This window comes from Aplidium turbinatum, chromosome 12 (genome assembly GCF_918807975.1).
Source record: "Aplidium turbinatum chromosome 12, kaAplTurb1.1, whole genome shotgun sequence".
Lineage (NCBI taxonomy): Eukaryota > Metazoa > Chordata > Ascidiacea > Aplousobranchia > Polyclinidae > Aplidium > Aplidium turbinatum.
The window spans coordinates 21,565,882-21,710,060 of NC_137483.1; the positions used below are offsets into that span (position 1 = coordinate 21,565,882).

Genomic DNA, 144,179 nt, shown 5'->3' on the forward strand with positions numbered 1-144,179 from the left:
ATGGTGTAAAAATCTGCACAAGCTTCTGCTGCTGGTGCTGTTGCTGCAATTGTAGAGGAAGCTTTACAGCAGTTTCCACTTCATCAAAACACAACCAAACCATTATGTACACAATACTTTCCATTATAGTATGCTCATTTGCATTTGCAATGGAATGCAATTGCAAAAACATTTTGTGACTGACAAAATGCCTACTATGTGTTGTCAATAATTTTCAACGCTTGAGCCATGTTTGAATAAAAATATGCACTAACGAAGCAACACACGTGTGGCGAAAGCTCTAAACTTGTATTCGTACTCCTTGCTTTTTAAACAATCTTAGTTTGAATTTAATAATATTTCTCGTACATTGACTTTTTGCAATTCTCAAGCCCTTTATTCTTTTTTTTCTACTCTAACTCGGCTTCATTCGAATCTTGCTGCTGAGAAATTTTGTTTTGACGAGTTCAGTTTGAAAACTCCGTTGCTAATTTTGTGTCTCATTCCATTCTTTTTGCAGAAAAGACTTAATATGCAAGCTTGTTAATAAAACTCAGTTTCCTCTAAGCCTTGCGAGAATGGGGATGTAAAAGCATCTGTGCCATCCTGAATGACATAAGTGTTGGCTTGCATGATGATGTTTAATCTAGGAGTCCACATGCACAGGATGATAATTCGGCCAAGATCCTATAGAAGTATTTTCTTGTTAAACGCCAATTCCGGTGCGACGACGGTTTAGCTTTTTGGATTGCTCTGATCTAAGTAGAGGTTTGACGTTTCAGTGTAGTGTTAAGTGCTGTGGCAACAGTAACAATACTTCTTCACTAAGGATGACATTGCTCTCTTAAACGATTCAAGACCAAATTTCATGTTTTTAAAATTTCGTTCAATATGTACATCACCAACATGCTTTGCTTTGCCCAACAAACTACCTGTGAAAATGCAGTAAAGTGCAATCTTCTAAAAGAACAGCTAAGACACTCGCTAAAAATTGAAGGCTGTTCAGTGTTCACCAGGCATTTAGTTAAATAGCATGATGCGTTCTACTGGTGCAAATTAAGCTAACCTATCACTAGATGTATATGGTGATAATCTGCTTTTATTCTAACGTTTTGTCAATCAGACAAGACTGACGTCTTCAAAAGGGCTAGGTCAGATAGTGGCTATTTGACCTGACCCCCTAAACAAGTTAGTCGTGTCTGATTGACGAAACGTTAGAATAAAAGCAGACTATCACCTTATACATCTTGTGATAGTTCAGCTCAGTTTGCACCAGAAGAACGCACCATGTTATTTAAAACACTCGTCGTTGATACACTGCCCTTTCAGCAGTTTCTATTAACAACCCTTAGTTTTTCATTGGTAAAAAAAAATTATCTAAAAAATTGATATGCATTAACAAAATAATTATTTTTCAACAAATAGTTTAATTTTCTTTTTTGAAAGCCAAACAATACCAACTTATTTTTTAAATCAATGTGCAACCATCAAACATTCCATATACGTAGCTCACTTGAGCTGGAATGGTCTAAGATACGATTGAGATGTCCTAGCACAGGGTTTCCCAAACTTTTTGGGCCACTGACCACTAATTTTTCGTAAACAACTTTTTAACTGCAACGAAGGTGCAACAAGTAAGATTTATGATAGCCTAGCCTACTGCAGTGGTTTTCAACTTTTTTTTCTTGGTGGACGCTTTTTGGTGCTTTTGGAGCGGTTGCGGACCCCTATAAATTTATATTTGAAATTTTGGTATATCGCGTCTCCTTAAGGAATCATATGCTACACAAGTTTCGAAGCAACACACTAAGAGGAATTTGTAAATTCGCAACGCACTTGACGATTTATGAGATTGACGAAATTATGTTATGAGCAATTATGTTGGCACACAGGCTCAAACATCAATAGTTTATAATATGCTCATTTGATGTTTATCTATAAATTTTATCAAAAGTGAATACGGTAGAAATTTTGCGACCATTACAAATAACTTCTCCCTTTTTTCATTTGTAATCAATATTAAAAATTCGTTATAATCTTTGCCATTGCAAGACTGTGAGTGGTAATAATAGACCGCTGACTAACGTTTGCATTTCCAAATAAATCATTGATCAACAATTTTCTGTTTCAAAAGTTGAACATAGCCGACATATGGCCTTATTAAAAGGTTTAAGTCATTTATATGATATTTTTTAGTTAAGAAATCAAACCTTTGTGCAATGCCCTTTGCAATTTCAAACGACGCAACAGTGCGTTGCGACTTATAGTTTGAGAATCACTGTAGGCTAATCCATAAACACAGCACAAATAATTTTTAAATTTCGCAATTTATCAATCATGCTGAAAACTCGGAAACTTTCGTGGACCCTCTGAAATCACTTCATGGACCCCTTGGGGTCTGCGATCCCCGGTTGAGAACCACTGGCCTACTGGATAGTAAAAGCTTTCAAAATCATTTAAGTTGTAAAGAACTGCGGCAATTATCTTTGATAGGGTACGTACCGTACAGCGTATAATGTGTGACTTTTTAATTTCTTGTCATATCGCCACTGACCATCTTTGCAGTAGTCGCAGACCACCAATGCTTCGCGGATCACAGTTTGGGAAACCCTGTCCTAGCATATGTGTGGTCTATTGCCTATCTAAAGCATCGTCTAATTGGGATTGCGTCACAAGCAGAACATGAAATCACTTCTTAAGTGAATATAAATGCAACTATAGTAATGACAAGAGCAATAATGTAAATAGGTAGTAAAGTTTAGGGGAAAAATTAGCTGTTTGGGGAGCAAACATTTAAAATAAAAACTTTGCTTAAAATCATAGCATCTGAATGCAGCCCAACTAAAAGAAAAATATTTGATGAACACTCTGACATGCTAAAGCCTATAGCTATAGCTTATATTGATCTACTGTTTTCTATAGCTTACTGTAAAATCAGACTGTTAAAAATTGCAGCAATTAACGATAATTTTATGCTAAATCATGTTTTAGTCTACTCTTTGTACACGTTACTATGATGCCCTTAGCTGCCTAATCATTTGTTTTAAATACAAACAAATAAATAAAATAGCTTGAAAGTTCAGCTGGTTCAAGTTTCATTAACACTTATATTATACAGTACTTTTGTTTCATTTACAAATGCTGCCATAGACTTTCTCAAAAGTCGGGTACCTTCCCTAAGGTTGATATGACGTACAAACTTGTTGATATGTTTATGTTTTGGTTAACATCGGTTTTCACTTTGTCAGAAATGACACAAACATTAAGTGTTTCTCCTTTCATGATTTCTTTGCTGGTAAAATGGCAATAGTCAAGACAGCGGCAGAGAACAAAACACTTTGGGGTGGCGTAGAAGTTTGCAAAATCTATTTTTGTGCAATTTTTTTACAAAAGCAAAACTTATGCACTTTTACCAAATGGTAGAATAGCAATATTAACTTTTAGAATCAATTGCCCATACTGCAATACCACAATGCCAGAGAAGATTCTATTGTCTAAATTCTGCATTTAAATGAAATATCAAATCGGAACTTATAAAGGACAAAAACATTACCGTTACCACTGTGCGACATTCCTTTTAGTCTATACCAGTGTTTCTTAACTTTTTTCACTTCAGGTCGCACCTGCAAATCTATGAAAAAGTGGTGGCGCAACGGAACAAAGCAAGTGAGAGATTTTTGGGGTATAGGCTACCGGTATTTTTCTTAAAATGTTTGTAAATGTTTATTGCATAGGCCTTATAATTGCACTATCTTCAAAGTACTATTATGCTTAATGAGATAACAAATAAGCCGAAAAGAGAGGCAAGAACATATAAAAAATAAAGCCTTTTTAATATTGTAATACTTTGAAATGATAAAACAAATAGCACAGCCTTTGGTTGAAAACCATTTGACTCTGACTCACAAAATATCACACTATTTGATAAACTGAACTACGGTACACATTTTCAGATGTAAAGAACACATACTTTTTTCTATCCCTAATTCTAAAAATAATACAAATTTTTAAAAACACGTTTTCAATTTCCGTGCTTCGCACCTGGCGCCTTTCCATGCTGCACCAGTGCGTCGAACCGGTTAAGAAATCTTGATCTAAACTGTAAAAATGTATGACAGCTACAAACTGTGGAAGATATGATGCATTTATTTAAACTCAGAATATCTGGTCTATTTTTAACTTATTTATTACAGGCGTCTATTATGTTTCACTGAAAAATATTTTAGTTATAAAAACGATTAAGATACTGAAGTTTATGCAATACGAAAACTGAACGTTGGATGCTTCAAGCAAAATAGCTGCTAATTTTAAGATGTAGAAATTGCAGTAACAGCTTCTGTTTTGTGTCTGCTACAGTAACTTTTTACATGCTGTAGTGTTCTAGGCAAATTCAAAACTATTTATGAAATACAAAAGCTTATTTGAGTATGGCGCATGATTTCCAATTAAACAACAATTTGCATCCATAGAACTGAAGCCTAACAGCATGTCACAATTTCACAGCTACTGTACATAAACAAATTATTGTGTTATAATTTTTCACAAAATGGAGCAATACTTTTCGTGAAGTTTTAGTAAGTAACCACCTAAGTGCACTTTAAATGCTTCATTATCTGGTAACAACTGCGCAGTACATCTATAACTTACATGGGCCTACAGGTGCATGATAAATGGTGCTATGTAAATAATACAAACCATCTATAAAAACCACAGTTACGTAATTTCACAGCCTTGATAGTGAACACGAACAAAAGCATTGTTGAATGAACTTAAAATAGAATGAGGCCAAAACTCACGGTTTGCCCAAGTATCTGCTTATTTCTATCCGGACCAGGGCAATAACTTTTCATAGCGAGACATCATCCCCCTTCTACCCCGCTTTCGATACAAATACATATTATTTGTATTACAGATTCATAAGGTATATTTAGTTGAATGCATTTCTCAGGCGTCTGTTCAACACAATGATATTCACATACATATACAACCAAGCAACCACACGGCATTTAACATAATCCATTAAAATTGAACATAAACTATAAGCTACAAACGTTTTCGGCCATACACACGTTAGCCCTTATCAAGTAACAAAAAAATAACTGCTTATCATATCTACAATGAAAATGAATAACTGATCTAAAAACAGAATTGTTGAATATGTATGTGGTTGAAGAAAGTGACCTCTTTACCAAAATTGTGCAATGATATTCATTTAGAAATTTCAGCTTTTTCTCATCTGTTAGACAAATGTGGGATTGCTATTAAAATCAAAATTGTAAGAAAAAATTTTGCAATGTGTCCGCAATGATCTTAATTTTTTCTTGGAATTACTTGTAACACACAGCCTGAAACAATATTATGTGCTGTTCACAAATTGACTCAATTTGTCATTTTAAACAAGCCGATGTAGATGGTAGATGCGTTTCTATTTTTTTCATTTTATCATATTTCTATCAAAATAAACTGATTTGATCTTATTTACCGAGTGGTCATGGTCACATTCAGCTATTAGAGACATCGCAATCTCTCTTTCGATTTCACTAAGCTCTAAATTGTTACCAATCTAGACATATGACGCATAAATAGGTACCGTGTATAGGTAGGGCAGTACCCTTATCGCTTTTTATTTTTATTGGCACAAGGTGTGGCTCATCATCAGAAACTAAATTTATTACCGGGATCATGTGATAGAAAAAAATATTTTTTTATTTATTTGTTGGTCAGGAATAAGCATTTCGAAAGTGCTGAAAATAACACGCCGCCAAAGTAGACTGTGGTAAAAATAGAACAAATTATAAAACTCTTGAAAACTTAGCAACCACAGACTATTATTTGGTCAAACCAAGCACAAGACAATAACGTTGTGGCTGATGTGTGAATTGTTGGTAAAAAAATTCGTCAGAAATGTTTTTCTGCTAAAATATTCATCAGGTTCATATTGAAAAACATCATCAGGAAAGTGAAATTTGCTGACAGAAAATGAAATTAAATCATTTACTTGAAGTGATCGCTTTTTATGGCAAGAAATAAAGAGATGTATAACATTATTTTTAACTTTTTTTTTTTTTTCTTCAGTCTTATAGGAGATATATAAATTTTTAATTGCACAAATAAATTGCAGCATCACTCGCAAATAAATTGCCCGATTTAGCAATAAGTAACAAGAAATAGTTTTGCGCCGCCTAGGATTTCATTCATAATAACCGTCAGGTACAAAACTTTTCAAATAGAAATTTCAATTTTCTGTTTCAATTTGTTTCACTGACTACTATTTTCTATGAAATTTTAATCAGGGCAGAATTTTTTTTGTCAGTTGATGCTGTTAATATAAACCATGTAGTTAATGGCTTGAAATCCTATTTAAGTTGGCAAAGCGTGACATTGATTGTAAGTCATGAAATACGCTTTTTTACTCGTAAATAGAAACTTTGTTCAAAAAGTTAATAACTTCACTTGAGGACAAAACACTGCACTAAGCACAGTCCGGCATTGTTAGATCAAGTTTTGTTTTATTTGAAACATTTCTTGCTTTCTCACGATTTTAAAATCATCGATATACGTACATAGCAGGGAATTTTTGTTGTGTACTGGTAAAATAAGTTTCTACAAAAAGTGTTGAAAACAATTTTTAACCTTTGAAAATTAATGCCTAGAAATTAACGTATGCGTCATTACGATCCACATTGCAAAAGAAACAAACCGCGCTTTGAGATCCCAATACAATCGTCTTTCATGAACCAATGCAAAAGTTTGTTGCTTTAAATATTTTAGTGGGACTTTAGATCCTATAATTATGATAAAAGTTGGCATTGAAAGATTTAATTCAATGCTTATAGTTTATATATATGCAAGATTGCCGCATTATGCTTCAAAACAAGCTAAATTAAGACCCCATAGGCAAGAGGACAACAGGCCGACGATATCACTAACGTATATCATACTGCACAATTCCATAGGTGGTAAGTGCCAGCAACAAAAGCAAATTTATTCTATTCACGAAAGTTTCTAAGCATATTGTTTAAATAATTAAATTGGTTTATGTTGAAACAAAAAAGATAAGCACGCTACCTGAATTATAGCTGCAGATTCTAAACACATCACACACTTCCAAAAACAAAGTATTAAAAACATACAAGTTTAAACATTTGATTGTAAGTTACATTTATTATGACAAATCATCACTTTATTCAACCTAATAGGATAAATATTGATAGATTATTGTCAAAATACTGAAAATATAAAAATATAATGTGTGGTAAAACTGCAATTGCAAAGGCGATTTATTCTGTTTTTGTGTAATCATGGAAACGTCAGAACCGTTGCCAAAGACGTTAAAGCGGCTCATACCAATTATAAATTCAAGAAGTTCTTAAAATAATTTCTTCTCGGTTTATTACTGAACAATTTGTATATATGTTTATATGCATTTGAGCAAGTTTGTCGTTGTCACTCTAAGCCGGTTCAAAGCCTTTGTTAATAATAAGCAAAAATAATATGAACGTAAGCTATCACTTGATTTCAATCAATGCCTTGTTCAGTTCATGATTTAGTAAACGTGGCTTTTGTTACAATGAAAGCATTTGCACTTGATCTGTGAAAGGTGAAGGAAAAAGTTAATCCGTTTTATCGGCTACATCATCCTTTGCACTCACTTAGTACCTGTCACTTCTATTTCTAATCTATTTATCGTCACTTCCACTGCAGTAGCTTACAGTACTGACAACAAATTTAAAAGTGAAAAGCATGAAATTCTTGGTTTCGTTGAAGATTCTATTTCTGTCTAGTACCTTCCCATCAAAATTATCGGCTGGGTTAGTGCTTGTAGCGACAATGATTTCAAAGTTACCTTATCGCCATTTTTCTTTTTTTGTTTAAAAAGCTTGATGAAAATAATCACATAACAATCTATTCTAATTTTTCAAGATAACTCAAACTTTTCACCGAATTTTAAATCGATGTTTTTGATTCCTAATGCTTTCAACAATCAAAAGTATTGTCGATCAATGAAATTGTAGCCTACGTAAGTCTAATGAATTTTATGTTTATACTTCTGCCACAATCTCTACACAAAACAAAAACCAAAACATTTACATAATTAAACATAAAATGAAGAGTGTATGGAATCAACAATGGAATAAAACTAAAAGCATTGTTCATTGTCATGCTGTCAATAACAATAGATCATCAATCAAATCTTCTCACCTCTCCAGAAAACTTGAAGCACATACTAGACAGAATCCATCGCAAATAATACAAGTCTGAACTTTCTAATAACCTTCCAAAAAGCACAAAAACTAAAATACAGAAAAAAAAACTCACGCATCAAAAGTTTCGAAAACTAACTTAAAATTTTTTCACCACTGCTAGAAGTTAAAAATTGTTTGCTTATACATGACTTTATCTTCTGCATTCTAGGTATTGCGATTCTCATTTAAATTGATCTAGCTGTTCAATCAAACTTTTTTGAAACTTCTTATGTATTTTTTATAATTCATGCTTTTGCTATTTAAAGCATGAGCTATTCCGATAATATTGTCTACTGTAATCAAAACAAGGATGAATAGTCATTGGTTCAAACCTGATCATACCAACGTATTTTAAAATGTTTCAAATTTGATTAAACTTGAAAATAGTTTGCCACAAATAAATGGATGTCGCTATATATCAGTTAACTTCGATGACCTATGATTTAAGCTGTTGATTTCAATAACAGTGCAACGTACAGTCACATCTTAACTATGCTGTTTACATTTTTTCTGATACCACATAACATCAGAGAAGATGGTAATGACTTCTTCTTTTATTTTTTTCACAAATGCTGAATTTTAAATTTTTATTTTGAGAGAACGATTAAATATTTCGTCCCACAGATACATTGCTTTCTATAAAAAAGCAGCACAAGATATTTAAATCATTATTTTATGTGAACGAATATCGATCTGTTCTATATAGAAAGCAGAAAGCTTAATTTAATAAACAAGAATGTTCTGGGTGGTGGTAAAACAAAAGTAGCCTAATCTGAGAATCAAAGCAATGTTTAGAATATCACTGAAGTTCCGTGTCAAACTTAAATCTTTTTACAAGCGACCATTCTTTTCATGCTTAACGTTTAAATGGTGCATTTAAACACAACTTCTGTTCTTGTGAAAATTTGTGACTATTTTTTGATAACAATCAAAAAATCATTAATTTAACAAATTGTGTTCCACTACTTCGGGAGTAAATGTATCCAATATAATTATTTCCATTGCTTAATAACTATTCACTACTTTTTCGATATCAAACTCAACACACTTTTTTCCGACATATTAATAAATTTATCTTGTAACTGACGTTTGAAACATAATGATTCCACAATCTTTTCATGTTATGCCAAATTTATATTTTTGAGATTTTTTATCTCTTTTTCAAATGTTTTGTTTCTGTTTCGTATTTTGTGCATTCAAACCACAACAAAAACGCAATACAATATTAGACAGCCTCTGTAGGTGTCTTCCCTGCAAGTACAGTAACTTTGACCACAGCTAACAAGCACCAGAAGTGAAAATAATCTCTTCACCACGTCACACGCATATAAAATGCAATCTTCTTTGGTGTTCTGTTGCTTTGTATCATAGCCTATTTAATATCGTTTCAATAGATCGGCTTGCTTGTGTGTTTGTGGAGCAATGTGGGCTTCTTTCCAGGACTAACATTGAGAGCATCATGGATCGCAATCAACTGCCAGATTTTTGAAGAAGGTTTCTTTTTTGTCAGAACGTAATCCGTTCAAGACGCAGAAAAGCAAACTTATTCCCCAACACCGGGAGCAGACTTGTCAGCAGATGCAAATGATTTCGGAAAGTACGTTGGTAATCGTAAAGCAATAAGACATCAATCACAAAAGCAAAAACCCTACACCCTAAACTGGGCTGGTGCTGTAGCTTTGTGTCTCGCAGATAGCAAAATGCTGAAACTTTAATGTTGTGTTGGGTAATGGAACAACAGCAACGTCCCAAATTGCACAAAGGTCTAGCAGTTCTTGCTTTATGGCCTCAAAATTAGCTGCTTTTATACGACGACACTAATATTGTTAAATGTTTCTGCACTTCTCAAGATTAATAGATTATTGTAGTAGGCGAAGGGCAACATGGGATCATATAAATGCCTTGAATTAATAATCCAAAAAATTAAAAATATGGCTTTAAAATTTGTTTGAAGTTAATATTAATCTCTAAACCATAAACTGCTTTTCAAAAATTATGACGCTTTTACTGGTAAAAAATTCCAAAAAGCAAAACTAATGAAAATCTGTGTGTTTGATAAACGACGTACAACTAACCAATCTCTTTACAAAATATAAGACAGGATTTTGTATTTCGAAATAACAGCTTTTATTCTTTTTGCAACAACATTGAAGTTACCCAGTTGAACGGAACGCTCTTTGAAAATGAACTCCCGTGTGGTCGTTCTCAGGTTCACACCATACAAATCTGTTGTAGGTAATTATCTTGCAAAGGTCGTAAAGTTAAAACAAAACGTGAAACTTGCTTCAACATATGGAAGTAGTACAGTGAAGCTGTTTTCTGGCACTTTTGTATTGATTTAAAGAAAACATTACTTTCATGAAACGTTACACTCTACCAAAGAAATCACAGGAAATTTTTACTAAAATATTATTTTCTAAGTAAATTTTTATACGGAGGTTGCAGGCAATAGACTTGAGAGCTTTAGCCAATCGGTCAAGTATTGATTTAAGTTATTCGAATACTTTCAAGCGTTGTTTCACAAGTGGTAAGATTTTCAGCAATATCAAAGGTTTTACAAATTGTCAGAAAGCAAAATCATGAATGCTTTGTTTTTATTCTCGTTTAAATTTTTCAACGACAAGTAATTTTTTCTTGTTTAAGAAAAAAAAAATCGTAAAACAATAGTCTCAATATTCTTTATAACAATTTGAAAAAACTGGGTACAATGCTAAGAACGACGTGCAACAGAGCTCGTTCCTGACTAACTTACAGTTATTAATATTAATTTCCATGTCAAAGAACAAGTCATGTGATTGGCTTAACTTTAATTTAGACCGATTAAAACTGCAAAAAGAATAAAATATTAAAATTAATTATTTTCTTGACAAGAACTATACATAATCACTGGCAATCGATCTGCACTTGCAACGGTATTGCAACCACAAGGTTATGCCAATGCCACCTATGCAGCAATGAATAGTACCACATAATAAAATTTGAGGTTTCCTTTGTGACACTAAGCTAATTTATTAATCTTATTTACGCGTCATTTTTAAGATTTAGTTCTCCAAACAATAAACAAAACACCTCTCGAAAGCCGAAAGGGATATTCATGACGTACGTTTGTTACTTAGACATTTTCATCCATCTTCAACTTTGCCCGAAGTTATTATTAAATGGTAATCTTTCAACATTAGAACTACCTCCAATTACAAAACAAATGCTGTATATTCAGGTGTAAAAATTGTCAATGTGGTCAAATCTATTTGTTACGTTTTTTTTATTTTGTATTGATTGGGTTGTTTTCAAGATAATTTTATTACAGTTGTAAGTTAGCAACACAATCAAGTCATCTTTAGGAACAAAGTCAGTCAAAAATCAAGGCAGGCAGAGTTGCTAGATGGGGAATTTTGCCCTCAGTTTGATAAAACTTGGAGAAATGTGAAAGTCGCTGGGGACAAAACTTTGAAATTGAGAAATTTTGATTTGTTTTGTGATATTGCCTTCATTTCACAAACACTCCACTTATGTATACACTCTAAAAGGCTGGAATACAAGATTTGGGATCTGTCCGGCTCAATAAAGTCCCAGATACTAGCTTGCCAAGTGGGGCAATAATGAAACGAAACTGAAGAATCTTTGAGGTAAAACACAATTTTAGTTTACATTTGACTTTTGTGATATATCAAAAAGCTTTATATAAATTTCTTACTTGACATTAATCTCATTCTAAAGTTATTTCTGTGCTGCTGTGACAAATGTTACTTTGAGTTAACTCACTCGAAAATATTATTATGATTATTAATATTCATTTTATTTTGTATTATAAGTTCTATAGCGCGATTTTGGTGTGGCAGATTACATATGAAAAACAATGCAAGAAAAAATCCGTCCTTTAAGCGTTGAAGATATCGCTGGCAAAAATAACGACCAAATCGCACAAAATTTATTGAGATTGATCTTCTCAGAAAGAAGCTGATTATAACTTTATTGATTTACAGTTTACGTTCTTTATATGACGGTTCATTGCACATATACTCTTATTTTTTGTCTGCTATTGAATTCACCTGCAAACAACAGGTTCCTTTTTTTCTGTTAACGGCTTTGCAAGTTGTATCTCTGACAGTAATTGGGAAATGTTTTAGAGTGTTTTCATTAAATGTCTTCTCTGAAATAAGGTAAAATTAGCTTTATATCTTATTTTTATTTTATATGCATTTCGTTGTCTTCGCACTGTACAGTAATTACACTTCTAAAAATTCATACTAATTGTTTGTAAACACAAAGTAAAACATACCAAAGGAAAGCATTGATGCAAATCTTTTTGTGTCAACAAATGACTGTTGTTATTAAATTTGCACTCATTCTTCCCTACTCTGTACCTGCAACAAAGGCAACAAATTAATCATACCAACATGGACCTGATCTGGCTCACTGAAAGAACAGCATTGTTTGATTGAAATAACTTTGTAATTTTTGTAAAATATTATTTTCTATAGTTCTGATCATTTCACTTGCAGTAATGTTACATTCAAAATATAAATAAATGTATAAATTAATTTACAATTCAATGGGTCTGATAGTATGCCTTTGTTCTGAAATCTATATTGTTTAATGGTTGTAAATGCAGCTCTAAGTCAAAGCGTTCAAGTGTTTAAGCGATAGATGGGCAACTGAGTCTGTGTGCTTTATCATATTTGTTGACTGGGTGCTCGAGTGGTAAGAACGTGTGCCCAACGTTCAAAGGGACGTAGATTCGAAACCGCTCCAGAGTACGTGACTGTAACTGAAAAAAGAAACACTTAAAAAGGCAAGCCTAAATGCTTGATACCGAAACAAGATAATCACTTCAAAATATGGCACGGTGGCAACACTTTAAGAGTTTAGAAAAACGGCGGAGAAAAAAAGAGCAAGTAAAAGTTTTAAAATTTATATGAGTAAAAAATACAGACAAAAATAGATAATAATTGCTGTGTTAATCAGCCTTGGTGCGTTGTCAAAAGTGCTGATGGTCTGTGTATTGTATCCTACTGTGCTGTCGCAATGGGCGCAAGATAAAACACAATTATTATTATTATGACTTTCAAGCAATATTCAGAGTATCAGGTATGACATCCTAAAAAACTTTTGGAGAAAATTTGTTCACACAAATACACGCCTCCAAGTAGTGACATCACGAGCATTGCGTACTTGTAAATACGTGGGTAGGTTTCTCGGGAGAGATAATTAATTCTTTTAAATTCCATTAAAAAACTGTTACTGAATTCATACCTAAAGCTAAATTCAAACCGAAATTCAAGTGACTCCAATTGCATCGTTTCGTGAACTTTATCTGGTTTGAAAGAAAAAATACATAAAAATATTTTAAAACATGACGCATTCCTTTTGATAAAATCTGTTTTATGATATTCCTAATGAAAACTGTTTATGAATTTTAAATAAAATTCGGTTTGACATGATAAGATTTAATCAGGTTATAACAAGCGACTGTCAAATTCTTCCCACCACTCGGAACTAAAACTAGACCAATTCTACAGAAAAAACTTAAGAACTGACAGCCTTGTTTAGTAGGCAAATGATAGCACCCCATGGTTCCGATTATCGAAACACATCGTAAAGCGCTACTTCGTTGTGGTGAAAAGAATTCTTTGATCATATGTGACAGCAAGGCAGATAGCTGCTCTTATAGCCCACATTTCCAAAAAAAATCCAGTATATTTTAATACAAAGTATTTAAATAGAATAGAGTGTATCTTGTTTGTATAGAGCTAACCAGCTTTAACGATTCAGCATTTACGCACTCAACAGGAAAACAGCTCACTTTCCGGGTCTAAAGTCTTAACATGTTTTTACTAATTGATACTATTTTTATATATGAATGGCAAAAAAATGTAGCTATCATCGCATTAAAAACAGTTGCTGCACTCCTCAGCATTAATGAAAACCCAGTAGCGCCCTACGTTGCATCTATGCAACATAGCATTTTGGGAAGTATATAATTTTGAGAGAGTGGAATGAATATTCGGAAAGAAGGTGAAATAAAAAAAACTTCCAATGACCCTATACAGCCCAATGTTGCAAGTTTGCAACAAATTGCACTGCTAATATTCTGTGTTGGTTGTAGGCTACTACACCTTGTTGGTTGTACTACACCTTATAAAAAATAATTTGAAACTTTTTTCAGGTGTCATGAGGTTAAAACTTTGACGTGTTACTTCTGAGGTGTTGACGGGTCACATGCGGTCCATAGACTACGGGTTGGACGCCACTGTTCTAAGATCACATCTGTTTTGCTGTAAAGTGAGATCACACTTGTTTCTGGTCTTTTTAATTTCTTTCATCGTTTGGTGGAAATTCTACAATTTACTATTTTTATTTTCTTTCGGTTTACTCTTGATTATTGTTGTTGTATTGACCTGGGGTTTTACTTTTCCATCAGATTGTGCTGTCATTGTTAGGCCTACAGGAACTAACTTTGCTGCGATGTGTTGATCACTGTTGTTTGCCTGTGCTACAGTACAACCGATGTTTGGATTTCTTTCTTTAATATGAAATGAAAAGTGGCATTGCACATTTGTCTTAACACTTTCAAGCTTAGGGTGTCAAGATTTGACTAGTTTTAATTTTCAAATCTTTTTTCTGCGTTTCAGAAACAAGATTATAAAGAAGTGAGTCATTTGTGAGTTTTTAGTACCTGTTAACTCGACTAACCGATTGTCGCCGCCATTTACTGAGTCTGAATGTTACTTCCCATTCTTTGTTTCATCGCATTTTCATTGTTTTATCGCAATATCTTGATCAAGCAAATATCGCCTAGCCACCTTAGATTACGTCCGAGCTTCAGATCTGGCTCAGTGTTGGAACAGCTTAATGTCAAACTATATTTGGCCTATTCTGTTCGTTTAGTGGACTATGTTTCTGTACTGCACTCTGATACTCTATACTTGCGTACCTTATAACACTGTAACAAATTTGCTCTTTGAAATAAAATTATATTAAATACAAAGATCACAGGTAAATATAAATAATGTTGAAGAAGCAAAAAAACACATAGAGAACGAACAATTTAAGACGAGTTGTGGCAATTGCGAAATTATAAACATTCAATTGGCGAAGAATCGGTATCAGAAGGACTTGCGGAGTTTTGGATTCTAACGAAAGTACCAAAACTCCAAATAAGCGTAGAAACACAGAATTGGTAAAAACTGAACGCTATCACCAAATGTTATTAGAGTGAGTCAATCATGGAAATGTGTTTGAAATAAACAACATCCTTCGACCCAGCACAGACCTGGGATTATGATTAAACTAAAACTTGATACCACGAGATAACTGAGAAATGATTGATTGCTTTAAAAATTGAATTTTTGGTAGCTATCCTTTGCACAAACACGTCTCCTTGGGAAAATTTTGCATAGAAAATAGACACAATCTTACATAAGCATTATGCTCTAGCACCACAGTAAGCAGCATTCCATCGAGTAAAAATCAGATGAAGACTTCAGGAGCAAACATGAGGATTGATACAAAATAATCCAAACGTCATTTGAAAAGCTGGACAACGTTGTTATGCTTCCCGCCGCAGTCAGTACAATGGATTGCAAGCAGTGGTACTCGGGTTGCATTTGAAACAATGGCACGCTCTAGGAACATCTAACATCTTCACATTGTTCACTCCTTGTCGACATCTAAGTGTTATTCGAACTTTTTGGGGTTTTCCAAGGGGTTGGCATACAGGATGACTCTTCTTAAAGTAGGGAGGCTCGTAATGAGGAATCTGAAAAATAAAAAGATTGTTAAGTCACACGAAATGAATAAAGCTGATGTCATAGCTATTGGCTATATTCGATTCTGTATCAAAATAAATTTTTATCTTAGTTTTTTTTTTTTTTTTTTACGTTAAAACAAGTTTAATATATATACAATTATTTTGGAAGTAGGTCTATATATTGATCAGTTGCGTTTCTTACCTCCCAAGATTCGCAAAGCCCAGCGCACGATGGTAAGAGACGTGTTGTTGAGCTGCAGCCTGGTTTTGTAATTGTGATTCTCTTCAGCTTCTTTCTACAGCTCCCACATGGGATATTAAAGTCAACAGATTCAGGAGATCGAATGATTTGAATTTCAACATTGTCATCCACCGAACGGGATTCTCGTAGTAAAAGTCTATCCATGATATTTTCCGAGGATTTGTCGTTTGCATATTGCGTTGTTTCTTTTACATTTTCACTTACAGCAAATATACTTTCTTTTGTAAGTTTAGTTAGGCCTCTGATAAACTTTGATGATTCTCTCTTCATTGAATTGTCAAGAACAGCCGAAAGGACATAAGAAGGAATTGATAAGCATACAATCAGTTGTATTAGAAATACAACCAAACAACTTTTTCGGATAAAACAGCAGTTTTTGTTGCTGTTGATGTCCATATTGACGCAAAATATATTTGATTCCTTGATAGATTTATCTGCACAAGTGGTGCTAACGTTTTTTCAAATGCTTTTCTGATGTTTGAAGCAACTATGACTTTCAACTACAAGCGCGCACTTTTATACCCTCCACACTTTATTTTCATGAAAAAAAGGAGATTTTTAAATTGCAAATCTCAATGGCACGCAAAGCCACGTTTGACGTAAAGATGAAAAAGAAAAAAGGAACATAGCTGAATTTGTTTACACTTTACATAAGATGCGACAGTTTTTGTCTTTCTTCTTTTTTTCGCACTACGACTTTACAAAGTGTCACAAGGCCAAAATTGAAATTAAAAATTACACATTGAATAAGCCACTTGAAAGAAAAGTGTAATTATTTTTATTTATAGGACAAATGTTTCCAAGTAATTTCTTCTAAATGTTTCATAATCTTCGAATTTCAAAAGTACTTAAATCATAATTTAATGCGTAGGTGTCGTTACAAAGAGTTTGAAGATTCACAAGAATTGGAGATATCTTGCGCTAAAATCAGTAGGTTTTGTTGTGTCAAAGCTAGTCTTTCGTAGTTTGTAAAATATCAAAATCTTTTCTCTGTTTTAAAACTATCAACAGGGTTTCGAAAAATATGGCAAGTAGCTGTTTCATTTACCTGACACCAAAACTGCATTTTCTAACACGAATGTTGAAAATATTATTTTATCTAATCGCTCAATTTTTTTCCATTTTTAAACTACCTGACTTTTGATTTTGGCTCCCCACAACCAGCGTGTAATCTATACCTATCTCATATAGTGTAGTTAAAAAAATCAAAATGTCCCTTATATCACCATATAGAGATGCCGGCTACATAGCCAAGTAGAAAGAGCCGTGGTACAACTCTTGAAATGGCTCCTTTCGAGACAGTCCAGTATCCAATAGTGCATTTAGCTATGTCTTTAGCAGAACATGGCATACCTAAAAATGGATACGAAGATTAGCTTTATCTTTGGCAATTCAGTTTTTCCCATCACTACATCTATAGCTTTGACCACCGGTAGTGGGCTACAAGAAGACTGAACACGACAAAAAGTATAGGAGTCGTAGCTTCACTAGTGAGTATTTGAAGTCGAGCTAACGTCAGAGTAAACACCAACGTTTATACTTGGTTGGTTTTGAAACTTTATTCTCGGACTGACAAAGATTTGATTGGTTATTCCTGGTAGTTTTGCATACTTGTAGAGGCTCTTGACGCAGGGCCGGTTACCGAGATTGGCAGAGTGAATTTTTCCGATTGTTGAAATGTTGTTGCGGGGGAATTATTCCATTCACTAGGTGCCGCTGAAAGGAGAGCAGTCCTGAAAGTTTGCGTTGCTCAAGCGCACACCCCGAGAGCGGAACCAACGCCTCTTGATCTTGAGTCTGTTGCTTAACCACTGAGCTAACAAAGTGAACTAATGAATGGTTCTGAAAACATTTTTTTATGTATTTTTCATTTTTCAATGTTTTAAAAATTAACTTAGTAGCAAAATTAATTGTTATTTGGTGCGCACATTTTAATCAACATAACATGTCTTTTACGTTTGGTTAAGAATCGCATTTTTAGTTGTTAAAAATCAAAGGCAACTATTGAAACATAGGCTATTATGTGTTATAAGTTACATTTTTTTTTTATAAATAGGCTTAAAATGCTTTACCTAGTTTTACACTAATCAGTTTTCTTTGATTCTTGAAAGACTTGTAACGCCATTTCGCTTCTTACATGTGCAAACATTTGGCAACCTTTCTACCGACATAAACAGCTTTTTGTTCATAATGTAGGCCTATTTGAAATATATTGAAAAACGTAAATTTGCAAACATGATATATATAGCACAACAAATGAATGCATTAAATGCAACAGACAACGTCAAAGCTTTATGATTTCAGTGAAATTTAGAAGTGGACAAAACCTGTTTAACAAGATTACACAAAAGATGCGTCGAAAAGCCACGAACGTGGTTGTGGGAAAACAATAAAAGTTTCTCCGAAATGCTGCAACGAAGTTCATTGTAGTTGGCAGAATATTTACCATAAAGAATGTATTTTCAATGTGGCACATTATCACTGCAAAAGTTTGCTATTCATTTTCAAATCAACTTGCATCATTTTTTATAATAGTTGGGAGTCTTTATAATCGACCGAAACCGTTATGTCACCTATAGTGAGGGCTGGTTGTATTGCTAAAGATTTCAAGACCATAAATTAATACTTTCACAGACAGCTGATGATACAAATGAGCCATGCGGTACCACGGTTGGTTCTGAATTGAAAACATTTGACAAAGGTCTTCAAACACACTTTTAATCCAAACTTAACTGACGAATCCTGGATTAAGTTTTGAATGACCTTCACTTCCAAGAAGACGATTTATACATGGTATAAAGAAGAATAGACAGACCAGGTATATACAAGCCGATTTAAAATTTTGTGTGAGAGTAAATTTTGTTCATTTATTGCATTGACACTTATATTACCAAACAATGACATGATAGTTCGATGCAAAATTTCTCAACATCAGATAATCAACTAATCAACAGTCAATTCTTCATTCGATTTTTCGAACTTTGCAATTACAAGCGTGTGTTAACCACCATTCAGATTTTTAAAAAGCACTTTTTTGTTGCTTTCAATGGTCTTTGTTCGATGATGTTATAAACTTTAAATAATCAGCGAATAAAGTGCAATATTCCACATAATTGATGGATCTTAAGTAAGTTATAGCCTAGCCTACTTCATCACTGAAATATGTAATCTCTTCTTAAAAAAAAACAGTGCGATAACAAAATAGTTTAATTAAAGACGTTTGGCTACATCAGTGGTTCTCAATTTTTTTAGGCTTACGGCGCCCTTCGGCACCCCGTGGCAGACCATCGATCTTTGGTATTAACAGCTAACTGGTTTTGCCATCTTGCTCAGAGCCTACATACCTTGAGGTATCACTCGACAGATCACTCACATACTTCACCATCTACAGTCACTACGCAAAAGGTTGACATCTTGCATTGCCTTGCTGAGACGATTGGCAGGCACAACTTGGGGTACAGGTGCTGACACATTGCGCACCGCAACTCGGGTTTTGGTTTACTCTATCGCTGAATCCAAGTGCCCTGCCTGGTGCTGCAGTGCCCACACCCGCCTCATCGACCGGTCAATCAACGACGCATTGCATACTGTGAAGTTGAGCCTGCGCCCAACTCCAACGGAGTAGGCTACTTCCCAATGTTTACAGACATCCAATTCGCCGGGCTTCACCAAAAGGGAGCCATTATACGCCTGGCTGGCCGGGCAGAAGATCCTGGCCACTTATTCTAAACATAAATCAACGTCCCACCTCAAGAATCTCCCGGCAATTCAAGTCAAGACACCCCTTTGCACTAGCGCTGCCCTTGAATTATTACAACCAGTCAGTGATCATACCACCAGTGCAACACATTACATGAAAGACATTTGAAACACAGCATGGTGTGCCACCCATACCATACTCCATGGTTTTATACTTCACCCAGTGGCGCGCCTCCTGGTATGGACCTGACTGGCCGACTTGCCTCAAGCTTAATATAATTCCAAACAGGAGTCGACCGCTTCCATTCTAATGGGCTGTGCACAAGTGGAGTTTGGCTCCCACATCGGCCTGTGAGTGTGGCACGGAGGAACAAACTGCTCACCACGTTGTTCTTGAATGTCCCATGGCACCAATTGGAATACATGGTATACTTTCACTGACCTGGCAGTCCATTAGCCTACCTGCCCTGATATCTGAACAATCCTGTCTCACACGAAAGAAGAAGCTTCTCTGCTTAACTTTCAGCTCTAACGCAGCTTTAAAAAAGTAGGCAAGTTTGCTGGTTGTGCCTTTGGGAATGGCAATTGTAGTAACAACTTCGGAAATCAACATAATAATAGAAACACAGCAATTTTACTTGGAGATTAAATGCCACTTTGAAACGGCATTTTGAAAAAAATTAACAAAGTGCAGTAAAGTGTAGCCTACTTATTTTCATTGAAGTTAGTGTGAGACTTGATATAGCCTACTGCTCTTCCCTTAGCAGACAAAATGAGCAAAAAATTGCCATAGCCTACATTGCACAGCATTTACCCTGATGAATTACAATCGAAATCGAATCAGAACAACCTGTACAGGCACTGACTGTGACATCAGAAACCACAGCAACAGAATGGTGCCACACTAAGAATTTGTGATTACGAAAGATCGTGTACACCAAAATTCCCTAATGATGTAACAAAAACTATCGTGCATGAAACATTCATCAGCAACAATGATCCTAGCTAACCACTTAGCCGCCCCGATAGCTCAATTGGTTAGCGCGTCACTTCTGGAACGAAGAAACTTCCATTCAGCGGCACCTAATGGATGGAATAGTTCCACGGCAACAAGACTTCAACAATCGGAAACTTCACTCTGTCAGTCTCGGTGACCGGGCCTGCGTCAGTGATTCAAAGCCTCTACAAGTATGCGAAACTGCCAGGATTAAGCTCTTCAAGAAGCTTTCCCAGTCCGAGGATAAAGATTCAATCAATCAATCAACCATGTTAAAACATATCAAAAATGCATATGATAAATAGCTCTTGGCACCCCAGAGTATTGTGAATGGGATCCGATTGGGAACCACTGGGCTACATGCTCCGTTTTATCTATGATAGATAATCAATAAACCTACCATGGTCATTGACTACACCATAAATACTGTTGGTTGGTGTCATGGCAAAATTATATCAACATTAAAGTGATCGGCCAATATGGGGTTAATGTTGGTTGATATAATATTACCCAGTGCATGATCTTGTGCACTGGGTTATGTTACCGTTGAGCCACAACATCAACTTACTTGAAAATGCTACACTTTTAGAAATTTGCTTTTAATTTTGATTCGGCTTGAATAAGTTCCTTCTGGTGACCCTAATAAAGTGAAACAGGCTGTTGAGGATGCAATTTGGTTTTTATGGAGAACTGCTGACACCTAACGACCAAAACACTTTTTAAACAATGAAAACTATTAATACTACAAAAAGTACTCAGTGTCAAACAAAAAGCAAAGCAGAGCGAATTAAATCAAATATAGTTATTACTCTCTAAACCCTTGACAGCCTGTTTCACCTAAACAGAGGATCATCAGAAAGTCCTTATTCAAATAGAATAAGTGCACTAATGACCAAAATACTTTTTTGTGGCGACTTAATACGTCATATTGGCCATTGTATTACGGGAAGAGTTAAACGTCAGTTTTAGGTTGTAACCAATTGGAATATTATGTTATATTTTATTATTACTTTTGATATCTTGACTTGTTTAAAATAATCAGTAATGTTAAAGCAAAGAGTACTTGATTGCAACATTAGCTGAGCAACTTACTTATTCCGTTGCATGTCCAGTTGTAACTGTAGGCAAAGTAAAAAACTGAAAACTCATCTGTCCTAACTTCCATTTTGGCTTGCTGCGTATTTGTGAAACATGATCAATCAATTTATTATCATGCTAAAAGGAGACATTAAACTAGTTCTCTGCAATTGGACACGAATAAATGAAGCCCACCAGGTTGTGTAGGTTGCACAATTTAATTTAGCTGGAGGTTTTGTCACCTAAAAAGTGTTAAAGCTCTGATAAATAGTTTGGAAGAGGGTCTGGAGAGTTTTGTCCACAAAATTATCTAACAATTAACCTTGTTTTGATCAGTTTTTGAATATTTTGTGGTCCAATACACTGTTTTATCGTTTACAAACTACAGTGTGCGTTTGACGGTTTGACCAAAGTCGTGTAATCAGAAACCAGATTTTTGACAGAGTTAGAGTTGCAAGGTGTGGTTTATAATTGAAGTTAAACTTTGCTTTTTTGTTCATAAACTCAACAGGATTTCAAAAGTTTAATTTTTGGCCAAGTCTTCTGATGTTCTTCTCTCGTGTTGTTGTTCATGGCCACGGCCCGATATGTCACACACGCAAGCCTTGTTATAACGGGCCGATAAAAAAGGATTTGAAATTTTGACAAACAAAGAAACTGCTCTTACTGGGGGTACAACAAAGTAGATGTTTTTCAGACTTGTTAATTTCAGAACAAACTCCAAAGCAAGAATCAACTCTCTGGCAGTGCTAGAATGGTCACAGCGCTGTAGTCAGCTGGTTCATTGGGAAAATTCTTCTTTGTTTACGGGTACAAACGGGTCAAGTGTCTACGGGTAAAAACACTCCATCTGTTACAGCGAACTACACATTACAAATACGCCTACCGTGGTCAGTGAGTAAGGAATGGATTTGTTTTTGTAATATCTCGACATCCTTGATCGAAGGGAAGAAGTAACCACTAACCAGGCAATAAAAACTGGGTTATTAATAGCCTTCAAATGAGATCAGATATAAAATAGCTGCCCAAATATTCACGCAAAGCATACTCGCCACCCTCTGTCATATCGATCGGCTCAATTCAATCACGTGGTGCGCCACCAACTTGTCTATTCATGCTCTTTAACGCCACCTTTTAGTTGGAAGTCATTTTTATGGTTGTCACCAGATGTCTTTTTAAAATCCTTATTTTTCTGTTGTTCTTTGTTCAAACCTATGATATTTCCTAAAGTCTTCTCACAGTTACAGTTTCGGTTGCTTTTATCTGCATATGCTTCATCACACGTTGGATTTTCTCTCCACGATAAATTCAGCAGGGAAAGGTTGTTTGTGCGGATCTATTTGATACCATTTTCTGACTGATTAAAAGCGATCGACCGACAAAACTTTTCTTAGAAGAGGAACAGATGTGTGTTCTGGGGATTGCACGTTTATTGATTAAAACAAAAATTAAAGTTTCAAAATTTATTTTTGCCCACAAAACAATTCAAAATATTGGATATTTGCTTTGTGTGGATTAGACTTTGAGCAACCAAGCATGTCAGCATAAGCATCTAAAAAACTATGCAAACCAGCGAACGTTCACCTAAATCTAGGTGAGATGGCCATTTTACAGAGATATCAAGATCAGTCAAAATTGCAAAAAATAAAAAAAAGTTATTGGAAATTCCCACAAATAAATTATGAAAATGTCAACCACACCTGGACCACACCTGGACCACACCACGGCTGAAATGCACCAAATACGTGCTTTTTGTGAAAATAAAACTGATGCAATGATAAGTTTTTAAAAAAGCATAAAAGAGTCCATATATACCCAGTAAAAATACAAATTATATTGGTTTATGCTATTTAAAATTGCTTTAAAAACATTTTAAATGTTTCCACAAGTTTTGAATATTCTTTCTAATTGTCGCATCGATAGCGTCCACCTTTGGGAAAAAAGAAATAATAAGATCACGCAGCAAAAGTTCATCTCTCGAAATGTGTGTGTGAGGAACGCATTTCAACATAGTTATCTATTAAACGGCACTTATTGGATGAAACAATTCACAAACAACAACATTTGATTGATTGAATCTTTATCCTCGGACTGGGAAAGCTTCTTGCAGAGCTTAATCCTGGCAGTTTCGCATACTTGTTGAGGCTTTGCATCACTGACGCAGGCCCGGTCACCGAGATTGACAGAGTGAAGTTTCCGATTGTTGAAGCCTTGTTGCTGGGGAATTATTCCATCCATTAGGTGCCGCTGAATGGAGAGCAGTCCTTAACGTGCGTTGCTCAAGCGCACACCCCGAGAGCCGAACCGGCGCAGCTTGATCTTGAAGCTTCTTCGTTCCAGAAGTCACGCTCTAATCAACTGAGCTATCGAGGCGGACTTCTGCAAGAAAAACTTTATCCTATTAATGTAGATGCTTGGGTCTGCGATGCTGGTTCAAAGTTTCTTGTAATTTATGCGAAACTACTAGCATTAAGCTGCCAATAAAGCTTTCTTAGTCCGAAGATAAAGATTCCCACATTTTGCATCACAGTTAATCCCATGTTTGCTGGTTGCAATTTTAATTTGGACCACTTTAAAGCATGCTGCAGAGCATTGTTTATTTTGAGAAGAATGCAAAGAGGAGTAGATTTTGCTTTTACATCACGTCTTGCAAAAGTAAAAGATTAATCCATGCAGCTATAGCAGCAGTAGCCTGCAAGATTAAAAACTTTTCACTATAAGGTTAAATTAAAGACCACCATGGGATTGTAAAATATTAAATCTCTTTGTCTGATGCTAGACTAATCCCAATATGTTTATCAACACTTATTTTACTCTTTCGTTTGATGTTAAATAGACAAACGAAGTGTACAGCAATAACGTGTCATTATGTGGAATTAAATGTTTCAAGACTACAGACAGGTATATATAGAAATTACTAGAAGTTGACATTTAGAAAATCACCATGATTTTTTATGCTGCGGTTTATGAGTAATGTGGTTCTTGCAAAAAAATAATTACACGTTATGGTGATATGTTACGATTAACTTTTACCACTACCACTTCTACACCATTCATTCGGGTTAGTTACTAAAACACAATAAAAGCCATTTTGTTTCATTAGCAGAAAGTGTGAAAAAAATCTTAACTATTACACAATCTCTGTCTTCAGTAGGGTAGGCCTGATTGTGTATTGTTTGTTATGTTTCTGCTAACGTTTTCCTTCAAACTGCACATAAAGCCAGAGACAATGATACATATGATACCAAGAAAATTATTTTTAGAGGTGTCTTGATTTAGGGGCGATGGAATATCATTAGTAAAGGGCCAAAATTAATCTCACAACGGCTCTGCTATTTAGTGTGCATTGTGGTGTAGAATTGTGAAGTGTTTCTTTGCTTTTAGTTCACTTGCAAACGTAGCCTACATACTAAATACACAGAAACACACTCACACGCATACACGTCTATTGATGATTTGCCTAGTCAAATTCATTGCAATGTTCTAACGAGAATCAGATTATGCTGACCTGTAGTGTATAGGCCTAAAGTAGTAGCCAACGACTTAGTAAAGTAGCCTCAGAATAATTAAGCTACGTCAAAGCTATGAAGTTGCTTTTTTGTTTACAGCTGTGCTATGCTAAAAATAAGCAATATATTTGAGATAGCCGTAGGAGAATAAAACATTTTGGAAGTGTAAGTAAAATTTTCCTAAAATTTATCTTTGCGTGTGTACTTTTAAAACAGCATTAACAATTTTACCAAATAACTGGACTTTTTCCCAAATTCGAGAGTTTTTTCTCGCCGGGGTGCGGCCGCCACCTTACAACCCATTTCCTATGGGAATATGAGGTAGAATTAATGTCAAAAAGTATTTTAAGCGTGCTGCATTTTATCCATTACTTCATAGTTTCACATGTCTGTTATACAAAAGGATACATTGTTGCTTGAGATGTTCATGACTGGTATTATCTCAGCGACTTTTCTGTGGAGCCTGCCTGAGTCATAAGAATGTTCAACGACCACATAAGAGACATAAGCTTGGCGTCTTTTAGAATTATTGCCTTGTACACTTGAAACAGTGGCTGGAGCAACGGATAAGGCGTTGGCTTTCCTGTTATGCAAACCTGGTTCGACTGCCGGCTTCAGCTGGTTGTTGAAAATACCGCTCACCTCTGCCTATAGGGTATAATAAATTGGGTGGGCTTAATTGCTGCCGAAAAGGCGGCCGAGAGCAAGGAACTGGCTACCCCATTCTCGTTAGTGCCGAAGGCAGGCATGGAGAAACCCTTTTAAAAGTAGGTGGGCCCAAAGGTGCAGCAGTCCAAGTCAATCCAACTTCTAGGGAGGCAAAGCCCCCCATAACATTGTTGCATTCCGAATACTTGAAATGGTTTGTACATTGTGTTTTCATTCTTGCCTTTTGTGCCAATAAGCGCAGAAATTTCCATTTGTGGGCCCGATTGGTAAATTGTTCTATGGCGCTGTACAAAATATGGTGATGTACACACAAATAAAAAGGCAACAATACACACACAGTTATAATGCCACATAGGAGTAATAATCTGCTGCATTATGCAGTATACGTGCATATGTAATGATATCATTGTTTTAACCGTAGAGACCATACAGAATAATTATATTGATTGATAGATTGCTCCACCAATCACACTCAACCACACCCACACGTGCTGCCCATCAATAGTGGGCTCAACAGAAAAGTTTGAAATTTGAATTTCATCATTGAGCTATCAAAGATAACCAAGCTAGTGTTAGTCAAATAAGTGAAAACCTTTTTTGGAACTCCCTCACTGAGTGATTTGCCGTTTTCGCTACCTTTTCTATAAAATTTGGCTTTCAAAAGTGCCACCCACACAGAAAATAAAGTAGGTGGGCCCAGGCCCACGAGGTTCCTCCATTCCTGGCAGAAGGCTTAGCCTTACAATGAGTACCTTATCACTGGCTATAATGAGTACCTTATCTTTTCATATACAACACTTGAATCAAGTATGGGACCACCTTTAGGCTATCTTTAATTACACTTGAAAGCAAAGTTAATCATAATTCTTGCGCTTTCATTGATGTAACCCAAACCATCAGCAACCAAACATATTCTTAGACTACACTGTGCAGTAGGCTTTCTATTGTACAGTATACGAACAGAATATAACAAAGCTAGGAAGTACACCAAAGTAATGCATGCACCATTCCACGTCCTTTTCGTAATATTCATTTGAATGAAATAACAATTTCAACAATATAAAAACGCTAGAACATTATGAAGATATTCCAATGCTAACTTTTGTCTCAGATTTTTTATATTGTTTTATATGCTTAAATACACTCAAAAAAATTGAAGGAAAACGATGTCTCTTTAACCCCTCATTAGAAATAAAGCAGATACTACCACCACCGGCCACCGCACACTCTCCTGAAAAACGGCAAATAAATTATTCTTGCTAACTTCATAATAAATAAAGTATTGTAACTTCAGCCGTCTGGGTTAGTGAACTAGCTGTGTAGCATGATGGCCACATTAAATGAACGTTACTGATGCAGTCCTATTCAAAAGTTACGTAAAACTACGGTACTATTAAACTGATGTAGATATTTGTCTATCCAGGGATAAACATTTCTTATAATACGGATGGAGAATTTTACTTGTGGACAGTTTCACTCACGAGGTGTCACTAAATAGCTGAGTGGTTGAGCTGTCAAGGAAGTTGCTGTTCAAAGCCTAAACCTATAAAACTGAGCAAAGAACCATTGTGAGTTACATTTCAATGGAGGCGTTTAATCAGAAACTGTTCACTGATATTAATAAGCAACTCTAAACCAGAAGAGGATCCAGCATGTATCCTTGGGAGGGCGGGAAGGTAATTTCTAAAAAACACGATAATGTGAACGTCTACATTAATTCTACCTTGCAAATACATCGTGAATAAAGTTACTTTTCTGTGATTCAAGGGGGATGATCACTCCAATCCATGCCTAATTCAAAGGCACTATGATAACCATTTTGTGCAGACATAAACTGCAAAATGCGCATTGATAAAATAAGTGTTTTTGGCAGAATGATAAACAAAGCATACAAAACGCACAGCAGATTTCGATACGCAAAGCAAATGCAATGGCATTCCCAGTTTCTTGACAATTGACCTTTATCTCTCATGCTTTAAACCTCTTTGTGTTTTTCAAAGTTGTTCTTGATGTGCGACATCCACATCAAAAGCGGTTTTAATTAAACTAACCAAGCACTTTTACTGGTTTCAAAAAAATTAGGTATGTTTTTAATATATTTCATCGGTTTTACTTATCAAAATGCAATTTGATTGGTTGTCTCCTGCCCTCAATTTCACAAATTAGATTTTGCGCAGTAGCCTAGAATAGATGAAACATATCAACCAAAACCAAGAGCGAGGAAACAGGAAAAGCCGCTTTTGCGTTTGTAATTTTATAGTTTCTATGCCATTCAATATGGTATTGTGTAACTGTTTTCTAAGAAAATGTGCTGTGAAAAAAATTCTTTAGAATTAGGTAGGCCTATGCCCCAATCAACCTTCTGGATCTGCCACTGATCCAAACAATCCTTCTGATTTCGGTAAGTCAGGTAATTATGAACTGTTCTAAACAAAATATAGCTTTATTTGAGACATTTGACCAGCGATTGTGACTTTTGAAATCGTCCTGGTTTCTTGAAAATATCAATGCTTTGACTGCTAAAACTTAAAAAATAGAGTTATCCGCTACAACCATAATCTTGTTTATCTAATAAAAGGCCACTATAAGGACCGAGGCCATGGGCTCCGTTAGAGGGGGGCGCGGGGGTGATTACCCCCCACCAATTGGAGTGGGGGGGTAACTAATGCAAAATTACCCCCCCACTAATGTAAAGATTAAAATTTAATTTTTATCATTTTTTATACTTTCGTGTTTTATTTCCATTTTTTTCTTTTGTTGCACAACATTTTAGTTTTTTGCTTGGAAACTACGACTGAAAGACAACGCAAATATGCAATAGAGACCTACATAAATCTATGGAAATTGTTCAGGAGCTAAGTAGTTTGCAAAATCAGTCTGGCAAGTTCAAAATCGCCCTGCAGGAAGAATCCCACCATAGCTTGCACATTTTGTGCCAAACAAGATGGCTGACACGTGTACCGGCCATTTCTTCAGTGTTGTTAAACTACAAAGTCTTGCTAAACACACTTCAAAATTTCAAAAATGCGAAATCATTAGGCCTTTATTCCCAATTATGGCAAGGCTACACATACTTTACATTGCAGCTTTGCCAAGTTTTATTCTAACCACTTGAAAAGATAACTGGCCTTTTGCAGATCAAGTCTTATATACCATCAGCGACATGATGGAGCTGGTTGGAAACTCAAAAGTTAATTACCAGAGTCTTAGAAATGAAGAACAATTTATGCAGTTATACAAGGAATCTCAGCAGCAAGTGGATAGCTTAGGCTTAGCTAAAGTCCAAATTTAAAAACAGCGCTGTGAGCAAAGTGCTTCCCATGACCTCGCTTCTCATTACAGAAGGTAGTTCTATGCAATTGACAGCATAGTACAACTTACAAGGCCTCACCTACCGCTTCAATGGCGAAGAAATTAAAACTCACCAAAAGCATAAAAAAGTTAGTATCTGGCACAGTCAACGACAGTGCTGTTACAGCTTTGGAAAGATATGGCTTCGACGTGAAAATTTGGGCCAAGACTTAAGCCACTTCCATTAGAAATTTGGGCCGATCAAGTATGTGTGCAATGTTCGAAACAAGTTAATGGGACTAATTATTGTCAAAGAGTTTTATGCCAGTGTGTAAACTTGTAAAATTGATGTTGGTCAATGGCCCTTCTTCTGCAGAAGCTGAAAGATCGTTTAGCTCGCTACGCCGTTTAAAAACATGGCTCCGAAGCACAATGACTGCTTCAATACTCAATTTCATTGCCATGTGCCATGCCCAATTGCCCATCAAGTGTATTTGGATGAAATAGTGTTGATGAAATCTGCAAAAAATGTGTTTTACAATGCACAAAGATTTAAAGTCTTTGGCGACTTCTGACTGTTCTGCTTAGAATAGAAGCAGTGCACACAGTGTTTTGTTTAGTTAAGGTGTTCGTTTATAATGTTATTTCTTTGTAGTTTTTGTGAAATTTTGGCATAAGGTATTACCTGGGTGTTACGGAATTTTTGGTTTAAAGTTATTTCTTACACGGCGAAGATGGTAGGCCTTCCTGTAGTATCGATCAAGATGTCTCCTTATTTTCAGTGCTTGTAAAAGTTAATGCATTTTAGCTTTTTTTTCTGAGTTAAATATAGGCCTAGACTAGACCCTAGATGCTGAAACGTTTCATTTCACTGTGGATGTTATGGCACAGGTTGTCATGCTGTGTTCATGTAATTTTAAATTAAGTTATAGTTTATAGCTTTGAGCTTAACGCTTTTGGCCTTTTAAATCTAACCTTATAGCGTCTGAAGTGCAAAATTTGGAGGACTTGAGCCAAGGAAGAATACAGAGAGGGATTTTGTGTAGCCTACACCTCCCTTCTTTCAGTCAAAATTGCCTCAAAACCTCAAAAAAATGTGGCGAATGTTATAAAGCTTTTTCTCGTGATTTCAGATTCGTTAAAAGAATTTTTTCGATTTTATATCGTGCTGAAAGGCAAAAATTTTGCGCCTTCGGTGCGAAACATCCAGCCTAAGACGCTGTATAATAAACTAAAGCTTTCAGTAATGCAAACGGGGTCTGGGGAGCAACCTTCCAGAAGTATATGTGATGCAATAATTCAATAAGCCCCTGTCGATGTCAAAACATCGTTCCCGCCCCTGCTTAAATTTAATAAATTACCCCCCCCCCCCCCCCCCCCACTCTCAGGAAGTGTCCAGAGCCCCTGACCGAGGCTATCACTTATTTTCATTATAGCCTATTGTAGCCTTCAATAATATCAAGAATAAGAGCTGGTTGGAAAAAAAATTCAAGGAAGTATCGGGGATTTTGTGTGGAAAAGTGCTTTCCCAGAAAACGAAAGGCATTGTTGATAAAGCAATAAAACATGCGTGAGAAGTACAATGTGTTATACGGAGCTGAAGGATTATGAGGATTGAAGATTTAAACAGGTTGAAAACAACAGAAATGAGAATGCTTCGAATGATGTGTAGAAAAAACCTTGAAGGATAGAATAAAAAAAGAAAGTATTCGTGAAATGACAGAAGTGGAAAGCATCAGTGAGTCTCTTAAAAGCCACCGTTTGCGATGGTATGGGCATGTGGAACGTAATGTCTGATGACAAGGCGCAAGTGATGGCAAAGAAGATGTTTGTCCAGGGAAAGAAAATGGGAAGACCACACAAAAATTGGTGAGAGACGACATCAGTGCAAGGCACCTGGACAAAATCGACCCTAACAACAGGGAAGCATGACGAAAAGGCTGCAAAACTGGTGTACCCCTGCTAGTGGGCACAAACGCCAGGTCTCATCTACTGAAGAATGGACAAATGGATGATGATGTAGCTTATGTAGTAGCTTATGTAGTTTCTCAAATGTTTAGATTTGACCATATTTTTTGCTGATACCATATGATTCTTTAGCATTTCTTTCAATAATGTATTTTTCTTATAGGCTTGAAAAGGGCTATATGACTAGCCGAAAACGTTCGCTTGTTGTTTTTTGTTTTTATAATGTTAAATGTAGTGTTGTTGCTTAGTTATGTCTGTTTATAGCTTATGTATGTAGGCTAAATTATATCCAGTAACTGTCAGAACAAGCAAATTTTGTGAAAGTTGATTGTTATCGTCACAATAAACCTAACCGACATTACACTTTGACGTCATCAACAAAGTAAAGGATTTTCTTGAAACATTTTACATGCAACAAAATCGTTGCTTCAGGGTAGTTGCATAGTTGGGACTTGCAACGCGTAGCGTACTTACAGCATATATTGCCTACACGTCAATGTTATTACTTTATGAAGTGAGTAGCCCTGTTGATGGGATTTCCTTGAACTGCCTAAAGCACAGAGTTTTGCCTTTTGTAATAGTTAATGTTACTCCAAAGCCTTTTTCATACATTTTATTCGAAAATAACATAGGCCTACTCGGTGCTTAGGCTATATCTGCTTGCTAGTTTCGATAACTTTCTGCTTATGCAGCTCCTGCTAGCTGTCCAACTTTACAGTTTGTAAATCAACAAAAAGAGCTGCATTCCAACCTCCAATGCAGAGTCATTACGAAAATGCTAAAATGTCAACCGAAGTGTCACGCAAATCTTTAAGAAGCTTGCTTGGTTGTCAGCACTTTATGTTAGATATCATTTTACATTGCTACAACATAAGCTTAAAATTGAAGATGTGTAAAATGGAAGATCATCATTTTTAAATGAAGGTTTGCCCACCAATCGGCTACGTAGCCAAGTCAAGGGGGCTGGTTCCACATCGCTCATGAGCATGCTGTTGTGTCTGTGGCAGGGCACTTAAAGGCATTCCTAAAGGTGGACACAAAAATTGGCTTCCTTGCTTTCCTGTCCATTTCATCTAAATCTTCAACCTCCAGGCGTAAACTTGGATACGACAAAAATAAAGGTTTCAAGACATGACCTACTACATAGAGGCTGAGACAACGCACAATAAGACTGTAAAAACTGAGGGCAGATAGTGACGTCATAGTACGATTGCCTTCAATTGAAAGAACGTACGGTAATATTTATAGCCAAGGTTGCCATCAATATGGACCCCAAAATAAGGACAACTAAAACATTAAATTTTTATACGAAACAAATGTTTTTGAACAAATCTTTTTATTTATACGAGCCATGACGTTCACATTTCATATTTTTTGCCAGAAAAAAATCTGTTCATGTTCCTTATTCGTAGAAAATACTTTGTGCATTTCACGACAACTCAGGTTTAGGTTTACCTTTACCTGTAGCAGAGATTTGACTGTCATTTCACAAAGTCTTTTCACTAATTGTTGAAAATAAGACAAGAAAGGCAAGTCAAAAACAAGAACGTTTCTTAGAAATAAAGACAATAAGTTTTTCTAAGACATTGCCCTTCAAAATAACGACAAATTTTAGAAGTAAAGTCGGTATGGCACCCTGTTTATATCACTGAACAGTAATTCCAGGCTGCCCTGAACTAAACGCACTGTAAAAATGAAAGTATCTGTAGAGCAATTTCATTAAGACTATGGTGCTATGACGTCACTATCTGCCCCCAGTTTAAACAATCCCATTGTGCGTTGTATCGGTCTCTATGTAGTACGTCATGTTTAAATATATTCGATTAAGTTCAATGAAAACGAGACTGTTGATTCGTAAAGCCTGAAAACATCAAAACACTTTGCTCACCAAACTGAGTCGATTGACTGCCCTAAAAATGATATCTTATGTAGTCCCTTACTTTTAAAAATAAACTACATGTTCTTTTTTCTTAAGTCACAAAAATCACCTTGTTTGTTACTTTTTATACCATAATAGTCAATTTCAGAATGTGTTTAAAGTATCAACATTTGTTTAGTTTGTTATCTTGAAACACGTGCAACAAATTCACAAATTGTTGTCAGCACTTTGGCAGGTGATGATCAAGAATCATCAAAATTTCTAACACGTCTTTTAACATGTTCTCAGAAAAAAGTCTTGTCAATAACAACACTTATATCAATTCCATGCTGTAGTGAGCTGTGTGTAATCATAAAAACAATACATTATCGTTCGTTTAAAATTTCATAAACACGGCGTTTCTCACGGATGTAGGCTATTTGTAATCTTTGCCACATCACAGCATGTGTTTGCTTACTTACAGATCCAATAAAAACTTAATTAAAATGGAATAAAATGCAATGAAATTATTTGCTCTGCAAAGCTATAGGATGGGCATTGGGATGCAACAACTGAGATGCAACTTTGCCCAATTTGACAACCATTTTAACCACGCTGTGGAGTCGGGAAAAATATACCACTTCGATTCCTCGGTTATGATTTCGACTCTGGCTTCGGTGTTGCCAGATTTTTTAGGGTAGTTAGATATTTTCTAATTTTGTTCTTTTTAATGTTTTTAAATTTAATTTCACTTATGTGGTCATCAAATTTGAAACGGTAACTTTCACAAATGAAACAAACATTCCTATTTTCTAGTAAAGTTTTGGACAGAAATACGGAGAGCAATTAACAAACAAGATTTTGATAAAAGATTGCATACAAAAACATTTATCGTTCTTTGTTTTGTATCAAGCTGGGATAGGAGTCGGCCGTTTTTTCAACGACTCCGACCACTGCCATCGAGGTAACACCAAGATACCACTGAGATAACAATTATCAAAAAATTGTGAAAACAGTAAGTTAGAAATTTTTTTGCAAGTGATAAAGCAGACGCTGCTGTCTCGTTTACCTCTGTTCGGGTTTTTCGAATTTATTGAAAATGAAATGTTAAACAAGGATCCTTTTTACTTAGTTTGATCAAACAAAACTTATAAAGACAAATACGATGATCCTTTTCTTTCCAAACCGTTTAAATCATTTTAAACAAATATGGAGTGAAAGGTCTGTGCGTCTTTGATGATGACACCAAAGACTGGCTGCTCTCTAATGGGAACATTGTGAATCTAGGGTGGTAAAAGGATTGATTTGGGTCGGGTGTGGATTTCGTTTGGGGATTGCAACTTGTTACTAAACACTGGAAATGTTGTAAGTGATAGAGTTTTAAACTTGTCAACATCTTTTCAGCTTATTACCTCTCGGTGGAAATATCTTTAGAAGTTTTAGTAGAATTCGCTGTTACTAACTTACTACTAAGTTACATAGACAGGGATTGCGACTTGGACGTCTCTACTATGATCCCCATGATATAAGACGCTGGCATCACCAACGGAATGGACTTCCTCAAAGAAGTGTTCTAGCATCGTTATTGTATAATATATACACCAACGACCAGCCTATTAATCAACACATTGAGCGGTTTATTTCCGCGATGATTTCTGCATAACATCATAAAAAAATACCTTTGTTGCTGTAGAACAAAACCTCACAAAGTCCCTCAAGGAGGTATCACAATATTTCACAAACAATCACCTCAAAGCCAACCTTTCAAAGACACAAGTATGTTTATTCCATCTTAAAAACAGAAAAGCTGCAAGAACTCTCAGAATCTCCTGGTCAGGATCAGTTCTGGAACATTGCCCTGATCCTGTCTACCTTGGACAATGACATTGGACCACACTCTCAGCTACAAAAAGCACTTTAAAAACACAAAGGCTAGGGTTAACTTCAGAAACACTATTTTGAGAAAGCTTACCAACTCTAGGTGGGGCACTAACCCACAAACCCTCAGCATGGCCGCATTGGCTCTATGCTACTCCACGGCAAAATATGCATGTCCTGTTTAGAACAGATCATGTCACTCAACGAAACTCAACTCGGCACTGAACCATTCTTGTCGCCTTATTACTTGATGTCTGAAGCCCACAAATACCAACAAACTTTATCTTCTTGCTGGTATTGCACCACCCCACATAAGAGATGAGATGTGAACAGCCAAGCTGAAAGATTAAAGCAAACATGTGATAAAAACACATTTTCTCTAAGGACAAACTGCTGCACAGACCCGGTGAAAATAAAAAAAAGCTTCCCAACACAGGTTTAACCACTCCCCTTGTCAAAAAAAAAACAATTCGAAAATGCTCCATCACCGGCGGAGGTGAAGGTTCCACCATCTAAGTCCGTCCTCCCTGAAGCAAACGTCCCCTGGGAAAAGTTGAAAAACATTGAATCGACTCCGAACCTGTGTTGGCCGTACTAAATCTGCAAAGGCAACGTGGGGCTACAATACGGGCCCAGTTATCTATTTGTGGCACCACGGCCAGACAACGGACCATCTTCTTGTGTGGCCTCAACTTGCCACCCAGTGCAGCAGGTGAAACATTTCAATATACAACTCCGATGCAAAAGAATGTGTCGATCTATCTATGGTGTATCAATCAAATTTAAAAGAATTGATAGTAAAAGAAGAAGACCTCGTGGCATATCTATTTTCTTTATAAAGCATTGCAGTTGCGCGCGCATGCAATTGTTTTTCGCTGTAGGCCTACTAGGCTATACTTAGTAATATTTCTTTATTTGTATAACTAGATTCTTTGTAACTGTCAGAAACCATTCACTAGGCCCACCACATTACTATGTTATTTACGGACAATGGATCAACTCATCCACTAAATAATTTTATATATCTTGATATTTTCCTCGTAACGCAGAAACAAAGATTAAATTTTTACGTTATTCCTGAAATAACGTTCTCTTTTTTATTAATATTTCAAGTAAAATTTATTTGCATTCCTTGGTTGTTGAAATCTTTATTCTTTGATTTACTTTGTTAGTTTCGTAAAGCTAGGCCTAATTGTTTACGCTCAGACCCGGATTTAGGGGGAGCAGAGGGGGCAGTTGCCCCGGGCCCCCCGACTTTTGAAGGGCCCCCTGTGTGGAAAAAAATGTGATTTTGTGTTATTTTTTTCCTTTTGGCCTTTAAAGTTTCTGCAAAATGCTGTGCAGTACTGGATTGATGCTACTGTAGACGTAGAGACGGTTTTTCGCGCGTAGGCTTGCACGGGGCCTCCCGATCTAAAAGTGCCCCGGGCCCCCCATCAGCTAAATCTGGCCCTGTTTACGCTTGTATAAAACTTCTGACCAGTGGCGGATCCAGGAGGCGATTGGGGCAATCGCGTCTCCTTCCTCTAAAACACGAAAAAGTAACTTCATTTACGGTGTATTTGCAAGATCAGGATAATGTATGCCACAGACCCGGTCACAGAGAATGAATGTGAAGTTGATCAACTGTTGTCAGTAAACTATTAAGTTTGTACCTACTGCAGTTTTGCATTCTTACATTTTTCTGTCATATTCTACAGCGCAGTCCACTACCCTCACGTATTTAACTTTTAACCTCCAAGTGTAGTTTATTAAAATTGTGATTTTGGCATCACTGGCTACATTTTAGCAGATCTCACTCATTGTATTTCTGATGGAGACTGCGCCACTGCTTGCTCTGCTTACTTTAACACGTGGCAACAATACAAAATGGACTTTTGATCTCAACCACTGTTCCAGTTTAATCAGAAAGGCCATTCGCATTCCACAATGGTCAGTCAGCTAGAAATCTCCGTTGCGCTTCAACACGTATTGATGCAATTTAGTTAGTAAGCAGAAGATGTCAATCAACTTCCTTCTGCTGCCTCAACAGTTTATTGAAAACCACCTCAACTACGTCTATTCCAGTATCTGTTACAGGTTCTTCTGCACATAGAGCTGCCCGAACCTTGTTCAAGAGAACATGCTTTGAGAGTTGGCTTCAGTAGAAAAACCAGGTGTAAATCAACCAAATAAGCAAGTTCAGGCTATATTCATGAAAGATAAAATATCCATCTAGTTTCTAGTGCAACTTTTTTTACATAGTCATGTTTAAAAAGCGTTTGAAGTTACACATGCTGTAAAATGTAAACGATATAGCACTTTATTTATACAGTACCGTACGTTAATGAGTGGTGATTTTTTGCCACGTAAGTTAAGATGATAGACCAGGGATGTCCAACCTTTTATTATAGTGGGCCGCATTGTCATTTGAAATAAATCAATGGGCCGCAGGACCTATTAAATTTTAAGAAAAATAGGTACATAAAGTAACAATCAAAAACCATTAATTTCATCTCTGAAAATAGGAACAAACAACACACACATAGAAAGAAACAAACATTTATTTCTACAATACAAAATCAATGAGATTTTTGACATTGTTTTCCAGCTAAGACGTTATCAACATTTGCGTTAAAGGACGTTGTCTTGATTCTTAGGATGTTTACTAAGTGTTTGTCGGTCAGTCTGTTTCTTTCTACAGTTTTGATGTTTTCATGGATAAAATAACTGCCCGCAACAATATGTGCTGCCCCACATAAACAATAATTTTCTGGACAAATTAACTAACTTAATAAATTCATTACATGAATGTAATTCTTTATAAAATAAAGGAAGAGTGTGTTCTCTGTAGAAAATTTTCAAACTTTTTCGACTTCTCAGTTCACTCAGTTCGAGTTGAAATTCGAGTGGCGCTTTATCACACTGAAATGAAAATGGGTCTGCGGGTGGCGCTTTATCACACTGAATAATTTTAACTCAATTTCGATCTTTTTGAAGTCAGAAAATCTGACTGTAAATTGTTCAAGCAAATCTTCACATAACTTAGCATACTTTTCATAGTTTACAGATCTGTCTTGAGCTCTTTCAGATAGACTACGAAAATGTACAATTTCGTCAGCTTTCATTTGTGCTATGAAAAGTTTTAATTTCCTGGTAAAGCTACTTATTCACTCGAACATTGAACTACACAACTGACCTTTCTCTTGTAAATGCAAATTGAGCTCAGCTAGCACTTCTGTGAGTTCAACTAAGAAAGACAAATCATTCAACCATTTTTCATTTTCTATAAAGTTTAAATTTTATTTCTTTTTCTCCATGAAGTTCAAAATACTACTTGGAGTGAAAATGACTAGAGGGCCGCACAAAAATCTCAAATGGGCCGCAGTGCGGCCCGCGGGCCGCAGGTTGGACATCCCTGTGATAGACTATTATTTGTGTGATGTTTAATATTAAATTGTTTTCAATGGCCTACTACAACCACAGTATGCAATGATTTACACAATTACCACTTGACTGTGTTGGCTGTCACATTGGCCATAATGAAGCGAATTCACTTCCAAAGGTACAATTTATCTGTACAAAAGAAATGAGTTGTAGTTTGTGATGCAATAGCAAATTTCTTTTGCAGGCTTCTCTAGATGCCTGATGTGCTTTTTGTGGTTTTTCTTCAGAAGCCTGTTGTATGATAGTGTTCCAAATTATTGTAGCTCATCCAGTAGTGCAGTTCAGGTTCACCTCCTGTGTGGAGTGTAGACTGTAGAGAATGATTTGTGGAAGACCTGGTCGCTGTGACAACATTATACAGCTTGTTGGATGGAACTGCTGCTGAATAAAGTCAGCAGTAATTTTGCTCTATTTTTCTAAAAGAAGATTAAAGAGACACACATATTTTTGTTTCAAACTTACAGGATTGTACAAGTCCACAAGAAGTTTTTTAGCAAACAACGATCCGCAATAAACAGCAAAGTGAAATGGAATATTGTAGCCTACAGGTTACTAATGGAAGCGAAGATTAACAAATGCAAGTGCGAAGACCAGCGGCGTTGAGAGGATAATTTGAGCTCGGTACCAATGAGATCCTCAAGCTTCAATCAAGACACCTCTAAGAAAAATGCATTATTCCCAAAGAACATGTTGTGGTTTCTTTAAGTTTTCTGGCTTTCTAGAAAGTTTACCGGCTATTAAAATGATCTCAGGTCCAAAAGTACTCCCTGGATCAATTCCAGCAGCGTTGACAGGGGAGGTCTAGAGGGTAGCCTACTTTTGGACCCCGGCCAGGGATACTTTGAGGGACCCGAAGCCTTTGCAAAAAGGGCCGGGAATTTGAAAAAATCACAAAGTATTATTTGGATATTGTGTGTTTTTCTTAAAATGTTTTGATTGAGGGCCCGAGAATCGATGGGACCGGGCCCGGAATATCCTCTCAACGGTCCTGCTCATCACTGACAGTGAGGTTCTATACTACTAGGCTACTACTACATTGCTACGGTCATGATTATTATAGCTATACAAAGGAGAACTTTTTTTAAACCAATTTCTGTTTTTTTTTCTAATATTTTTGCTTTACTTTCACATCTTTTAAATTTTATTGTTGTGTTACTGCTTTGTTTGTTACTCACAACATAATTTCAGCTTTAACATTTCAGACCAACGAAGTGAACGTTTGATTGTAGCCTAATTAGAATCGAAGCGTGATTCTATAAAAGAACTTAATCATCTAAAAATATTAAAGAATGCATGTCACTTGGCGGAATAGATGAAGATTGCAGTCTCTTTTTACAGTTTAGTTTAAAATTCAAGGTTCGATAGCGGTAAATGACACCCTCAAAAACATAACATGCCTAACAGCATGTCGGATGCATAGCAGAGTGGTGAGAACCTAGTAAGATGGTCGAAAGAGCAGCGGTTCGACATCGCCCAAGAGCATAAGGAGACATGCCTGATGATAGACACGAAAATTGGCTTTCTTTTCTTCCCATCCACCTAATCTAAATATTCAACCACTGGGTGTAAGGCGGGACACAGGAAAAGAAGCGTTAAATGGCACAATTCGGAGGATATGCAGCGAAAGACCTAAATAGCAATGAAGCAATTAGGCCTATATATTTGAAAAGAGATAATTGTTCTGAAAAATTGCGAAGTAGCTAAAAAAAGCAAACATTTTTTAATGCAATTGGCTGTTTTTATGCAATTCATCAGCAAAAAGTAACCTTGCTTCTACAGTAGACTGTCGTATACGGTACCAGGCTTTTTACATGGCGCAATCTCTATTCAGTTACAAACCTGGCCAACGGAGTTTGCTTTTTTAACCTATACCATGGCCACCTGGAGATGCGGCCTGATTTGTCCCATTTTGATTATCACTATTGGTTGCTAATGTTTGACTGACATTTTCTGCGATGTTTTCACTTTTTACTGTCTCTTTGATATAAAAGCTTTTTGTTGCCCTGGGAAAGCAGTAGCAAATGAGAAAAAATAAGTTGAAAAACGCTCAATCAGACTGTTATTGAAAAATTAACAGTCTGACTAAAATCTTCAAAATCAAATTGTCTTTGTTTTTCAACATCTGATGATGTTAAAACCTATAATGTCATCTGGGGAAAAGAATAAAGAAAGCGAAAAAATGTAATTTTTAGAAAAATTTATTAAGCCAAATTGATAAACCATTTAAAACAATTCGCCCAAAGTTGGCAAAATCTGGAAATTTCTGTAAAATGTGACAATGCAGGCCGTATCTTTAGGCAGCCATGCCTACACGGAAAAGAATCTATGTCATACCACATTAGATCACCCAAAATGTCACACAGTTGCCAATCCGTTTGCATTTATCGTTGACATCGTTTGAGCAGGGACAGTTTCTGCAGCCAACAATGTGTTCCTCAGATCAGTTCTTTTGATAAGAGATTTATTGCATAAAAGAATAAATTTTATAAATATATAGCATTCTAAGCTGCCCATTACAACCTAGGTACAGGAGCTGTATTGTGATTTGTTCGTGGAAATTAAGATTAAAATTTCCGTTGAAAACGATTTTATTCTTTTTTGAGAAATGTTAAGCTTATTAAACTCTGTTATGCTAAAACAATAGAAAAGTTAAATTTGTGTGTTTCGTAATCACCTTTATCATACGAGCGGTGGCCGATTACTTGGTTTACAATGAGAAAGCTGGTTTGTTATTATCAGATTTCTTTTGTGGTTATGTCTTTGTCTTATTCAGATATCAAATTAAAATGAATATTTTTTTCTGTTGTATTCAACATTTTATTACATTATTCCACAGAAAAAAGTTGCTTCTTGCGTATGTATTATTTTTCTGTTCTGTTTGATTACATATACCGCGCTCGAATAAATTAAATTGGGCAATTTGATCGACCATAGTTAGAAAAAATTAAATTTGTAAGTTTTCTTTTACGATGTAGTTTAGGCTTGCGAACATAAAATCGACGTCGATATGCCAACTTTGACAACGTTTAAAGCTTCGAACGTTTCACGGAATCAAATATTTACGGTATTTCGGAATTTCCCTCCACGTTTGCAATGAAAAAGGGACGTAGTTTGTTTAAAAGCGACTGTGCTCTTGGGTGAATCATTTCACCAAAAAGCAGGCAGGAAAGATGAAGAAGAGACTTTTTCTTCCCAAGTACATCTTTAATTTATTAAACAAAATAACGGGTAATTTTGTTTGTAGAAAGCAGAAGATTTTAGTATTAATAGCGTTCGTTTTAAGAGCTTGTTTAAGCTTTTTCTTGTGAATACGGTTGATCTGTGCAGCTAATAAAACTTGATAGACAACAGAAAAAAAAGTATAGTACTTTTTGCTGTATAGCACACACTAAAATATGCCAGCTTAAAAATGACGGCTGTAAAAATCGAATCAAAACCTTTCTTCCAAATACATTTTTTATTAAATAAAGTGAATTTTTCATATTTTTTTTTTTGTTTGTAAACACTCTTCTCCCAGCTAGGCATTGCAAGCTGTTCGCCTCTTGCTAACAATCCATTCATTGTCTGCGCAATGCCATCGGATCCATGTTGTGCAAGGCCGTTTCCTATCAAATATTTAGGAATCTTTAACAATGATAAAAAAGTGGTTGTGTCATTTACAAATTGATAAAAAAAAAAAACGACTAGTTTGAAGCAATAAGATTTTCTAACGTAATATTTGCAACAATATATCAACAATATAAGATATCTGTTAGTAACCAATGGAGTAAACATCAACATTCAATTTCTGCAAAATGAAAGAACACTTTTCTCTAAAAATAGAATCCTTTTTTAAACTTGATCTTGTCACGAACATGCGACGTCAACTTGAAGTTCTGTAACGTGGAGCAATAAAAACTGTTAATTACTTCGGGGATTTTGTTGAACTGTTTACGACTAAAAGTTTTGGAGCGATCGATTTGTCCCAACGTTGCTGTGGTACTGGATTTTATTTTGTTTATGCAACGTCTCAGGGAATTTTTATGTGGTCAGATTGCCCAGTTTATAGAATACAATAGAAATACTCCGCTGGTAATAAAAGTGTCACACTTTGACTAACTCATCACTAAATGTTAAAAAAATCTTTTGTTTTCTTAGCAATTCATGAGGAATTGAAAAACTTTCTTTGCTTTAAAAAAAATTGGCTTTTCTATGATCGTGAGATGGAATTGATATTGATAAAGAATGAAAGCGATCAATGATATCTAGAGGAGAATAACACAGTTCGCCATCATGTTGAATGATTACTCTCACTCTATTACCAATTCAAACTTCCAGTGCATTATATATGTGTACATGATGTTATGTAATTATTTCATTTTAACACTGACTGCTCAGATTATAGCGCCCTGTCTATTCCAATGCAGCTTGCATAATAGCGCTCTTAATCTCCGACTTCCAAAATTGTAAAACAGTGCTATGAATAAATTGATTGCAACTCTTTGGATAGCAACGTCCCACACAGCAAAATCCGTCATTCTTACATTGATTCAACGTACGCAGTCTGGAGTGGTACAAACTTTTGCCACTCAATTCAAAGTAAACTCGGTATTTGCTTAATTCAGCGACCTGCAACAACACTTGAGAATAAAGAGAGACACCCTTTGACTGTGGTTTGAGTCTCGGTTTTGCTGATAAGCATCCGTTGTGGAGGCTGCGTGTGTGTGCAATAAATGCATAATGTGTTTGTGCAAAACAGATTACAATCAATATTATGCATGTGGGCGTTTTACTGAGTCAGACAAAATATCGTGGCTATTAAATTCCACATTGTAGGTTTTAAATATGAACAATGATGTCATATCAATCAGCTGAAAACAATCTCAGCTCAATTTTGAATTTAGAAAGCGTTGCTGTTTTAGATTTCCATGCGACTACCTGCCTTTTCCCTCTATGACGCAATAGTTTTCGTGAGGAAATTTGAACACGCAAACAAATTGTTCGTTGATAAGCATCATTTAGGAACTGTAGTCCTTAGGTTCAAGTGTAACATGCAATTGAAGTGCAGTAATTTTTCTTAGGTTGCTATTTTTGTAGAAGAACTGTATTGCAGTCTAAGCAAGTTTGATTGGTTTATCTTGTTCATATTGAATTTCTATTGGACAAAAGAAGAACTGAAGATCGATATGGCTACAAGAATGCAACTCATGTCAACAAAGATATGTCTGTGTTTGACAATGGTTCTTCTGCTCATGTTTGACAACACACAGTCAAAGGTTTATGCAACAAAACCAGTCAACAATCAAGGTAACTCATTTTTTTGTATATTGTTTTAACGTAGTACGTATTGATAACATGCTATTCCAGCCACTTTATCAAGCAATTTCAACTTACCCTCCAAAACTACGCAAATACGCTGCATTTCGTAGCCTATAAATAAAAGTACAGTAGCCTTCATTAACCATTTGTAAACTTAATGAAGACATAAACTATGATTTCCTCTAGTTAGGGATGATCAGTGCGATAGACTTTAGAGGAATTTTGATGCTCAAAAGGAAAGACAAAACTGAAACATTGCAGTTGAATTTCACGTATTTTACTACAGGTTGTGGCAGTCAAAAGTAGTTGATTCGATTATAATCTATGACATAATAAAAACTCAAGACATAAGACCTCAGAGGACTTTGAGATATGCTTTGTATGATACAAATCTGAGTGTTTATGCAAACTTTAGAGTTACTTTGGGTTCAAGTTTGTGTAGAAGCAGGATTTGAAGAAAATCGATTTGACGAGCATTGACAGCAAAACGGCTGCTTCTTGGAAAACAATTGACAAAAGTGGACAGAAAAAGTGTCTTCCTTGCTTTCCCTTCCACGTGCTCTGAATCTTTTACTCTCAAGCACAGCACTGCACGCTCAAAAACAAATTTTGAAATGTTCTTTTGAATAAACAAATCTTATATTTCGAATTATTCAATCAATATATTTGGTAGCATTAGATTTTTCTAGTTCAGGTTATAGACATTTAATTTTTTAAAAATAATGTCAAAATACTATTGGAGAAGACGAGAATGTCTTGTGAGGATTTTTTGGGGTTTCCCCGAATGACATCACTACATGTGTCAAGCGAAAGTTAAAAATAGTGAAGTCTTTAATGAGGTCATTAAGCGTGTTAATGCACTGCTGAAAATCATCGATTCTTTCGGTAATCTATAAATGTCGCCCCGTGTGCTTGAAAAAAGAAATATTTTTACGGTACGTGCGCCGAGAAATGCATTTGTTCACGTTAAACTAGTCCACCCAAGTCGCAAAAAATCGTTCTGATTAACTTGATTTGCATTCTGCAGATCCATGACACGACTTCATGGGTTATTTTGTGTCTTTCCCAACATTTTGTGGCGGCATGTTGCGATGACATATCTCATTACGATAAAAATATACTTTTTTTTTAAATCGTGGTGTCTGCAAAACCGACCAGTGGTGTATCGAGGGTTATTAAGGTTCATTTGCAATTTCTTGCTTTATTACGGTAATTGGAAGCTTTTATGGCCACTGTAGTTACAATGAATGGTTTGTAGAATACACATGCTGATATATTAGCCAATAATTACGTAATGGCTTTTTATAACTGTTGAATTGCGAATTGTTTTTTTAGCCGGTATGTCTCTATGGGTGATAATATGTCTCTTATGAGATCAATAAACATGTCTACTATTCTCAACCATTTAGCCTATTATCTGCATACAGAGAACACTACTTAAGCCATGAAAATTTTCTTTTTATTGAAGGTTTATCTTTTATAAAAATACTTAAAAAAGTTTTTGCTGTTGTTTCTACTTTAAAAAAAAACTTTACATTTATAATTAACATAACGAAAACTTCATTGAAAGGGAAATTTTGCCACCTACTTCATTTGTTAGATTTTACATTGATATGCGGCTAAACATGACAATTACTTCGGCGTCATATCATGTTATAATATATTGCTTCAGGCTATTGCTAATACTTATCGTGACTCGGGTTCGCTTGTACAGCAGTAGTTTAATTTCAAATTATATTGAAATAATGCCAAAACTAATTGAACTGAATTAAAAGTACCGTGTTAAGAGATCTGGGCCCAAGGGCCAAAATAATTTTATCCCCTCGTCAGCGTCATGATAGCAAGCAAACCTACGATAGACCTACTGCGGCCTAATTGAATGTTGTCGAAATGGAACAAAAACTATCTTCAATAGGCGTGTTGCCAATGTTCAACTGATCAGATTAAAATAAAACACAGAAGGAAAATATAAATTCAGGAATTTTTGATCCATTATATTATTTACAACTACAGTATGATGCCATGAATTCCCAAGCTTAATGATCTATTTTTAAAGTGAAGTGTTAAAACTTATACGCCTTTTCATCTTTCGTTGTTACATTCTTTCGGTTTAATTTTTTAAACATTAACAAAAACAAAAGCAAAGATACCACAACAATCAACATTATTAAAATTTTTGCTCTAACTTAGCTTTCATAACACCATAGAAGACATTGATCATCTTCAGTGCTACCAAATACGCCATTTTGTTCATTTTTCAACGTTTTTTCTCATCCAACTGCAATAGATCAAATCTTTTATAATTAATATTAAAGTTAAGAACAAAAAAAAAAAAACTTTTGCCCTATTGTTGTAACATCATAATTCATCAGCTGCATTTGTACCAGTTTACACTACAAATGATGCTTATGATAAAATTACAATAAATGTAACCCAGTATCGTATGGTGGCCCATGGCTATGGGTGACCATTTTTTTAGCTGTTCACTTTTTTAGGACGTTCTACACACATGCATGATTTGCATAGTGACTCTTTATATCACATCAGTTTATTTTGATATGATCTAAACAGCTATTGAGTAAACTGCAAACCTAGTAGCCTGTGTGTTTAAAGCCTGCTGAAAAAAGTGAAGACCCAAAAAATGGTCACGTACGCGGCTGGAGTAACCCACAATATGATTTTACATTTTTTCAATACATATGACTTTTGGAAAAATGCAATTTTGGGTTTGAAATCGCGGTACGAGATCTGTTTCTTTCAACTGTTGACCTGATATCTCCGATGCAAATTTTTTTTCCTCAATGTTCATTGTTTTGTTCTCCGGGCCGCAAAATTTGCGTACAACATGTTCAAGCGTTATTACTGCTTGTCCTAATTTAAATGTAAATAAACTCACTTTTACCGAGTAATAACATCACCCTCATAATTTGACCTTGATTTTACACTTTGCTTTCGCAAGATTGACATTTGTTTCTTTGTAGCATAAACACTATGAGCAGAAAAAGAAAAAGAAACTTACAAGCAAATTAATCGCAAAATTTCCATAAAAAAAATAACAGCACCCACCGAAGAGTGGGGTGGGGTGCCGTTCATATAACACCCATTACGATTGATATCTACAAATACAATACATGCTGCTAATTGAAAATTAGAAAATTATTCCAGACGCTAAACCATCTTGTCGGAAATATTTACACTTTTCTAAAATTTACTCTCCCCTATTATAAACCCCCAGGCACTTTCATTCCATTCTAAGATAGTGTATTGCAGACAGTTGAAAGAATAATTTAGGCCCGGTACGCCCGGAATCAATAAGATTCTCGGGCCCAAATCAAGAACAAAGAAATCCAGGTAGTTTCTTAAAGTTTCAGCCCCCTTGGAAGGTTATGGCCCTCTAAAATCATCTCAAACTTGACTCCAAAAGTACCTCCTGTGCCCCCGTGTCAAGACTACTGGGTATTCGTATGCTGCAAAGTAACACCAAGTTCATAAGTCACATGACATACGTACGCTTTGATTTGAATCGGTTTTGTTAACTACACAAACAGGTTGTAAACAAAGCAATACAAAGAACACAGCAATATCTTTCATAATTAGAAATTGATTACTTGCGGAGGATGTGGAAATCTTCTCATTCTTTATCAGACGTTGAATAATTTTGTCTTATTTTGCATATCTATAAACAAGATAAATTAGAAAGGTATTTGCAGTTATTGTTTGGTGACAATGGAGTCCGCTTTATCAATAGACATATCAAGAGATTCCAAGAACAGCAATAGATTAAATGTAAAACTTTTATTTTATGTGAAATGGATTTTCCCGAAAACAAAACGTCATAAAATACTTGATATTGAATCATTGAATTATTTTTAGAACTCAACAACTACAGTATATAGCTATCAATGTGCTTTATCCTGCAATGTATCAACTAGGCTATAGATAAATTTTAAAGTGAAGTCTTTCAACAAAAATTCATAAAATAACCTTGACTGTGCAATTAATGTGTAAAAAAATAATTAAGAACTTCCACAGTTCAGTAGCACCGGAAAACAAGCGGAAATGTTTCATTTTTAAACTTCTTCATTTTTGCACCAATGGAGAATGGCCTCTTCCCCCTCCTGTGAATGTGGTTCCGAGGAATAGACCGCAGACCACATCATCAATGACTGTACCATCTTCAAGCCACTGAACGGAGTGGAAGGTTTACCCGTCATGGATGATGAAACCAAAGACTGGCTGCTCTCTAGTAGCCTTCCAGTGTAGTCCGGGAACATCGTGAATCTGGGGTGGTAAAACGATAGACCCTCGGCCGCAGAGGCTCACACGAAGAAGATTTTCAAACAAACCATTGCAACAGTATTAGTTACCCATTACAAAATTTTAACAACCCTAATTTAACTTAATGCCTTGAAAAAATATTAGAAAACAGAACAAACAGACAAGCTGTAAATTATGCAAACACTGCAAAGAAAATTGTAGGTCGCAAGGGTACCAGAAAATCATAATCAAACTAAGGAAGTGTATGAGTGTGGGTTGACGTTTTACGTTTGAGGTCACAACAGGTTATCCTACAAAATAGCTGTTAAAAGTGAGGGAGTTTCAAAAACATTTTGAAGTTTTATATTGTGGGAAATTAAACATACCTCATCTGTAACCACAATAACTTTGTTTTAACTCAAATCTACTTGGATGTCGGAAAAATGAACTCAAATTAACTTTAAAGAGTAATTTTCAAAACACACAATTCCTGATGAAATGTTGTCTTGTTCGTCGCTTGCAATCGATGCGTTGAAAAGACAACAATTACAAAGCTATAATTTCTCTGCATTGAAACAAAACTTTTATAAAATCCCATTACTAGTTTTTTTTTGATACTCAGAAAAACGCAAGCCGTATCGTATCGAAGCAGCCTTATTTTGTGCGATTCGATTTTCTATGAAAAAATTAAACACAATATGCATTATTTCATGTTATCTAAAGACATAATAAGGATTGGTTTGCATTGGCTATTGTAGTATGCATTACGGCAAGAAAATTGTATTTTCTTAGTGATTGCTATCTCTTTCACTACGACTGCTCTGTTGTCTGTCACAACATAGCACGGAAATTTCGGCGCCGTGGGATTTCCGCTTCGCTTTGCTTTGAAAATTACGCGGATGAGTCACGTCATCAAGGTTATGTCATCAATGGTCGGTGAAATGTCTGCTGACGTTAATTGCATCTCACCAAAACTGACTGTTTCTTAGACAGTAAAATCCGTCATTTTTACATTGATTCAACGTCTCCAGACGTAGAAATGACGGATTTTGCTGCTTGGGAAGATGGTCACAAGTCTTGTATTACATTCCCTAGAGAATCTAGATTCTAGAACATTACAACGTTTAAAAACTCTTCAGTAACATATCGGATTTAAAACCGATGACTACGTGGTTAAGCGGTATAAGGCAAAGAGAACTGTTTAAAAATGAAACTTAAGAAGTATTTGTGAAATATCAATATTTTGGCCCAAAAAAATAGACTTTTGTTTGAAATTCTACTTTAACCTACATTGCGCTTAGACAGCTGAAAATACAACTTTAACTGAGACTCATCAGTACATCATTCCAAGTTTATATCAATTTAACGTCTACAGGTGTTGAATCAATAAAAAAAATACTTATCTGCAAGCCGAAGACTGATGTGTAGGCTACTATTTGTCGGAAATTTTGTAACGCCAATCGCTGCCTGCCAGTTTTTTCAAGATTTAAAAGGAATTAATTCTGCATCTGCACTTTGTTACATTTACATTGAAGTTTAAAGCTTCTTTTAAATTACAATTTCATTCGAGACATTTACGTTTTCCAAGTAACTCGTGATGGCAAGAATTGCAAATGTTTTCAGAAATTACAAGTATAAATCATGGTAGCCTATATCAGAAACTTTATACTATTATTCATTCTTTTTCTTATCACGGGTTCTATCATGTTGTATCTCGTCATATCAAATGTTTTTTGGACAACAGTTAAATGTTTATTATAATGGATTAATTACTTTCCAGAAAATCTTTTCCAGCACTTGCACTCCCTAACCCACTTTTGTTTGGAAAAGATTCAATGCAGAACCTGTCATGTTCTGTAACAAACAGACTTGTTATCGTATTGAAAAAAAAATGTTGTTTTTATGATAAAAAGGAGTCGGTATCATGCCATGACAATAGGGACTTGTAGATGTGTGGTTAGTTTGCTTGGCTTTTCTGTCACTATTCTACGAACAGAATTATATGAAGTCTAAAAAACTGACTAGTTCAACGCTTCTCACTATTATCATATTTATTTATTCCCTTTTGCTTTAAGATTTTAAATCAATGTATTTTACAGTTTTGCGAAAAGGAAATTGTAGCACGGTACGCAGTTCATCTTTAATAAAAGAAGCCTACCGGGGTTGGCCTTACTCGCTGGAATGGAAGGAATTGGACTTGGAGTTTAGAGCAAGCTTTCCAAGCGCATACGATTACAATTACGATTACTCCATGGTATGAAATTAAAAAATTAACAAAATCAACATTTAATCACAAAACTAATACGTATCCTTTTGAATGCTGAAAAGTTTGGATGTTCATCAGGACAATTATCGTTTCTAGCACTAGTTGCAACGTTCATCTGATGAAAGTGAAAGTAAAAGCAACAAATGAATCAACCTGCGTTTTGATGCTTTTACTTTCATCAGCTGAACGTTGCAACTAGTGCTAAAAACGACGTAACTTCTTGTTTCGATAGAAATTTGACAACTTTACAATATGTATGCAAAACTTTAATTTTAAAATCTTTTATGTCTTTAATTGAAAGAAAGATCCAACATATTGATCTTGGACAAGTGATTTTTCAGCATTTTTGTGTAATTGCGTTGTTTTTCTCTTCTCAGAAACCAACCATTGTCAATTACACCATTCTGGATTTAGATACAAACAATATCATCAGCAATGCATCATATGAATTGGAGACGAGCTATAGCGCATATTACCGCTTTCCTGACATGGGAGAAAACAGTTCGTTAAATTTTGAAATTACTCTTTCGGTAAGTGAGTACAAGATCAGAAACTTTTGCAAGTCCATAGCAGTTTTGCAACTTAAAAACAGTGTATTGCTGAAAAGTGTTTTTTATTATTTCTAACAGCCTAAACACACCAAGCGTATATGCGTAGCCAGTTGCCTGACTGAATTAGGCTATTCTAAGTCTTGCTTTGAAGTTTAAAGCAAACTGAAAATATCTTCGGTAGATCACACAATAAATCATAATTTTGATGCATTGACTAAAATTTGACTTTAATTCCCACTTGAAGTGGGAATAAAGCCAGAAGAGAATAAGATTTGACACAAAAATGTAAATATTTATGTTGTGTAGGAGTAGGCTATGAACATGAAAGACTATAAGAGTAACTCGATTGAGGTTGAACTACAATTAGTTGGGTACGACCAAATCACGCAATTGACTAGACCAAATAATCAAATTACAATAAAACCATGGTAGTCTGCCCCAATAGCTCAGTGGTTAAGCGCCCGCTGGTTCGACTCTCCGGAACTGCGCTTGAGCAACGCATTTCAGGACTGCTCTCCATTCAGTGGTACCTAGTGGATGGAATAATTCCCTGGTAACAATACTCCAACAATCGGAAATTTTACTCTGCCAATCTCGGTAACCGGCCCTGTGTCAAAGTCTCTACAAGTATGAAGTATGCGAAACTATCAGGAATATCAGAGGCTTTGTCAGTCCGACGACAAAAATTCAAAACCAATCTAGTTTACCCCGATTATATCCACTTGACGATTTATTATCCGTGTGCTACTACAACGCTTACCTCTAGAATTGACATTTACAGACACCTAGTTCTAATGCGTGTCTGGCAGCTCTGGTTCATATCAATCTGACGGATCTTCCCCAACATACCTGCGAAGAAGCTGTTAGACTTTCAAGAAAGTCCTCGAGAAGTCAACACGTAGGAGAATTTTCTGAATTTTCTTGCTCAGGTAGGTTTACAAAACACATGTATTTTCATTTTGTATGCAAAATAACAGGTCTATGTACAACACAATATTATCATCAAACGTACCACCTACTGTGCATGAAGTTCTATCAATGTGAAAGTTACGGAGTAAACTCAAATATGATCATATAAAAATCGTCCCAAAAGATAGGACTTGTATAAATTATATTTTATCCTATTTTCCAAATAACATAGCAGTGCGATGCAACATATAAAAAATCCGCAGAAATTCTGCTCATTTTTATAATACTTTAATAAACTTCCAAACGTAGATTGATTTAATGATCTTTCCGAAAACGCTTCTCCGGAAATATGTCAATGTGGATTGCTGTGTAGAAAAGTCTCAAGTCAAATAAAAAGTTTTTACTCAGTTAAAATTTTCATTATGCTGCAACCAATAGATTTCTATAGATTAAAATGGCAGTTTGAGAAGAATGTTTGTTACGAGAAAACTTTTTCATTTTATTCTTATCAAATCTAATTAACGGAATCTTTTTAATACGGTACTTTATATGGTGGCACCAAACATTAATACGGTACTTTATATGGTGGCACCAAACTTTAATACGGTACTTTATATGGTGGCACCAAACATTAAAGCTGACAACACTTCAACTCCTTTTAGCGGCATGTAAAGATCTTCAGTAAGTTAGAAGTACTTACAATATAATTCCATTGTAATTAACCTAAATCCCATAATTAGGGTTGCCAGGTGACTTAAAATTGATCATATTGTTTCCAACTGTGTCCGAGGGCTAGCAAGTCATTCGGGCATTTTTTTGTGCAAACTTTTAATTTCTTGTAATATCAGTGAAGGGCTGGACCATAAAACATTTGGAATTATTTGTCCTAAACTGTCCAAATTTTAAACTCTTACTGTCCGAATTCCTCAAGGATTACCTGGCAACTCTACCCATAATTACCAATCAACAATGATAAATTATCGTCAGTAACAACCTAACCATCGATCAATTAATGTGAGTGTTGTATGTTATTCCAGTGCCGCACAGCATGACACCCAAGTTGACCCTAGGAGACCACACAACCCACAAATGGCTTAAAGATTGTTCGGTTCTTCCGGCATATACGAAGCCTTACCGTAATAACCGGGTAAGCAGATCAGCTGGAACTCTGCAGTGGAGAAACAAAATTTCCCGTACATTTAAATTGAAAGTTGTATTCAACAACGTGAAAGCATTTTGTCTACTTGTTCAGCTTACGCTACTGGACATGAGTATGACTATCAATATTTCATCGTTTGGATTGTAAAATAAAGAATGAAAATCTTTAGCAGAAGTTTGCGACTATGGGACGTGCTATGGGAGAAACATTCATAATCTAAGGCTTTCGTGCTTACGTTGTTTATATGTTATAGTTACACATCACTAACGTCACGTATGAGCACCCGGGAGTCTACACATGTGCAGTCACCCATAACAAACAAACGTGGTACACCGTCCACCATGATCTGTGCGTCAGACGTGAGTAACAGATCTACTTTAATTTCCGTGCAAGTTAATTGATTTTTTGAAAAACAAACATAAAAAAGTTAACTATTTTTAACTACGTGTTTTTGTATTGCATAATTCAACAAAAATATTTCAAAAATGCTAAAAATGGTTAATTTTATTTTCAACACCTGATAACGAGGTATTCCTTTGATTTCCATTTTACAATGGCGTGGCGTGATTATGATTAGCGTTGGTTTTTCACTTGCAGCGCGCAGAATATTTCATCGCCATTCAATCAAGTGTTCAATGGAGACCGTGTATGCTGAAGTGGGGGATAAGGCCGTGGCCGTTTGCACCGGCTACCTCAGCAATGGCCATAGTCACTCAATAGGACTCGATATAAATTGGAAAAAGGTGAGATAGTCAGGTATTTTTGGTCTGTCGTAGTTATAAGCTGTGTGTTTTTATTGGTTGAGTTTAATTTCTTGTAGTAGTGCGGGTAGACTTTCTCGGAAGCGTTGATACCTTTTGGAAAGCTAATCGGTTTGCGGCAATAGAAACGGTCAGAATATATTTTGAAGGTGTTACAATTTAGAGGGAAAATGTGAATGTGATTTTTGATATATTTTAAACTTTTTAAATATTGAAAAGTTTTCATTTCTAAACTGTTTTTGTTTATATACTTGCCATTTTAGTTTTTTATATGAAAAATAAAGGGATGGGCAATATAGCGTATTAGAGAACAATAACAAGCACAGTCAAGCTGAAGTTAGAGAAGCTCAATTACGGATGTTTGTAAGAGTTGTGTTGTTATATTGGCCAAGATCGTTGTTACATATTATACCTAAAAACCAATAAAAACAACACTGTACACAATTAACAAACATTTAGAAAAAAAATCAGTTTTAAAGAATTGATCTTAAAAATACATCATAGGGTATCAAAAAAATCAACAGGAAACTTTTTATGTTTTGTCAGCTGATATTATGGTAATTCAAAACAAAATGTAGTTCATTGTTGTATTACTTTCCCATTTAACTCTCAATGCAGTCAAAGCGTCATTTAAACCCAATTTGGTTCGTGGCGGCAAAGACATTTACACCCCCGCATAATAAACAGTGGCTACAAAATTACACATAAACTACATAAAAATTCGATTTATTTTGCCTTAATGCAATAAAACGTTTTCTTTTTACACAATATATCATTATGTACCGAATTGGTGCTTGCGTGTGAACAACTGAACATAGATGTCATTTTCGTTTTAAGACAGCTGCAAGATGGAATTAATTGATGCCCAGGCCTTCCATCGTAACGTGGAAATATGATTCAGTTTTTAAATATAAAACGCACTTGATAGATTTATAGCCTCGAGGGGTCGTCGTTTTTAACTTAATTTCACTCAAATATCGATTTAATCCAGTTACCAAAACAACTGTACGCTTGTACGCCATCATATTGTGAAAATTATGGTAGTGATTTCAAGGTTAACCTTTTAAAATTATCGTTTTCTCGTTTACTGTTGCATTTGAGGTGCAAGAATAGGAGTGTGTGTGACAATGCAGTTTCAAGAAAGAGCGAGATTTCATTATTATATGATTTTGCAAGCAAGAAAATTAAAAGTATGCAGGACTTATTTAACTGCTGACCAGGTGGTCTTTTACAACGTATACCAATCTGGTTTGCATGAGCCATGGCCGCTCACATACTTTGTTTTGTGGAAATGCAGCCGATACTTTTTGGAAATATATGTTACAAAATGACATTACTTTCCCAATAGAAGTACTCATATGTGAAACATGAATGTAATTAAACAATGTGATCTACAAATTTTTCCAAGTTTTGCATATTTGGAAAACTATGCTAGCTAAATTATTTAGATCTGTTGGACTACCCAACTAAAGTAGTGTTTTCCAAACCATGTGTTCCAACGCCCCTTGACGCGATCAAAAGATGCCAATTAAGTCCCAAGTGCCTTTTTGGCGTTTTGTTCTTCACCAAATAATTTGATCTAAATCCATTGCTCTCTTTATTCATCAGAAATAAAAATTCCACAAGTGCACATAAGCAAATAAGCCACAGATATCAAAAATAGCATTTGAATAGGCACTACTCGCTTGCCACAAACAGGCGGTAGCATCATTTGAGCAAACTGTCCGTACATCGCAATAACGACGATTTCGTGCAAATTTGGTTTGTAGTAGCCTACTAGTTGCTAACCCAGTCAGCAAATCAACCGTTTTGTACATTGCGTTAATTAAAAACGGATGATTTTCTGAATGGGAACTTTTCGTCATTTAAGAAAAGGCGCCGCAGTAAAGTTTATTTGGAAACGCTGAAACTAAACTTACAAGAAGATGTTGTATTGTTTGTATATCACTTGACATTTCATTTGAACAAGATTTCCTATCACTTTGTACTCAGAACCATTTTCCAATAGCTTGTCATGTTTTTCATCTCAGAAACCAACTTACGATGCCAACTTGACAAGGTGTGATAATCCGATCACCGCATCTAAAGCGGAATCCTTCAGCAAGACCAATCCCAATGTGAAATGCGATTAGTGAGTTTCTAGATATTTGTTGATTTACTTTTCTTTTGAGAACAATATTTATAAAATAAGCTGTAGGCATATTTATTTTAATTTACCGAGACACGTAAGACATACCTCTGTAGACATACATGAAAGTTTCATTCACTCAGCCGGACGGACTGGATAAATAGTTACAGTAGGCTACTTGACTATGGATTCTGCAAACCGCTTCATATTATAATTGCATACAATTATTTATGTGAAACGATAAGATAAAGTTGAAGCAATGAGCTGTTTTGGTGCAGAAGAGTAAATTTATGAATTTATGTTGTGTGATAAACAGTGTTTACTGTTCTGTTTTATTCGAAGTGTTATCAGTTTGATTTTCCACCTCGTGAAACACGTTGGGTTGTATTTAATGCTTCGTAGGTTGAAACATGCTCTATTGTTGCTGTTAAACAAAAAAATAATGCAGCAGTTTAAAATATAGACCGTGACAGGCAAATTGCATCTCTAAAATGCGAACTCATTACAGCGAAATGGACAAGCTACCATGCTTTGAGAAGACCCCAAGTAAAGAAGAAAGAAAATTGAAATCCCAAACAATCAAAATGAAACTTGAAATAACGTGAGTCCGTAAACAGCCTCTCTCAACCAAATTAAACCACAAACATTCAGAGCTCATAAAGCTCTCTGCACGTTTCAATGCATTATTTTTATCTTTTGGTTTAAATCACGATTTTGTTTCCAAGTTTACATGTTACACATAAATCGATGGAGACAAATTGAATCTTTTATTAAATCATTTTATTTCGCTTCTTTCCACCGTATTAGCCTACATGATAAACTGATAATTCTGTGAATGCGATTACATCGGCTTTGTATTGGCCCAGGTTAGTCTCGGACTGTTTTAAAAACGTTTTTTTTTTTTGCACTTTGATATTGTGTTTAATTAAATTAAATCATTTTTTTGCAGAAATTTAAAGGAATCTGACTTTGGAGAATATGAAGTGACTCTGAGCAGTTTAACCTGGAAACCGATCAAAGCCACAGTCGAGATAAAACGATCCGAAGAGCGAGCTCTCATTACCCTGGCGATCGGCATTGGTATCAGTTTCGGAATTTTATTCATTCTGCTGATATTCGCGATTGTATCTTACACAACGTATAAAAGAAGAAAAAATTCCACCCTCAGGCAAGTAAAGAGGTCAAAAAGCACGGACGACACTAGTACCATCACTGAATCAATTTGACCAAACTTTTGGACAAGTAAGCTCAACCTTGGCAACTACTTACCCTGACCTGGCATCAATGCAACAGTGATGAAAGCTAATGAAGTCCATCGATGTTTGCTGGGCCGGTGACAATTCGTGCCAAACGCTAGACTGACGGGTTTTTCGCACATCTGAGAACTGTGGAGATGGAGATATATTTTAGTTGTACTCGCATAATGAAGAAACGATAACATCTTTAAATTTTTAAAGAAAAATTAATAAAAACAATTGAAAATTTTATTTTTGTATGTTTGCAGTGTGAAAAATATGATGTTCGAAAACTTCGAATTTGATTTAAAACGTCAAATTTTGTTCAATTGAACGGAGAATGTCGACGTTTATGTTACACAAATTATGAACTCCAAATAGTTCTATAATGATAACGACTGAACAAAGCGTTTTGTCGTCGACAGAGTTCAATGTTTTGCCTTGTCATGCTTCGTTAAGACTTGCAGTCACAGTTGTTTGAAAATTTCGAACAGAATAATTTAAAACAAACTAGATATACCTGTGCACTTCGAAGTAACCTTTGGCGTTCTTCAAGCTATTATTTCCCATACCGATCTGTCAGTTCTGCTATGGCCTGTGAGACGGTATCAAAATATCTTTGAGACTTTTTGCTGGAATCGAAAGGGCATGACGTAAATACGCATGACGTAAAAGGACTAATCGCAAAAGCTTCAAAGATCCATTGGTCATCGATTTGAAGCAAATTTACAAGATACAGATCAGTAGATCAACAAAAAAAACGTTTACTTTTACTATTTTGAAACTGGATTGATTGCTTTGTATGCTCGTGCACTGTAGTTGTCATGTTTTTTCAATATTTATTTCGAGTTTTCTCATTAGCCTTTGCTAAGCAATTGCTTTAATGCGCTGATCTCCCCAACGTGAAAGCAACGTTAACCTACGTCAGAGATAATTGAAGGAACTTCGCATATTTTATATCAGACTTTGATGTAAACATTCCAAGCTTCCCACCATGTCTTCTACCTCCTGCGTTCCCTAAATGGAAACAAGTCGCATCGCAGTAGGGGCATCATAAAAAAGTTTATTTATGTACCTCACTCTGTTATGGATCTTTGGCGGAATTTTTAATTAATATTTTTCTTGAGTTACGTTTATTGTTTTATTTGTTTCATTGATTTTCCAGTAAACATGTCATTGTCTACTCTATACTCAGCAATGTATTTCGAAACAAAAACTGTATCTTGTCAGAATAAGTTTCTATGATTGATCACAGGGTATGACTATTTTTTTTAAATCATTCCCACCAAAAAGTTTATTTGTTTATAGTTTACTTGTGGGGTTGGGGCCAGATGCACACTCTTGACTTGAACTTGTGTGTCCTTAACTTAATATGAATATAATATGAACTTAATATGAATCTTGACTTGCCATGCTTAATATGAATACGTTGAAAATCATACAGCATGATAAAAATTGAGCTGAACAGGTAAACGTTAAAATTTAACTTTCCGCTATTTAATAAAGAGCAGATACAAATCTAATTGTCAACAAAAACGCTTGGCGTAGTATCATCATCAGGCCCGGATTTAGGGGGGGAAGAGGGGGCAGTTGCCCCGAGCCCCCCGATTTTTGAAGGGCCCCCCTATGTGGAAAAAATGTGATTTTGTGTTATTTTATTCCTTTTGACCTTTAAAGTTTCTGCAAAATGCTGTGCAGTACTGGACTGATGCTACTGTAGACGTAGAGATGGTTTTTACGCGCCGTAGGCTTGAAAACTTTTTTTGCACGGGGCCCCCCGATCTAAAAGTGCCCCCCATCAGCTAAATCCGGCCCTGATCATTGTCATTATCATCATCATGTACCATCTTTGATTTGAAGCTTGGCTGTCAATTGTTGTTGCGAGCCTTGATTCCGTTCTTCTTTTGGCTTTTGGTAGGTATAACCATGGTAGGCCTATAACCAATTTAAAAAATAATAATTTTTCACGAAAATTCAAAAGCAGGCCAACTTAAGTTGGTGGTCTTAGTAAAGCTTATATTTCTTTCAACAACAAGAAAAGGTGATTTCAAATTTGTGGTTTGTTTCGAAATGATTCAGATTCAAGCGAAATTTGCTGTAGTTTATATATTTTTTCTTTGCTATCCGTAGCCAAATGTTTAAGAGAACAATGTCAATGGTGTCTGTTCTACAGTGCCGTAGCTCTGTAGTCCTATTTTGTATTTATATTTACTTCATGTTTGTATTTTTTTATTTCATAATTTACCGTATGATTTATACACACATTTGTGGTTATCAATAAACCATTACCATTACATCGATTGTCAAACTTTGTGGATCAGACGTGATTTAAAAGCCAGCAATGTCTGTTCATAAACCTAACCAACTTTTAGTCTTTTATCGACTCTAATAATTTATCTCTAATTTCCCTTTTAGCAATAAAAAAATAAAACCATGGACCCAAATTCTTTTGTAAAACTTTTACGATACATATGTAGATGAAGATAGTCTAATTCAATTCAATTTTTTTCTTCGTTGCTGGCACAAACATGCAGAGAACGATAAAGTAATTGGCATTAACAAAAGGAAAAGATAACAAACTAAGTCGGCAGCAATGGCGAGTGGTTAGCGCGTTGGGCTCACAGTCGAAAGCCTGCATGTTCGACTCCAGCCACCCGCACTTGCTGTTGTTTCTCTAGGCAAGAAACTTTATGATAATTGCCTCTACCCAGTGATCGATTTCGAGTAATGGGTAGTACCAAATTTAAATCATAAGTAGAGTAGACAACCGGAAACAGACATTGCCGTCGGTTGCAGCGTGGGTCAGGTGTACGTCGGAAGGCGTACACCGATGCATAGCGCTCAAGTCCGCTTTCCCGCAATGCAGGATAAAGATAAACAAACAAACAAACAAACAAAACTAAAAGGTTTAAAATATGCATCGATAAAACAGTCTTTGGAAAACACTATCTTCAATGTGCACAAGTCCAAGTAATTTAGTGTAGGCTACTTAAAATTTACAATGTAATCTAAAGAAGCATAACCTATACCTGGACTAGGTAAGCTAGAGGTGAAGTAGTTCGAGAGAAAACTTTCCCAATTGCTGCTTTCCTTGCGGATTAATAGTCACTGTAGGCTAAATGTGCTAGCCAGAACAATCGTGATGAGAGCGAGTCAATAGGTTTTGTTTGTTTTCTAACCTATGTTGCATAATCTCAAACAGTGTAGGTTAGACTGGAGTTAAGTTGGTTTAAAAAGATTTTTTAAGATTTAAAAAATTGGCGTATTTGATCTGATCAAATAGCGTATGCCACCATGCGTGATATCAATTTCTTCCTCCTCTCATATGACGCTAACTTCAGATACAAAATGAGCTGGTAATCTAATTTCAAATACTTTTGCGCAGCAGCTGTTTGTACACTACTGTCACCTATGCCATTAATTTCTGTGTTTTCATTTTTTTGTAATTTGAATATGGACGTTCTTGTCTGATGCAAATAAATAAATAATTGGTAATCTATCATTCTACTATGAAGCAAAATGATAGTTTCGACATTTTTCCCAAAAGAGTGATGTAGGCTATATTTGTAGATCAAGCGGCGCTGGTTCGGATCTCGGGGTATGCGCTTAAGCAACGCACATAATAACTGCTCTCTATGCAGCGGCATTTCGTGGATGGAATAATTCCCCAGCAACAACATTTTAACAACTATCGGAAACTTTACTCTGTCAATCTCGATAACCGGGCCTGTGTCAGTGGTTTAAGGTCTCTACAAGTATGCGAAGGTCAGGATCAAGCTCGCAAAGAAGCTATCCCAGTCCAAGGATAACCTAATCATCAGTAGGGTGGGTCGAAATTTGGACTTTTTCTCCGATTTCATTGCTGCAAACTTTCTTTCTTGCGAATAGTCATAAAACGACATTCCTGAAAGTTTGAGCTTGATCGGACATCGTCTTCATTTCCAAAAATCGCGATTTATAAAGGTACCTAAAGCGATTTTTTCGAGGTTTGAAAATGCATTGTTTTTAATAAGGAGTTGTTTTCACGAGATTTGAAAACGTCATAACTTAGATAATTCTTATTGTAAAAAGATGATTTATGCGTCAACAGATTCAATATAATTAGGAAAATCTAATTAATTGTGTACCGACTTCGAAAAATGATGACGTCAGCAATGACGTCATAAAACAGTGATTTACAAATAGCGATTAAACTGATAATCCTATATGCTTTATCTTTAAGTTATATGATGATGAATTGATATACTTTCCAAACATAAACATCATGCTGGTGCTTGATGACGTCCTGAGGTATGCCCCTTGCCCACACTCAGGCGCGAATCTAAGAGTTTTTTTCGGGGGGGGGGCCAGAAAATTTGAAAATCAATTAAAAAGAAAGAAAAAGCTAAACAGATATGAACATTGAACAATGATACTACGACATATACGATATGCTAGAAAATAGACATTAAAACAACCATTTTCATCAATTGTGATGCCGAGGGACTAATATCAGCTGTTTAGAAGCATATCAAACCATTTGATGCGGAAACATACAATTTTTCACAAAATTTCGGGGGGCCCGGGCCCCCCCATAAATCCGCGCCTGCCCACACTCATCTATCCCGACAAAACTATCCATAAAAATGTGAGAATTTTTTTCAAGTGAAGATTAAACGTCTGTCAATGTAGGCCTATGTTTGCTTTTTCTGTACGGTAGATCGTTTTGCAAATATGACGACTAACCTATCTATTATTTACGCTTCTCCAGACAATTTCTCATTCTTGTTCACGACCACGTCACATTGCATCTCTTCTCAGATCATGATCGCAGAGGCTTTCTATTCTAATTGTTTGTGAAGATAATTTTACATATCATGGTAATTCCCACAGGAGTGAAATATTGTTAGCTTATTTGTTAGGCTTACCGGTCAATAGCCCGATTAATTATGAATTTATTCTCTCAACGCTCTTCTACATCTAATCAAGGGCTCTGTTCTAATCAGAGTTGGGCAGCAGCGCGCTACTCTATGAATTCGTCAACAGTCTACATTGCAGAGAGCCCTGGTATGACGCTGTGGTTCGGCACTTAGCGGCAAACCAGAAGACGGACACGAAGACTGGCTTCCTGGCCTCCATTTAATCTAAATCTTCAACGATCGGCACGTAAGCCTAAATACGACAACAGAACTGTCTGAATCACAGTGAGCGAGAACCTAATTGGAACCTCAAGGAAAGGAGCTGCGCGATGTAAAGGCTCCCACTACGTCCGAAGGTCTTCGCAGACCATAATGCCCGCCTGGCAACTGCGAATATAACGAATGTGTTGCGTTCTGGGGATGGCCTTTCTTTCAGCTTCACATCCGTAATACACTGCACAACAAAACGAAAGATCTTCTCGCATGCACATTTACTGGCGGTTGCGCAAGAGAATAAAAAGCACGAAAACGACTTCCTTGTGAGATCTTTTCGGACAACTCTAAATGTATGGTCTAACGATTATCACAGCTTCGAGACTATCCACAGCACCAGAGTTGTTGCTCATGTTAATGCTGCTCATTGCAAGCAGTGCATCGAGAGTGGCGTCCTTCCAGCTGCCATTTTGTGCAACACTAAACAACGGGATTTGGAGTCTCCGCACACAGAGATCACGTGATTCGAACACCATATTTAATCTACGAGTTGCATTCCCTTTGTGGCTCCACTTCCACGACATTAGGCAACGATGGAAATGATCAGTTACCTGAAAGATATCAAAACTTTAGAGGTGGACAAACACGGTACGAATAAAAAGGTTGACATATCGATCACAAAGCATCCGGCTCAGGAAACCAGCATGGGAGGAAAACTAACAAAATATATTATTTTTCCGGCTATAAAATTGTCCTCGGGGTTTCTAATCATATTTTTTTACATCTATTTTGGTAAGAGCGTCACAAATGTTATGAGGTACTGAGGTAGATAAAAGGACGCATCGAAACATAATTAAGCAACCATTGTCAGACACTGCGCCCACGTTTCGTTCATAGATAGAAACGTAGATTGAGGTATATCCGTTAAAATGAAATGGGAATGGATGTGTTCGTCACATTTCTTGAGGGTCAGTCCTTGTAATGAACACGTTGGACTGGCGGAGGCTGACTTGTTGACCACCCCAGTTGTGGACTTTGGTTCAACTTTCCTTTGATAAGCTATGCGTCCTAACACGAAAAGCTACTGAACAATAGAGCAAACATGTGATTAGTCGGATCAGGTAATATGCTGTTTTATAAATAAGAGTTCAGGATCATGTTCAGCGTTCGCGACTGATTTTGACAATTTTTTAGACATGATGGAAATAAGGCAAGGAAGCCTCTACTTGTGTCCATCTTCAAGTATGTCATTAATTGCCAAGACATGTCAGCGTGCCCATTGGTCCCACCTGACCTGCGCATTGGTCCCACCTGACCTACACGGCCACTCGGAAGTTCATCAAACAACAGTTAATAAAAAATAATTGTAAATTTACTCATAATAAAGTTTTATGGAAGAGAAATCAGCCGTTATATAAGCAATATGCCAGTACTTCGAAACGAAGATAGCAGTTTAAAAGCCACGCTATTTGCAAGCTCTTCTCTATAGCTAAAAAGTACAATGCGTGAGTGGCAGGCGCGGCCGTAAAAATAACATGTAAAGCTTGCCACCGGTGATGATGAAAAATTCCGATGGTTTTGTCTATTGCGACGCTTTTCCTTTTGTTTGGTGATAAGCAAAAGGACAGTTTATGGTAAATCGCTAATTCAACAAGAAATGTAAAAACAAACGAATTTAACTGCACAGTCAGATTATTTTATTCAACTATTTTCTGAGTAATAACGCTAACAACTACCAGTGTTTTGAGGGCACACGTCACACGCCTGATCAGCGCATGGCATGCTGGATCAAGATGACATTAAATAAAAACAACATACAATGACATGACCACTCCATTTGTGATGCCACGAAAAGAAAATTAAGAAGTTACTTAAACGTTAAAATGATGAAAATTTATGTCTGAAGTAGAAAATCAACCAACGGCCTCATCCACATCTAAGAACTCCACCAATTGGAGGATAAACGACGTTAAAGTGACGATGTATTTGCGAGACGGAAACCCAATTAAATCCTCAGCAGGCAGAAAAATAGCGGTCTATTAATTAGTTATGATCACGCTGTTTCCATATACGACAGCAACAGTCCGATGCGGGAAGGGAGGTATTAATTATTGTTGGACCAGAAGATGTAGGACACGATTTGGAAATGCCCAAGACAAGTTGGTATATCCGTCTTCACCAGAAGAGCTCAAGTTGACAAAGCTTAAGCCAGCAAATTAGTTCTTTCTTACATTGATTTAACGTCTGTAGACGTTGAATCAATGTAAAAGAGAACTAATTTGCTGGCTGGAGAACAGGACAGGTTGCTTTGCATATTTTGATACACCAAAGCCTTCTTCCTGCTGATCGCGTTCTGCAAGCAAACCAGTCGTTGCATGCATTGGTTCAACTTCTGCAGACGTTGAGTTAATGTAAAAACCGATTTATTTACAGGTTGTTTCCCGTATAAACGAATAACGCTTTAAATATTTAATTCAGCGGTTGATTTTAAAGCTAATTTTGCCGGAACAGCCAAAGCATCATGACATCAGCCATATGACGGTTCAGGAACATAAATTTGACAACTCGCCTCAATGCAATTTGAAACCATCCAAACAAGTGAGCGACTGAACATAAGTATTTGATGGTGTAGATTTATAAAGCGTATTGTAAAGTCGTGGCGTCAAGATTTGAGATTCACACGTCTACGCCAGAAGATGGTAAAAGTCAAATAGCATGACTCAAGTTTTCTTTTCAGAAACATCTCAAATTTTACCTTTTTCCTTTCGATTTTCTTTTTTTCAAATTTCTAATCTTCGAGTTTTGTGGCAGGCCAGGTAGTTGCAGGTCTCCACTTTGGGTTAGATATTTGCCTGCAACAAAATTCTATGTTGAACCAAAGTCTGAAGGACATCGGGAGGCAAAAAATAAAATAAACGATCCCTTTTGAGACATGCAGGGACGAGTTGCATCCAATTTACATAAACAACGTGCGGCACTTCTATTTTTAGTTGACAAACCTACCACCAATTGTTTACAGGCGGTTAGTCAGCTAATCGGTGGTAACAGCCTGGAAAGCTGGGTTTTTTTTGGCTGAGACTTTTCGGTCATTTGTCCGAAATGACTTGAAACAATTTGGTCATTTTTTATTTATTTCGGTCATTTTTTCTGATGAAAATATTTCCTTTCAAGTAGCTGATACAAACCAAAATTTGCACTTCCTTTTTCGGACATTTTGACCGAATTGACTATATTTTTTTCTGACATTTGACCGAAAAAAAAGCCCAGCTGGAAAAATGGCAAAAAAGTTGCCACACCCTGTGACGCGTGAAGCATTCAACGAATTGTAAAAAAAAATCCGTAAAATTGTTGACTCGATATTGTCATTAGCACAATGCTTGGTTACTACCACGTCATTCGGTCCAAAACATCTGAAGACCTGAGCGTTGATACAATCGGGTCATGGTAATAGCGTGGAGTCCATGTGAGCCCACGCGATGGTGGGCTCAGTCTAATACAACAAGCATCACAGCTGCTTTTGTTCTAATTTTTTTGCAAAAACAGACAAACATCAAACAACACCATTGCAGTGAGGAAGCCATCATGACTTGGGAATCCCTCATCTGCCTGGATGACTGCGGGAGAAACATCACAGCTAAATTAGTTCTTCCAAAGCTAACTAATGATAGACAGTATGAAGTATCAACAATGTGTTTCATGATCCGATGGCAAATATACGCAAAAGATTAGTATTTGACAATACACATAAATCATAGAAAAAAGGAGGTAAAAATAAGCCGTTAATGCCAATATCTGTGAGAGCCTTGCTTAGGGAGCCAATAATGTCATTGGTAAGTTATGATCGGTTTGTAAAATAAGCCGTTAATGCGAATGTCTGTAAGATAAAAGCTTCGTTTTGAAAGCTAACAATTTTTTATGATCGGTCCGTGCAGGCACATGCCGTGCCAGGTGGAGGTTTGGTCCAAGACAAACACCAGTCCCCTTATACATTGATTATCCGGCCGACATAGTGTGTATTTTCCAATTTCACCTTTTAAAGACCTTGCAATTGCGGTTGAAAAATAAAAGTATGATGGAGACATGTATCAAGAACTTGTTCTTGTTTCTACGAAGTGTTTATCATCCATGACTAATGTTGATCGATTTCTAATACCGGTCCATTTGTAACTACGCCCCAACAGTGGTGCCATCACGAGGGTAAGCAAAGTTAACCGGCTACTGGTTTCCGTGAACAGTTTATCTGTCTTCAATCGTAGCATTTGGTCATCGAACAGGAGATTAAGCTTTTGCAGGTCATTGTTCAGCAAATCAAAACAATTTCCGTAAAATTTCAACAATTAGTGCTTCTTTAAAAAAATTTCTGTCTCGACATGCAGCGGAAATTTATCATTGATCTCACTTTTTCAGCAATCGGCTAAAGACGCTTCGGAATTTCGATGATTCGAGATTGAGCATTAAATCAAATTCAAAACCACACAATGCCAAAAATAACTAATACAAGATTATACAGAAGAAACAGAAATGAAAAATGAATTAATAATGAAAATTTTGCGTTATCACTAGACTGGCCTGTTGATCATTTCGCTGCTGAAACGATATCGTGGTTATGGACTATGGAGTGGAAACAAGCTAAGCATCCATGACAAAACACCGGCATTAAGAAAGAATGGGAAGGTTATCACAGCCAAGTTGTCATCAGATATCCCACAAGGAATTCGTAACGTTCATAAACGTCAAATAACCTTGTTTATCAGTGCAAATGGAGGCTAAAAAAAGAACTTCAGTCTGAAGGCCAAAACATTAAATTCAGATTAAGACGCAGTAAAGCAGGCGAAGATACACACCGGTCATCAAAATGAAGAATTAAAGACTATTACCTTGTGATATTGCATGTAATTTGTGAAAACAACGGAAATTTTGCTAGAAATCTGAGCCTAAGGCACGGAAAGAAAGGCTTTATGCCTATGATTGGAATCTGTTATTTTTAACGTTGCCGTTTCCAGTCAAATAAACTTCATCTCGTCTGACGTTTCATCCACGTCATGTTGAGCTCAGCTTCATTGCCCTAGCCAGCAAATTTGGGCTTTTTTAGATCAATCTACTGTCTGAAGACGTTGAATCAATATATTTCATGTTCGCAATGCTGATGTTACATTACGTTGGTTTGATGAAAATTAAATGCCTGCTAAGTGATTCTAAATTTATATCCCATTTAGAACAAGAAACATCGACTTCCAGTCCATTGCATTGCTTCGAAGAAACCTTTAAAACAAAAAGCTCGCTTTCAAAGAACAAGCTTGCGAAAGGCACAACCACATAGAGAAATTGAACACTGCGCACCCAGTTGCAGCAGCAATAGTGTCTAAACTTATAAGACGTAAACACAAACGTACAACTAAAAAAATCTGGCAACACTGCCAGAGCCACATAGATGGCACTAAAGAGGTGCAAATTTAATCAAAGCATCGTCTCAACAGCGCAGTCGTCTAACTTCGGTTAAAATAAAATTTGGAATAGGGAACGTTCAAATATTACGTAACGCCTTCGAGGGGGAGGGGGGGTTTATGCAAAGCGTTACGTTAGCGTCACATCGGGGGGGAGGGGGTTCAAGCAAAACGTTACGTAACGCTTTCGAGTACGGAATGGTAGTTTTTTGTGCTGAATTCGTAGTGAAAAAGCGTTACATGGGGGAGGGGGGGATTGAAAAAAGCGTTACGTTGGCGTTACATGGGGGAGGGGGGGTCAAAAATTCGGAAAAAAAGCGTTACGTAATATTTGAACGTTCCCATACCTGTTTTTTGTCGTATCTGGTGATTGAAGATTTAGATTAAGTGGATGAGAAAGCATGGAAGTCACTCTTCGTGACCACCTTTAAGTGGCGTTTCACCCACGTTTACTCGTGATTCATTTGTTGCTTCAAATACACGTTGGAAAGCATAAAATGAAGTAATGCGAAAACAAAAAAAAGGAAATTCAAAGTGCCTTAACATTTTCGTCGATCTCAAAAGCAATCAACTTCTTGTGATCGACTTCAAAACTCAGGAATGATTTTTATTTTACACGCATGCGCGCAGTTTCATTTTTAAATACCAAGACTTCATTAGTTGGAATCAAGTCGCAGCAAATACATCTTAACCTTAAGTTTAAAACAAGATAAATTGGTGACATTTTAAAAATTTGATACCAAGTTGAGTGACGTATCAATGATCAAAAGCCGGACAGCAAATTCAGCAAGGTATGCAGTAACAGCGCCATACAAAAGCAAGGCCTTGCTCACACAACTAACTATCAAGAGATGGTAATTCATCGTCAGTTTTAAAGGTTTATCCATCAAAGACATGTTCAAAGAAAACAAAAGCGAGGTGTCCAGAAGTTCAATGAAAACTCAATGGAATTTTAGCCTTGAACATTAAAATTGTTTGATTTTCGAAACACTAGGTGGATGGTGGAACGGATTTAGATGAACGGATTTAGATCGGTCGAACGTTCCAGCGACGGTGTCTCGTTAGTTTCGTTTCATTGAAAGTTCATGCTTGTGCAACAAGTTATAACAGGAAAAGTCTCCAAGAACTAATTAAAATCAATAAGTTCCTTTGGAAAATGTAAAGTAAAATTTATAAATAGATGTATAAAGTTCCAACAATGTTTTGCACGGTTTAAAACCATAGTAAGAAGAAGACAAAGTCCATGAGTCGTTTCTCTCTGTGCATATTTACAAATACAACAAACTATCAACCAAGCTTGGTTTCGCCAGTCTTGGAATCGAGATCTATTTTTGCAACAAATGCATAAAAAAAGGAAATTACTTAAAACTTCAATAGCGCCAGAAATGTTGTAAATTTATGGAAGCTTAAGTTACGAAAACAAGATTTGGTTTTGGACAGTGATATCGGTTGTTGAAGAAATTAACCTTTTTAGAGTTAAACAGCGCAATATACAGTCGTGTCCATATTAATTGACTCAAGCAGGAAAAAGCATACAATTTCAGTTATTCAACGTGTTTATTATTTATTTTACACAATACATTTCAAAACCTGGTGTTAATAACTTGTGTGACCACCTCGATTCTTCAGCACCACCTCGATTCTTTCACACGCTTTGGGATCGATTCAACAAGCTTTTAAATTTTTTTGCATTTCTGGGTCTCTATACCATACTTGAATAATGGCCTTTATGAGTTTGTTATTTATTATTATGAGATTTTTCTATTAGGTTGAGGTCAGGAGAGTTTCCAGGCCAATCTAGCACGTTTATCTTAAGTTGATGAAAAACTCTCTTCATTTGCTTGGATGTATGACATGGAGCAAGATCTTGCTGAAATACCCCCCCCCCCCACCTTCAGGGAATGCCCTTTGCATGTCATGTCATGATCTTAAACATTACTGCACTGTTAAACGCAGTGGTGGAGATGAGAGCGCTTGTGCAAACTCACCTGGTCCAAAAAATGACGTTAAGCCTCCGCTGGTTGGCGCTGTAGAAGTGTATTTTAAACAAACCTTGCTGCGTTCATCAAAAACGCTCTCATAGGTCACTTTATCTAACAGTTAAAACAACACAATTCCAACAAGCAAGCGACTTTCAATAACTGGACCGGTGAGCAATCGAAAGAGTGACCTTGATCAATGGCAACCCTGCTTTCTACAGAGACAACACAAAATAAACCACCTGAGAATCCCTTTGGAAAGATGGGCTTCGTCAGCAACGTCTTCAGTTGCTGCTTCTTTCCCTTGATGAGGATCTTCTCTTCCTCTTCTTTGCTGTTCTTCTTCAAGGTTCCCTCATCCAGCTCTACGTCCATAGCCTCCGCTGCTTTACTGAACCAATCATTGTGCAAACGTATCTGCAACATCCAAAGATCACTTCTTATTACGCTAAAGATTTCGATGCAGTCGGAAGTTCGAGAACGAAATGAAGGGAGAAAGTCTTTTAGGCGCAGACAGTTAGGCGCCGGTCAAATAGGCGCGCACACTGTGGCGTCAGGATACTTAGGTGCGGAGCACTGTGGCGCCCGTTCATTTAAGTGCTATTCCTAGTAAAGTCTGCAGATTGTATCAGCTTGGCAGGTAGGGCAATGCTTTTCACATAAAATGTTATATTGAACAGAAAAATATGTCATGGCTTCCGTGAGTGCTGGTTAAACCGGCAATGCTTTTCACACAAAATGTTACTCTGAACAGAAAAATATATTGTTTTGTTAATGCGCGTGTTCGGCATTTGCTTGTTGTTAGTCCAGGTTTGCGTCGGCGACAGCTTTATCAATAAATTATTCAAGCTTCCGAACATGACTGAGTTCACTGTTAGTTAAGTCAAATAATAACTACACTAACAGTAAACATCAGTAAAAAATATACCGTAGCCTATATTCAAGCGGGTGGTAGGCTTGAGTGAAGACTGAAGAGTAACTAAGTTTTCTGTCAAAACCCCGACTAGGTTTTGCCAAAGCTGAGCTGATACAATCTGCAGACTTTACTAGGAATAGCATCTAAATGAACGGGCGCCACAGTGCTCCGCACCTAAATATCCTGACGCCACAGTCTGCGCGACTATTTGACCGGCGCCTAACTGTGTGCGCCAAAAAGACGTGGACCCGAAATGAACGGCCAGAGGTTGACATTTCGTCTCTCCACCATCTTGCTCTATTTATCAGGGCTGTGGAGTCGGAGAGATATAACCGTGTCTGTAGCCGGCCAGTTATGAACCGAAGAGTTGAAGTCGCATATTTGTGGCCCGACTCCACAGCCCTGCTGTTTCAGCTCAAGCAAATAACGAACACAGTCACCTTCTTTTGTTTATGAGCCAGCAGATCAATCTCTTTCGCAATATTGACCCTTTTCTTAACGGCAGCCATAAAGGAATCGTCAATAATAAACTGAGGGAGACCGTCATCTTTCTTCAGGGAGCGACATATTCGCTTGTAAAAGTTCATTTCGTTCGAGCTGACAAGGACAAGAGAGAAACCTTCTTTACCTGGAAGTAAAATTATTTCATCAACACATGGGTTCGTCGCACAATGGAAGATCGGTTTTGAAAAACATATTTGTTTCGATAATTTTGTCCAAATGTTTAGACCTCACTTTAAAGCAAACCGATTATACTTAAGCCATCTCTATTTAACAAATCTGTGTAGCGACCGTATTCACTTCATATCAACAGCGCGGCTTCGCACCTGACCTAGCGGATCGCCCGCTACGGTGGATGTAGTTCTCCATTGTTCGCGGCGTTTGGTAGTGTATCACGTGACTAACATCCGGGATATCTAAACCTGCATAAGAAACACCAAAAAGTTGAGACGTTGCTGAAAAGCTTTGAGCCATCAAAAGCACATTAAAGTTAATTTCATAATAAGTATATACAATTAAACTAAAAATAATCAATCCGTCCTTAAACCCAGATCATAGAAAGAAAAACAACGACAGGTGCCGAAAATAAAAGCTATTTTCAATATCAAATTATCTGTGCTTAGGTTGTTCTGCATATTGTGCATCAAAATATTCAGATAGCGGATTACTACCTCTGGCAGCCACATCACTGGCGATCATGCAGGCATTCGGGTTGGCCTGAAATCTCTCGAGATTCTTTAATCTTTGCCGCTGTTGCATCTTGGCGTGGATGTGAAGAGGCTCACAACCCAGCAGGTCGAATAAACTGGTCAGCCGGAATATACAGTCGATGCTGTTCGTGAATATCTGGAAAGAAAATTGGTTCATGCGGCTGAGAAGGTGTCTGACGTTTTGGTAAACAATTGTCGGTCTACTACCCAGACAGCAAACCAATCGGTTTTTACATTGATTTAACGTCTGCAGACGTTGAATTAATGTAAAAACCGATTGATTTGCTGTCTTGGGATGTGCTAATACAAATAAATGAATTGCGACACGACGAGGTTATTGTTTTTATTCAAGATTTACGATCTTTGCTGGCTTGAAGGAAATAGTCGTATCTCCATCATCACCCATTTTGCTTCAAAGAAGCCTGGTCTTCATCCTGAAATATCAGGGTTGACCAGTTGTCTGCAGCGTCTCCTCCATCTTGCTAATCTTCAATTTTCAGGTTTCTTTTTCTCATGTCAACTTTGTCAACCAAGATGCATCCTGTTTAATCTTCCTTTTCTCCTTTTTCCAGTCACTACCTTATTTCAAACTCCTATGTCAACTTGTTCTCGTTCATTCAGGATGTCCATTGTCCAACCCATCTCAGACGATGACCAGTGACCACGCAAGTACTCTTCAATATTCTCGACATCAGTCCACTCTCTCAAGACATCATTTTTAATTAATTTCAACTGTCGCACCCTATCCCAGTGCAATTGCAACGCCACCAGAATTCCAAGTGGGTTCTGCATTGTAGCTTCGAAGAGGAACTTTCCAAATGATTCAAATTGAAAAGGCAAAGGTCGAGCAAGGATTTAAGAAATTTATACCTAAATTTTACAAAATTTGAAGTCTTGCAAAATGTACATGAACAGATACATCTGCTAACCTATCAAACACTAGATACATCGCACGCTGGTCACGTACTTTCCACGCGGTGCTGATAGAAGACTGTTAAAGTTATTTTTAATTGCGGTTCTTGATTTGTGGGTATGTCAAAAGCATTTGCACATCCTCTTAAGCAGGATCAACTAACGTAAATCGAATTTGAGAAAGAATTTTGATGACTCACCAATGTTCTTCCAGGGTAAGACTTGAGGAAGTAATACAAATAATAATCTTTCTCGTTATCCTTGCAAAATATCTTCGCTTCTGACAATTTCTCCGCTGTCATTTTTTTCTAAACATTTCATTGCATGAGCAAAGTTAAACAAATCGGTTTGTGCCATCACGACAACATATTTCAATATATCTTTGGTGTGACAGAGCAGAGTATTGAACCCATGCATAAGGGTTCAGACAGGCCATTTTGTTCATCAGGGCAGTGCTTTGCAGTTGTCCCCAGACAGCAAATCAGTCGTTTTTTACATTGATTTAACGTCTGCAGAGGTTGAATCAATGTAAAAAACGACAGATTTGCTGTCTGGGTTCACATAATGTTTGAATAACAGCTCAAGTAGAGTTGTCGAAGACACGAGAAGGCTCACCGTGGTAAGGTCAACGATTAATGGCTTGCTTCGTACTCCAATCTTCTTCATTAGTTTGCCCAGCTTATCATCCTTAGTCTGTCTGCTTTGCTGGGAGTTGAGACGAGCTCGATCAGGCTCAAAGTGCACAGTTGTGAGAGTGGCAGAAAAGACAAATGTCTGCCGCTTCTGCGTAGAAAAGATGCTACATTTAAATACAATTCGAACGATATTCGTCACTGCTTACAAAATGTCACACCAACTCTTTTATTGAGCTTGCTTACAATTAACGACAAAGAAATCATATAGAAATGTCCTCTGTGACAACTAACTATAACTGTGAGACTAACAAGCAATACGGCACCGATGAAGCCAAGAATTGTCCCTTCCATGGCTGGTTACCAGTAAAGGTTGGTGCAATGTGTTGCAATTTTTCAGTTAGCTCGAAAATTCATCAGATTTGTTTGATAATAATTTTACGCTCTTATGTTACTTCACGTAGCACAGTGACTGAAAGTTATTTTAATAGAAAGAATATTTGTGAAAAAAGGTTGCGAAAGCGAGTCAAGAGAAAAAAAATGTCACGTACAAACGAGAGTGGAGAAACGTTGGCTTGTGGAAGCCGGTGTAACGGTCCAGAAGTTACTGCAGTCCAAACGTTACCGTGCTGCTGCAGCATGGCAGTCTAGAAATGACGTCAGACCACAAATGACCAGAACTGCCCGGCCCTTCCGAAAGCAATACATAAACAAAAATTTTACAACTAAGTTTAATTGAATAGTTACTCTCAAACTAATGCACACCTTTTCATTTAAGATTAATTAATGCCTAAAACTATCAATGTAACTTTTTGAGCAGTAGAAATTTCAATTATTTTAATAAAAAAATACTTAATTATATTTAGCAACCCTGGTAACTCTTGAACTGCTGTCACTCCTGGACCGTTACACCGGCGACCAAACATGGCGACGAAACTACTAGCACGGTAGTTTCGGAGGTTATTTAACGACTTGGAGGGCAAGGCCTGTGAGGAGTTTCAAACCCACTCTGGCTGATTTAAAGGTTACAGTGTTCTATTCAGCCGTTGGTGAATTTAAAAAACAAAAAAAGTATCAAGTCTCTTGCATGAACCATTGATAAACACAGTCTGCCCGTTTCTGTCATTGAATAAACAGGGTGGCTTATTGCTTCACTGACGTTTCGCGCACCATGACAATGCGTACCCTCAGAGCCAATAACATCCTGTTTATTATTGCTTTTACTTTCAATTTCATCAGATGAACGTTGCAACTAGTGCTAGCAACGATAATTGTCCTGATGAACATCCAAACTTTTCCGTATTCATTGAAGTATCTAATAGTTAAAAGAATGAACGCCGAAATTAACTTACATTTTAAGAAAGCGTTTAAAATAATGAAAAGAAAAGAAATTATAAAGTCGGAGAAAACCTATTTAGCGAATCAAATTATGTTTGGGTAAATTCACAGTTTATTGAATCTGAGTAGCTAATCCAGATAACATATAACTTCACGTTAGAGACGTACTTTATACGATTCTTTAATGTTAATTGCCTCAAATAACTTGTTGAGATCTTCGAAGTGGCCACGTTCCAGCATCCTGTCAGCTTCATCGATAACGAGATAGCGTAGTCTGTGCATTCTCTGCAAGTACGCATGCCCTGGTGGGAGAAAGAGTGGAAACGTTTGCAACTTTGTCTTGTATATTGTGAAACTTAAGAGAATTATATCAATAACTCTAGACTAGAGCATTGCAACAGGGCCAAAAGGTTCAGTCTTTTCTGCCAGGGCTTCAGATGCACGAAATACTGTAATAATGCTTTTCATCTCCTTTTTCCACAAAAACGCCTTCACCACCAGGCAATCACGCTGCTCAGTTCTAGTTTGTAATAGAAATTCAGTTCAGTAAGTTGAAAATTTCAAATCTCTATCTTGTGAAATTAAACATCTGAGAATGAAAGTACGTTTGTACCAGTCGTTGTGATTACTTGGTTTGGGTTAAACGTTCCTGCAGAGGCAGATGCGCCAACAGTAGCCACTTTCAGATAAATCTGCTTGTCATGCATTGAATTCTGAAACTTGAAGGATAGAATCGCTTTCGGAAAAAAATTGTAACCTGTTTAGTTGCAATCTCAACCCTTCACATGCATGAATATAAAAATGATGCTTAAGAAATATTGAAACGTTTTAGCAAAATCTTGAAAATGCCAACCAGACCTGTTTCGATCATTTCCCACAAGCGGCCGGGCGTTGCTATGACGATATCAGGTTGTTTGTTGAGCAGGCGGACTTGCTTCTGCGGGGCCATCCCTCCCACCAAAGCCACCATTCGGAGCCCGGTATACTTCGCCGCATTGGTGAGATGACTAGACACCTGCACACAAACAACAACGGTTGTTTTATTGTACACTTTCGATTATTTGCAGCCAGTTGGTTTTAGCCACGTCGAGTTCCTAACCGGAATGATAGGTATTGAACATTTTGCAGTGTTTGGCGCAACACGATCGGTAACGGACCAGTACATTGATCAACGAAGCTACACAGCAAACTGAAATTTTTTTTCAGATGCTTTCACAGATGAGACAGTTAAAAAAGAAACGATAATCAACAATCAACTGAACGTTTAAACTGCAATTGAAACGCGACTTTGCCTGTATCGCTAGTTCTCTTGTTGGTGCGAGAACAAGAGCAGGAAGAATCTTCGCATTGTCCTCCTGATCTTCATCCACCATGATGGTATTCTCATCAAAATCGTCATCCGTGTAGTCATCCTCATTAAAGGTATCTTCTTTAGTGGCGGGCTCTTCTGCCTAAGGCAAGAAAACAACATGTGTACTTACTGTACATAATTAGTTTGGATACATAATTAATATGTAACAGAATATGTTATTATTATATAATATACATTATATATTATATTTATCATTATTATATATTATTATTATTATATTACATATTATATACATAATAAGTTACATAATTAGATTCTATTTGAATAAGAACTTCTGATGATCCGTGTAGGTGACACAGGCTGTTAAGGATTCAGATAGTAATAACTATATATATTTGATTTAATTAGTATGGAAATATCTCCCTATTCTGCAACTTCGAAAATACCTAATAGAAAAAAATAGAGCCTAAAATAAAATAAAAAACTCATTTTCAGAAAACGTATTGAAAACTGTTTTCATGTTCTTCTATTCATCTTCTTTTTTTTTAATGTGATCAGTCTACAGTAGTTCTCGAAACGTTTGCGAAACATCTTCTTCTACTTGCTTATGAGGCAGCAATTCAGGCAACATCTCCCAATTGTTGTAAACTTGCAACCAGTGCAATGTCTTCGTATCAGGGTCTATGAGATCCATATGTTCTGCAGGTCGAAACACTGAACAGTGATTTATGATGTGCTGTTTGACGAGTGAGTCACACAATCCCCAGGATATTGTGTTAGAAGCGACCAACAAATTGCGACACATGAGTTTAGTTTTTTACATTTTGGCCTCTTTATTTTATTTTTTGTCATATTAACTCCAACCATTTTGCTTTTAAAAAGTATCGCCTGTGCTAAAAACTGGCAATTTCATACACTTGTTATGATTGCAGTCATCCCATGATTTTCTTTTTGCTCTTTCCTTTTTACAAAGCCAGGTTGAGCAATAGAACTTGTTTCTTCGGAAAAGTTTAATCTTGAAAACAATTTTCAGATGAAAACAGCACTATGAAAACATTTTTCAGTACTTTTGAAATACAGTTCTACAAGCATGGTTTAATTTTTGAAATATAAATTAACTGGATTTATCATTTACTTTAGATGCAGTAGTCGTTCTGGAAGCCATTTGTTCTTTGTCAGCAAGCAAATGATGAATCAATGGAATCCCAAAGGCCAGAGTCTTCCCACTCCCGGTCTCAGCAGCACCGAGGATGTCGCGTTTGTCACGTATCGCGCTCGGGAGAACCTGGATAAGTTCCCAGTCAGATAATCGGTCCTATTTACATTGATTTAACATTTGTAGACGTTGAATCAATGCAAAAAAGGGCTGCTTTTCTGCACAAGTTGGTTAAAGCTTTGCAACAGTCGCTTTTATGACTTGGCATCCAGACGATGCAACGTGATGAAATTTGTTTATTTGTTGAAGAAAACAAAACCAACTTTGCTCGAATATACATAAATATCACGACACCCGAAAGCAGCTAATGGAGTTCACAAAATGACAGCCGAAAGACAAACCTGGAAAATTCAAAATCGTAATTTAAAATCCATCAGTAACAATTACCTTTATACCACTCAAACATGGCATGTATGGCGTTACTGACAGAAAAGCACGAGCTAACACACTTAAGCGAGATGACCAACATGACAAAACTGTGTAAGGCTTCATATGCATATGCCCTTCAGCCAACGTTGAGGTAGAAAACGTACATGCCAGCGGCTAATACGAAGACAAAAACATCATGGACATACCTGGGTTTGAATCGGAAGCGGTTTTTCAAAACCAAGCTTGGCTAAACTTTTTAACACAAGTTCTGGAACGAAGAGATTTTTCCATTCACTCATGTCCATCTCAGGCACAGTCTTGGTTGGATTTTCGTCAATTACTGGCACCTCGAGTTTAGTTTCAACTTTTGGGACTTTATTCTTTAATGCACCTAAAGATTTAAATTTAGCTTTTCTTTTCATAGAATTTGATTTTTGCAAGTTTGCTTCTTCATTTGAAGATGTTAATAACGCCTTTAATTTATTTCTTCTTTGAAGTCTTTGCACTTTCTTCTGCTTAGAAGGTAAAGTGGAAGATTGTTGCGGCAACTCATCAACAAGAGAGCCCTGAAAAATAATATCCAGTAAGATGCACAGTTCATCTGCTTGTTGACCCAACACACTGCAAAAATGATAATAACAGCTGGAAGATTTAATGGTAACAAACAGCTCCGTCCGAAGTATCTATTCTGTCAACACAGACAAATTGATTTCATTTTGCGACTTGGGTGCAAGAGCGGCATGGATAATAAGAAAAAATGTCGCCAAAATTGACAAAAAAAGTGCTGAACTGTGTTTGTTATAGTCATAACCAAGCTACACTAGAAACACTGCAACATACCGGTACAAGCATAGCAATAAAAATAATTTCATAATAAAGTTGGATATTTTTTACCACTGCTTTGTTAGTTACACAAAAACTGCACCATATATAATAAAGCCCATTGTAACCAACACATCATCGCTATTCTTTCAGATATAAGCACTGGGAGTGGTGACTGTGAAGGATTTGGTGATACCATAGCACAGGGGTCGGCAACCTTTTGTATGCAGTGTGCCGGTTTATGAATAATATCAAAATATCCACAACTCGCGTGCCAAACATTTTTGTATGTTTGGTTTTGTACTGGCAACTATCTGATGTTAAAATTAAACAGTAAAGTTGACTGAGTTAACAGACAAGAAACAAATTTGTTTTATTAACTTTATTGGAAAACATTGAATGCAGTCATAAGAGTCACTTTTTAATGAGATCCTTGTCCTTGCTTTTTCTTGCTTAGCTCTGTAGTATTAGGATTATATTTGGACACTTTAAGTAGAACACATGCTTCCAAATGACCTTCCGTAAGTCGGCTGCGATGTGGACTGAGAATAAAATTCATGTGCGAAAGTATTTGTTCACACTTCACACAAATAAGTGGAGCCAAATGCAGATAGTAAAGCTATTGACATCTTCTTGAGACAGCTAAATTTCTCCGGTAAAGATTTCCAGCACGTCAAAATGCTTGTTTGTTTGTTTTCAATCGTTTCCAGCGATTTCTGCAATTTAACAAATTTTGATGTCCACAATAAGGATGCTTTGAAATCGATCAGCTGCATCTGGAAGTCTTCGATGTCCAACCATTCAAATGCAGATAAGTTCAAGTCTTCGCTGCTCTCAGACTTGATGAGAAATGAAAATACTGAACCAAAATGTTGAAAATCTTGAAATCTATTGCAAAATTGAGACGTTAGATCCCTCATGTACACATCAATTTCAACTATGTTGACTTGGTGATCCAATGAAAATTTGGCGTGCCATGAAAAATCATCTCGCGTGCCACTTGTGGCACACGTGCCAGGGGTTGCCGACCCCTGCCATAGCATATTAATATTATGCAAAGTACCTCAAGACTTGCAAGCATGCTAAAGTAACTACTCACCACATTATAAGAGTCTAACTCCTCGAACTTTATCAAATCGTTATATTTAGGTCCATTTGCTCCAATTGCAATCGGGATGCTTTTCCAGGACGATGTTTCAGAGATACGTTTTACCCCAGTTTCACTCATAATGCATTTTCTAAAACTTACAAAGAGTTTCTGAAGATCTGAAGATAATTGTAAGAATGGAAAGAGTAAACTACAACATCGGTATACTACATATCTTGACAATAAGAGTAAAAAAAATCCGTCAGGTTTAAACAATTTATTGATAAAGCTTTTGCCACCGTAAAGGCGGCTTCTTCAGTATTTTATTCGAATAAAATCATATCATTTGATATCGTAAGCCACAGTTGATATAGATTACACAGAACTGTAATTTCAGTTGAATTATATCGATTGATATCGTAAGCCACAGTTGATATTTTACAGAAATTCAAAAAGTACGGTATCTTGTACTTTAACACAATATACAAAGCATAATCACATGTCTCCTTGGATAGAGTCAACAGTGGTTATGTAATAATTTAGGGACCGGTACATTTAATACTAACAAATTTGTGCTTAGGTTTATTCAATGAGGCGGTTGGAACACCATGATATTTGAGATCTTACTTGAACTAATACTTCACTTTGAAGAGAAAATACTTGAACTTGAACAAGAAAAGAATGTTTTGACTCAGACTGATTTGAAAATTATACATTCCTTAACTGTTTCCAGTCATTTGTTGTATCGCATCTATAATTGCTGTGTATGGTATGTTATCGCACGGAATGGCCCATTTCGGTGAGTCCGATTCGGTGAGTCCGATTCGGTGAGTCCGATTCGGTTAGTCCGATTCGGTGAGTCCGATTCGGTGAGTCCGATCCCTTAACGGGGGATTTTTTAAATTTTTTTTTTTAAATTTTCGGGTACCGTAGCCTAATTATCATTGCCGTTTTAGGGTTTAAGGTTAGGGGTTAAAAGTTAGGAACTCACTGAATCAGACTCACCGAATCAGACTCACCGAATCGGACTCATCGAATAGTAGCAGACCCGTTATCGCAATGGGCGCAAATAAAAAATAAACATGTATTCACATTGAGTACGACAATGAGTCCAAGTCGTGACTTTTAGGTCATGCAAAAGCAGATAAGATTTAAGGCGGCTTTCGGAACCGTAAAAAAATACTACATATACAGTAGCCTATATAAAATACAAAAGCTTTATGACATCATGAAAACCTCACGCATTTGGAATTTGGTGACTAAATGTAGTGTTCGAAAATATCCAGTTGAACCAGTAGAACTAGACAGAAATACTAAAGAAATGAAACACATGATTTTAAACAGAAAACAATGCCGTAACATCAATATCTCATCAATTTAGGAGCAACTTTACAAGAGTTCAACAATTAATGGGTCTTTTGTTTTGTTTTTCGTATCTACAGCATGTTGTTGAATGTCTTTGACATTTGCCTCCACAGCAGCATTTATCTTAAAGTCACTTATTTTTTTCTTGTAAAGCTCCGTCACTTCAATAGATAGCAAAGTAAGCTGCTCTTGGTACTGTGAAGACCATGCAACGAAAAACTCAAGCTTCTTCATAATGCAAAATAACAGCTTTCGCATTTCTTTGGTGTTGCCTTGTGCAAAGTTACAATGTGTTTCTACAGACTTGGACTTCTTTAATTTCGCACAAACTTCATGTAATTCTGATAGACAACAGCTTGTGTAATAATGTGCTGACTGTGGGTCTGGCCCCATTAAAACATGAGATACATCTTGAATGCATTCAATTGAAAACTGCACTTCAAACTTAAGGGAATGTTTTCTTGCAGTGTCACCACAACTTTGCATTGAGTAACAAATTGACTCATCTGTATCATTAAATGTTCCGTTTTCTTTTAACACTGCTGAAGATGAAATGCATGCATCACAGAAATCTAATGGAAAATCTGAGGCCCCACAACCATTAAACAAACGCTGAAAAAATACACATGGATACAAAATATTTATTAAATTAAATCCTATCAACGGAGAAAGTGGCTTTTTTAACACCATTTGTTGCAGTGAGGGCACTAATAGTATCCGAGGTAACTTTGAATGTTTATTTCTACACGATATGTCGTCATTTACTTCAGTAACCAAGTTAGAATTATGTGACAACCAAAATGGAGTCCAAGCTTCATTAGAACTGTTGTTAAATGAAACAAAGCCTGATTTTGTCATTCTCCTGAACTCCTCCTGCTCTTGAGGAGCAAGTCTGCTCCATAGTTCTTCTAATTGATCATCTTTTAAATCTTCAATATTTAATCCTTGCATTCGTTCTTCCAAAGGAACTTCTTCTTCAACATCTTCTAGAAAGTCTATAATTGGATTTTCTTCTTCAGTTCTCTGTATTAATTCCATTAAAAGGTGTTTCTCAGCCTCCGAGACTTTTCTCTCTTTCATTTCTTTTACAAACCACTCTTTATAAAACTGTTCAGAGCAATCGGCATGCTTGTCATCTTTGTAGCATTTCAAAGAGCAATAGGTGATGTTGCATCGTGGACAAGTGTAACGATGATTCTGCTTCTGGCATATGGAACAGTGACTCTTTATTTCACAGCTCATTATCATTCAGTAGCAATATGTATATACAAGAAAAAATAAATTTTGTTTTAATTTAAATATGATCTGAAAATACAAAAACATAACATGAATGACAGGTATAGTCAACCAAAACATCACATTGTAAATACAGTTTGATAGATTGAACTTGGTTGTTCACATGCAAAACTGGGTAACTTTATATACGGCATTGTATAATAAGTATATAGTATTTTTGGTGAAACCAATATTTCAACTAGCAATGCTAGTTTGCATAAAACTAACCATGCAGAAAAAACCTTGTCCTTGAAAATTTCAAACAAACCTACAATAAACAATAAGTCAAGCAGCCTGTTAGCATAAAAACTTTTTTACAATACTGCAGTAAATAACCACACATGATCTCATTTTCATAGTATTGCCAAGCAAGGTGTATAACATGAACAAGCACAAACTTTACACAAGATTTGTTCATAGATCCTTAATTAACTAGGCTAATCAAATAATAAGCTTAAACAAAGTTAAAATATTTGGTGTTGGCAGATCCATCCTTAATCCTACTATCGTGTTTCATATTATTATTATGAAGCCTCTTCAAATATTGCAATTCATTAGTTTTCAGAATCAAGATTAACATTTACAAAAAATATTTTTAAGTTAATTTTCTGCATCTTCTTCTTCATCATCCTCTTCAAGTTCAGTTGCTTTGTCTGTTTTTCGTAATTCGTTAAAAATTCCCATGCCACCTATATTCTTTGGCGTATCTGCCCATGAGTTTATTAACCCCTCTCCTATACTTGCTGTTTTGGTTCCTAATTTAGTCACCCAATATGGCTTAGCAGTAGTTGGTGCATCACTACTTTCTTCTGGCCTTTTTACAACATTATCTGAAACCGAAAGTTTATCAATATTTAAGTCTTCACTGGGTTGTTCATTACATACAAGCAAAGTCTTCAAATCTGATTTTTTATTAGATTCCTGTTTTGTGCAAGAACTAGTTTTTCCAAATTTCTTTTCAGCAGCATCATTTTCCAAAGATTTTACCATAAGAGAAGTCAGTTCTTTAACTTTAATAGCGGCTACATTGGTGCATCTCAGTATTTGTTCTTTTGTAATTTGCATCTGCCCGCTCATCTGTAAGCTGCATATCTCCTTATGTTTGTTCATTGAAACCATCATCATACCATCCATGACCTTCTCTTCTATGAATGTTGGATCTACAGCCATACATTCACATCCCTTAAAAAAGGCAAATGATGTGCACAAAGGCATGTGATTAAGTGTTAATGAAAGTGGATTTTTTTCTTCCATTGTATGCACATGTATATCATGACCAATGACAGAGACGTCAGGATATTTGAAATGCTTTAAAGCAGCAATAGATGAAAGAAATGCGCAATCAGCTATGTTCCCATCATGCGACAGAACGTGAACATAAAGTTGAATTGTCCACACTTTTTCTCCCACTCTCACACACAATGCTTCTAAATCAACTGCACGCGACAACAAAATAGCTCTTTCTAACATTCTTTGAATTCCTACTCCAAGTTCTCCAGGTTTAGATGGGTCAAATGATGGAGATGCAAGTGTGGACATCTCGACATGAACATTCAATCGGCCTTCACTCGGCCTGCTTTCACGCGGCCGATCCATCACACAAGCCACTTGTGACAAAACTTTGGTATCTCCCATACTAACAGTACAACAACCATAATCAATTCCAAATGAAATTTCTATTGATCTATAAGACATCATTTCCCTTTGGTCTAAACGGATGCCATCACTCAATCCTTTCAGCACAAAATTCTCTTCAAGTTTTGAAACACTTGGTCCTCTAATGGGCATGATTATTAAATAGATATCACTGAAACATAAAAACAGCACCAATTTAAAGCATCTAAAACAAAAGAAAATTTGATAATAATTGTTGATCTTACGTACGTCACATTTAAAAATCTTCTCTCAATCTTCCTAAAACATTAAAGAGAATTCAAACTTTCTAAATTCTTTGGATCTTTTCTGATCTGAGTGTCATAGGCTACCACAAAAAGTTTACATTGAACCTCTGTTCCGGTTCCTTTTTGTTATTGAGATATAAATAAAAACATTAAAAACTGCATATTATATCGTAGTAGGTACGGTACCGAATATACCCAAGTATAGAATCTATAAATCGACAGTCTGCCAAGTCATCTTTACTTCAAAAAGCTAGGGTTGACCTATACACGGACAAAATTTTGTCTCCAAATCGGCAGCCTTTGAAATTAGCTTAATTTTGCCTGGTTTGGTTTGGAATCTTTATCCTCGGAGTGACAAAGCCTTGATAGGTTATTCCTGGTAGCTTCACACACTTGTGAAGGCTTTTGACGCAGGCCGGTTACTGAGATTAGCAGAGTGAAATTTCCGATTGTTGAAGTCTTGTTGCCAGGGAATTGTTCCATTCATTAGATGCCGCTGAATGGAGAGCAGTCGTTAGAATGCGTTCCTCAAGCGCACACCCTGAGAGTCGAACCAGCACTGCTTCATTTTGACGCTTCTTTGTTCACGAAGTCACGCGCTGACCAACTGAGCTATCCGGACTCACGATTATTACTTCTGCAAAATCAGTATCATCTAAAATTAAGGACTATGAAATGAAAATTCTGAACACGTTTACTTATTGATTTCTTCATGTGTTTGTTAGGCAACATGCAAAGCTCACAAAACAAACTGTTATGAGCGATCAATTTTTTTATTTTTGCGTGCATAATTGTTACTTGTTTCGCATTCTAACAAAAATAAATGACCGTCCATCCAATCAAGAACCAATCATTGTGGAGCTAATACTAATAGCATCATGCTATGGTCAATGGTCATGTTCTGCTGCTACCAGATACCACCAGTCCAACTGTCCAAGTCCACCACCGAGTCATGTGCAATTGCAATCAGAGTTGCCAGATAAATTTTTATATTTCAATCAATCATTTTATTTATCGTCATTAACGCGTCCGGGACGAAAAAGATACTAACTACAAAAATCGATATATAGTGTGGGCACATTTGTCATGAAAAAAGGTTTCGTGTATTTTTTTTGTTAAAATTAAAAACTTTCTTGATTTTGTCAGATGATACTATAAAGATGAAAAAAAATTAAGCTGGCATTTTTTCTGTGCACTCTAATGACCTGAAATCCCCTATCAAAATAGCCAAAAGGAAATTTTGGCCCCATTCATTTACAGTGAAAAATATACAAAAGTACTTTATGACGTAAATACTTTGTAACAAAGTTACTTTGTGACGCAGCCAGCTTATTGAATCATTTTAACCAGCTGTTTTTTATAATTTGTGACGTCATAGATGAATGATAGTAGCAGAGAGAACCCAAGCTTGTATAACGGTTTTTTACAGGTTTACTCAGGCTGCTGGATAAAAATAACAAAGAAGTGATACTGGAGTAAAGGGCGAAACAGCCTGTTAAAGATTTTTAATAAATTGAGGAACTCATAGTTGTTGCTTTTTTATGTAGAAATAGTTTCCGGCGATGATCTGTGAAGCAAGCAGTCTGCGAGTAGCCAGAGTGTCTAATGATCACATATGATACACAAAGAAACCACTACGATATACTATCTTTTATTCTCGGCATAGCTCTGCTATGTCCTCAGGACTCAACAGAACTGACTCACCAAAGCAGTTATGAATGAAACTGCTACCAATGACATCCTTCGGCGTGATGAGATTGGGCAACAGATTTTCGAAAGTGTCGTCACTGAACGTTTTTTTAAAAAGGGCAAAGAAAAACAAATTCATAAATAATGCTTCAATAAATAATAATGCACAAATAATGCTTATAGAAGGAAAACTTTCCTTGTGGGACAAAATGACCAGGAAGAAACTGTCTACATTCAAAAGTGCCAATGCAATTGCAAAAATCAGCATGGGAGACAAGGTAATCAAAATTTAAGAAGGGCGAGGACTGTTGCAGCGGTCATTGTAATATCAAGAAGTCGACCGGAGCTGGACCTCAAGGAATGCATCGGAACGTATGAGTTTGGTGTGGTGCCTCGATCACTGTTCTCCTGATGAACACAAATCAGGTGATCAAAATAAGAAGTTTTTCTGTGTTTTTCCACTCTTGGAAGCTGCTATTGCGTAATAATAGTCCTCGTTCGTTTTGCAAGACATGAAACGTTAATAATTGAAGGTATTACTATTATAATGTAACCGTTGAAGAGGTATGCTTCTCACCTGCTTTAGATTTTGATTAGGTGTCATTATGGCATTGAGATCAAGTAGGCTATTAGTAAGTCGATGCAAAATTTCAAGCAATTAGAGAGAACTGTGCTTCCCCTTAACCGTATCTGTCACTGCTTCCTCTTGGCGTCAAGAGTTACTGGCCGAGACCATCAGGTCTACGTTGTTCCAGACAATTGTTCACCTAATCAAACGTCATATAAAAACCGTTCAGGTCTACTGAATCTTAGCGTATTATGTCATGGAATTTTTCCTAAACATGAGCAGAGATTGCACCATCGTTCGTACGACTTGTGTCAAACCTGTTTAAACCTGTTTCAGTGTCAAACCTGTTTAAACATGAAATATTGGATCACCAGCTTTGAACACCTGTTTGAATTGCGTGACAATGTCTTTTACTATTGCGTCACAGTACTGCGAACGTGAGTTTGAGATATTGCTATCTATTCTGGTCATTCGTGAAATGGTTGCTTGAGAGTTAGTCGCACATTTAACTGTTTGCTTAGTGCTTGCTAGCTGGACAAAAATTCCGTCTTTAACCAAGTAATCTGTTCTGTAGTGACAATTTTTAGTGGTGTACGCGTTGCACCCATTTTCGATAGCCGCGGGCTAATTTTACAGGAATACACTTTTTGAATAGACGTTTCGAAAGAGTGTTTCTTTTTCGGTCATTACATGCAGACGAACGGATCCTGGAATTTTATGTTACAATTTTCCCCCGAAGAGATTATGGTTTACCGCTGTGACCATACGTCTCTCTTATTGCTAATTACTCCGTCGGCTTATATCAAATAACAACGGCAAAAAGTATGCCGTTGGTCAAAAGCCTTATATATCACTTCAATCAATTTATTTCGCAAAATATATTCGTGATTGTGTATTTTAGGTAGAAAAGGTGATAAAGACTCGGTTTTTGACCTATTTTCGCCATTTCTTGGTCAAATTTCTCAGTTCACATTTTATTTTGAAAGTCCTCTTGCATAGAACACAGAATTTCATCAATTTTGTTTTTCCGTTTCTGTACAAACAGTATTCCATGCACTTTTTGCACTACAAAGCAATTTGCGCAAATAATAAATTACCTTCCTAATCATTGTCTGCCAGCAAAGAATGACTCATATCGCGTCAAAGACCAACTCCCTACCCAGACAGCAAAATCGACATTGAATCAATGTAATAATGACGGATTTCGCTGCCTGGGTAGTGAATGGAATTTTAGCGCTGTTGCGTAATGAATAACAAACACAAAATGAAACCGCACGCTAATAGTAAACTGTCAATCAAGCTATTGAATATCAAAAAATTTCTTGCATTTTATAACTGGCTGTGACAAAAGGTTTATTGTGAACTTCACAATTATCCGATACCAACATAATCGGGATTAAAAGTTGGGGCAAGAAAAAAAAGTAAAAGTCAAGAAATCTCAGGTTTCTAGCGTCACTGCTTCTATGTGAAATTGCTGAATTAGCAGAGGGCGAGACCATATGGTCTACACCAGTAACAGATACGGTTAATTCAGACATAGTCAGTCACTATTTTTACTTGAGGAAGAAAGTTGCCGAAACTAATGCTAAGTTTTTGAAGAAAATACCCCATTTCAAAGATTTGAAAGATGAACTGCTGATGATGATGATGATGGCGTATGAGCGATTTTTCCAGGCTAGATTTTCAGGTATGGCATAGCGGCCTTACCTGCAAGTTACTCCGTCTGCTCCCTGACAGACACATGGTCCATATGATGATGGAACTTGTGCAAAACCGCAGTTTTACCCTCACAACCGGTAGCGGTCGTCAAAGCAGACTACGTCGACTTAAAAACGGCGTCCCACAGGGCTCAGTCTTGGCTCCTCTCCTGTTCAACATATACACCTACGACTTGCCCCCCACCATCTCCAGGAAGTATGCTTACGCAGACGACCTGGCACTCCTGCACTCAGCAGGAAACTGGCAGTCAGTGGAGAGGAACCTCAGCCAAGACATGCAAACACTATCAGCATACCTCCAGAAATGGAAGCTACAGCTCAGCAAGTCAAAGACAGTGTCGGTGGCCTTCCACCTTAACAATCGGGAGGCACAGCGTGAGATAAACATCAACATTGATGGGGAACGCCTGCCCTACTGTGCCGAACCTACATACCTCGGCATAACCCTGGACAGGTCACTCACGTACCGCCGGCACTTGAAGTCACTGCGCAAAAAACTATCTACACGCGTCGCACTTTTGAGGCGATTGGCGGGTTCCGGCTGGGGAGCTGGTGCTAAAACTCTTCGTACAGCTACCCCAGCCCTTGTTCATTCCACCGCTGAGTACTGCGCGCCGGTCTGGTGTCGTAGTTCTCACACCCACCAGATTGATACCGCCATCAACGACGCACTGCGTACTGTGACTGGATGCCTGCGTCCCACTCCAACGGACTGCCTACCCATCCTAGCAGGCATCCAACCCGCTGAGCTACGCCGTAAAGGAGCCACGATTTCTCTCGCCCGCCGCGCTTTGGACCCCGACCATCTCCTCCATGCAGCACTCAAGAGACCACCACCTATAAAGCAGCGGCTGAAATCAAGACGCCCCTTTGTGCCTGCCGCACAACAACTACTTAAGAACGCAGAAGAACTTGGTTTAAGTGCGGCACACTGGACGAACCATATGTGGAACACGGAGTGGAAAAATCACACCTCCACGCTCCGTGACTTCATACCCGACGCCGATCCCCGTCCACCAGGGATGTCCCTCGCAAGGCTTGCGTGGGTCAGGCTTAACCGCCTGCGAACTGGCGTTGGCCGCTTTCGTTCGGAAATGCACAAGTGGGGCCTGGCTCCTTCATCAGAATGCGAGTGTGGTGCCACTGAACAGACTGCAGACCATGTCATCCATCACTGCCTAATCCACCGGCCTCCACACGGTGCGCATGGTCTGAAGGTCCTGGACGACGAGACTGCTGAGTGGCTGAAGATTTCCTGCCCTCCAATCTGGCCTGGAAAGATCGCTCATACGCCATCATCATCAACTGCTGAAAGATGTAGTTGACATATGGAACAAAGATGGTCTTTCAGTGCTTAGCAAACAGAGAATTGAAGCGAAGTCAAAAGACGTGATAGAGAAGTAGGCTACAATACAGTAAGAGAGAAGGAAATGAAACGCAGAGGTAATGAGGTTAATCAAGAATGGTTACAGAACTTGTTCAATATAATATGTGCATGCAAGTGTTCGATCTCCGAAAAGCCGGTTGTTTTTCAAAAGAAACTCTCTTGCAGTGTGAACTCGAAAACTGAGTTCAAGAGAAAGAAATCGCTTTCTTAAAAGATCAGCGAAAACATCGAAAAAATGTTTATCGATGGCATAGATGTCAATTGTCAACCATGTAGAAAAGGCTTTGGAACGGGAAAATCATACAAGGAGGTGGGAAACGAGCAGTGAAGTTGAACAACCCCTACATTCTCTTTCAATAAATGATAGAAGTTGTTTACTTGCTGATCGTAAGATGACTTCGGTACGCCAGTATTCAGATCTTATAAAGTCGGTTCTTGGAAAAGATCACATAGCTGTATCACCTTCGACAGTATACCGCCAACGACAAAAAACAAGCGAAAAATCTCTGATGGAAAGTGAGAACCTTCTCAACTCAGCTTCTGCTATGCAGTTATGTTATGATGGGCGCGTTGTCGATAAAATACAGTAGATCAATACGTTTTCTTGGGTCAACTTGTTGATGATAATGGCATGAAGCACGAAAGTGTGCTTGCTGTTAAATCTTTTCCCAAAAGTGTGTCGGTCTTTGCTAAACTGATTTTTAACACCATCATCCAGGAGGCTTGCAGAGTCAGTCGTGGCTAATACGACTGCTTTCAACACAAAAAAAGTCCGAAGTCAATACTCGACTGGTCAATTATTTTAATGATAAAGTTGGTCATGATATTCATACCCTTGAATTCATGTTCCACATAAACAAAATATATCTTCCCCATGTCATTTCTTTTGTGGACGGCGCCAAGAAGGGTCCTGAAGCAATGCAAGATGGGGCTTTGCTTAACCAGATAGCAAGACTATAGACAAGCCAAGTAGGCTACTGAAACCTTAACACCAACTGATCAGTTGAACGTTCCGGTAACAAGAATAGCTGCTGTACATTTAAAAGCTAAGCACACTTCTCTCCACTTCCTTGGAGTTTTGCATCGACTTACTAATACTTGACCTTAATGCCATAATGACACTTAACAAAAATCTAAAGCAGGTGAGAAGCATACCTCTTGCTCAACTGTTGCATTATAATACAGTAGTAATACCTTGAATTATTAACGTTTCATCTCTTGCAAAACGAACGAGGACTATTATTACGCAATAGCAGCTTCCAAGAGTGGAAAAATACAGAAAAACTTTCATGTTGATCACCTGATCTCTGTTCATCAGGAGAAAATAGACCGAAAAACAGATTTTTTTAAATAATTTTTTTTCTGAAGCAGATAGACCTTAATATTCTCTACATCAGGCATAGTAAACCGACCCTTCTGCGCATTTAACACTAATTTCGTCGATCTATGATGAGTGGTTACGGAGATGCGGTCAAATTTTGAGATTTTGAGACCCAAAAATTTCAAACCTCGTGGACCACCTCAATATGACGTCATAATTGAAAAAATTTGGGGTGTAAACTTTTTACTCCAAATACCACCAGATGGGACCCCAGGCATTTTGAATTTCAAAAATGGTGAAAAAATGAAACACCCTAGTATGCAGGGGTCACCAACCTTTTTTGCATGCGTGCCACTTTGGCACTAAGGAGAGCTGTGGCGGGCCGCACTAATAACATTTTAGCTAGGTTGGCTCTTATGTTAGAAAAGAACGCATTTTGTACCCAGTATCCAGCGTTACATGTTGTTAATATTTATCTTAGAATACCGCAGCAACAAAATTAGTCGAACAACCCTACTGCCAGGCCAAGCTCCTTTAACAATACTTTTGACTTCTTCAACTATGCCTAATAAACGAGGCCAATTGTTTTGCGCAATTATAGCGAGGCAAGCGGTTTCATCAGAATATTCATCGCCAAGCAAGAGTCACTTCGCTTAACAAAAGATATCTTGCCATTAACAGTTTCAGTAAACATGGAAATGTTTGACACATCGCAATACAGGCAACAATAGTAACCTGCAAACATATCAGCCTAAAATAGGTTCCAATAACAGGAAAAAACAAACCAGGCTCCATGAAACAAACGCTTGTGGAAATCACCGAAAAACGTTTCTATCGTAACTCATGAACAGTGTTCCCTCTAAAAAAGCACAATTAATTGGTTTTTCATCCTTTTTGTGAGAGTCTATAAAACCGTCTTTCCTTGATTATTAGACAAATGTCACTTGCGGTGCTTATTAACATGGCAAGAATTGTTGATTAACAACATTTTGAAGGACTAAGCTAAATATTTTCATAATACCAGAAAAACTCTTTGAATTTATATATAATATTTTTCCAATTTATTATAAATTGAGTTGGCACACCGACACATTTTGCCAACAAAAACTTGCATAAAGGAACACTGCCCGTGAAACCCAATAACGGTGAAACGCACACTAGTGTGTACAGGACATTTACAAACTTAAAATAAGCAACACTATGCTGACAGACATTTTCGAAATTCGAAAACAGATGTTTTAATCAACTACTGGGACAGTGTGGCTGGACATCGCATTGGAGTAACTTTAAACGACCCCTACCTAAAACTACAATCTGATTGGTCGGTCGGTGGAATCGTATGCAAAGCGAAAATATACTTCCCGGAAAGTGTTTTTTGCCTTCATGCTCTTTAACTCCTCAAGAAAAGTATTTTTGGTTATACTTATGCGCTGATACTTTCTGCGGGCCTCACATAAAAGCGTGGCGGGCCGCCAGTTGGTGACCCCTGCCCTAGTACACTGTATATAGCAACAGATGGAAGTGAGGGGTCGCCTTATCTGGTGAACATAACTTAAATCACAGATCGTCACGATTTCTTTCTATCTCTTACCAGGAAAAGGACTTGGAAAGGTTCAATGACGTAGTTTAATGGGTATAACCGAAAAGCAGTCAATTAAATGTCGAATATTTCTACTGGTGAAATGATAATGAAAATTCTTGAAGGACTTTAACGAACGGCTTCTCAAATAACTCTAATTGCGAACACAATTTATATCAGCACCAATTCTCATCTACTTGTATTCAATTACTTCAAATCTCAATCAACAATAATTTCTGCACCTTTTACCAACCCACAACTCATAACACAACTCTCATAATCAACTCAATATACTCAGCTCATAATAATCAACTCTCAGAATAATAATTACGCAAATTACACCACTATTTATAGAAGGTTGTTCGGTCTAGTAACTTCGAGAAGGTTACGTAATGTTGCATCACACGAACTCATCGTTCTGTCACGTTGCACTGAGCGTAAATAAGCAAGTTTAAAGGAGATTCTAGATCTGCACGTAGCAATTGAATGATCTAGAATACACGTTACATAATACAAATTTCGTAATCAGAGGTTAGCCTACTTCAGGACAATGACCGAAAATAACCTATAGCAAAAGAATTTTATAATCAAGACAGCACGCTCTGTCAAGATACAAAGCAGCCCGACGCGAGGCCTTGCACATTGATTGTGACACAGATTTTTGCTTGTAAAGTCAGGAGTCGTCTTATACGCCGCGAAATTCGGTATTGCAATTTATTTTGAAAATTTGCAAAAAAATTTTTTTTTTTTTTAATTACTCTAAGACCCTAATAACCATGTCATCTTGTTCAGCATGAAAAACCATGCAGAATTAATGAAAAGATGATGGTTCTACTGCATTCTAACCAGAAGTTATGATCATTCAAACATTTGAACTTTATGTCTACCGAGGGGGTATTTTTCTAAATTTCAAGGGGGTCGTGGGACCTCAAAAAGTTGGAGTTGATCAAAAATTTAAAAAGGATATTTCGTTTGACCAAAAATCCCATCTAATAATCACTATTACAAGTGCAAGTTCAAAATTTTTTGTCAAAATGGAACACCCTACTGTTTGCTTCAGATGGATCCCTCCTGCTGGCATATGATAAGGCATCAATACTCCGTCATCTTAAGAAGCTGGATACCGGTAGTAACAGACAACGGGTACAAGTTGATAGGAATGAGGTAACTGTTACTCAGCTGTCCGATAACCATTCATTCCAAGTAGGCTACCCTTAAAGATGACAGATACAGCAGTTGAATATAGGCTACCACTGTGGACCCACCAGATGAACTGACAACTCACCAAGTGATCATCATTGATGGGATGGCTATGGTAAACGCAGTTACCAAAACAGAACAAATGAAAGCATGCCAAAACTTTGCCAAAGCCTTTTTTCAGATAATTTGTAACATGGGTACATAGCATGACGAGATCAGGTTGGTGTTTGACCGGTACATCAAAACATCACTCAAGCAACAGATGCGGACAAAGAGGACCAAGTGAAAGTCAACATATTACCACGTGAAAGACAACACTTTAATCCAGAATATTTCCCTGAAAGACTTTCTCTCAGATATCCATATCAAAGGAGAACTGACCGAGTATTTAGCTGAAAAGGTTGGACATCACAGCAAGAGCTCCGACAACTGACTGAAAAAACTACTGGTGACATCGGAAACACAAACCAACGGCAATGTTAATATTCCAGACTCGCTCCTGACTGACAGCCAAGAAGAGGCAGACACTTTGATTGTTCTGTACGCTCTAACTGTTCCCAATGAAACAAAACTGGTTGTCAGTTCCCCAGACACAGACATCTTGTTGTTGCTCATCTACATGTATCCACACTTACCCGGGTCTACAAGTTTCCTTACGGGAACGGGCAGATTGAAGAGGGACATTTGTGTGTGAAACATATACAACAACTTGGGACCAAAGCGTGCTTCTGCACTTCTAGGTTTTCATGCTCTGACTGGTTCCGATATTACTGGAAGATTTGCTGGCAGAACCAAATACTTATGCTTCAAGGCATTTACGGTATGTCTTGTGATGATGAGATCTTGGATGCACTAGCCATGCTCGGAATGACACTGATCTTCCTGCTAATGTATCCTCGCAGTTGGAACGCTTGGTTTGTATTTTGCATCGATCCAAAATCTACACGAAAGTGAATGACCTCTGTTGGTGCTCTTCTCCAATCGTGCAGCCGAAGAGAAAACCTCCCACCAACTTCTGGTTCACTAGATTTGCACATTCGCCAGGCTCATTATGTATGCATGATTTGGAGAAAAGCTAGCAAAGCCCATCCCTGCCTTCCAGCACCAACTGCATTTGGTTGGATGTTTAATGCAGGTTCAAGTCACTTCACGCCAGATCGTTGTTTAAATCCACCAGCTCCTAAAGCCATATTGCAGCTCATAAAGTGCGGGTGTAAACGTGGATGCGAAGGAAGGTGCAGCTGCCATAAAAACAATATTTCATGTACAGAAGTCTGTAGCTGTGGTCTCAGCTGTAAAAACAAAACTATCCAACCAGTGATAAATGAAGACTGAAAATTTGAAGATGAATTGCTTTCTTTGACATTCAATAAATATTATAAATTCCGTAGATGTCGGTTGTTAACGATAACTGCCATTTAATCAGAAGGCCTAAGACTTCTTACATCTTTCGCGGGTAATACGAGTTAAAGAATCGAACATTAATTCAAGCTTCATTGTATTTAGATCAGTTCCTTGGCTTTTTAGTTGCGTATTCTTTGTGAAAAATGCATGCATTTAAGTTAATACAGTCCTTATTGGTGTAAAATTACAAAATTACGTGGGTAGCTTAGCATACGTTTGGGGTGGGCGGGGGGTATTTTGAATAACATTTTAAAATTTGGCACTGTAACCTAAATTCGATGATTCCATTAGATTTCCTGTCTCAGAAAGCATATATTCAGATATTTTATTTGTAATTGTAGCCTATCTATACTTGCGAAAATATTGCATAATTATTGTTGTGCCCCATTTTGGACGCCATCTTGGATTTCGTGACCCAAAAATGTTCAGAAAAAATGCCACCCTAATTTTTTTTTTAAGCTTATCATGTTTTCTTTCAAAAACAAGTGAGTTTTTGCTTTTAACAAAGAAAAAACACAAAATTACAAATATGCCTACACTAATAGACCTACCAGCACGTTAATGAACGGGAAAAGGTGGCAAAACCTTGAAAGGTTCAATACGTGCCTGAATGAAAAATTATGTAGTAGGTAGCCTATATATCAGTAGTTAGCAGTAGTTATCAGTAGTTATTTCTACTGCAATTGCCATCAAGAAATTCAAGTCAATTTATTTTGTTTCAACAGCGGCCTGCGCCATATATTAACAAACAAGCAGAGTAAATGTAATTGTCAAAACAATGCATTTTATAACTGTTGGTTAGATTATGGCGCAATCAGGATGATAGCGAAAGACGATAAGCAGCCATCTAATCAGCCACCACCTCATAGCAGTAAATCTAACTAGGCCTACACATTCATACACACTAGTGTGCAGAGGCAGGCACACTACTTTATTGAATAAAAAGGGTTCGCCAATGAGATTGAGAAACAACTGCTGTTGGTTTGAATCTCCATTCTCAGACTGACGTAAGTAAGCCGAGGATGAAGACTCAAACCAGCGACCAAGAATGAAATGGCCTAAATATTAACAAGATTATTATTAACAAGCTAGCCCAAAAGTAGCCCTAAATTTGAAAATTTGCCAGAGTATAATTTATTTTGATAAATTTAAATTTACATAAAACAAAATCAAAGACATAACCTTCGATTGTCCAAAATTTTCGCATTAACGAAACAAAAAGGCACAATTTCGCCAAAAAAATGCAGAACTGGCAACCTTGGATAGCAGGCTATTTGGTGTTGCCAGATGCTTTTAATAATGCAACACCAGATCAAAAGGTAGCTTACATTGCAAGCTAGAAACATGCACAAAAATTGAAGAACTTGGACGTAAGAAGTAAGATATTCAAAAACAAAACTTTCCATGAGAAAAAGTCTTTAGGCTACTTTGTGTTTAAGATTATTTTTTTATCTTATTTTTCCCTCGCTTTTACGAAAAAAAAAAACAGCAAACTTTTTACTATTCATGTCTAAATATAACCATTGGACTAAAGAAAAATTTAGTCCCGGAGAATAGCTAAATTTAGACAAATTAAGAAAGTAATTTAACTACGGTCATTTTGAAATCGACAATGAACTCGCAGAAAAACGACAATTTAAAAAAACCTTGTCATCAGAGAGAAATCCATTGATGATGACAACTAGGACACTGTTGAGGGAAACTTGACTTACTTCAATGAAGCAGAGTTAGATATTGAGTCTCAACTCTTTTGTTTTCGTGAGTTCTGATAATTGATAACTTAAGCGATGGATGAACAGGAGAATGTAGGCTATGGTTGGCTTAGTTTTGAAATGTTTACAAAGCCTTTGATAGGTTATTCCCAGTGATGTACGCGCATACAAAAATATTGATGCCGTCAGCGTAAACGCAAACGTTCGAAAAATCATACGCGGTATGCGTCAACGTAACTTGTAAAAAAAGTTGACGGCGTCAGCGTTAGCGCATACACTAGCGTAAACTCATTTTGTTTGCTAGGTGCCAAACATTCACACGGTATAAACCACTCGAAACAAACAAGTTTTATTTTGAATTTCCACGAAGAAACACAAGCATCTGAAAGTGTTTATCTGACATTTTGCTGCGTTTTGGCTTCAATATGTCTTTGCCCATTGAACTTTGATATAGTGGCTACTCAGGGTTGGGACTATCGATTACGAATCGATATTCGATAGCGTTATTCTTTACTTTGTCACTATCGAATCCGTGTTTTCTTTTCTTTTTCAAATAAGTATCGATTAGCTGCTATTCTTTACTTTTTTGTGTGTTGAATCCGATATTCGGTAGTTTTCTGTAAAGTATACAAATAAACAACGTAAAATATTAACCGAATTCCACAATTTTATTAGGCAGAGTTTGAAATTCTATTGAAAGGAGAAGCAAATTTTGTTTGCGGGGAAACCCTGGTTGATCGATTTAAACTGTGTTTGTGACTCTTCTCAGAAGGATTATTATTGCATGACTGCATCTAAAATTATGTTTTGTTACTCCTAGTCCTTTGAGTGGGAAGTATTATTTACTTCTTTGAATTTTTTTTAATTTGTTACTGCCTTGAGCATTCAGAAAAAGTGGTAGAATAATTGTTTTTTTTTCACAATATCGATTACTACATTCTTTATTCTTTACTTTATTTGCTAGTATCGAAATCGGTTAATTCTTTACTTTTTTTGGCACTATCGAATATCGGAATATTCTTTACTTTTTCACTATCGACTCCCATCCCTGTGGCTACTTTGATATACTGTAGGCTACGTAAAACACATTTTTCATCACAACATCTGCATTCTTTGTGAGTTTGTTATAAAAACACGTGGTGTGGTATAGGCTACAGCAAAATATGGATAGGCTTTAAGTGACATAAGTATTTGTGCAAAACATACCAGATGACAAAAAATGCTTCTGTCCGATTGGTCTCCATGTCCGATGTAGGTCCCATATTTCCCCTATTCAATCAGCTTATAAGTTACCCAGTAAACTGAAGCTCTTCCATACCATTCTCAACGTGCGCAAACGTTGAATCAATGTAAAAATGAATCGATTTGCTAAAACACAAGGCTGTCAACACCAAAGTCCAAAGCAAAATATCCAAAACTTGTTTAAAATTAGATGTTCAATAATGTCGTAGGCTAGGCTATAGGCTACACAACAAATTAATCCTGTTCCACATTGACACAACGTGTGTAAACATTGAATCAATGTTGGCCTAAAAAGGAAACGATCCATTGACTGGAATGTTTGGCACAATGTAAGACCAAAGTCCGAATCAAAATTCGTCAAAAACAATTGTGAAAGCTAAGTTTACCGAACTAGCCTCTGATGAAAACGAACTTGTAAAACCGGTGCTCACACTCAAACACCCAACCGTCACTTTAACAACTACAGTATATCGACGAAAATTTAAAACAACCACTGATAGCCTACCATAGTGAATTAGTTGTGATAGAAAGATGTGCAAACAAACGTTGAAATTAACTATTTGATAACCTATGATAACTAGTGAAATTACGATAACTATTGTTTGTATAATTGGCTGAAAGACGAATTAGGCCTAAGTGTGTAGTCGACTGATCACCTTGACTAGGCTACTAGCCTATACTCACAACAGGTCTACATTCTAGCAGCTTATTAACCTTTTCTGTTCTTTGAGAATTTGTTTGAAACTTTCATTCTGAAGGGACTTCATGTCTACTTTCTCATAATCATCCAGTTGTTTTAAAAAAGCTGTAGGCCTAGTCCTAAATGATTTTAATTTTCCAACAGGTTATTTTCAACTTTCTTTTTCTGTAGCGCTTACTTTGCACCACCATCAAATCTTTTACTCATGCTTAAAATTGAAAAGTTTTGAGTTTTTCCTTCAAATTATCTCCCATATGAACAGCACGGAGATGGACATTGAACATTGTGAAGGAAATGGTGAATGGAAATGTATTTTTTTCTCATTCCATCCAACTAGCTTCTGCTTGCCTTGTGTAGCCCTACAGATAGGCTAAAGATGAAACTGTCAGAATAGAGATTCCTTATTGAAAACAGGCAGCTAAGAGATCAATACAAGCTATAAATCAATAACCTACATCCGGAAAATTGAAGATAGACTAGAGAAAGCTTTGCTCAAAGTTGAAGAGGATGTAAGAGATCCTATATTGATGAAGATCTTTCTTTTCCTAGCCTACCAACAAATGATAAAACAGAGAAAGATACAAAAGTGATTGAAAAGAAATGTGACATGCCTTCCAAAAACATTAGGAAAGTAATGCTACCAAAGCTAAACTTTCGCGCAACGAATTACAATTATATGATTGCCTGAGGACACTGAAGTGAAAATTAGGCCTATAAGCCTCCATTTTTGACATCCATCAGTAATGAGGAAATAACTTAGTCCTTGAAAACCTCTACGAGTGCAAAGTGACTAAACCACACTCAATCAATGGGGAGAAGAGTTTCGAGTCATCGCTTAAGTTTGCACAGAGATAGCAGTGACAAGTTGCAAGGCAAAAATTGGTGACATGAGGCATAACGGCTTTGTAGCAGATGGATTAGCCTATGCCCACTGCCCAGGCTTAAGCATTTAAAACCAAGAAGCATTTTAGCTTCAATTATTAACTGTAAAACCAGTAGGCTACAAAACAATAAAAATCATCAATACCAAGGCATCGCAGTGTTTGACCGAGCATTCGGCGGTGTATTCGATGTTTCAAGAAGTGCTATCGACTTCTGACGTAGGCCTAGCCTAACTGTGAGCGCTGAAATCGGAACAGTTGCTTGATGGAAAAAGTGAAAAACGCATCTGTTAGTTGGTTTGTTTTGAATCTTTATCGTCGGACTGACAAAGTTTTGATAGGTTATACCTGGTAGCTTCGCATACTTGTATTTGTAGATGCTTTTGACACAAGGACGGTTACTGAGATGGACAGAGGAAAATTTCTGATTGTTGAAATGTTGTTGCTGGAAAGTTATTCCATCCATTAGGTGCCGCTGAATAGAGCGCAGTACTTGGAATGCGTTGCTTAAGCGCGCACCCCGAGAGTCAAACCAGTGCCGTTTGATTTTGAAGCTTCTTCGTTCACTAAGTCACTCGTACAACCAACTGAGCTATCGGGGCGGAGCTGAAATATTTCTTCGAGCTGTAGCAAATGAACAACGTTGTGCTAGCTTGTTCAACTACCAATATCCTTGTAAGTAGGTCACATCTTGTGTTGTAATTCTTCCAAAATATTTATTTAGAAAACATCTGATTTTGATCGTTGGAGTTGAGTTTATGCATAACTATCTCAGAAAGTTTTAAATCACCTTGTTGAAAAAAGTTGAAAAAGTGCACAGACACTTTTTACCACCACTTGCGTCGCTTGTGAACTTATCAGCGTTGCCAGAGAAAAATTATGTCTCTAATTTGGAGAGACTTCGAAGTATTTAGAGACAAAGATTTTGCTTTTTTTTCAATTTATTATAAACCAATTTAAATTTTATGATAAAATTGTCAAAGTTTATATTGGAATAAAAGATGCTAGTGTGGTGAAATTGTGATTGGAAAGGTTTTAAATCGGTGTAGGGAAGCTTATTTGTTTGTGTCTGGCAGCGCTAAGCACAAGTCAACACGCTTTCCAGGATTTCCTGTTTCTCTCAGTTGCTCTTTCATACTCAATTACTCATGGCCATGGCAGTGGTTGCCGCTGGCTTCCACTGACTTATGGTGAAGACTGAAGAAGTCCAAGTTCAAAATTCATCACTGGGAAAATTAAAGGTAAAAAGAGACTTGAAAGAAACATCATTTTTAAAATCGAAGCTTTTGTTCGTCATCTGGAAATACAACAATTTTAAGAGGTTCTCTACTTTTATTACTCTTGGACTGTAGTACGGTAACTTCTGGATCGCTACACCGATATTTGATTATAAATAAAATCACTTTTTAACAAAGTTCAGATGTGTAAAGAATAGATCATGAGATCAGATTGCTCATGCATGGCAGGCAGGCCTCGAAATTCGTTTTTGTTGACGACGGACAAGCGTGCCAGGTTTGAGCAGCCATCTCGGCCGACAAATTACCGTAAGTCTCATGGCGGACACACCAGCTTTAGCATCGATCGTTATGCCTAATCACTTTATTCTGATAATTCTTAGCCATTTAAGAACTATAGCTGGGTTACGGTACCGGTATTTCATTAGGCTAGGCTATACAATAATACCGCACAAACAAAATTTTCAAATTTTGGCAACATCAAATTTTTTTTATTGACTTAAAACATGTTTCTCACTTTTCTGAGAAGAATGGTGCAAATTTGATAAAAATTAGACAAGCGGTTCTCGAGTTAGGCTATAAGTGAAATAGCTTTAGCCACTAGGTGCCTTCATAGATACGGAGCAATAGAAAAACAGCAATATGTCAAGAAGGGTGCAACCTAGTTCGTACCCTGAACCAGGGTTGCCAGATTGGCCTTTTTACGGCCAAATGTCAGAAATTTGGCCTTTTTGAAAAGTGTTTGGCTGGACAATTTTTGTTTGGCCGCTTGGCCTTTTTTAGTTTCCCGATTGGCATTTGTTTGGCCTTTTTTTCTTTTGGTTTTCATAGTTCTTTTGGTTATCCCTAGCAACAGTGAAAAGTTTTAGTGAAGCGTTTTACATCATGCCCATTTCAAAGACCTTGCTAGCTATGCTTTAACATGTCTCTGCATCCCTGTCAGTAATGCAGTAGTAGAGAGGATTTTTTTATTGCTTACTGCAGTGAAAATAAACACGAAACAAAATGCAGACTGAGCTTTTGGAAACGATTTTGCGAATACAAACGGACAGGCTGCTGAATGGAAAATGTTGCACAAACTTTGATGGCAGTGCCATAATGATAAGGCGTTTCACATCTGATATTGTTTATGGTGAAACTAGCAGTAACGAAATGGCAGAGGCGCTAGCTTTCCTATAATAAGGAGTGTTCATTGTGGAAAGATGTTGGACATAAATGCAATTGATTTCTTTGATTTTGCAGTGTTGGGTGTTTAATGTAGCCTACAAGTAATTATATTGGGTATAAATATTGTATATATATACTATTTCATATTGCATTAAGTGATATGCCAATATTAACTCCTTCTCACTAGTCACCTAGGTCTCACTGGTGGACGTTAATGGCTTTTTAGTCTACAGGATGATGCTTAGCCTAATGTTGTATGCATATTTCAGTTGTATTGTAATTGTTTCCATACCTATCTGTTTGTATTTTATGGATTGCATTTTTTCAGGAATTTTACTAAGCGATATGTAGAACAATAGAAACTGGGTAAATATTATCTAATTTGTTGTTGAAAGTAAGTGCAAAAACACCACTGATTTCAACAAAGAGAACAAAACCTCAGGTTTGGCCTTTTTTTCTATAATTTGGCCTTTTTTGGGGATGCATTTGGCCTTTTTTGTTTTATCAATCTGGCAACCCTGCCCTGAACAGTTTGTACATTCAGTTTGTACACTGAAAAGATCGAGAGAAAAAATTGAAAAAAGCCAAAGTCGTTGTTTGGAGTTTACGCAAACAAACTGAAAAATTCGATAGAAAAAAATAGAACAAAGCCGAAGTCGCTGATTGCAGTTTCCGCAAACATTTTAAAAGGGTTAAGGTTAGGAAAAGATCGAGAGAAAAAACTAAAAAAGCCGAAGTCGCTGATCGCAGTTTCCGCAAACATTGTAAAAGGGTTAAGAAAAGATGGAGAGAAAAAATTGAATAAGCCGAAGTCGCTGATCGCAGTTTCCGCAAACATTTTAAAAAGGTTAGGAAAAGATTGAGAGAAAAAATTAAAAAAGTCGAAGTCGCTGAGTTTCGCAAACAAACTGAAAATATCGATAGAAAAAAAATAGAACAAAGCCTAAGTCGCTGATCGCAGTTTCCGTAAACATTTTTAAATTTCCGGTAATGATCATAAGAGTTTGCCGAAGTCGCTGATCGGAGTTTCCGCAAACATTTCACAATTTCCGAGAATGATCCTGAAGAGGTTTTGTTTGTTTGCGAAAACTGCGATCAGCGACTTCGGCTTTTTTAATTTTTCTCTCGATCGTTTCAGGGTATGAACTATTCAGGGTACAAACTAGCCTAGGTTGCATCCTCTCAAGAACCTCTCAACATATTTGGGTAATTTTTAGCTCCACTGCATATTTTTTGGGGTGGACTACCGCATCTGTCTATGAACACTAAAACAAGTTTTGTCTACCGGTACTACTTTTTGAGATAAAAAGAAATTGACCTCTGAAATTTTTTTTTAAATTTACGCATCATGGTTTTATTAGTGAGTAACGATAAGAGATATTGGTTTTAGTGGAAACTACACTCATCGATTCTTTGCAAAGAATTCATCCACCAAAAAAAAATGAAAAATTACAATTAATTTGGTGCATTCTGATTGTATTTTCAGCTCTAAATTGTAATGAAAAGTTAAGATAAAATTTTTGCGGTTTGCACTTTAGAAGATTGGATTTTTTTTTTGAGCTAGATGCCGTCGTAAAAACAGCCATATATGAGGTTCCCGACCCCTGCTTTAACTTTGAAGAAAAGTACAATATCGTTGCAGGGCATAAAAGGGAAAAATAAAAAACAAGATAAGTTTCTCACACTTATCACATGTCTGGCATCATTCTTATCCAAGCAGCTGTTGTCTTCAGTAACAAGAGATAATTTGCTCATTCATGAAAACTCAAGTAATCTTCTTGCTTATGAAGTCAGGAATTCAGGCACAGGGTTGATCGGTTTAAACCGGGCAGTTTTGACCACCTATTGCTGGTCAAAACCTGTTTAGTGTACCGTATGAATCAAGTTGCTTTTCAATTGAATTAAAAATATTACCATCCATGTTTAGTAATGATGGTCAACTATATTTTGTTTTGATCAACAATAACCTAAATGCTGGATTTGGAACAAAAAATATTCAATTTCTCTGTTATTTGTAAAAGAAGCAGAAAATTTAAATGAATTCAAAACTCGCTTGAAAACGTTCTACTTCAATGAACATTATGACTGAAATTACCGTATTAATTATCACCATTGTCATGTACAGCGCCCAAGAGCATAGTTTGACTGTGGATGTGGCGCTATATAAATATTGTTATTATTATTATTATATATTTATTTTTGATATTTCAATTAGTTGGTTATTTTAATTATTGAGAAATTTCAAATTCTAAAAATAAGTTTCTGATCAACCAAAAAATGCTTGGTAGCAGTGGCGGCTCGTGGTCTCAAAACATGGGAGGGCTGCATCAACCAGCAGGCTAACCTAATATAAATAATTATAAACCTGTACCGGACTGAGTTATAAATGCACTGAGTTAGGGTTAGTAACAGTTCTTTTAATTGGCTGTCGTTTAATGTTTTTATCATTAAAGTAAACTTTTGATAATGGCTTGAATTTGGTCAAGTTTAGGTGGTCACCAGATGGAGCTAGTACTATTTTGGGACTTGGTATTAACTTAGTTGCTTAGATCTATGCTTGTGCTTTCCAACGATAGCAAATTTGTTGAAATTAAACAACAAATAAATAAATGGGAGACAATTTTCTTCAGGTGTGTTTCAGTGCATTTCTACCCCGTACTTCCTCCTTAATAATAGTCCATTCCAACCTGTGTGACGTATCATGACATCATCATCTCAAAAGGACGAATTGTAAAAGAGCACCAATAATTACAGTAATTGCCTTTACTTCACATCAAAACTAGTCTGTCTCAGTGACGTCTCAAAACACAGATCAAGTAAAGTAACCTACGATCCCTTCACCTAATCACCGATAGCTTCCACACGCTTACCCTAAAGATTTACGAGAACCAAAGTTGGAATCTCTGACCAGGGTCTGTTCTATTTGCAGTCCCTACAGCGCTTGTTCAGCGACGCTAGAAAACTTTTTTCTGAAAAACCTACGTCATAAAAGAACAAGCAACACCGGACCTGCAGAATTTGCAGACCCAGAGTTGCCAATTAATTTTTGTAACACAAATTTTTTTTTTATCACAAAAAAAATTAATATTAAGAATTTTTTTAATTCTTCAAGCGAAATAAATTAAAAAAACATGGCAAAACTATTTATATGTAATATAATTCACATATGCACAAAAATGTTGGGGGGGCTGCAGTCCCTTATGACGAGCCGCCACTGCTTGGTAGAACGATGAACAATTTGCACAGCCAACTGAAGTACAAGAATTTATTCCAACAAATTTTTTTTATGAAAAACCTTTGCCATCAAATTTTATCAAGTTAAAATAAAACAATGTGAATGCATATTCTAAGATGCCTTAAAAATTAAAGACAGGATAGTTTATGATTCGTTCTTTGAAGCAATGTATACGTCAAGCCAAGAAAGGATTATCGGAAAAGGAACAAGTTGAAGAAAGGAACAGCTATTTCGAGGCCTGCGTATCAAAATGGTCACAACTCACAACTGCTTTTATATTTCCTAAATAGCCCATAGCCCAGGTAGCCGACCATTCCCTACATAAAAATATTTTTCTGGGTTTTCACCGGTTTAAACCTAGTTTCTATCGGTTAAAACCAGGTTTCAACCGCAAATTAGTTCAACCCTGTTGAGGCAACATCTCCTAATTGTCGCAACCAGTGCAATGTCTTCATATCAGGGTCTATGAGATCCACAACAGAGTTCGATCTTAACCAGGGATGTACGTATACGCCGCAAGTTCTTTGCGGCGTAGACTTTTTGTTTGCGCTAACGCTTGCGGTCACATTTTTTGGATAGTTTGCGTTTGAGGCTACGCCGTAAAGTTTTTGCGTTTTTTTAGCGCATAGCGTCAACGCATACTTTTTAATGTATTTTTTTTCTTAACAACACGCCAATACCTTCCAGCGCTGCAGTTGAAAGAATGTTTTCAATGGGCAAAGACATATTGGAACCAAAACACAGCAAAATGTCAGATAAACACTTTCAGATGCTTGTGTTTCTTCGTGGAAATTCAAAATAAAACTTGTTTGTTTCAAGTGGTTTATACCGTGTGAATGTTTGGCACCTAGCAAACAAAATTAGTTTACGCTAGTGTATGCGCTGACGTTGACGCCGCCAACTTTTTTTACAAGTTACGTTGACGCATACGGCGTATGTTTTTTCGAACGTTTGCGTTTACGCTGACGGCGTCAATATTTTATGTATGCGCGTTAGGGTGGTCCCCAAAATCGAATTTTTGAAATTGCTATGTCTTACCCTTTGAAAAGTCTCCAAATGACTTAAAACTAAACCTATAAAAAATTGAGACCCATTGGACTACGTTTAGGGGTGCCACAATGAACTTGAAAATCGAGCTGGGGGGTCGCGGGGAATTTTTGCTCAAATTTACATAACTCCAGAACCAAATGAGATAGAGAACTGTGCTTGGTGTCAAAAGATGCAAAGCAACCACATTCCTATCTGTACTCAAGAGGAAAGTATGCTCCAACTGCTTTAATTTTTGAGAAAATGCAAAAAAACTGTAAATAGGGTTAAAATCAAACTTTTTCGCCCTATGTTGCTTCAGTGAATTATCTTTGCTTTACTGCAGGCAGCCTGTATCTGTCCACCGGTGGCTGTAATTGTATTCATTTATGCACCAATGCACCTATTAAAGAAGTAGTTTCCTATAAACGGAGTTAATCTTCCCATCACAGTATGACACAACCATGTGGCTTCTACTCCTCAACTTTCCATGACTTTATTTAGTATCAATACAAGGCATAGCAGTGGCACTTGTTCACTATTTGACTAAGAAAGTTGGTGTTTTTGTTACCAAAGTTCAATGGGCAGTAGAAATTAGAAAGGCTGTTTCAGAAATGGAAATCATTGCAAAAAGATTTCAAAAAAAGATCCAAACCACAAATTGAAAAAGAAAACAAAATTAAACATGAAATTTTAGGACTATTTGACATTGCACTATGCACATGAAGATGCTCTTTACATCATGACCAATGAAGAAGATAAACAGTGTTTGGTGACGCAAAGATTGCCAGATCGACAAGGTAAAATGGGTAGTAAAGACTTTGTATTGCGCCACGACAAAAGCATGCAATTAAAGTCTAGAAGGTACAGCTTAAACGTAAAGCTAAATCAGACGTTGAAAAACAGCTATTGTGGAAGAAAGTCAAGACTGATGAAGCTTTTAGCAGTAGTGCCGAAGACAGTTGTGATTGTAAAAAAATAAACGATGGTGTTATTCATACGGAAAAAGCATCAACTCCAAAAAGAGGCCTCAGAAAATCATGAACAAGGCTTTATCATCTGCTTTAGATCAGACTGCCCTAAGTGATCAGTAAGGGACATTTGTTTTAGCTGCAACAGCTAGCAGTCGGGATGTGACCTTGATGAAATAGCATTCAATTGCTCATCAGTATGATACCGTACGTAGGGCAAGAATCGTTCATCGGCAAGAGATCTCCATAGAAATTAGAGATGAATTTGTTGATGACTCTATAGTCTATATTCACAGTTCACTGGGATGGAAAACTCCTTCTAGATATAACTGATAACAAAAAAAGTTAAACGGTTACCAGTAATTGTCACTGGAATGACTACTAACAAATTGCTTGGAGTGCCAAAGTTGCAGTCTTCATCAGGAAGTGCACAAGCTAATGGAGTAGTGGTATGTGTTAAAGATTGGGACGTTGTTGACAATGTAAGAGCAATGTGTTTTGACACCACATCCAGCAACACTGGTGTTTAGTCTGGTGCCTGTAACTTAATTGCAAAAGAATTAAACAAGGACTTGCTCCATTTGGCTTGCTGTCACCATATTCTAGAACTTGTGTTGCAAAGAGCGTTCTTAACATGTCTTGGGCCACCATCCTGACAGGATATTCTTGTTTTCAAGGGATTTAAAGCAAAGTGAGATAGTTTTGACAAAGATTGTTATATCACCTTAAAAAATGATGACTTCTGCTAATCTAGAAAATAATGACTTCTGATGAAATCATTAGTTTTTGCAAAGACCAGTTGGAAAAAACTCAATCAAGAGATACTATCAAGAGTTAAATTATCTATCATAATTCCTAATCGAGCACCACCACATGGCATTCGGTTTCGTTATCTCGGCGCCTTCATCAGGCAAGATGGATGGCCACTGCTATATATGCATTGAAGATTTGGCTGTTCAGAATGCAGTTTGATTTGACCAATAAGGAGCAATGTGGTTTCAAAAAATTTGTCATTTTTGTGTTGAAAGTATCCATTGCAATGTGCATACGCATTGCAATGGATACTTCTAATCTGCTTCTCTAACAACGTGCGACCAACGGAATGATCTGCAATTGTTAAAAAGACTAAAGGAATATCAGCTACATGATTCAGCGATAGCCAAAGAAGCAATGAAAAAATTCTCAATGCACTTATGGTACATAAGTGAAGAACTCATTGGCCTTGTATTTTTTGATGATGGTGTTTCAAGTATTGAAAAAGAAGCTATGGTTTTTGCCTTGACCAATAAAGGAATGAGTAGTCCACCATTGAAGCATATTTCTTCATTGCCAGATGATGTCTTTTCAAAAGATTTATCAGACTTTGTCACATCCAACACCATGCGATTGTGCCAGATTTTGGATTTGCCATACTGACTTTCTAAAGCTGGAAGTTGTAGCATGGGATTTGGATGAAAGTTATAAGAGAGTAATAAGCACTGTTAGTGGTCTTCATGTGATCAACGATTTTGCTGGAAGAGGTGTTGCATTGATGCAAAATTTAACAATTTGCTTACAAAAGATGAAGATCAAATGCAGTATATTCTGTGTCATCTTCCAAATGGCAATAATAAGAATATTGAGAACCACTTAAAGTCCACAGACTGAATTATATTTTGATATTATACGAGACCTGTAAATGTGTCCACTCTAGGTGGGTGTGATCTAACTTATAAACATATTCACTCAGTGTATCATTACAGTATATTTTATAGCCCACTACAGACTGGAGTAGTTGCTACTGCCGGATTTGGCAAGATTGTTGCCTATTTTTCTTCATTTGTATCTGCAGTGCATTGTATATGGCTGCCTGGAGGTTTTGTTTTTAAGACATACATTTAGGCGGTTTACCCATTTTGACAAAATTTTCGTATTTTTGTCAATTTTCACTGGTCATGTGGCACCTCTAAACCTTTATCAAAATACTTCAAACTTTTAGTGAACTGTTTTTTAGTAAAAAGGAACCAAACGAGAGGGTAAGAACCAAACTTTTCCAACTTTAAAATTTTACCATACATTTGAGGACCACCCTAATGCGCGTACATCACTGATCTTAACGCTAGTCCGCTAGCCAATGGCTAGTGAAAATTGCACGGACTAGTAGAAATGTTACAGTACTAGTCTGATTGGCTAGTGAAAATATTCGCCGGTAAAAAGTTTTGGTTAAAAAAAATGGCGATTGGTGACGTCACTCTGAAATACTGCAAAAATTTGCTTGCCAGAGGCGAAATTGCACGAAGAAGGCTGCAAAGTTGGAGAACTAAGCACGTGACTACTTTCTTCTCGCAACTTCGCTAGACACGAATAAATCTGTTTGCGTCTGTAGTACGAGAAGGTGTTTTTGTGCGTATTGTTGCTCTCTTGTGCGCATAGGTGCCGGGTTTTGAAAATCGCCGGGGGGGCAAACTTTCTAGCCGACTGATTGCTTACATTCAAAATGCTGATGTTTGTTTGTCAGCATTGATGTTTGTTTGCGTCTATATGCCATTGTTTATCGCCAAGCTTTATAATTTAGGCTCAGGCCTCGAAATTCACTGCGGACATCAGACATGTCCGCCGTCACAGCATGTGATGTCCGCAGGAAGTACTATCTAGATCGGTCATATTTGTCCGCCAAGAAATAACACAGGAACTAGCGATACAAATCGTCATTGCATAGCACGAACAATTGTTGCGATAATATAATTTCCAGCGTATTCTAGCGCGCATGTAGAAAATATGAATACTGTATCCCTCAGCTTCCATTCAAGGAGGAAAACTCTCGACTTTTACATTGCTTCAACGATTGATGACATTGAATCAGCGCAACAAAGGTAAATTCTTCGCTAAGAATCGATAGGAGTACATGTACTTCTACACCAGGGGTCACCAAACTTTTTTCTCTGAGGGCCAGATTGCTGCAAGATTACAGCTGCCGGCCGGATGCAAATTGCGAAAATATATACAACTATGTAGATTGTAGAATCTCCAATCTCCATTGACTTAAATTGTCCAAATCCTTCTGCTTATGATATCTAGTCTGGCTGGTATGATTTGCCTAAACAGAGATATCGCACTGATCGAACATTGGTGTTTTGAACAACAAAGTTTGTGATGTCATAAGAAGAAACAATATGGATAAATCATTATTTAGCACTTAGCAGGACAAGCAAGTTGCGTGTAGCTCAACAGCAACGTCAGTCCTTTACAAAAAGTTTGGTAAATTTTTTCCTTAACAGTTGTACTGCAGCTGTTATTTCCGCAGCATGTAGCGGGCCAGGATGAAATCAGTTTTTGTAGTTTGGTGACCCCCTGTTCTACACTAATCACGCGCAATTTAGTTCAAGTTTTACGTCACAATGTCTGGCTTTGATCTCCGAGTAATAATGATACGGCAAGGTTAGTTACTAAATTAGATTATACGAGTAGGCTATTACAGCAAGATGCAACAAAATTTGTTAAGTTTTGGTATTACAGTAAGAAAGAAAAGACCCAAGGAAAATTCACTTTCACTCACATGACATGCAAAAATAAACTTAAAAAAAAAGCCTGTAAAACTTTGCACAGCAGAAAATAGTAGCGTTAGTGTAGAAATTTTCCGACTCCTTCCCAGAGCATTATGATGCAATAAGCCACACGACCTCGTTCGGTGGAAGTTAATCAGTTATGTGACGTATTGACCAGAAACACGGTGCTTTGACTCTTCAAGCGCATGTCGTTGGTCTGATGAAAGCTTTTCAGAGTGACTTTACTGAATTTTTAAAAAGCCTTCTAAAACCGTAGTTATAGTTCTGAAATGGCGAAGAATATTATCAAGATAAAGTGACTAAGAATGACGATCGGCGGCTAAAACTGGTGTGTCCGCCGAGATAGCTGCTCAGACCGGACACGTTTGTCCGCCGTCAACAAAAACGAATTTCGAGGCCTGTAGGCTACTTCGAATTATATGCTGGTCGCTTTGAACTTTAGCTCTTAATACGCGTAGATACTAAACTGAACAAACCGCACCTCGTTATTAACACTCCCAAGTAAAAGCAAAGCAGAAGAAATCAAGAAAAACGTTTTTCAATCATTGTTACTATGCTTCAACGGCACCATGCTGGCGTTTATCAGCTAACGGTAGCATACTTCTGTTTCTTTTGTTATCTTAGGAGCAGCGCTCTTTTTGCAACAAGTAGATCTTTTAATTGAGATCGATCCGCAATGAAGGTCAAACTAACGCAAATCTGAACTTAGAAACATTTGATTTAGGATTTTTTTTAAATAATTTGCGGGGGGCAGCCACCCCGAGCTAATTCATGGGGGGGCCCGCCCCCTGGAGTCGGCGCCTATGCTTGTGCGTACTGAAAGCCTTTACTTTAGTTAGTTTCAGTCTAAGCCAAAACACTTATCTTAACACATCATCAGGCAAGTGAAAAGTCAGTAAACTGGTCGGACTGGTGAAAAATTGTGCGGGCTAGTGAAAACGGGGAGCAACTAGTCCGGTGGGCTAGTGACAAAAAAAAGTTAAGATTGACCCCTGCACAATCCACATGTTCTGCAGGTCAAAACACTGGACAGTGATTTGTGATGTGCTGTTTTTTTTAAGCAATCATTTTCTGCTTTCCAGACACAATGTTCTTTTTCTGGTAGCAACGTATTCATTTGCATCTCAAACTTGTTCTATCTTGCGTTGATGGATAGCGTCTACTACAGTAATAAGCAAAATTGCTGAGTTTGTCTTTGAGTTGAAAATTCATCTTTTGCTTAACTTGACATTCCGTCTAACTCAACGGCTTGTTTGCTTCTTCAGTTGTCGAGTTACCCGGTTTCTACTGTATCACAATCAGAAACCCAAACTAAATCCTATCTAATAATAAATAAAACTATCAGTTTAATGTATCTTACTTTAAGCTATGACCAGTAGAAACAGGCTAACTGGACATCCGAAGGGGAATTTAATCAAGTTTGGCGGAACAGTAACAAATCGAAATCATTGACTTACTCGAAATTCCTTTTCTGGAGACTGTGAAAACGGTGTGGAGTTAGAAAAAATGTCAAATATATATTGTCGAATCAGCAAACCCTGGTTATGTACAAAACAAATAGCGTGCCCGGACCAAGAAAAAAGCATCAAGTTAGGTGGAACGTCGAGTTAGCCGCTGTCGACTTAGCTGGTTCTTTTGTACAATAAAAGATGATTGATACGTTTAAGCTGAACCAATTTTGTCTCAGGCCTGAGAACTCATATTTTTTTCCAGCAGCCATTGTGGCCTACTGGGAGCTCCTTCTCGGCGGCCAAATCTGCACGCTTGGAGGCCAAAATACAAATAACGATAGCACAAATAAATAGAATTAAGCTTGCCACAATGCTAAAATGAACAGTTTGAACACTTAGCGTTGTTGAAGTCTGGGCGAAGTCCTGCAATAGAATCGTTGTAACGCAATAAGTTCCAATAACTGCTTTATCGGGATTGTAATCTGGTATTGTGGGACCATCTAACGACACTAAATTGTTTCAACTGTTCGCTGCTCAGTAAATTGTTTCAACTGCATTACCGAATACCGTCTTTCATGAAACCTGACCATTTATACCGTTATGATGTCACAATTGAGGGTGTGAAGTCACTAACCCACAGCAAGAACATTTCTCATAATTCTCAAATATGAAGATACGTGTTTTCCCCTCGGATGTCAACTAACCTAGTTCTCCTTTTTAACAATGATTAAATGTCCAACAACATTGCATCGACATAAAAATGACAATATTGCCAGCCAATGTGAATTATCACTTCGGATTAACACTTTGTTAAAATAGACGTCGGGAATTACAAACGAGACTTACAGCTGGTGATTGCAGCTGGATATGTTTCATACAAATTACAATAGCAAATGTTCCTACACAATACAGTACAACAGTGGTGATTATGACGTACTGACCTAATTCTGCGTCACTCTTTGATACTACATATTTTCGACAGTTAATCCATGCGTCGCTCATTCTATTGCAAAATTAAACAATTGGCTAGAAGAAACCGGCAGCCAAACTTGGCCGACTGAGAAGGCAGCATTGGCGATTATTCAAGCAGTAAGCTGCAATGGCCGCCGGCTGCTGTCTTGTCTGTACTAGAACTGGCCTGCTGTTTCCAGATACGCCTCACAGATGTGTTCATTATTAAAGTAATGACATTTGTACTTAAGTTGTTCATAGGTGTTGGTATCATGGGGACTGAGGTGTGGCACCCTGTCAAATCTGAGACTCTTCCATGTTTAATACTTTAATCAGACTTGCAAACTGCTGTAAGGTTAATTCGTACAGTTGTGAAGCCCACTGCAACCGAGTTAGCACACACGCATTCCCAACAATAACGCCTGATAACAATAGACCCTTTTTCTTGTGCAACTTGGTTAAACATATCAATCGGGTAGTCGTATCTAAACATCTGACAAATGAGTAATACGATTTTCTGATTTTGTCTGTAATTCTATAGTTTCCTCGAAACTTTTTTGCTCCATTCGTCCATCAGGCCACTCATGAAAAAATGTTTATACGATATGACAATTCTATTTCAGATTTTTTGTTTGTTTGCATAATATTTTTTGAAAGTTTTAGATATTTAACAATATGGCACAGTTTGTGCCTCCGACAATACAAGATAACCCTGATGGTTGGGGTCCAACCGACTTGCCAGAAAAGTTTAAAGACATGCCTTACCAACCATTCAGCAAAGGTGATCGCTTGGGCAAGGTAAGTTATGATTTCTCAACTGTTTATTATTATTGGAGTGCAACAATGAATTAGAATAGAAAAAAACAAAACACTTAGATGTTATGCCTAAATGCTGCTTTCAGCAATCTGTTGCATTTTTGTCATTGCAGTTGACTGAAGTCACGACAGACACAAGGCAGTATCAACACTAGACCAGAGCTACTCAACTAGTGGATCGCGGTTCGAATTCGGACCTTCTGGGTGTTGATAGTAGACCTCTGAGATTATAACGTTATTGCCACATTTCAGGGACTCTTTAAACAGACTTCTGGGAGGAGGCAACTTCTATGATTTATTAGTAGCTGGGAGCTTCACCTTCCAAATCCCCCAACACTTTGTCAAACATCCAAGTCGAGTTACATTTTACTTTAAAAAAATGGTTTAGTACTGCTACTGAAAGTTTAACTTCCGTGGTTGCATGTGAAATAACTTATTCACCGGACTGCTAAAAACATTTAACTTGTCAAGTTGGACCTTTGTTAACATTAGTTGAGTCACCCTGCACTAGACTACAGTATTAAAAAGGAAATTTTGTTCAGGAGATTAAAATTATTGTCAAACTACTGGTGTGTTTGAAGCTGTTGCGCTATTTCATGATACCAAGGTTGCTAGACATTGCCAAATCAACTAGCACGAAACCTTTCACTCCGAAACAAAACTAGCCCAATTCTGCATGTAAACCACAGAACTGTATAGAGCAGTGGTTCCCAACCTGGGGTCCGCTTGAGAAAGCATTTGTGGGTTCGTGATTATCTCGATGAATTTTGGAGAAAAAAAAACGAAAAGCGATCTTTTTACTTTCATCTCTCTCTTTAAATGCAAATGTGTCAAGCTCAAGCCGCGAGAATAAACTGTACCGGGATGCATTAAAATAAATCTATGCTGCTGCCTACAGTTTGTACATTGACCTTACACTACATCTACCACGATCCGCAATGCATGTCGATTACAGTCAAATCAGGATTGGCTCGTCTATTATGTAATAGAAAGCATGCGGTGCAACCAAAGTTAAGTAGTCAATAGTATGTTAATTGAGTTTCAGGCAAAATTTAGGTAGGGGTCCTTAGAATTAATAATTTGTCTAAAGGGATACGTGACAACAACAAGATTGGGAACCACTGGTATAGAGATTAGTTTACATGTGCTGCAAAACGTGAAGTTGATCTTTGACATTCAAACCTAAAGTCTTTTTTCTGAAAAATATAGTTATAAATGTAACAATGTTTATATATATCAAATATAGTTATTACTATCTGAAGCCTTTACAAATTGTTTCACCTAACGGATCATCAGAAGGTCTTATTCAAATAGAATCTTATTCTATTCAAATAGAATGTTTTTCTTCAGCCTATATCCACTGATAAAATCACTTGTGAGTTTAACACCTCTTTCTGCACAATCGTTGGTAACCAGCAGGGATTTGATAACATCTTTGGCATTAAGAAAATTGATATCCGTTGACCGTTTTCCACGAGCAGACAGGCTTATACAAAAACTCTGTGTTAATGTTCAACACTTCAAAGAAAAACCAAAAGTCTCGTTTGAACCAATCCTTGTATGTAATTGAATAGGTAAAAGTGCAAGTATCAGGAAACTGCCATGGTTTTCCAAACCCAGTGCTGTGTCTTTTTAAGGGTTTTGATGTTTTTTCAAAAGACAGCAGTTTTGTAGCTTTGCTTGTCACTTTCATTTACTTTGTCACTGAACAAGTTCACGGGAAAGATTCTGCTGTCAGATACTAAAGATGTTTTTTGAAGGCAAATGAAGCTGACTCTGCAATTTCTTTATAAAGGAGGATTTTTTCACAAGCTTGATGTTATTGTAAGCAGCATCAGCAGAGGAACCACATTCTATCCACCACTGAACATGAAAAAACAGAACAAATTTTACAAAACGTTGAATTTTCTACATTTGTTTTGGGGTACAAACAGTGGGACTCTTTGGAAGGGCAAGAATTTCTTCGGATAAAAATGACATTTTAATAGCATAAATCAGTTTTGCCATCCATCTGGCTTCATGCATTGCCCCACAGCTCAAGAACCTGAAATTTTTGTGTACCGGTACATCGGAGATGTCTGCTTGTAGGTAGAAGGCTGTGAGCTCAATCAACTCTTTGTAATCATCTCTTGGTGTTTTCTTGGAATGTAAGATAGCTTTCATTACTGTGATCAGCTCTTATTTGTATATTTCAAGTTCAGGGTGAGCATCATCGATATTGGAAAATGAAATTTTGTCTAAACTACTATACGACAGGCTGTTGAAGTTTTCTTTGAATCTTTAAAATATCATAACATCAGGAGATTTTGATGATTATATTTGCAGGTTATTAAACACCCGGCCGACAATTAGCTCACCTGCGTTATGTCTGCATTCATGCCAAAATAACGATTTATTAAACTGATTTTGGATGGCAATACAGCTAGCTGTGATGTGGCCAGTATTGGAGCTGGTGGTATCAACACCATAGCTTCCACCGATGCTTTGCAGTTCCAATCATCAAGTAGCTTTTCTGTTGGAGTACTGATCAATTTTCCCATAGGTTCTGATGAGCTAGCAGGCAACTTAGGCGTTCCTAGAAGTTTAACGCCACTCGGACCAGAAACAAGGACATGTAGCAGCCTTTCATCAATGACCTTTAAATTGAGGCTGGACATCAGCTTTCTATTCCAATGTAGGGATCTAGTCCCAGGTAACGGAGTTTGCCACTTTTCTTTAATGGCACTGGCAGTTTCTTTAGCTGTTTTTGTGCGATACCTCAGTGCCTGTGTATAATTAAGGTTCACCTTTGACATATCTCCACCACACGCAGTGATAAATTCCCTTATCATTATGGAAGCGGCCACAGGGCTAATTTTGTTCCTCAAACAACACCCAACTATCGAAGGGTATTTGAGGATATCATAAGGCACCCGAATCGTTGTGCCATCTTTAACATTTTGACGATGACACCTTTTGTAAGATGTTGGCAAAATAGCTTCAGTTTCCGAGTCATTATCAGATGAAAAGTCTGCTGTTTCATCAAGTGTTGTGTCTATGAATTGTCTATCTTTTTCCTGTCTTCTTCCTTTTTAGCTAATTCTACAGAGTGCTGCTCGGTTCCATTTTTCTTTTTCTTTTTTCTATTGTTACCATGTCTCGACCTGTAAATGTGGCAATCCTGTTTGTCATCATACTTTCTAAAAATTTGACATCTTCTTCCTCCTTAAGCAACTTGAATATGTTTTTAAGCCAAATTGGCAAAGTTTTGCTTAAAACATTCTGAAAATTCATTATTGCTGTATTGTGATCACGATCAGTGGCATTTATCTTTTGCAACTTTTTTAAATCTTTGTCGTAAAAATTAACAATTTTTCCATCCATCTTCTTTTGTGTAATTGCGTTTACGTTTGCAAGTGAATATGATCTAACCATTTGATTAGCAACTTTTTTGGCAGCTTCTCTTTTATTTCATGTTCCACCTTGATGCAATGCTTGTATTTCATCAGTGAAAGCAATACACCACTGCACTGCATGCACCTCTGTACATAATTCATAGTATCGCCATAGTACATAGTTTCATGTTCTATGTTTCTGTAGGCTGAACTGAAATGAATTGAGAACCTACAGCAAATCGTTGACCACATTAGTACATTAGCCTTATATATAGCGTATGTTGCTGCCTTGTTGTTCTGCCATGCTGATGGTAAGTAGCCTCCCTCAAAGCAATGCCTCCAATTCTCATGTATTTACAAGCAGTATGACCATTACCTCACCTTGATCATATTCATGGCCTGTTGAGTAGATCCAAATTGATTTAACATTGCTAAAAATGGCAATTTCTTTAGATTTTGCTATACAAAGCTAAAGGGTATGCATAGCACGCCACTGCAGGAATTTGAACATGAAACTGGCACCCCAAGGGGTCAATCAATTTTTCTGAAAGTTTGGCTTTTTACTATTTATATGATATAGAACATTTGTTGAAAGGGCCAGAAAAATTGGGAGTCATAGGGGCATCAGCCTCACCCTAATATATATATATATATATTTCAGACCTTCTGATGATCCGTTAGGTGAAACAATTTGTAAAGGCTTCAGATAGTAATAACTATTATTTGAGTTATAAATGTTTATATTAATTCTGTGCATCAGGTATCGGATTGGAGCGGCAACACTTACCAAGATCGACGAAATGTCAATAAATATAACTCCCAGTTCGGTGGGGGCAACCAGTACTCATACTTCCACGATGAAGATGAAAGCAGCTTCCAACTGGTCGATAATACAAAAGTAAGAATATCAAAAACATTCAGTCATTTTCTGTTTTCATGCAGTGCTTACTTGTTGTATGTGCACATTTGTTCATTTTGGTTCCATAATGCAGCAGAAAAGTAGAAAAGTTTTATTAGTTGTAGTGTAGCAGCTCCGTATTCAATAATACTATAAGTTCATACTATGTTAAGTTGTTGTAGAAATGGCTGACACCTGACAGTATTTCTATGGAATGTTGCCACAGAAATGTTATTTTTATCTTGCACATAGATGAAACTTTGTGGCTTAAATTGGCTCCACATCTGGTAGCTTTAATGCAACATATCGTTCTTTCCCATTCCCAATGACAGGTACAGAAGCCAGTTTACCAGCGGAATCGGTTTCGTTTCAACCAGCTTCGAAACCGTCAAATGCAGCAGCGACAGCGTGAAGCAGGCGGTGGGCAAGCTAGTCAAAAGCCGATTACAAAGTTGGAGAAGAGGAAGGAAAGAGAACGTCAACGATTGCAGCGGAACATGCAAAAGCAATACGGCCAGAGCCGATTTCGGTGGAAGGAAAGGCAAATGCAAAACCAACAAAAACGAAGAGATGCTTCAGTGGCTGTGGCAGAAACTTGGGAGGTAAGTCATATTTCATTTCTACATGATGTGTTGATATAAAATTGTCACCTAAGAGCTTCATCAATGGAACAGGATTTGTTGACGAAACCGAAAAACTTAATTTTCGGACACTTAAAACAGATTTTTCGTTTTGGCGTTGGTTGTTCGTAAACTTGTATACGCTTTCATTTTCCACAGTTCTTTTTAGGACATTCGCGATTACTCTTTTATTGCGTCTGCTTGTTCCAAACAACTTTTGTATTGTGATCTTGTCTTTGTGTTCAGGTTTTAGAAGAAATGGACTTCAATCGGTTGAGCAAACTGAAGCTGCCTGATGTAGGGGAGCCAGAAGATTTGTACAGCTGCGGGGAACTTAAGTATTATGACAAAAGTTATGACAGAGTGTCAGTCAAAGCTGAGAGGCCGTTAAAGCGGATTAACAAAGAGTTTCACAAGGTATACACTTCATCAGTTTATCTTTGTGAGGTTGTTTATTAGTAACCATCGTGAGCTTTGTGTTGCTTTTTGTACAAATGTATTTAGCTTACTTGTTTTCCTGGCATAAGAAATAGTTTGAAAACGCAACATAAATAACGTAAAATTGTTGTCATTTACTGAAATTGTATTGCTCACGAGTGTAGTAGCATCATCAACTATCGACGTTGAACAGACTTATCTGGTGTGAAGCAATGTATTTCCCATATGCACCTGAACCTTACATCACTAGGTCACAACGACTGATGACCCAATCATTCGTCGTCTGGCGAAGAGCTGTGGCACGGTGTTCGCCACGGACGCCATATTGGCGACACTCATGTGCAGCACCAGGTCCCAGTACTCCTGGGATATCATAGCGCAGAGGGTGGGTAAGAACAAACTGTTCTTCGACAAGCGCGATGACTCGGCTTTTGACCTCTTGACAGTCAGTGAGACGGCCAATGAGCCGCCACAGGTAAGTCCATCATGGATTCACAGCATTGTTGGTTGTAATGTATGGAACCGTTTGGCATGTACGATGTGATTGTGTTATTTACAAAATATGTGAATGTTTGCGGGTGAAAATGATTTGGTCTTCCGGTAATCATTTTAATTGAAAGATGTTGCTGCTATGAAAGATAACGTTTCATTTTCAAAAAATGTTATTTAATAAACCCTGGGATTACTTATAACCCAAAACAATAGAATTGTCCAAGCTTATTAAAGCAAGATCAAGTCGAACTTTCCAGTTGCTTGGAGATTGTAGTTTAGTTTGCAGTCTTGTTAAGAAACCGGAATTGCTACGCAAATTTTGCAAAATCGACATGTGAATTTTAAACCGATGTATAGACGTAATGGCAAGGGCAAATGGAGTAAGATGGTATGGACATGTGATAGAGCTCGACCGATATCACTTTTTCAGGCCGATACCGATATTTATGAAATTTTTAGGCCGATACCGATATATATCGGCCGATATATATCAATTACGAAAAATTTGTTACCAACAAGGTTATTAAGCAACAAACCAGTCCAAGAAAGTTTATGCATTGGTTGCTGTCATAGGCGCCGAGTTTTCAAAATAGCTGGGCGGGCGAACACATACTGTCACGTCACGTCGTGATCACCAATAATAATGTAGAACTCCACTGTTGTTTTCCTGCCACCAAGGTCCAAGATCTAGGCTTCCTAGTTCCCACTATTATAAATTGCAAATATCTAGCGATAAACTGCGCTATTGAACCGAGCTTACATTGAATCTACAATAGAACAGTTAACGAAGGAGCTGAATTGCAACTAATGAGTGACAACCAACGGTTTCATCCGGCCAAACCAACACGTGTGCACTGTTCAGTAGTGCACAGTTTAATATCAGTGACGTAACAGACGCAACTGTGATGGTTGAGACGACAACATAGAGCATTTTAGCAGCAGAGTTAATTGATGACGTCGTTTGAGAGAAAATTACTCCTTTGAAGAACAATGCTACAGTTTTTACACCGATTTAACATCTGGCGATGTTAAAACGATGTAACAGCAGTGGAAATTGCGGTCAGACTTTTGCTGCGAATTACGTTCCTCACAGGTTTGCACAATTTACTTGATTTATAGCACTGGGCTTACGAGTGGCAGAGTGGAGACAAACGGCACGGCTGGACACTTTTGCTCGTTTAACGACGAATCAACGTTGTTTAACGTTGCATGAATGTAACATGGCAATAATTGACGAAAACTAATCGCTTAATTAGTAGGTCTAGTAGGGCCTATCATATGGCGACAAAACCTTGCGAATAAGGTAAGTAGGCTAGTATTAGAAGGTGGCAGATGGTTACAGAAATTTTTGGACTTAAAATTGAATTTTTTTTTTTTTTAATTCCTGAAATGTCCGGCGGGCGCGGCCCACCCGCCCGGGACTCGGCGCAGGTGGTTGCTTGCTTAATTACGCCGCATAACTTCCACCGAAAGAGGTCGTGTGGCTTCTTGCGTCACAATGCTCTGGGCACGAATCGGAAAACTTCTATAATGACGCTACTATTTTCTTCTGTGCAAAGTTTCACTAGGCTTTTTTCTTTGGGTTTATTTTTGCAACTTCTACAATGACGCTACTATTTTCTTCTGTGCAAAGTTTCACTAGGATTTTTTCTTCAGGTTTATTTTTGCGTGTCATGTGAACAAAAGTTAATTTTCCCTGGACCTTTTCTTTCTTACTGTAATACCAAAACTTGACAAATTTTGCGGCATCTTGCTGCGATAGCCTACTCGTATGATCTCATTTTGTAACGAATGTTGCCTTATCAATATCACTCGGAGATCAAAGCCAGGCATTGTGACGTAAGACTTGAAATAAGCTGTGCGTGGTTAGTGTAGAAGTACACCCGCACTCCCAACGATTCTTAGCGAAAAATTCACCTTTGTTACATTGATTCAATGTCATCAATCGTTGAAGCAACGTAAAACTCGAAATTTCTCCTGCTTGAATTGAAGCTAAGGGATACAGTATTAACATTTTCTAGATGATCGCACTAGAATGGGCGGGAAATTTTATTCTCACAGCAATTGTTTGTGCTATGTAAGCACGTTTGAGAAACTTGTGTTTCTTCTAAAGGCATGCATGGATGGTTTTGAGTGTGCTTTTGCTGGCCGATGTTTATCGGCGAAAAATAGCCGATACGATATATCGGCTACACCTGATATCGGCCGATACATATCGGCTGACCGATATATCGGTCGAGCTCTAACATGTGATAAGGAGGGAGGAAGGAGGTTTTCTTAGAAAGGCACTAGATCTAAAGGTGGATGGGAAGAGGAAACGCGGTCGTCCAAGAAGAACGTGGAAACAACAAGTGAAGGATGAATTTAAAAAAGTCGGACTGAAGGAGGAAGATGCAAGGGACAGGGTGAAATGGAGAAAATGGATTAAAACAATTGCTGCGCGGAAACAATCGGCTACCCCCACTAGTGGGGAACAAACCGACGATGGATTATGATAATGATGATGCCGTATATGTCAAACTTAGTCTCGAACTCACAACAGAAACTTACAACTTCACGATGTAGACATTGCAGATACTAACCACCTGTTTTCGCTGTGGTAATAGCGAATTGCACTAGCTTTCTGAACACAGTTCCCTAGTCATGACGAAAAACTTACAAGTTTATCACTAGCTTAACGATACAACTTGTGGTTTTATGTGTTTAACTGTCGGACTTTATTGCAGGATGAGGGCCTGAACGCGCCACATAATCTTTCAATGGAGGCCACATACATTAATCACAACTTCTCACAGCAAGTTCTCAAGGGCGGCGACAAGTTTAAGTTTGCCAACCCCAACCCATTCGTACAAGGTTGTGACTTGAATAGACTGCTGTCACTTGTATTCACTTGGCACAGCGTCTGATATTTTTGTCGGTTTGCTTGAGCATCTTAGATACTTTGCATATAACGTCCACAATTTATGTCAGATCAAAAATGTCACTCTGGATAGCTTCCTTTTTAGAATACGTTGACCCGCGTTTAACAGCTTTTAGCCAGCGGAAAAATCATTTGGACCACGCTGCTCCAGTTCATAATCTGGGTACAAATACCTAGGGTAGATTTTTCTGTTGTGGCTAAACTATTATTAAACGCTCCCAACACTGTTGTACTCGAAGTTTACTGTGCAAACCTTAATCGTGGACATGTGCAGAAAGCTCAACTGGGAACGTTGCTTCGGTTGGTTATCGTTACCGCAAGTGGAACCTTGGTAACAATATCGAGTTGGTGGCCAGGAGCGAGCATGACGCAGTGATGAACACCGCAACATCGGACTCCAGCTTCATCAATGTCAAGGTGAAAGAAATACATGCATTTATAATTGATAGCAATGAAATAACTCAGTTGCTTTTGGCTTTTGTATCACGAGTAAAACGATAGTTTTGGATTTTTACAGAGGTATTGGTGTCCAAGCACTCGCGCTTTGGGCCTACGGTTGTAAAATTTAGTTTCATACTTTACCCCAATCTAAGTCCAGTTTCAATTTTTTTAGACTCTCAATGAATGGGATTTCCGTTGTTGTAATGGAGTAGAATGGAGACGCAAGTTGGATTCACAGCGAGGCTCTGTTTTGGCAACAGAGCTAAAGAACAATAGCTGCAAGCTAGCTAAGTGGACCATGTGTGCTCTTCTGGCTGGGTAAGAGATTAAATTCCTGTGCTACCACTACTTTTGACCACACGTTGCCAATGGAAATGATCAAGTGCATTCGATTTTGTCATAAACTCGGCTTGTAAACTGCTGTGTTATTGTAACCGTCACGACTAGATGCACTGCCACCTACGTCCTACATAACACGGTGATATATGTTCTTTTCCTCTTTGGTTCTGCGTTTCCACGTTCGCACTCGACCAGTGTGGATTGTCATGTAAGCCTCATAGCACAGTTGTTTTGTTTGCTTTTCCAGATCCGAGTACTTGAAGATGGGCTATGTCTCTCGCTACAATATTCAGGATTCTTCCAAGCATATCATCATTGGCACGCAGCAGTTCGTACCAAAGGAATTTGCTTCGCAGATTAATCTGTCTGTGTCCAACGCATGGGGAATACTTCGTTGCGTCATTGATCTTTGTATGAAACAACCGGAAGGAAAATATCTTCTGCTCAAGGTTAGACGTCGCTCTTGTGGTTAGTTTTCTTTTGTTTAACTCTAAAACTTGACTGTTAAAATTATACGATCTTGTGACCTGGCTTAGAAAGCTAGACCGACATAGTTTGCAATATTGTCTGCATCTCAGGATCCAAACAAGCCTGTGATTCGTCTGTATAAGCTGCCCGAAGGAACGTTTAGCGCAGATGAGGATAGCAGTGATGACGAAGATGATGAGGAAGAGGAGGATGAAGGAGAGACATCGAGCGAAGATGACGTGGAGAAGTGATCTTGCTGTGTAAGAAGTTTTGCAGATGCAGCTGCCCAATCGTTTGAATAGGAATTTGCTGCTTGAAATGGATTTTCAACAGGATTGATCTCATGACGGTGTATTTGGTGTTGATGAAAAACGCAGTACATGTACAGAAGTCTATGTGGAGCTGAATAAAACTTCCTTGTGGTGAAGTAGTTTGTGTAATAGAGTAGAATAAGTTTCGCTTTTAGCAGCATGAATGCATGATCATTACAGTATTTCACAAGTGTAGATAGAGCGATTTGTTTTAGCCTAATGTTGTGGTTTCACTGTCTGTCACGAGCTTTTGGATCACAATCCCCTAATGAACAGTGACCAGTAATTTCAATGGCGTTAAGGTTTCATTTATTGTCGCTCCACAACTACAACTGCGAAGGTCTTTTAGCGACAAGGCTCATTTTTGGTTTAGTTTTTGATTTGGTTGGTTTTTGAATGTTAATTGTTTATCCTCGGACTGACAAAGCCTTGAATTCCTGGTAGTTTTGCATACCGGTAGTTGTAGAGTAGGGTGGGTCGAAATTTGGACTTTTTCTCCGATTTCATTGCTGCAAACTTTTTTTCTTGCGAATGGTCATAAAACAACATTCCTGAAAGTTTGAGCTTGATCGGACATCGTCTTCATTTGCAAAAATCGCGATTTAAAAGGTACTTGAAGCGATTTTTTCAATGCTTGAACAATATGAACATGCATTGTTTTTAATAGGAAGTTGTTTTTACGAGATTTGAAAACGTCATAACTTCCTTAATTCTTATTGTAAAAAGGTGATTTATGTGTCAACAGATTCAATATAATTAGGAGAATCCAATTCATTGTGTACTGACTCCGAAAAATGATGACGTCAGCAATGGCGTCATTAAACAGTAATAAATGAGTTATTTTAAAACACATGCAGTCAAAAAAATTTACTTTTTTAACACAAAAACTATAAATCCTTATGGCACCTTCATTTTCAGTGCAATTTTGACTAAAGGATTGTGGAAAAGTTATCCAAGCATAAAATATATAATGACGTTAAAAATAGCATAAAGAATAATTTATATTTGAAAAAGGGGTTGGATCGTGGCTCCCACCATGATCGTAGGTTCTGATCTTCCCCTCCCTATCTGGCAACTCTGGTTTGTATGCCGACCTGTATAAATAGCAAAAATAAGAAAACAGTAGGGACAAAAAAAATGTCAAAACAAAAGAAAATGCACGTCGATAGGTCTATATGCTACCATTCGCAGAATCGTAGCCTATAAGTTTATACCATAGTTTGAACAGTCATTCAGCAGCTGCAAATAAATTACAGAAATATCACAGATAGGCTACATGCTGTAGTTTCATGCAGTGTGCAAGGTTATGTTTCATGGGCATATGCATTACGGTGGGCCAAAAAAAACGACTTTGGAATTTCGTTCCAATAAATTGGAAAAAGTTGCCATTTTCTATATGATTAACGATGGTAAACAATTTTTTTTGATCAAAAAACTTTTAAGGGTCTTGCAAACGCCCCAAAGTGTCCCAGTTTTGTCAAATTTCGCAAAACAAACGACATAAAATGCCAATAAGACTTTCTAAATTACCACTAATCTTCCTCATATTTGATACGCGTATGAAGCAACTGGATGCGCAGCATATTAAAAAAATTTGATGAACATGGCTCAAATACCTTGTGAGATATTCATGTGGAGAAGATGCTTGAATATTGAAAATTTCAACCACATGATGGCGCTGTAGTTTTATATTTACTTTAGTAACCGGCGACACACCGAAGCTAGCGACAGATTCAAGGTATCAATGGAAAGGTAATTAGCAAGGCTAAGCGATCATGTATTAAACTTGGCCAAACTAATATTTGATGACGTCACTATGACATCACACTATTTAAAATTGCCTTTCTGCAATTAATCAAATACAATGTATTAAAAAAAAAAACTATGGCTAATTGACGAATCACCTTTGCTAAAAACCACAGATGCTATAACTTACATGGTCAAGAAGTTGACAGACCGGTATGAAAAATGAATAAATGCAAACACAGAGAAGGAAAAGAAAGAGAAAACAGAAAGAAATTTTTAGATGATCTGCAAGATACGCTATGGGTTGTTAAGAAAAACGTAGAAGACGATTTGAGAACGTCTACCAACCCTAAGAAAATGGAAGACTGGAATTATCTTGAAGCAATCCGGGGTAAAAATCGAAAAGCTACTTTGAGTTCTTAAGATATTCAAGAGCAAATAAAAAGAAAGAAAACGAGACAAGATCAAGGTGTAAAACGTAAACTTAAAGATGCTTTAGATACACCACTTCCGCAAGATTTGTTGCAATCCAGTAAGTTACTTCTTCAGAAGAAAGTGGAGAAGATCTGGACCAAACCTATGTGGGGGATTTGTCGGCAAAAACAAGCAAGACAACGGGAACCAAGAAAAAGCAAGTTCTTACACCCCAAGTTTGCAGCCTGGCAGCCAAATATTTGAAAAACACTTCCAATTTGGTGCGCTCTGAGAGCATTTCCAAAACAAATCAAAAATAAAAATCTGTCAAATTGTGCTTCGCCTATGTCGTGATCATACATCCATTTAATGCTTAGAAGTCATGAACAATCTTAATTTTAACGTTGCAGGACCAAAATCCAGTGTTAGACATGGAATAATAGTTGTCTAAATATTTAATTCATCATGATGTTCATTCTCAGATATTCAGTTAGGCCTACACTACAAACACGAACACTTAGGCCTAAACATTACAACCGCAAGCAATTTGTACAAAAAGCTGGATAAGTTTGCCTCCTGCGTATAGAAGCTTAACGAACTAAATGTTGCATCCGCACCTAAACGTTCATTGGCGAAGTAACGTTATATCAACGCTGTAAAAAGGGCAAAGGCATGACTATGAAAGCTAGTAGGCTAAAGTAGGCTACATGGCGAAGAGACATCAAAAAACAGCAACAATCTTTTCGCCTTTATGATGCTGTGCTGTGTACCGTGACGAGAGACTATTCTGTGCGTATGACCAGTCAGTCTAGAGATTGAACGCATTGACATTCGCTCAGGTAAGCACTGCTTTCCTTGCTTTCCCTCACCGATCGTCACTGATAAATACACAACTTGCAAAATTTCTCGACCTTTGCTATGCTGACGTGTATTGTTTTGATATGATGGTCAGAAATAAAAACAACTGAACTGAACTAACTTTTATTGTACCATAACTTGAATTATCAACATCAAAGTTGGACGAGAGGAAGGCCTACAAAATTGTTTATTTTTCTATGAAAACATTCCAAACAGCCTGCCGAGAGGAATCTAATCTTTATCCTCTTTACAAATTTGGGATGTAGTCTCCTTAGCTGATCGGTGGTTTAGCAGCCAGGATCTTACATATTTTTATCAGTAAATTGAGCCACAGGTGGTTCATTGCAAATTGCAATTAATAAACATCCAACAGCTCACATTATCAGTGAGCAAAGATGCTTTTAAACTTGTGATAATATTGTTCATTAAACTGAAACCACGTTCACATTCTGCTGTCGAACAAGGTAAAATCGAAATAGCTGTCATTTTTCAGGTTGCAAGTTAGCAATATCAACCATTAGCTGACCATTGTCAGTGTCAGCAATAGCAAAGTCTCATTTGCATTCTGCTCACAATGCTCTGAATGAATTGATTCGCGTTAATTGGCACCATTTTAGAATTCTGTAGTAGGCCTAGTTGTCAAGAACCAGCAAGGATAGCATACGCATTCTCTTTGGAAAACCAGAGGGTAGGCCTATACTATAATTGCTCGAAAAAGCAGAGGGTATACTGCGTATACCGCCGTATACCCTCGAATACAGCACTGCGTGTATCTTGGTGGTAGGCTATTCTTCCACGAAAATATATGCCATTTAAGCTGCGGGTACCGTCTGCCTACCATCATGCAAGATGGATGTCTAAAGTTCTCTACGTTATGAAGTTAGCAATGCTTAAGCCACATTTTGCCCATGACATAGACTCCTTTCGGAGTTTGGCAACATTCTACAGCGTTTACTATGCCAAAGCGTGGCTAACATGCATGTTTGCTTCCAAAGCTCCCTCAAATGACTTGGCTTTCATCAAAGCACTAGCACTGCAGATTTCTTCTAAAGGAATATTGCCCTATGAGTTTTTAAAGATTGTCCAACCTGCTCTAGGTAAGATTCAAGATCACACTTGGTTACACTTGGTACTTGAGTGAACGGCTGGTAGGTCTTGCTCTTTTCGATACATCAGTGGATAACTCAACCAAAGAAGCAATGCGCTCAGGTTTGGTGAAATACAAAGGAAAACCTCTTCAAAAAAGTCAGGAGATGCCACAATGCTCTTCATTTTCCAATAAGTAATTGAAAGATTTTGTTGCGGCCGACACATGGACTTTTTGATCTTCTACATTTCAATGAAAAGTTGCTAAAACTGTCAGCGTTTAAATGGCCTGAATCACCAAACTATCAATATACCGTATCTGTTGTCAAGAATCTGTCAGTGGTAAATGATTGTGCCGAAAGAGCACTTGGCATGGCAACATCTCTTCATGGTCCTACAAAGCCAAAAAATGAAAAGCAGCTACAAGCAACATATAAAGTGATTGATGCAGTTAGAAAATTCCAACGATCTGCAGCTACTGCATCTGAACGAGTAACCAAAAATGGCTGATTTCTGGCTTATAGTGTTGTGCATTAGTATCAATTACTGTCTGTATAAGTGTATAATTACAAACCACGTACTTCCGATTACCTGCATCCAAAAGAAAATGTTACTTTAAACTGGGAAGAAAATATCACTAATTAAAAGTTGTACTTTAAGAATTCGATATACTGTAAAAGGCAAATGAATCGTTCATATGCTCAATTTCCAATATATTACGTCATAATGACGTCATCAAACATTATCATGACCAACTTCAATACACAATCGCTTAGCCGTGCTAATTACCTTTCCATTGATACCTTGTATGTGTCGGTGGCTTCAGTGTGTCATCAGTTGTTAAAGGAAATATAAAATTATAGCGCCACCATGTGGTTGAAATTTTCAAAATTTTAAACATGAATATCTCACTAAGTATTTGAGCCATGTTAATCAATTTTTTTTACATGTTGTGTATCAAGTTGCTCCATATATTTGTCAAGTATAAGAACGATTGGCGATAATTTAAATGGTGTAATTGGCGTTTTAAGTCGTTTTTTTTGCGAAATTTAACAAAATTGGGACACTTTGGGGCGTTTGCGGGACCCTAAAAACTTTTTTATTCAAAACATTTTTTCTGCCATCGTTAACCATATAGAAAATGGCAACTTTTACCGATTTATTGAAGCGATTGAAAGATAAATTTGAAAAACACCCAATTTTGGCCCATCCTAAATTATGCAGGCGTGCCTAAATATAGGTTAGTAACATGCCATGCTAACAGTTATGCAGGGGATGGAATGGAAGACGTTTTTTCCATCTTCCATCCTGAGATTTTCTACCATTCCATCTCAGAAATCTCTTCCATCTTCACATTTTGGCCTCAACAGTCATCTTTGCACCCAAGTACGCCAACCACATTAAATTTTCATTTATTACTTTGCTGTCAAAGGGGATTTCTGTATTAGTTTTACTGTATCAAATTACCTTCCGGGTGTATCAATTTACCTTCCGTGGAAGGCTTCCTTGCCTTCCCGTCCACTTAATCTAAATCTTCAATCACCAGGTGTAAGCCTGGATACGACAAACAAAACAAGCATCTCAATTCAATTGAAATTGCAGTTTTTCTAAACTCTTGTAGGGCTACAATTTGGATAATTTTTTTGTTTGTCCTAATCTGGCTATAGCCATTTGCAGTGTAACAGCAGTATCTCACAAACAGTACCCTTAATTTATGGTTGAGGTAATGCCTGGAAATTGCTGTTTATATGACAGAGTCATTGACAAAGACATGTGCTATCTTTTCATGCTTTCAAACAAAACAAGGTGCTGAGAAGAAAATAGTCAAAGTTTTCTTCAAGTCTTCGAAAGTGGGATGGACCATACAAAACTAGTCGTATATGTTCTCTTTACTTCAATGGAGATGATTTTGTTAACACCACAAACCCGATTTGGATCTTCTTAGCAATGTGTGGCGTGCTGGGAACTGTAGGTGGTGCGTTTGCCACAAGTGCGAGTCTATGTCCCAGCCCAATGAATGTGTATGTTGCCATGAAGTGCCACAGACGAAAGCACTTTTGAAGAAAGACCCATCTAGCTGTGTTACCAATTTGACCCATTTTGAGGCACACTTACATCCTACAGTTCTGAGGACTTTTTTTATGAGGAGCAGGAAGAACTGGAGAAAAAGCAATAAACCGAAAGGAGAAAACGGAGACCTATCGAAAGAGTAAGGATGCTACATTAGGCTAAAAATACCCTAAACGCTAAAGAATGCACACTAAACAAAGTGCTTTTATTTCCTTGCAGGCAGTATCGGTAATTAGTCGCTTACAGGCATGTATTGGAGTGGATACTACAAGGTGGTACTCTCGGAAGCAACAATCGGATTGTGCTGCCATCATGCATTGTTTGGCAAATCCGAAACAATTTTAAAGTCCAGATGGCTATTACACCGGTTTTCAATGGCCAACTGAAGGCACATTATGAGAGAGAGAGAGAACTTTTATTTATTTATGAATAGTGTTGATGAAATAAATATGAATGATGATTCGTACGATTTCTTCATTTTTTACTTCAAGTATATTTTAGGTTTTGTAGGAACGTATCCAGTACAGCTTTATTAAACTGCAAAAAAGAAAAAATATTCGAAAAAAGCAACCGCTTGTACCAACTCCGACCAAACTGTGATCCACCAATTACATCTAGAAAGCATTTGTTTTATTCGTCGCTAACGACGCCCACCCACGATGACGTAACACCACCAAAGTCGTCCCAGAGCAGTGAAATATTGAGTTTCGCCTGTGGTGGCGCTGTGAAACTGTCGTTTTGTATAAATTTCGCCCTTACCAGTCGAGCTTCGAGGTTAAGATTAAAAAGTTCGCTAAGCATAATTCTGCGCTAGAAAATGCTTACAAAAGTTACTATACTTGGGTCCAACCTGTCAGGGGCACTTTAAGTTGTGCTTGCAAACTCGGAGTAGATGTGAGTTTTCGTCTGATCTTTAACATGCATTCATGTAGTCAAGTGGAGTTTCAATGGAAAGTTTTTGTTATTGCTTAGTTATCAGTTTTTTATATTTCTGTAAAAGGTGGTTGATGTGCTTGTCACGTTTAGGCGAGGAAGCTTAGACTAGAATATAAGAAAGCAGGGGCTGATCCAGCAAGCAGTCTTAGGGTGGCGATTTCTGCCTAACACAGTGATGTGTAGGTCTACATGAAACCGACATTACAAATACACCGTGATTAAAGTTTCTTTTTGGTGTTTTGGTGGGATGATTTCCCCCTTCCCCTGGATCCGCAACTACAAGAAAGTCAAGTCACTCTTTAAAAGTGAAGTAATTAGGCTTGCTGCTAGGATTTCTGTTGCTTTCCGGATTTCTTACGGTATCATGTAGTTGTAATATAGAAACAAACAAAATTGTTTATTTTTTCAGCTTTATGAAAGAAAACTTTAGTTCTACAAATGTCTTTACGAACGTGTTGTGTGATTGGTTGTCACAATAGTGGTTTTAAGTTAAATAAATGGAAGAAGCTGATGTGTCCATTGCATAATTGTTGTTATGGGGATTATAACTGTTTATGTTCACCACCATTTCAACTGTTTCCATTTCCTAAGGTGAGAAAGAACAAGGAAGCCAGGAGGAGATGGACCAACAACGTGAAACGAACGAAAATGTTAGGAAAAGGAGATTGGAAACCAAACAATGACACTAGAATTTGTTCTAAGCATTTTCCAGATAAGAAGCCAACAAAAAAACACCCTGATCCTACCATTGCCATGGGTCATCTTCGAATATCTACAAAAACTAGAAAACCTCCTGCAAAGCGTGTTGTTTTAGTACCAAAAACAAAACCTGCAAAGAATGTTCAATCATTATCTAACATACCAAATTCTGATGTGGAGAACTGCAAGCGATGCAAAACACAAGATTCAAAGATTGTGAATTTAAAGGAATCCCACATGATCTTATTAAAGCAACTATTTCAACAAAGGTTTGGCTGCGCAAATTTGTTCAATGATGATGATGATGTGAAATCATATACAGGATTTCCATCTACAAATGCATGGTGTGCAGTGTTGAACCTTTTGAAGAGTAAAAGTAAAGGCATTAGTTACTGGCATGGGCCAAAGCGCTATGGCACAATCCCTACACAAACATTTTCAGAAGCACCTGTTGCAGTTCGTTCACTTTGTTTTGAAGATGAGGTTTTGATGACATTCATGTACCTTAGGCTTGGTCTTGTACAATACGACTTGGCCCGAAGATTTTGTATATCACCCACTACAGTATCAAGGATTTTAACAACTTTAATAAAATTTATATCAGCAAATATGTCATCATTAATTTGCAATCAACCAAAAGAGACCGCAGCCGCTGCAATCTTTTAAGCAGTGTTTATTTTTTCTCTTCAATCCAATCAGTGTAAATAAATTTTGTTTCTAGCTTTCTGATCTGTGAAGTGTTCAACCTTGCAGCAGATATTGCTACATTTGGATCTAGCACTGCCGTTTGTGAGTGGATTCTCAGTGTTAACAAGGGTTGACGCTCCCACTAGACCAGTGGTTCTCAACCTTTTTTCTTTCGTGGCCCATTTTTGTTTGCATAAAAGTTCTGTGGCCCATTCAGTTTTTATGTAAGAAAAAAATTACAAAAGGTTTATAAACAAAAAGCAGCAGAACATTGCCTTTGGAATGTTGCTGGAATCCCCTTGTTGAATCCAGGCGCTGACCCTTCACACTATCTTCTTTTCGTTAAAAAAAAAGTTTACATCTTCATCCTTGTAATTTGGATCAACCTTTTCCAGGTGAAGTATCAGTTTTGATGGCCTCAATGAATGATGACTAAGAACTTTACAACATAATACACATTGTCCTTTTTCTTCTCTGTTATCAAAAATCGATTCTTCTTCGTCGTATGAGCTGTCTTCTTCCGGACTATATGTTTGGGCATGAGGTCATCAGCCACTCGACAGTCTCATCATCCAGGGCCTTCAGTCCAAGCGTTCCATGTGGTGGTTGATGGATTGGGCAGTCATGGACGACATGGTCTACTGTCTGGTCTGTGGCACCACACTCGCATCCCGGTGAGGGAGCCAGGCCCCATCTGCACATGTCGGAACGAAAGCGACCGACGCCGGTTGGTAGGCGGTTAAGCCGGACCCACGCAAGTCTTGCGAGGGACATTTCCGGAGGGTGGGGATCGACGTCGGGTAGGAAATCACGGGGTCGGGAGGTGTTGTTTTGCCACTCTGTGTTCCATGTGTAGTTCGTTCAGTGTGCCGCACTTATTCCAAGATCTTCAACGTTGTTCAGAAGCTGTCGTGCGGCGGGTGCAAATGGGCGTCTTGATTTCAGTCGCTGCTGTTCTCCATGTAGGCGCTGGAATGTACTGTGGAGGAGGTGGTCGGGGTCCAGTGCGCGACGAGCAAGGGAAATCGATGTAGCTTACATACTAAATGTAATTTTCTTCAAACTTAAAGCTTCAAGTATTGTCAATTCCTCCCCAACATAATCCACAAAATAAAATGCTGCACGTAGCCTACTAAAAGGTGGATCTGCAGAAGTTCAACAAAGCTACCGCTTATGAAGATGGCTTAATCACAAACTAGTCTATTACATCATAAAGTGTTGTAAAAACTGAGTTGATGTAAAACTGTATGTTGCAATATTTATTAAAATGATGATTGCCACTTTGTAGCTAAAAACAGCAGCATCATTCATTGTAACTAAACAAACACACAAGTGTAAAATTGACTATAGTGACAAAAATGAAACAAAATGTTTCAATAAATCTTTCAATTTTTTAAATATGTCTGTGGCCCACCTCAAAATACTTCTATGGCCCACCAGTGAGCCATGGCCCTCTGGTTGAGAACCGCTGCACTAGATGGAGCATGTTACAACCAAGGCAGGCAAACTTGGTGCTTTTGGCCTTTGAACATTCTGTATCGAAATCTATCGATTCAGACTTGTTTGTGAGACGGTTTGCATCCAAACATCCGCGACTGTAATTGCAATAGACCAGCTCACGGGTGTATAGGCGGAATGTAATCATATATATCAAAATCCTCGGCACTAGCTTCTTGGAGCCAGTTAAAGTTTTTGCTCGTAACAAGTAGCCTACCGCTATTTATACAACAAGTCAACAATTGCTGTGTTATGTTGGTCATTGTAATATGGTTGCCGTGATTTAACTAGCGGATAAAATAAGAGACCAGTGTTGGTCTTAACACTAATCTGATATATTGCAATTTTTGTGGATACCGGTATTTAAGAGGTTAATATGCCAAAATCATTTAAATTTTTTCGGCCCCTCCTAACAAGAAGTTGACCCCCCTTGCTCTGCGGTCTGGCTACGGCCCTGCCCTATAGTGACGCAAAAATGACCTTGAAAACGAATGTTATCATTCGTTTACACAGTCATTTTAACGACGTTATAGAAAACACATTCTAAGGGAAATTTATTGTTAGGCCTACGCACCTTTCAAAAGCACGAGCATTTCAAAATGAGAGTCATTAAGTCCTGCCCGCTTTGGCTTAAGCACATCTTTTCCAACAGAGAAAAGTCTCTCCACCGCAGCACTGGAAGGAATGGGGGTGTTGTAGCCTATTTAATGAACAGATGTTTTAACTCGGTATTCGAAAAGCCTAGTGCAACTGCACGATCGAATTAACATTGGCTAGAATCTATTGCCAAGACATCCGGTACCTGGTGAAAAACTCACTTCCTTACAATTGAGGCCCACAGCCGAGAAACCGACCCTTTCCCCACGCTCTCTAGCGCTTCTCTCTCACGCTACCTGGAAGTAGCAAACTCGTCAACGCCACCTAGTGATATGACGTCAGTTGGAGTCGAGCTTAGTGGAGACCAAACTAGCCAAGATAGGCTTGGTTGCTAGTGAATGCGCAAATTTATAAGGCATCCATAATGAAGACGCATCTCTCAGCCAGCACTATACAAATTTAGTTGTTCATGCCTGTGTGCCAGGAGTGGTTTGGGAAGCCCATCGACGAAGGCTAGTTTCGTAGATTACAACAGCCAAACTTCGTTATATCGAAAGCATTTTGTATTGTATTGTAGGACATGGTACAGTCGACTATCATGCGATAACGCTTTAGCATTCATTGGGACTGTCTTTGGCAGTGTTGACATCTAGGTTTTTAAAAAAATAATCTAGATGAAGCTAAAAAAAAGGCCAGAATAAACCAAATTGAAGCAGAAATAAACTGAAAGAAAAAACCAAATATTTTTGAAAAGGTTGCGAAAGATTTGACCAAGATAACCTGCAGTTTTTTGTGATAAAGAGAAAGTAATTTTAGTTGCAGCAAGGATAGAGGATTCAGCAACTTTGTCTCTAAAAGCAGGCACTTAAACCAGGCTAGATGAGGATATTGATGTTAATTCTCTCGAAAACGAACTCAAGCTGTTAAAATAGATAAAAAATTTACATAAATCTATCAAACTGATACAGTTTTACCTGAAAATCCCTATGTTTAATGCTACGGTATACCGTAGCATTACCATACCATAGGCCTACTGCAAAAAGGTCTTTTTCGTGCCACAGACTGGTGAAAAATTACTTAAAAAGCAGATTAACCCAAAAGCACTTGAACCATAGGATGAACAGTTGAACACATTCATAAAAACTTGATCGATCAGGTTGATCTCACCTCAATTTGCTAAGAATTTATTGCTTTCAATGATCGTATTATTAACTTCTTTAGGAAGTGTAATACAGTAGCAGTCACCTATATGGTGACAGTTGAAGGAACCTTGTTGTTGTTGTTTGATACCAGTAGGCCTATTATATTTGTATAATGGTAGTGCAGCTGTTGTGTATGCACATAATACTGCAGGCTGTTACTTGATTGATTGCTTGAATCTTTACTCTCGGACTGGGAAAGCTTCTTGAAGAGCTTAATCCTGGCAGTTTCGCATACTTGTAGAGGCTTTGAATCACTGACGCAGGCCCGGTCACCGAGATTGACAGAGTGAAGTTTCCGATTGTTGAAGTCTTGTTGCCGTGGAACTATTCCACTCATTAGATGCCGCTGAATGGAGAGCAGTCCTTAACGTGGGTTGCTCAAGCGCACACCCCGAGAGTCGAACCAGCGCCACTTGATCTTGAAGCTTCTTCGTTATCCGGTCCGGGATAACTTTGCTAACTGTTAAATATGTGTACTGTATATACCAGTACCGGTACTCCTGGTATTGAAACTTAGTGGTAATTAGCTGTGCATTGTTGATGCCAGTATTATATTTGCATATTGGTGCTGCGGCTGTTACATATGCGCAGTATAATGCTGCAGATTATTTATCCCAAGTGGTATTATAACTGTGTGTGTAGGCCTATTGTTTCTTTTTTATTTGTGTGTTCATCGCCATATTTTGTACAGCACTATAAAGCATAGAGAAATAAAACATAGTAACCTTAACGGGTTTAACATACTTTATTACACACAAAAAATATAACATAATTGAAATAATCTCAAACGTTTTCGACACGTAGCCTACGTGTGGCCTTTTGTAAATGTTTTAAAAATAGAAACTTTTCGCTTGTTGGTACGAAAGGCAATCATGAAAACTCAATGTATAAATGATAGCCCATAAAACATTTGGAATACAGCAATGCTAAGGGTAGTCTGGGAGGCGAAGCCCCCCAGAAATTGGATTGACTTTGACTGCTGCGTCTCTGGGCCCACCTACTTTTAAAATGGTTCCTCCATCCCTGACCGGCGGTCATTCCAGCACTACTTAGCGGCCATGGCCGCAGGCTGCTTTAAGGCTTGACAGTAGGTTACATCATTATAACATAGCATGATGCCCTTCTTTGTATACCGGACATTTGTATCATTACTCAATACATAGTGAGCTGATAGATTGGCATTGTCGCTATATCTTATCTTAACACTTGAAAAAAAATTGACCTTTTAGTAACAAAAAGTGCCCTTTTTTCGTAATCTTGCCCCCCCCCCAGTCAAAAATCGTTCCGGCGCCCCTGGTCAAGCAGCTATATTTTATAGCCCATAGCCTATAAAATAATCGGTTTGGTTGCAAAGTTTCGGTCTTTTGGGAATCTCGTTTTCTGATGTGGAGCTGCGATCCTGCGATCAAGGTATCGATAATGTTCATTTTCAATTTAATTCAATTTATTTTTCTTTGTCGGAAAACAACAGCAATGATAAAGTTACAAATAGTGAACGGGAACAAAACCAACAAAAGGAAAAGATGGCAAAACTACAAAAGTTTAAAACGCATGCGATGCAGATTAGGTTACGTACACGAAAGTAAATAAGCACGGCCACCAAACCTAACAGTTTAAAGTAGATGAATTAGTTGGAAGAACTAGTTGGCTCCACATAGCCTACCTAAAGCAACTGGAGGTGTGCCAGTTGATGAAACCATGCGGGGACGACTGAACCTTACAACTAATATAAAAAAGAAAAATCAACAACACGAGCATTTAAGAATAAACAATAAACATACGGCATATTATTAGGCTATACATATTATAATACAAAATACTATGTACACTTGTACAGTGTATCGTTTTAAGTAAAATGAAATGTTCGCAGCAACGACAGTGGTGTGATGTTGAATAGGAATTGATAACTGATAGGTACAGGAATTTAGATTAAATAACTTATTATTTGAGCATGATATCAATTCCTATTCAACATCACACCACTGTCGTTGCTGCGAACACTTCATTTTACCTAAAACCATATTTTTATTTTAACCGTGAAATTGGCCGAGATCAGTGATCTTGTGACCTGTGAGAAGTTGAGAGCGAAAGTCCTTGAAGGGGTGAAGAAAGGATTCAACAAGTGCTTCAACGACAGGAAATGCGTTATGACATCATGTCTTTACCCCTCCTTCAAGACGTCGTGGCTACAATTTCTGCACTACGTTTTCACGGATGATGCTGACGCACTGCGAAAAAAAGTCAAGACAGATGTAATTCGACTGTTGCGGGAGACTGGAGACATCAAGCCAGGTTGATACCGAGAAGAGTGACACCAACACCAGTCAGGACTTCAAAAATGAATTTTTTGGTGTGTTGGCACCATCCCGTGAAACGTCGGTGCGGAAGGAAAAAGCAATTGTGGACGCCTCTTTTTCGTACAGGAGCAAGTCCTTAAAGTGCAACTGCACGATGACTTTGACCCACGACCGCACTTTATCTGAAAGAGCATGTTTAATCTGTAAATACCAACCTCGCCCTTACTTTTTAAAGCTATATTTATCTCAATAAAAATTATCAAAACCATGGTTTTCCACGCGCTTGTATTTTTGGCCACGTTCCTGCAATGGCGGATTGCATTGCGCAACACGGGGATTATGACGTCAGTTGGAGTCAGACAGAAGCGACCATCGCTTTTGCAAGTCCTTCATTTGTGTTTGTTCTAGAGCAGTGGTCGGCAACCTTGTTTAACAAAAGAGCGATTCTGTTACATATTTTGTCAGATATGACCAGCTGACTACTGAGAGCCACAAAACGTAATATAGCCTACGTGTTTCAAGTAGATCAGACCACAGTTTCTTTGCCACCGAACAATTCTTTTTTATGCCGTCATCTCTATCTGTGTACGGCTTTCCTCGCTTAACAATCTATTGAGCTGTGTAGCGGACGCTGCTTTTCAGCATACACGCTCATACGTAGCCATCAGTGGGATGGCGACATTCCTGGGCGAAGTCGGCAAGGAATGATAGGACACGATGTCGACTTTGCTGCTGTATATCCACTGACTTAAATCCAAACGAGTAGTGCTTGCTCACAAGTATATTTGTTTATGATTTTAATCTTCGAGTAATCTTCGGTCCAGTAACACAAAAGCGAAAAAAGAAAACACCCGAATGGTTAACGTTCCTCCACCGAAAACTGGACAAAAAGTATTGTCGCTTCTACATTATTAACGGTTTTGAGTTAGAGATCATAGCTGCTGCACCAAAATCATAACATACAGACTCTGAACATAATACTAAACTGATGCAAACGTTGTACTAGCGGCAGCAGAAGTAGAAGCAGTAGCGACAGGACCATAAAACTGATACGTTGATATCTGACATCTAGTATACTGTAACATACTGATATCCTGATTCTGATATCTTGATTTTTCATACTGATTTTAAATCATGATTTAAGCTTCTTTAAGAAAGGTTCTAGTTTGGAATAGCAAGTTTTACACACGATCATACAACGCAACACGACTGCAAATCTACATAACGATGAACCATGGTTGGAATTCGGCATAGCGCTTTACAAAAGGTTGATTACTGAATTGAATTCTCGAGACGTACAACACAGTTTGCGGTATGTGCTCGAAGGCCAGTCTCTTCTAGAACAATTTTAATGACGTGAACGTGACGTCAGAGACATAGCTCTCTGGCGCTACAAGCTGCCACAAAACTAGCAGCATTGGTGTGGCATGGGGCTATCATCCATTTATTGAAAGCTTCCTTCCTCTGCTCCGATCTTCGCATAAGTTCCAATACTGCCTACTTTAACTAATCTCCAAAATGATGTAAGCTACAGCAAAATTAATGTTCTATGGCTGTTCTGACAGTGCCTTTTGAAATCGTTTATTTTGGGATTTTTTCCCACATAAGCATGCAGATATGCCAACATCATTTACATTGAATGCAAAGTTCATGTTTATGTCCAATTGTCTATGCTGAGTAACATCTCTGTTTTCGCCTAAAACTTTTCTCTTTTTTATTTGTGCATGGCTACTGATAAAAAAGGGTATGCTGTTCAATGTTCACGCCAAAAGCTGTAAACTGACCTGATAAAGTCAAAACTTGAATAACAAAAATTGTAAAAAAAAGTCTATTATTTTCTGACAGAGTATCACTCGATCAGAGTTGGCTCATTGCTGCATTATCTTGCACAACTAGTAAACAACGTTTTGATGCCGTTTTTTTGTCATTATTACAGTCGAACGCATAGGCTATAGGCTACCAAATCATGTCAAATCTGGAGGGAGCCACTTCAGAGGAGCTAAAGAGCCGCATGCGGCTCCGGAGCCGCAGGTTGCCGACCACTGTCCTAGAGGAAGGAGTTTTTTTTTTCGCTGCTTCGATCTTGTTGCACGTGCTTTTTATGTGAAAGCAGGTAGTAGTCTATAGGCTCTTTGCAATCTCGAGTTTGAAAAAAATAAGCCATGTTTGTTGACTTATATCCATTGAAATTGTTGGTTAAGGGACAGACCAAAGCTGTCATAGGCCCATCTGACGTAGTACGGTACGTCTTAACCAATGTTATGTGACATTCGAACCACGAAATCGAGCAGTGTGTAAAGGTGCTTAACGGCATGGCGGAGAGCACCTCTTGCATCACTGTGTTGGACGACTTCCATGCAATGGTCAATCCAGCAGTCCTAAAAACTTTCTTCAGGGTTGATAGGAAGAATTGGGAAAAAGGTGGCAAGCCCAGAGGACGCGATGGAAAGTTGTCAAATGAGTGAGTTTACTTGAGCTTTACTTTTACTTTTCAACAGCCTTTCAAGAGCTGGTTGCGTTTATATCTCCCAGGCAATTCAGGCTGGTCGCTTATAGGCACGTGCTGGAGTGGCTGTTGGATGGAGAAGTTCTGGGCAAGTCGAACAGAGTCATGCTGCCATCCTGCATTGCCTCTTTCATCCGCAGAGAGTACCCCAGCGACGATGGAGGTTATGTTGGGTTCCGAAGACCAGTGTTACCATTTTAGTCTTTTTAAAACCAAATCTGGTTTATTTGCAACCGTTTGGTTTATTTTTTTTCGATTTGGTGTGTTTTTTGGGTTTGGTTTGTTTTCGATTTGTGTGTCGTAATCAGAGATGTACGTAGCCTATACGCCGCAAATTCTACGCCGCAGACTTGCGGCCTGGACTTTTTGTTTACGCTAGCGCTTGCGGCCACATTTTTTTGGATAGTTTGCGCTTGAGGCTACGCCGTAAAATTTTCGCGGTTGTTTAGCGCATAGCGTCAACGCATACTTTTTAATGTATTTTTTCGCTACAACACGCCAATACCGGTACCTTCCAGCGCTGCAGTTGAAAGAATGTTTTCAATGGGCAAAGATCACATATTGGAATCAAAACACAGCAAAATGTCAGATGAACACTTTCAGATGCTTGTGTTTCTTCGTGGAAATTCAAAATAAAACTTGTTTGTTTCGAGTGGTTTATACCGTGTGAATGTTTGACACCTAGCAAACAAAATTAGTTTACGCTAGTGTATGCGCTGACGCCGCCAACTTTTTTTTACAAGTTACGTTGACGCATACCGCGTATGGTTTTTCGAACGTTTGCGTTTGCGCTGACGGCGTCAATATATTTTGTATGCGCGTACATCACTGGTCGTAATGCGATTTGTCATCAGTATTGTAAGTTGGCTTTTAAAAGTGGGTGGGCCAGGCCCACCCAGAAAATAAAGTAGGTGGGCCCAGGCCCACGAGGCCCACGTGGTTCCTCCATCCCTGCCGCCGGTGCTACCTCTTCAATCGGCCAAGTTTGGCCGCCGGTCTCTTCTAGCCAATTATTTAATTTTGCAATAGAATGACCGTGGATTAACTGTCAAAAATATGTAGTATCAAAGAGTGACGCAAAATTAGGTCAGCGCGTCATAATCGCCACTGTTGCATTTTGCGGGAATATTTGTTATTGATGGAATATAGGCTATCCAATATCCATTCCATCTGCGATCACCAGCGCTGTTAGTCTTGTTTGTAATTCCGGCGTTTATTTTGACAGAGTGTTAATCCGAAGTGCTAATTTACATCGGCTGGCAATATTGTCGTTTTTATGTCGATTCAATGTTGTCGGACATTGAACCGTTGTTAAAAAGGAGAACTAGGTTATTAGTTGACATCCGAGGGGAAAACATTTTTTGATCATATTTGCAAAAATTATGCTTCTTTTAGTAATGTCCTTCACATCATTGAAATACTTATTTTATTACCTTGCCCTCATCGTCAACACATGTCGAACGTTATTTTTCGTTGCTAAACAGAATTCTAGGGGAGTGGCAAACTTCTTTAAAATCAGCCACATTGGAGACACTCGTGCGAGTGTCGTTAGATGGTTCCGCAGTACTGGATTACAATCCCAATAAAGCAGTTATTGCGTAGTGCAGCGATTCTATTGTATGACGTCGCCCAGGCCCAGAATTCAACAACGCTAAGTGATCATTTTAGCATTGTTGCAAGTTTAATTCTATTTACTTGTGCTATCGTTATTTTTATTTTGTATTTTGTCCTCCAAGCACGCAGATTTGGGCGCCAAAAAGGAGCTCCCGGTAGGCCACGATGGCTGCCAAAAAGGAAAGAGTTTTAAGGCCTGTACTGTGTTGCAAAATTTTGTGCCGTAAATATTATTTTGAGGCAAAAATGAAAGATTATAATTAGTCAAGTGGGGTAAAAAAATTTTTTTTTCAGAAATGTTGTCCTAGATTTTTTAGCTTATCAAGTATGACCACTAAAGTTGGTCACAATATGCAGACCATGTATGTCTATCATCCCCCAATGAAATTTTTTAAATCTATTAACTGGTTTGGAAATTATGCCCAAAATACCTGAATTTTTTTTTATCCCAGCTTTGGGGTAAAAAAAAATTTTCATGGGGTAAAAAAAAACACCTGTTAGTATAGCAGCTTCTTCTTCTTTATTATTATAATTTTGATTTCATATGTTTTGCTATTGATTTCATATGTAATATAAATGATTCTCCACCAGAGGAAAGAAGCTTTGTGTAACTCATATATCAAGGACTGTGAGAGATGCTGAACCCATACTCGAAACTGACCGGATGGGTCATGATGATGATGTAAACGATTTTGCCCACAATTTTGTATGTACTTTTTATTAAAATACACATTGTGAAATCGCAAAGTCTCATTACTGTAATAAAAACAGCAGCAAGACAAAAAATTGTGTCTAGTATACTTATGCACGCCATCCTGAATTTTATCTGCAGCTCTGGTTTGAACATGCAAGTGGGCGATTAAATTTTGCGGATTGTGAATCCTAAAAAATCAACCAGCAGTTTGTGAATGAACATACAACTAAAATACAACAGACAGGAAATAAAACAACAGTTTGTGTATGCATGGCCACCTGGAGATGCGGCCTGATTTGTCACATTTTGCAGATTTTGATTACAGCTACTGCTAGTGCTTGACTGACATTTTTTGTGATGTTTTTACTTTTTGCGGTTTCCTAATGACAAAAAACTTTTTTGTTGCCTTGGGGAAGCAGAAGCAAATGAGAAAAAGTAAGTTAAAAAACGCAAAATCAGACTGTTATTGAAAATTAACAGTCTGACTAAAATCTACAAAATCAAATTTTCTTTGTTTTTCAACATGTGAGGATGTTAAAACCTATTGTGTCATCTGGGGAAAAGAATAAAGAAAGCGTAAAAATCTAAATTTTAGAAAAATTTATTTAAACGTTCGCCCAAAGTTAGAAAAACCTGGAAATTTCTGCAAAATGTGACAAATCAGGCCGTATCTGTAGGTGGCCATGGTGTATGTATGATTGTAGGCTATGTGTTGTGCACTATCAATCAATGGATCACTCTGTACTCTCAATCTGCGCTATTGATCGATTAACCCGCAACACTAACCTTAAGCTCGGACCCCCAACTCCAGAAAACATCAATTGATTGTGCATAACACATGCATACATTGGCACTGATGCATCCAGAAGTTTGTTTTTGTATTTTTTGGTGATATACTGCTTGGCAGTTGACATAACACCAATACAAAGCCAAAACATTCCATAAAATGCACTGTTTTTTTTTACCCCAAATCAACGAATTTTATTGGCGTAAAAAAAAAACACTTCAATAATAATTTACACAAACATTTGGAGGCCCCAGTCTTTGTTGCATCTAGTAGCCTCACAACATAGTACTCACAATATAACGTTAACCCTTTTTCCTGTGACGTATT

The 144,179-nt window shown here is 37.4% G+C and overlaps 6 protein-coding genes across 7 annotated transcripts; 2 read left to right on the plus strand and 4 right to left on the minus strand.

Annotated features, from left to right (window-relative positions):
- Positions 1 to 15,226: 15,226 nt before the first annotated feature.
- LOC145780684 (uncharacterized) lies at positions 15,227 to 16,633 on the minus strand. Its single transcript, XM_082592305.1, has 2 exons — positions 16,178 to 16,633; positions 15,227 to 15,984 (listed from the first exon to the last, which is right to left on the minus strand). The coding sequence occupies exons 1-2, from the start codon at positions 16,631 to 16,633 to the stop codon at positions 15,793 to 15,795; spliced, it is 648 nt and encodes a 215-aa protein (XP_082448431.1). The 3' UTR covers positions 15,227 to 15,792.
- Positions 16,634 to 43,695: 27,062 nt separating this feature from the next.
- LOC145781188 (uncharacterized) lies at positions 43,696 to 59,467 on the plus strand. Its single transcript, XM_082592967.1, has 10 exons — positions 43,696 to 43,895; positions 50,264 to 50,418; positions 50,808 to 50,960; positions 51,763 to 51,910; positions 52,928 to 53,037; positions 53,303 to 53,408; positions 53,647 to 53,792; positions 55,841 to 55,941; positions 56,447 to 56,539; positions 56,888 to 59,467. The coding sequence occupies exons 1-10, from the start codon at positions 43,775 to 43,777 to the stop codon at positions 57,162 to 57,164; spliced, it is 1,410 nt and encodes a 469-aa protein (XP_082449093.1). The 5' UTR covers positions 43,696 to 43,774; the 3' UTR covers positions 57,165 to 59,467.
- Positions 59,468 to 62,551: 3,084 nt separating this feature from the next.
- LOC145780844 (ATP-dependent RNA helicase DDX24-like) lies at positions 62,552 to 79,696 on the minus strand. 2 transcript variants are annotated; one of them, XM_082592491.1, is made up of 14 exons: positions 79,535 to 79,696; positions 77,820 to 78,179; positions 77,191 to 77,313; positions 76,009 to 76,167; positions 75,575 to 75,731; positions 74,885 to 75,018; positions 73,362 to 73,529; positions 72,947 to 73,054; positions 71,796 to 71,970; positions 71,451 to 71,546; positions 71,064 to 71,251; positions 69,950 to 70,124; positions 65,040 to 65,136; positions 62,552 to 62,895 (listed from the first exon to the last, which is right to left on the minus strand). In XM_082592491.1, the coding sequence occupies exons 1-14, from the start codon at positions 79,661 to 79,663 to the stop codon at positions 62,892 to 62,894; spliced, it is 2,073 nt and encodes a 690-aa protein (XP_082448617.1). In that variant the 5' UTR covers positions 79,664 to 79,696; the 3' UTR covers positions 62,552 to 62,891. The 2 variants fall into 2 exon arrangements, with proteins under 2 accessions (XP_082448617.1, XP_082448616.1); XM_082592490.1 differs by having other exon boundaries at positions 77,164 to 77,313.
- Positions 79,697 to 79,700: 4 nt separating this feature from the next.
- LOC145780845 (zinc finger HIT domain-containing protein 2-like) lies at positions 79,701 to 88,070 on the minus strand. Its single transcript, XM_082592492.1, has 2 exons — positions 88,056 to 88,070; positions 79,701 to 82,111 (listed from the first exon to the last, which is right to left on the minus strand). The coding sequence occupies exons 1-2, from the start codon at positions 88,068 to 88,070 to the stop codon at positions 80,912 to 80,914; spliced, it is 1,215 nt and encodes a 404-aa protein (XP_082448618.1). The 3' UTR covers positions 79,701 to 80,911.
- LOC145780846 (exosome complex component RRP45-like) lies at positions 82,198 to 83,964 on the minus strand. The gene has a single exon (XM_082592493.1). It carries the CDS (start codon positions 83,948 to 83,950, stop codon positions 82,763 to 82,765), a length of 1,188 nt encoding a protein of 395 aa, XP_082448619.1. The 5' UTR covers positions 83,951 to 83,964; the 3' UTR covers positions 82,198 to 82,762.
- A 25,602-nt stretch (positions 88,071 to 113,672) lies between the features above and the next one.
- LOC145780491 (eukaryotic translation initiation factor 3 subunit D-like) lies at positions 113,673 to 124,879 on the plus strand. The gene is made up of 10 exons (XM_082592105.1): positions 113,673 to 113,843; positions 117,996 to 118,133; positions 118,466 to 118,735; positions 119,000 to 119,170; positions 119,442 to 119,666; positions 122,410 to 122,536; positions 122,878 to 123,020; positions 123,217 to 123,362; positions 123,631 to 123,832; positions 123,962 to 124,879. Exons 1-10 carry the CDS (start codon positions 113,721 to 113,723, stop codon positions 124,100 to 124,102), a joined length of 1,686 nt encoding a protein of 561 aa, XP_082448231.1. The 5' UTR covers positions 113,673 to 113,720; the 3' UTR covers positions 124,103 to 124,879.
- The last annotated feature ends 19,300 nt before the right edge of the window (positions 124,880 to 144,179 follow it).

Coding starts and splice junctions, on each gene's coding strand:
- LOC145780491 (XM_082592105.1), top strand. CDS start 113,721: ATGGCACAGTTTGTGCCTCCGACAATACAAGATAACCCTGATGGTTGG. Junction 113,844..117,995: donor AAGGTGATCGCTTGGGCAAG/GTAAGTTATGAT, acceptor TCTGTGCATCAG/GTATCGGATTGGAGCGGCAA. Junction 118,736..118,999: donor CTGTGGCAGAAACTTGGGAG/GTAAGTCATATT, acceptor CTTTGTGTTCAG/GTTTTAGAAGAAATGGACTT.
- LOC145781188 (XM_082592967.1), top strand. CDS start 43,775: ATGGCTACAAGAATGCAACTCATGTCAACAAAGATATGTCTGTGTTTG. Junction 51,911..52,927: donor TTCTGAATTTTCTTGCTCAG/GTAGGTTTACAA, acceptor ATGTTATTCCAG/TGCCGCACAGCATGACACCC. Junction 53,038..53,302: donor AGCCTTACCGTAATAACCGG/GTAAGCAGATCA, acceptor TATATGTTATAG/TTACACATCACTAACGTCAC.
- LOC145780846 (XM_082592493.1), bottom strand. CDS start 83,950: ATGCCCATTAGAGGACCAAGTGTTTCAAAACTTGAAGAGAATTTTGTG.
- LOC145780844 (XM_082592490.1), bottom strand. CDS start 79,663: ATGAGTGAAACTGGGGTAAAACGTATCTCTGAAACATCGTCCTGGAAA. Junction 73,530..74,884: donor ACATTAAAGAATCGTATAAA/GTACGTCTCTAA, acceptor TTTTCTACGCAG/AAGCGGCAGACATTTGTCTT. Junction 71,547..71,795: donor CAGTGATGTGGCTGCCAGAG/GTAGTAATCCGC, acceptor TTTCTTATGCAG/GTTTAGATATCCCGGATGTT.
- LOC145780684 (XM_082592305.1), bottom strand. CDS start 16,633: ATGGACATCAACAGCAACAAAAACTGCTGTTTTATCCGAAAAAGTTGT. Junction 15,985..16,177: donor GGCTTTGCGAATCTTGGGAG/GTAAGAAACGCA, acceptor TTTATTTTTCAG/ATTCCTCATTACGAGCCTCC.